Genomic DNA, 144,179 nt, shown 5'->3' with positions numbered 1-144,179 from the left:
GGGGGGGGGGGAGTAGGACCTTTATCGGGACTCCGGGATCGGGTGTTTTTAAGCTCGGGATTTCGGGATCCGGGATTTAAATTTCTTTTAATTCGGGACCTCGGGATTTCATGTTTTCAAGCCCGGGATTTCGGGATCAGGACCCCTCCGACCCCCCTCTATGCATAAACTATTTGCCACAAGACGTTAAGAATACAAAAATCAATCAATCAATCAATTTGTCATCTTTTTGAATGAACAGAATAGGGTATGCAGAAATTGGTCACATTTTCATCGGTGCGGGAAGGGGGCTTACTTTTTACTTTTAAGCAGGTTAAGCTACTGGAATAGATAGCTATTTCTAGCTTGATTATGTGTGATAATGGTAAGATATTAGATGAAATATATGATAAAGTTGCTGATTATTTCATAAGTATCTGAAACAAATCAGATGTCTATATTCTTCAAAGATTCGATTTAAACCATAGTTGTAAATGCATAAGATGTCTGTCAAATCTATTTATTTCTCTGTGGAATATCATAATCATGATAGCTATATTATCATGATTATAAGTCTTTTTGTCCAAAAATATTACGATAGAGTATATATTTTTTTAATATTCAAAATATTTAAAAAGGGTGTGATCCTGGATGTATAAGCTGCTCATCCCTACCACAATGGGGTTGAATTTGCCCCTTAAAACATTTTACGGATGCCACATGTGGAGCAGGATCAGCTTACCCTTCGGCAGAACATGAGATCACCCCCAGTTTTTGGTGGGTTTCGTGTTGCTCAGTCTTTAGTTTTCCATGTTGTGTTTTGTGTACTGTTGTTTGTCTGTTTGACTTTTTTTTCTTTTTTTTTTTGCCATGGCGTTGTCAGTATATTTTCGACTTATGAATTTGAATGTCCCTACGCTATCTTTCGCCTCTCTTTAACTTTATGGAACAAAGCAACTTGTCGATTTGTCATAAGAATAGATCTGCCACCACAATACTATGACCCAGCGTTGGGCAGGGATTAAACCGTTACACGATTTTCTGCTTTGATTCTGTCGGATTTGTTTTCTTCTTGTTTTTGTTTATCTTTAACTGCATGTAAAACTTTGAAATGCGTCATGACTGTCAACAAATATTGTTAGAGTACGCTTTTCCAAACATACATTTCATTCTTAAAGATTTATTTTTTTTGTAGTTTTATAAAGTTGTAAAAGCGTTGACCGTACCCACAAGTATAAGTGCCTGTGCAAGGTCAGCGAATTTACAATTATGTAAGTCTTCAAAAAGTAGCATTCGATCCTTATTATTTGATTAAAACCAGGAAATTTCGAGTTAACTCGAGCTCTTGGATTGCTTCGTTTTATATATTCCTGCGCATTGTTGAAAATATGGGCGTACCCAATAATTATGGTATTTATGATTTCCATAATTGTGAATTTAGTAATGTCAAAAAAATCTTCAATTTATAAAATTATCAACCAATCAGAATGCTAGAATGATATGAAATTTACATGTAATGTAACTATCAATGCTTTTTATTGATTTCATGAATATTCTTAGTTCAAGTTAAACACTTCGGTAGCAAAAAGGGAGAAGATTCTAATGGGAAAAATCAAAAACAATTAGAATTCGAAAATAGAAACCACTACGGCCAGAGGAAATATGAAAAAAATACAAACAAATCCACCAAACACAATAAAGACCACGTGGTCCTAAACGAACAAAACCGGAAGTGATCCAGAAAGGTCAGTGGTTTCTGTTCCACTTGTGAAATTCGCCTCGTTACCTTTGATCTAGAAGGGCGGTTGTTCCTGCTCCACTAGTGACATCCTCCTTATATCGCCTGCTGACTGGCATACAATGATGAGCCATATCCGATTATTAGACATCTAACTAAAGCAGATTTGGAGCAGGATGTGCGTACCCTTCCGGAACATCTAAGTTCACCCTCGGTTTTTATTGGGTTCGTGTTGCTCAGTCTTTAGTTTTCTATGTTGTGTTTTGTATACGATTATTTGTTTTTTGATCGATTTTTTTTGATCGTTTTTGCCACAGCGTTGTCAGTTTGTTTTCGACTTATTTTTCGCCTCTCTTCCTTGTCTAACTCTAATACATTATAATACCAAATTCATATACAATTAGTGCGTGTAATTTTTAAAAGCCTCAAAGTCAGACAAACTAAATGCTTTGATCTGCTATATCAGAAAAAGCTTTTTTCAATTTTGATCTGATTTGTTATTATTATTTATATGTTTTATAGTGTTTGATTATGTATAAGCAGTAATGGAATAATTATATTTCAATTATGTCAAAAGATGAAGTGTAAAGTTTATTTATTTGTCGCTTTTATAAAAGCTGCACATCTAAGTCAAAAGGGTGACAAAAACTTTTAAAGTCTATATCAACAAAAATCCGCATATTTGACCTTTTAGAATTCACTTTTTTAAAGACAATTTTGTATTTAAGTTTATTTAAATTTAATACCGTTGGAAATCAAAATAGTTTACTTAATAATACTGTAAATCGATAGTGTTGATATGTCCAATCCATCTTATAGCCACTCAAAGTGATAACAACATTGTACTTATGTTAAAGAGGTTTGTAGATAGCTGTTCAACCACTCGAAGACCCTTGTCGCGTGCTATCGATAGCTGTTCGTGTCCTCCAAACAGGTCTATAATTTTTACTGTACAGGACCGACTTTAAGGTAATTGTAGAGACCTGGAAAAAGGTAATAACAAACACTATCATTTAGTTTTTAATTTAATGATTAGTACTTATTTAACGTCCAGTGCCAATTATTTCATGCATATTTAGGACGGTCGAGAAACTATTAACAATTTGGAGGATCTGCAAGGTGGAATAACAGGGATAAAGGGTTGAAAAAATGGACTGCCACTGAAAAAAAATGATATGTCAGATAGGGGAGGAATTTTTGTCAGGCAGCATGCAAGTCACATACAGACCCATCAAAGAGTTGATGCACGTTTCTTTAAAGCACAGATACATAGCGTGGCATTCTCTGTACACGAGATATTATACAGTGCAATATTATTAAAAATTGATTTCATCAATGATTAAAAACGCGGAAATGAGTCATGGTAGCATGGTCACATCAAGTGCAACAGATAATGTGCTCAATCCCCCCTATTAGTCAAACCAACGACTGAAATTTGTAATTGCTGCTTCTCCACCAATCAGTCGGTTTTTGGAGTAAGAAAACAAAGACAGGTCAGATCGGAGTCCGAATAATGTGTCTTAGCATGTTGACATTATAAATTATGTGGTAGGATTGCCAATGAGACAACTCTCCACTAGAGACCAGAGATCAAATGACAAAGAAGTACGCAACTACAGGTCACCATACGACCTTCAACAATGAGCAAAACCCAAACCGCATTACATTTCTTCCTGAGGACTGTTTGGCATGTTTGGATTAGCACGAGTTTGAATGTCCTTATGGTATATTTCGCCTCTCTTTAAAATATTTGACTCAGCTTGTTCTTTAAATTCATATCAATTAACGTTATAAGGGTGTGGATGGGGGTTTACAGAATAGAGAATAATGGGCAAAAAATATAAAGAATAGAGTAAAAATGGACCAAAAAAATAAAGAATAGAGAATAACGAGGTGCTAAAGTATAAATAATAGAGAAAGAATAATGAGGTGCTAAAAAATAAAGAATAGAAAATAATGGGCAAAATATATAAAGAATAGAGATAAATGGCCTAAAAAATTAAAGAATACAGTAATGAAGGAACCCCCATCCAGACCCTCCTTTGTTGTTCTAGTTATGCGTGTAATAGTTTCCAGTTAAGCACCTATAAATCTCAAAAGTGTCTAGGAATTGTGTTCCTATACTTAGCGCAACTTTCTGAACTGAATAGGTTCACAATCGCAAACAGGGTGTAAATGTAAAAAAAAACAACAATACACTGAAAACTAAAATCTAATTTAAAAACTGATTAATTGTAACGGTCTGCAATAGTTAGTATGTGGTGCCGTGAAAACTTGAATATTTGACGTATTTATAACGATTTCACATAACTAAAAAGACAATAAGGTATAGACCCTCTCCTAAAATAGTGGACCACGACAGGGGCCTCGGTGGCCGAGTGGTATAAGTAGTTCCATGGCCTGTCAACACTGATGTTGTGAGTTCGAACCTTTCACGTGATAGGTGCGTTCGATTCCAGTCTTCATTGACTAGGATTACCAGTTTTCCTGCCGAAGGTCTGTGGTTCTATCCGGGCACTCACGTCTACCTCCAATAAGAAATGGCCGCCACGTTATAGCCAATAGTGCCGAAAGTGGTGTTAAACACCAATATGGATCCATTGTTGAAGGGAATGTGTCTGCTTCTTTTATTCGAATACAGGTTATTAACAAACTATTACATGGGTAGAAAATATGTTATTGGTAAGCACTAATGCACTCTGATCAGGAATGCGATCAACAGAACTTCACATATGCGATTCGATAATTTTCATATTTCTTAGTCTGAGTAAGTTAATACCTTTGAAGCTTAAGTGTTTAATTTTATAATCTTATCATTTGATATCGTGCTGATCATTTTTTAAATGTTTTACAAAGGTGAAATGTGTTATCTATTTACGAAGTTATTTATATTTAAGTGGTTTTCCTACTTTTTTGGTACCTGTTTCAAGAGTTATAAGGGCTTGTAACATATTTGAATATATACCTGACAATGTATTTCTGTATAATTATAATTATCATTTTTTTTGTTGGTAAAAAAAGATTGATCGTGTTCCAACTGATCCAACTGGCTAAGAAGATACACATATTAAGGGAGATAACTCTTTTTTAAACCTGTGTTGGCTATAACGTGGCGGCCATTTCTTATTGGAAGAAGACGAGAGTGCCCGGAGAGAACCACAGACCTTCGGCAGGAAAACTGGCATTCCTAGTCAATGAAGAGACTTAAAGAGTTAACATCTACCAAGGAAAACTGGCTATCCTAGTCAATGAAGAGACTTAAAGAGTTAACATCTACCAAGGAAAACTGGCAATCCTAGTCAATAAAGAGTCTTAAAGAGTTAACATCTACCAAGATATGTAGAATATTTTGGTAATTTTTGTATCAAATAAAAGCTGAATGACTTCAGGGGCGGTTCCAGGTGAGGGCGTAATGGGCGTACCCCCCCCCCCCCCCCCCCTTTTTCCAAAAAAAAACAAAAAACTATCGTAATCTGCTTATATTGTTACATTAGTGCATTTCACAATTATTTTATGTTTTTTAGCCAAAAAAGGTCCCAAAAAATGTTCGCCTCGCTCCGCTCGGCAAATCATTTGATTCTACGTCCCCTCTTTCAAATAGCCTACAAACGCCCCTGGACTTTTGATCATTGTATAACACTGTTTAACTATTATAATTTTGAATAATAGAAAAATGCATGAAATTTAAAAAAAGACGGTACGTTTTCTGAGAACTGAAGTACCCTTTTTTGGTAGTTCTTAAGTTTCGGGATCCAGTATGCTCTTATATGCAATTAAAGGCACGTGCATTTTTTTCAGCACAATACAAACTAAGTTGGTGCTTTGACATGAAATGGCTGTCATTTTATTTGAACTTGAGACAAATGAGATATGAATGCTTGAAATTACAGAAGTTAACATAGAAAGCAATGAGGCCAAGAATAAGTGGTGTGCCTCTTAAATGCTAAACATGTACTCATAAAACTGACTATTACAAATGTCTTGCTGATTGAAAGAGTTATCTCCCCCAACACATGTTCATAAAGAGTTATCTCCCTCAACACAGGTTTATGGAGAGTTGTCTCTCTCAAAACAGGTTTATAAAGAGTTATCTCCTTCAACACGGGTTTAGAAAAAATTATCTCCCTCAAAGCATGCTTATAAAGAGTTCTCTCCCTCAATACAGGTTTATAAAGTGTTATCTCCCTTAACACGTGTTTATGAAGAGTTATCTCCCTCAACACAGGTGTACGAAGAGTTGTCGTAACACAGGTTTATCCCTTTAATTGATAAACAGATGTTCATTTCTCTTAAATTGTAAAAAAAAACTTAAGTTCATCCTTTAGTATGTTAGATTTATAGAAAAAAGTTTTAGTCTTATCATTTTAGTGCACCAATGTCAATGGTCTGGTCACTTAAGAGTACAAATGTCAATTGCTATTTCACTATAGTCATTTTACATATATCTTCTTCGGTAAAATTGAATTCGATTGATTTATTAGCTTAAAAATATTGTATTTGCTGACATATGCAAAAAGGATCAGACCAAATTATGAGCTTGGTATCTCTGTTGAGTTTTCGTATAGGCCAATTGCATTTCAGGTAGAGCTGGAAAATGGCGCAAATTGCGTCGATTCTAAATCATTGAATTAATTCTACAGTATTTTGTCTTCCCCAATAAAAGTGTACATAAGCATGTTAATCTTCGTCTTGTAATCCTTCACCATCTAGTTTTTTTCGTAGCTAGCCACTAGTGTGGAAGATGGGTTCGAATTAAACCAAAATCGGTATTTCCTACTTATCAACTAATCACCTAGCATTTACAAATAAGAGCAGAATACTGGTTGACATGGAGTGAGAATAATACCTACAGAATTTTTTGAATTAGACCAAAATTATGCACAATTTGTCAGTTTAGTACAAAACAGGGTTATTCTAATAGATAAACCGAAGTTGTAATTGACCTTAATATGCATCTAATATTTGACGCTGGACATTAAACAATTGATCAATTTATCAACGTAGTGTGTTTTTTTATTATTCTTTGCATATCTAGTTAAACAACCTTCAAAGATGTTTCAGTCATAAATTGCACACACGAATATGCGCAGTGGGTTGCGAATTATTTTTTTATATGGTGGTTTGTAGACTGCTGTTTTGTTTAGTCTTTTCATTTTATTTCATTTTTTTTTTGCCATAACGTTGTTTCTTTTTCTTCGACTTACGAATTTTAATCAGCCCTTTGTATCTTTCTCCTTTTTACAGGATGATCTGAAAGTTTTAAACGTACTAAATTTTTTCAATCTTTATAGAATTTTTGATTACTGTATTGGTGAATGAAATGCATGCATGTTATTGTAAAAACATATTTGATGTAAAATAAAACACATTTTACATACGACGTTTTTTGGTAAAATTAAATTTGAGCGACAGTCTGAACCAAAACGGTTTATACACATTCACATCTTTCAAAAAAAGACATCTTGGATTAACGCATTAATAAAAATTTTCGGTTTCCCTACGTTTCAATCATTTTTTTTATATCATCTCATCTATATTTATTTATTTTTTGTTAGACGTTTCTATGATTATACAATCTAGGGATAATATTACAACCTTGCACCATTCTTCTTGAAATTCGAAACAAGTCGTTTTTTTAACATTTTCGAGGGACATTTTGTAGTTCTAATCTAGTCACGTCCTGAATGCTTTCGATGAAATACTCTTTTTTTCTTTCTCTAATATATTGTTTATCTACGATTTGAATAGATTGTATATATCTTGGACTATTATACTAACGCAAGTATAATAGTCCAAGTATATACGAAACATCTAAATTTTAATAGCCAAACAAAATTTAATATTTTACATGGTTTCCGTTTTTCTTATTCTGTAGGTCACTAAATATATCACGATATATATTTGCAAGAAAAGTCATATTAAGAACTCTTGTAACTGTCATTTAAAATGTTCAAGATCGAAGTTATAAACCGAAAAACATACCGTAAACCAAAATGCCATGTGACAGAACTGACAATATTGTCGTAAAACACGAGATCTGGTCCGAACAAACATGGATGTTACATCCCTAATGGCCTGTATAACAGGCGAAACATGATTGTGACTGGACATTATAAATCAAAGTCAAATCAACGTTTTGTGTTGAAATTTTAACGTGCCAAGGCGATATTGGCACAAACATAATTATTAATGTTATATTAGTTTTAATAAAATGTTATTATTTGACATCGAAATTGAAACTACACAACAAAACATGGTAAACGTCCAGGATAAATGTAATAAAAAATAAAAAAATAAACTTTCAATCATGAAAACATCATAATGTGTAAAGATGGTCATATCAATAGACGTAATAAATGAATGTAAAAACCCCTTTATAGAAGCGTCCGAAAGCTTGAATTTGACTTCATGTTAATGTTTCGTGTAATATTTGGTAAGTGTAAAGAGGTTAAGCCAATGTCATTGTATTCAGTTCACAAACACAAACAAAATTAAAGTTGATGAAACGTTTGATGATTATTTAGGCGACTAAATATGCTGAAAACAACTCTTAATGATTTTACATACATCCACAACAGTTTCAATAATGGGTTACAACTTGGTGAACCGTTGACTCACATCCAGTTGAATGAAGAATACGTTGCGTGTATCTGTTATTTATTTATTACTAAGCATCTTAACTATGGACTATTCGACCAAAAACAAACACGGTGTTTGTGTTTGACTTAACGGAACTAATACGTATTTCCTAATCTATGACGAGACTGATAATTTTAAGAACAGAAATGATGAACGTATCTTAAAATTGTGTTAAGTAAAACATCAGGAAACTTATGAGCCTCCTCATGTGGTTTTAGATTATGTGATTACTTGGCTGTTTTTATAGTGATTATTTGATTACCAGACCAAATATTTCATGATTATTTGATTATTTGATAATCTAGGACTGTATTTTTGATTATCTTGTTTAAAAAAAGAATTAATGATTATGTGATTATATTGGCAAAAAATTTGTGATTATGTGATTACTTGGACTCCACCCATGAGGGGCCTCACTTATATTTTTAAGTCTGAAAAATATTGTCCTTTTTTGAACGTTGCTAATATTTATTTATTTATTTAATTTCTACAGCGAGTTCGTTCTGAAAAACGCAAAATTTTGGGCTAAATGGTGGACGATTGTATTTTCCAATCTAGAGAGTGACTACGTGATAAAAAAAAATTATCAATTATGTTATTAACGTAAAAGTCAAATTTGGGATTTGAGAAAAAAAAACTGTTAGAGGGTTATGGGTCAATAATGTTTTCCCACTTTAGATTCGCATCAAACAGAAGCAAATTTGAAGGTTATGCAACAGCTATCCCAAATGACCAAATTAATTAACCATGGACACAAAAAGTGTAGGGGAATGAACGAAGATTTCGTGTGCTTTTCAGAATGTACTGTCATTAAAATTGATATGTAACTTAAGGATGTATTCTTTTGACGTTTCAGTCTCGTTGAAATCTCGTTCTGGAATTATTTCGAAAACATGTGATACAAGTGGAAAATATCAATGAATTTAAAAAAAATATTATAATCAAACTTTAATCTGTGAAAAAAATATGTATTTACAATAAGTAGATTTTGAGTAATAAAATTTTCAAATTTTATAACATGAAGTCAGTCTCATTAGCCAAAATGTTGAGAAAATGGGTGAGGGGTACAAGAAATTGATTTCAGCAGATACATGAACATCCCATATCAATTTCTTCTTTTCAAATTTCTTAGATATGTATTTTTTCAATCATTTATAACAAAGAAGTTGAAATAATATGCTTTTTGTTCTAAAAAAAGAGAAAAATCCCAAATTTACAACATGGTAAATTTGACACGAAAAAGCAACAAAATTTTATAAAACTTTCTTATATTAACACCTACCTATAGTTTTTTTAAGTTAAATTTATTCAGATTGGTCCACTTCACCTTTAGTAAAAGTATGAAAAAAAGTTTAATTGTGAAACTGTGATTTTTTTCATGATAATAGCCCAAAAATTGGTAAAAATTTATGAAAAATGGGAAAATCATGAAAATTGGGTACTTTCAAATGGCTGTAGCAAAAAAAAGAAGTGCACCACCATATGATTTTTTCTTCACCAATTATATTTTACAGTCATGTAAACCCAAAAAATCAGGTTAAGAAAAAAAGTTTAATTCTAGAAGTTTTTGGTTCCTCAGAGGTGTACATCCTTAATATCCTTTGCTAGCTTTTTGTCAAAACTGAGCACGTGAGAACAGCCGCGGTTTTTGGAAGGGTTCTTGTTGCTCAATTTTTAATTTTCTATGTTGTGTTTTGTGTACTGTTATTTCTCATTTGATCGTTTTTTCGTTTTTTTGCCAAGGCATTGTTAGTTTGTTTTCGACTTATGAGTTTGAATGTCCCTTTGGTATCTTTCGCCTCTCTTTTTCTTTAATGATTTAAATTTTGCTTCGTTTCAATTTTATAGTAGATTTTCGATTTTATTCTTTAAAAAAAACAAAAACAAAGACAAACGCATGACAAAATAATAGTAGCATTTCTATAGGAAGTGATTATGACCGCAAACGCGTTTAAAATTAAAAAAAAAAATCGCTCCATCATCGAATTTACATCTTACTTATCAAACACATGTTTACCTCAACATCCAGGAGTATGTGTGGGTTGTTAATCATAGTCACGATCGTTAAACTTCTGCACCAAAACCCGCGAGATTAATTTATCAGCAATCGTTTTTTAGATTTTACGTTATGGTTCGTAATATATGGTAAAATTGTGCACAGATGACTAAGTTTCATATGGCTTTAAAGTCTTAATTTTGGTTTAGCCGAGACTCGCAAACAAAGGCAACAACCCAGTCACGCGATGTCTCACAGTCACGAGATGTCTCAGATGCTCAACTATAGGTTAAAATAAATTCCCTGGGAATAGAAAATAATATCTCTCCAATCTAAATCTGGACATTTGTATGTATAGAAAAAATTAAAATAACAAAAATACCGAATTCCAAGGAAAATAAAAAAAAAACGTAAAGTCCTTTATCAAATGGCAAAATTAAAAGCCCAAACACATCAAACGAATGGATAACAACTGTCATAGAAAGCAAGGTATAGTATAAACGTATATATTATATACTTAGTAGTAAATACAGATAAATTGTATGTGTAATACAGTCATTGGCAAGCATGCTGTATCAGCCACCCGTGATGATATCGATATCAGCACGGTTGCAAAGGCTTTATCACACCTTTAATCTGTATGAAGTCACGTCATCGATTGCAGTCACTGTTGCAAAGGCTTTATCAAACCCCTAATCTGTATGACGTCATATCGAACCTATAATCTGTATGACGTCATGTCACATAAAAAACATCTACGTGAGGTATATGTATATAATAAAGTGTATATGATATGGCTTTTTCAATATCACACACCGTATCAACCCTCAACCAGAGCTCTTGGGATTATATTGGTGTCTCGGGTTGATACGGATGTGATATTGAAAAAGCCATATGATATTCTCTATATATCGGGTAATCAATTTAAATTCTCAAATGTACCGGACGTAAACACAAGAATAGATAGATCAAAAGCTCGTTCTTTATGAACTAATCTCACAGGGGTAAAATTTAAGGGAAAAACGTTTACAGTACAGTATGGAATCGAACCATAAATACAAGCTGAATGTGTCTTTAGTATTTAGCTATTAGGTATTTGTCTGTAAAATATATGGACTCATCTTAAATGAAGTTTTAAAACTCAAATGCAAAGTTTAGAAATGTGCATGATGGGAATATTATCTTGGGTACCCCCTTATACAAAAAGTTGTACTTTTAACTTTTTTGAGTTCATTCATATTTTAAATGATAAGAATAAAGCACGGTTCAGATGATTTATGTATGTCTGAAATTGGGCTTTGTCATAAACTAGTACATATATACATGTTTGAAATTGTGTCAGTGTGTCAAAAATTAAATAAAATCATGTTATAAATATAAATGTTTAAGGTATATTTTCTCAAATTTTGTATAGTTTGTTACAAATTTTATTTCTCAACAGGTAAAAAATTACAAGAGTCGATCCTTAAATTTTACTGTCGGTTCAAATGAAGCTTTTAATTTTAAACAATCGATTATCCTACTACAGCCAGTGTACTTATCCATGCATGCATGATCAGTCCGTGACATATTTTGTGGGAGGGGGTTATTTCTCGGCACAATTAATTTATTTCGACTTTTGTGAGAAAAAAAAATAAAAATTAATATACAGAAACAAGAATTTTTAAACCCAGTTCATTCTTGTCCTATCAAATTTTCAAAGGACACTCTTTAACTCCCCTCCTGAAACATTATTCTCTTTTAAGAAATTTGTAATTAAACACCTATCTTTTAAGAAAAACAAGGTCCCCAATAAAAGATGAATGGGCGGTCCCTTACACCTCCTTGTCCCTTTACGTGTATTTTTGGTCGGATGGATACATATTGCGCAATATTTAAAAAAAAGAACAAAAATCGAAAGGGTGAATTCGATATAACGTACACGTATGTTTTTTTTTATTCAAACAAAGCGAGTTTCGGAAAAACGTCGGAGAGAGCAAAAACAAACAAACAAACAAAAATCCACGGGAAGCAATGATTACAACAACCAAACAAACAGAACAAAGCCCCTTGGACAAAAAACTATGTTTACATAAATATTGAACAGATGGACCCTTAATACTCGCACAAAGAGGGCCATTGCTGGAGCAGGAGTTGTTAAGTCACCGAGCATGAAGCTCTTGTTGGGCATGGATTGTTTGATTGTAAATTTGTTGAAAATATTCTTGTTTCATGAAGGAAAGTTGGAAAAATAGTTTGTTTCCATGAAAAAAAGGAAAAGAAATAAATTCAACATTCAGTTTCTTAAAAACCCTGTTCCTGTATTCTATCAAAAACATAGTTGTTTTTTATTGAATTCGGTAAAATGGTTCGTCCAAAGAAAAAAAACCCATGCATAATCGTTTTTCAGGGTCGGAAATCGACTATCGAAACACTATACTATATTTATTATGCAATCAGTCAACTATTGAAAAATAACAGGAACACAAATAAATGTTTACTTTATTTATACTTGTACAAATAAAGTCTCCTGTTACTCCTCTTCTATATTGAGCAAACTGTAGTCAGAATATTTCTTTTTAATGTGACATTTAATTTTGGGGTCCTCTATGCGGTCCGCGTTTAAACTATAAAATTGAGAATGGAAATGGGGAATGTGTCAAAGAGACAACAACCCGACCAAAGATCATAAAACAGTCCAAGGCCACCAATGGGTCTTTTACACAGCGAGAAAGTCCCGCATGTCTATTCCTTTGAGAAATCCGAGACAACAATTTGGATTTAAACATCTAAACATTAAATTGCAGGCTAAAAACAATTTAAAATACATTGTCGAAAATATATAATTAATTTGTACTCGCTACGAAACGAGAGAAAAGCTTGGTGAGCATCCCTTTTCGGCCTGTTTCTAGAGCTCAAATAAATTATATATAAATGTATATTTAGCATCTGTTACATTTAAATGCATTTCATAACGTCAACGAAATTTTTGATTGCCACTTAAAAACTGATATCGTCATCTTAAATATTATGAATCATAAATCGCACTCGAAAATTTTGCGATATACTCCGTAGATTTCTGTTATACACGCGGATAGAACGAACGGAATTTCCTGAAATTGACAGATCACATACGAACGCAGTGTATTGAAAAATCGTTAAGATTACATGTATACATTTTACATCTGTTATCATGTTAAAACGTCACTTTCTTCTTCACCAGAAACGCATCAATTATGTAATGAGTGTTTATTTCAGCTGTTTGTTCATTTTTTTTTTTAAATTTTGATGATTACCTTTTAATTGTAAAAAACAGAGGGTAAAACTCACGCCCTCCGGAAATGTCAACAATGCCTATTTTAGAAATGAGATGCTATCGGACTATACACGAATGTCACGAATTAAAAGCAAAAACAAAAAGTGTATGTGACAATGATATCGTACTTGTTCTATATTATACAAAAAACAAAAGAACCAATTTTGTAGGATTTATGGTGAGTCGAGGACGATGTTCCAGCGTACTATATTTAACTCAGACATTCTACTTAGAAAGGAGAGGGGAAAGATACTAAAAGGATAATCAAACTAATCAGTCGAAAACAAAGTGACAACGTCATGGCAAAAAAAACAAAAAAACACACAAACAAAACACAAAACACAACATAGAAAACTAAAGACTGAAAAACGGGAACCCTACCAAAATCCGGGGGTAATATCAGGTGCTCCGGACATACACAAGAATCAGGGACAGCTCAGCGAGGGTAACGTTATCAGTGAATAACAAGGGAGCACTTCTGGACTGATAAAATTTAACATTGTTGTATATGGAAAAAACATGACAGTTGCTTTAAAATGATTTGTCAACATTTTATTTGTACAATCATAAACTATTGCCATGGCAGGTGAAAAAGTTATTAGATTTATCTTTATTTTGATGTAAAAAAAAATATTTTATGTTATTTAAAAGTGGTGTCCCTAATGATTTGAAAATTTCCTATGAAAAGATACGTTTTTCCTACATAACTTAACCAAATTCAATGATGACGAGTGGTAGTAAAAAATTCCTATAACATTCATTATTGCAGTGACATTATTTCGCCATGTCCCATGTTATTTTTGTATAATTCTTCTTTCTGAAGGTGCAAAAATTATTATTTTAAGTTTGCATTTGATGGTGTCCCTGGAAGTTTGAATATGGTGATTATTTCGTTATCAAACGTCAGTTCATGTATACGTATATTGTAAAGAACTGAAACCGATATCTATACGTACCATATTGGGAAAGACAGAAAATGTTTGATATAAGATAGCGTCGAAACTTTAAAAAAAAAATAATAATATTAATCATTTTTCAATTATTGTTTAAAATAAATTCATGATGACGAAAATGTTAGATTGAATTTTAGTCCCGATTAAAAATTGTTGAAATTTTAAACATTATCCGGATAATTAAGATATATAGATAGAACTTAAACACATTTTGTATGATTAGAAAATTGCTAATGAATTACAAAGAGCTTATTTGCAGTACACACCTAATGACAAAGGAAACAATGTGAATTTGAAATGCTGTACTAAAAGTTGGATGATGAATTAATTAACTTGAAATGCAAAGCATTTGTGTATTGCTATTTAAGTTTTGTAGGGTTCGGGAAAAGTTACATTAATGATTTAATTGTTTTTCTTTCTCGTAAACACTTATTATGTATAATACATATTTTATTTATTGGAAGGAAAAAGCTATGTACAAGCATGGAAGTAATATCAATATTACTTCCATGGTACAAGTATCGTTTATTGTGTTCTTATCTAACCATATTAAGGTGTGAATTTAAACAATAACCACCCCCTGTTTTATCATCTGCCAGCTATTCAATTAATGAAAGATGTAGACCGACATTCATGCTGATTTTGAATATCATTTGACAGTACTAAAAGTTTAATGTACACTTAACGTATAACTCCGTCAACTTCTGTACTCAGGGATGTTTATACATGAACATATATAGCCCCGTCTAGCATGTCTAGTGTGCACGAGAGATTTAACTAAAATTTTGAATGTTGAAATATTGGAATGATTCGTTCATTGTTGAAGACCCTACATCTACTGTCAAGATGTAGAACAGGAATAAAAGCCCTATTCATTGATAATTTTCTATGTTTTCTATGTATTGTGTGCGATTTTGTCCCATGTACATTTACTCCATATCCTTTTATTTTCTATCAAATATGTTAATTGTGCATCTAGAACATTCAAATGTCCGATGATATAAAAAAAATAATACTTATTCAACAGTTAAATTATAATAATAAATTCAAAAACAGTTGGGCACTCTCTTTGACATATCATTTGATATGTGCAACAGGTTTTCTGATATTTCAAAAATAATATTACTTTGCCTTTCAATATCAGTGTAATCATTTCTATCAGACCATACTTTTTCTATGAATGAAGGTAGATGTGGGGTATAAGTAAATGCAGGAGTCATGAACTTCTGGTAAATGAGATAGCAACCCAACCATGCACATAAATAACTTAGACATCTAGAGAGCAAAATATAGCCTTCTCCAAAAGACAGGCTCTTACAGGGCAACTTAAACACTCAACAATAGACATGCCTTTATAAAAATGTCAGGATCTAAATCGCCCAGAGTCTATACGTTCAATGTGAATTTAAAAAAAAACTATGTGGTGTTTGCTTACATCCTCGTTTTTCAGTCTCTGGTGGATTGTTTTCTAATATTGACAATAATACCACATCTTCTTATTTTTCTTAAGGTCTGTTATAAACACAAACATTCTCCAAATAACGAAAACAAATAAGATATGACATACGACAAATACTTACGAGGTCCCCAAATTTTGACAGGTACTAGTACATGTATATGGAAATGTGTTCGAGTTAAACTTACTTTTGTAGGTCTCAACCCTCCCCCTTTTGAATCTCAGTATAGATTAACAGTACGTGCATAAAAAAATACAAAACAGACAAGTTCTAGAAAAGAACTTAACTCTGGTTTGTTTAAGTTTATGCCACACATCTTATTTTTGGTACGTAAATTTGCTATCCTATGCCTTTTTTTCACTGTTAATCGTCTAAGTTCCAATTCGCCTCCTATTGGTGTCTATATAAAAATGATCGTCCCACATGAGTGCATATTAAATATTTTTGAAAATCTATTTTGCCTTTCTGCTTACCGGGCTATGTGATTACAAAATTATTTTGGATAGACATGTTTTGTTTATGTCTAAAATTCAAAGAACCCTCATACAATGGCTGTATAAAAAGTTGTATATAGCAGACCTATAATGCTTTTTCATGAACTTATTTAGCGATTTTGCAGGTTAATATATATGAAAACATTTGTTATCTTCATCAATATGAATTGCTTTTTAAACTTGCCTGAGGAAGACGGAAAACGATCCCGGATACACATGTGAAGATGAAGCTCTATAGTTTATTGAAAAATTTAGATTCACACCGCATATGTTTTCGAAATTTATGACTGAGTTTCATATGAAATTGTATTGTGTCTGGTTTTTGCATATTACTCCCATCTTTTCTTTTCAATATGGGTTTATGTTAACAATAAACATCATTATCTAACGGTTATACAGAAACAGCGAAAATTGACACGAAGTAGGCAAATATTTCGAAAAATAGGAATTATACCAACCTATATGTATTTCACACTAGTAAAAAAGAAGAAAAAACGTGAGATTGCCTTTTAATTTACCGCTTTAAAATGATTGTAGCCTTAAAATTGTCAAAACTTATCAAATCGACTTTCTAAAATTCACAGGTTTAGTCTTTTTTACCCAAATCTTCTGAAAAGCGTCTCAAAATCGAAAAATGGGATTTTTTAAGATTAGAAAAAAAGCCACCGCTATTTCAACTAGTTGCGATTTCAGTCTTTTTTTTTTTTTTAACTATGTTAGAACATAAATCAGGCCATTGTTTTTCTCTTTTAAATGATTTCTCATTTTTTTTCATACCGGGGCATTTTATAACATAACTTTTGATAACATGTATAACTGGGTTTACTCATTGTTGAATGACGTACAGTGTCCTATAGTAACGGTTGATAACATCCTCGTATTTTGTACTTTCAATTGACGGCAAGTTTTCATCATAAAACATGTTTTTATTTATAAGCCAATATATCCATTTGTTGAATTAAGATGATACATTTCAAATGTAGGCCATAAAAGCCCCGGACACGAAGATGGTACCAGAAAAAAGTCAGGTTAGAGATAGTTTGTCTCTGATTTACAATGTGAAAAACTTATTTCATAGTAATAGTTTGTGTTTTCTTGAACATTAATAATTATAAGTATAAACAACTTTGTAAACAAAATTAATTCACGGTAAAAGAATTCATAATGATCTAGTGATTATTAAGAAAATAGGCTGCGAAAATTTGTTATTACTTGCATGACTGGCTTTATGGTACCAAGAAATATATCCTTTGCATGAATAAAATTTGATAAGTCTTCATTTATCAGTTCTAACGAACAATATCCCAAGCTGTATAATGAATTTATGTGATAAAAAGAAAGTATTTCAATAATTTAAGTTTCTTTAATATATTCAAACGATAGTAAACAGTTTTACTATTTAATTGTGAATTTTTGTCCTATCAATTATGTGACGGTCAGGCGTGGGACTTTGTGCCATTTACTTGCAACTCAGGACTGAAAAATTACCTTTACTTATGACCTCATAATTACCATTGTAAAGTCAATCGTTTACGGTTTCAGAGGCGTATAAAACAGATAGTAAATACCTTTTTTTCAGATTTTTTTTTTACATAATCTAGAAGGACAAAGAAGATTCTTTTGAAAGAAAGATTTGTAATTATGCCAAATGAAAATTAAACTATGAACTTTTTTGACATAGTTAGTCGTGAATTCTTTCTACTACAGCCCAAGTAATTGCATATTTAAATATAATTTTTCTTTCTCTTTAAAACCAAGTGTCTTGCTGATAGCATGGAAGTAATATTATTTTTAAATATTACTTCCATGCTGATAGCAAGGATTTAAAACTATACAAATCCTTGCTGATAGTTAACATGTTAAAGGATTCCCACTGATTACAATCAATTAACACATATATGATCATATATAGACCATCGCGACACATATCGAGAGGTGTCTTATCTTGCGAACTGGACACCAGATGAGTCAAGGAGATTAGAAACCCAGTTCAAAAGAATTATTTCTTAATTTGAGTTATCTCCCTCAAAAGTGTCCACAATTCTTGTACATGAGGGTAAGAATATCTTTCTGCACATGTGGCACCCGTCGTATTGCTAGTGTGATAAGTTTAATGCGGAAGGGACTACTTCATATGCTACTTATAACTATCATCATCTGGTAAACATGCCACGGTATTTACTAAATCATCCTGTTTATACTTTTTCCCAAAAAGTTTTCAACATATTTGAAAAAATAAATAAATGTAGTATAGATAATTTGCTATTCCTTTTCCCGATCTCTTTCACTGATTATATCAACATTGCATGGGTTATGGAAATATGGCTACCTGGTCTTCGCCTGTCTAGATGCTAGGGAGCAACCATTTAACTTCAAAAAAAGGGGGGGGTATGGTTAAATCCGATATGGTGAGAGCGTCACGCTCTATACACGTTAAAAACCGTTGCAACAACGCTTTGAGGGGGTCAGTACGTGCACTTTTGCGAGGTCAAGTTTTTGTTCTTATCAAAAATTCTTCTCCCATTGATAATACAAATGTCTTGCCTTCCATTCTGCTTTTGCCACTTTAAAGTACCTACTTGTTTATTGAATTGTTTATTTTTTTTTTGTTCTGAATATGCATGAGATATTTGCCACTGTACTTAAAGCGAACAATATTCAGTCAATCAATTTTCATTATTAGTCAACTAATATGAAATTAAGAATTTTACGCTGATATATTATACTCGAACCATATTGGACGTAGAACATAACCTTTTCACCTGCCGACCGAGAATTGCCCTTCCCACGAAAAACTTTTTTGGATAAATTCTAGAAAACACGGTTAGCGGTATGTATTATTCGGCTTAATGTTTGTAATAGTCTGTTTGGTTACCGGACGGATATGTAAATAGCAGACAAACATCAAAATAAATATTATAAGTTGTGAAAATTAATAATATGACTATTATGTGAGGTGTTTCACATCAAATTCTCGTCTGACATCTCAGGTTGATGAACCCTTTAATATTTCAATTGTCTATTTAAAGATTTTTAAGTAATTAATTTTGGTATACACGTAGTTACAACATACAATGTACATTTTTTATATATTTGTCAGGTTAACCAGAAGTAGCCAAATTGGGAGCAAAATAAAACAAAATCGTTCATAGCATGAAGAACAAATATGCATTAACAGAACACCTTAAATATAGTCTAGGATCTGTGAATTCTATAAGTTAATTATATGTGTTATAGTAGTCTCGGCATGGATCAAGAGCGCGGGAGTCGTTGGGTCGATTCAAACTGATGCAAAGCAAAGACATCAAAATTGTTTTTTGCTGTTTCTCTGCAAAGCATGCGGCATTCAGAAGTAAGAGCAAAGACTGGTAGACTACGGGTCAGAACAAATTGTTTTTAAGTAGGAAGAAGCGTCTTCTTGTGAAGTATTGCAATGGAAGATAGCACATGAAAAATCCTACTAGGTGTATCGGTCTTTTAAAAGGACGTGATATATTTTTAACTCTATATTTACATATTATCGTCTGGAAAATGCATGTGATATTTGCTATTGGACGTTAAGCATCCGTTAATCAATCCATAAAAGGGAACTATTCCCGAATTCATGTCGATGATTAAAATCTAGCAAATTGTGACCTATTTTCCATGGGATTTCGTTTGTTTCTGTTCAAAATATCAAGGTTTGAAAAGTTCTGTTAATAATATCAAGGTGTGAAAAGGTTCTGTTAAAAATATCAAGGTGTGAAAAGACAGAATGACGTAAGATGATACAAGTGAAAAGACAAAGAATGACGTAACATGATGCAAGTGAAAAGACAAAGAATGACGTAACATGATGCAAGTGAAAAGACAAAGAATGACGTAACATGACGCAAGTGAAAACACAAAGAATGACGTAACATGACGCAAAAGAAAAGACAAAGAATGACGTAACATGACGCAAGTAAAAACACAAAGAATGACGTAACATGACGCAAGTGAAAAGACAAAGAATGACGTAACATGACGCAAGTGAAAACACAAAGAATGACGTAACATGACGCCAGTGAAAAGACAAAGAATGACGTAACATGATGCAAGTGAAAAGACAAAGAATGACGTAACATGACGCAAGTGAAAAGACAAAGAATGACGTAACATGACGCAAGTGAAAAGACAAAGAATGACGTAACATGCAAACCACCAGTAAAAATTATTAATTTTATATGTAAATTTGACTCGGTTAATAAAATATTTCTTAGCTAATAACTACTGGTTTCCATCTCGTTAAATCTTTTCTAAATTAAAACACTATACTTGATACGCAAATTTCATTCTCAAATTTCAACTGTATGTCATTTTTGATATCTGCTTTAAAACGACGTTACAGCCGATGCTTTGTGTAAGTAGAGTACCACGCACGACCATTGCAATAACTATTTGAAGGGTCCGTAGGTGGCCTGGTACATAGCTAAATGTCTGCCCCTATCTTAAATACCCTCTAGTGACAGTCGAAACTCCCGCTCTCATCCCGCTCGACCACTTTATTGTCCTAAATATACATGAAGTATTTACAACTGGACAGAAAACAAACAACAATCAATCAAACAGATGGTGCATGAAACTATAAAACATTGATTAATCCATCTGTTCCTTCTGCGGTTCTTATGTATCATGTCAGGAATTTGACAGTCCTTGTTCGTTAGATTCACACCTGACAAATTGTGGTACTTTTTTTTTATTTTTTTTTAATTTTTTTTTTTGGAAAGGTTGACATTAACCAGTTTGACTGTTTTATGTCATTGCGGTTATAAAGGCCTAAATGTATTAAACTCTCTTTAAGTACCTTTTACCACTGAGCTTTCCTGATGAATCTAGAAATTTACTTAGCCCGATACTGAGACTGCAAACTGCGATGGCAGATATGATTCTGAAAGATCTCTGTTACGTTTGAGTCAATCATTTTCCTAGATTTATAGTAAGCTGTGTAGAAACACAGATTATTTAAGCTCTGTTTTACGTTAGAGCTTGAAAAGCATCGATGACACGGACAATTACAAAACGCATGATAGATTTATAGAGTTATCTCCTTTTATCAAAGTCCTCCCCCTTAAATCAACAACAAACAAAACAGTGCAAGATGAGACAGATCATTGGCAATGTTTAGACAGTAAATTTGTATTTCCATTTTAACATAATTAAGATACATTGGTATTTCCAATTCTTATGTTGGGTTTAATCGTGACATTAACAATCTAGTGCCTCAAAAAAAGACGGATATAGGTCCCCAATCGAGGCCTGGGGAAGTCCTTCCTATTGAAGGGTTACTCTAAAACTTTATTAATCGATATATTGTACTTGTTATAATAAGATGCAGCCTTCTTGTTATGATAATATGCAGCCAGAGTTTGTATGTTAAACATACAGAAAAATTCGGTATAATTGTGTAATACATTAACAATAGGATGATTAGTAACTATTCTCGTATTAAGCAAAGTCATTTTATGTGATAACCATATGTTATAGATAAACTGTGTCTATTGTTTTATATTAGATCTACATTCCCAACTATTCTTTGAAGCATTTAAGAAAATTCCACAATTCTACAAATTATAGCACTATTGTTTTATTGTTACTTTTATCTCACCTTGTTCAAAGTTGTATTTCTAGAGAATTAGGTTGAACATATATATAGCTTTTTAACAGCATATATGTGCTGAATCTTATGATACAAAAATAAATTTGGCATATTGTATCAATGATGATGTCCTTGTTTCGTCTCGGATGATCATTTTGTAGTTTTATTGGGGTGTAAAAGTGTTGACCGAAGCACATTTTGCATAAAGCATTGAAACATTCATTTCGTCTGATTACATGTGAAACATCGAGTGAAAAGAAGTTGTTCGTTTGTTTTGTTTTATACACATTGTATCTTTCTAATTCTCTTGCAATCATTGAAGTTGCATTTTATTGGGAAATTAAAAATAACACATTGGAACACCATGTGATTGTTGTCGGCCAATCAGAATTGTGGATTACTATGATGATGGTCGGATGACTGTTTAACGTCCAGCGGCAAATTAATATGCGTATTCAGAACGAGAATATGTTAATGTAATATGAATATTAACCCTGCTTTGTACCAGACAGACACGCTGAGCCAGATTTTTAACATGCTAGTTCATAAGGTAACAGTGAGCAGGAAGACATATCACCTTACATGGACACATTAATCTGACTCAGAGCTGACCAGTCTTTACTCTTACTCCTTAATGCCGCGTGTTAAGCAGAGAAGCAGCAAATACCAATTTTAAAGTCCTTGGTTTGAACCGGCCGGGGTTCGAACCCACGACTTCCCGCTATCGAGGCGAACACGCTACCACGACACCACCGAGGCGGTTGGAATACTATGAAACGTCTACGTTATAGTATTATTTTAATATGAATTGTTTTTCCCCATTCAAGCCTATTTTAAGATTTAGAAAACTTGAGCTAAATGCTTCGACCAAATTAACTAATTTTGTAAGGATGCACTTTTTTAAGATGCGCATCTTCCGGTTATATGACTAATGTGTATTTTTCCCAGATTGATTAAGGATTAAGCGCGTTCATTATATGATTAAAAAATTATATACTAGATTGAAATGCACTCTTTAATACTCATTATCAGTATACGATTTAATTTCTAGTAGAGCTCAATAAGAAACTATTTCAAGCTCACCTGGAAACAAGCCATGACGTTGATCGCGCGCTTTATACACAATGTGCTTCGGTCAATGCTTTTATACCACTATAAAATATTAAAAAGAAGCATTCAATTCTTAACTAGAGAATTTATTTTAAACGGACTGAGTACACTGTCGGAAAAGATTCACCATTACACATTCCACCAGACATACGCGTCACTTTGGATGTGAACGGAAGTGTTAAGTTTGATTATTAAAGCCCCAATATTTACTTGTCAAACAACACTAGACTAGAGTGCTCACTACTTAACAATTTGAGGGAACTAATAATCACTCTGTTTATAAATATAAATTGTAACCTTCGAGGACAACTCTCTTTAACTAATTTATCTGGGGTATCAAAAGGGGGAAGTTAGAAGTAGACCTTGTGGCCCATGGTCGGACCAAAGAGATCATTTCAGGACATTTAGTGTCACTGACTTAAAAGAATGTCAATCAACAGGCAGCGTCAAGCTAAGGCACCGACAATTCGTCTTTTGGAGGTAATGGTTTAAATTTGAATTGTTTTATTCTGAATATATCTCGTAAAACAAAATTGTTTGTTCCAGAAAGAAAGTTTATTGAATAAATATAGTTAGTTTCTTTTGAGTACCAGGCAAAGACAAAAAAAAACAACAAAAACATGCATTTAAAAAAATCAGGTTCATGTATGTTATCGAAAAAAATTGTTTGCTATTTATTAAAGTTACAAAAAAATGTTTGTACCGAAAAACCATGGCCGCCACAACACGCGCGCGGTCGAAAGATGAAGATGTCTGATCTAAAACAATTTTGAATTAACCTGTCTCAAAATAATTATGTATTACTTTTTGGAGTATCCGATGTTACTTCCATGTGTAAAAGTCAATGATCTGAGTCACTTCAAACCCGGCTATTTCGAAAAAACGTGCATATTTTATGTTTGTTGTTCGATGAAACAAAAATCGCAAGAAAAATATTCAAAAAATAAAAATTTTGTGTATTTTTGTTTAACATTTTTTATGCTAGATATAAAATATTATTTCAAACTAAGAAAATAACTTAATTCATCTTTGTCATCGGTTCAACAATAATTGGCAAAATTAATTAGAATATTTATATTTGATTCAATATTTCAATATTTTTCATGCTAGATACACAGGTTTATTTCAAGCTAAGTATAAGCTTAACTTATCTACCTTAGAAGTTAATAAAAGAACAAAATGGACGGCTATAACCATACCCAATAAAGGTCTCATCGGTGCAAAAAAAGGTCAAGATTTTTTTTTTTTACAACATATTTTCATGATCGAATAAGCTAAATTAATCTGTCAACAAATAGTTGAAAAGAAAATAGTACAGTTTACAAACACCATACCCATATATGGGCCTCATCGAATTTACCTATCATGTTCAAGTAAAGCGATGTTATGCACAAATATTTACATTTTAAAATGTCTTGTTTATCCAAATTAAGATAATAGTTTTGTCTATAAAACATCATGTTTATGTAACTTGTAAAATTAATTAGAATTTGATACAACATTACCAAAACAAGGAGATAACATCTGTCAAACATGTTATGTATATTAGCTGTTATTTTCCTGAGCAATTGAAACTTTTGTTAGTTTAGAGGGCATGGTTCAGAATCTTCTGCATATCTTCAGAATTAGTGGAAGGGGTTATAATCTTCCCAAATCTGCATCACATGTGGTTGATCCCATTTATTTTGTTTGTATTACAGATATTTTAAATAAAATTTCGCAAAAACTTGCTTTTGACCCACCCTTTCTATTGGGAGAAATTTACATGTGTTGCCCCTCTACTCCACATATGGATATGTGTAGCCCCTCTCCTCTATTTGGGAGTAATGTATATGTGCCGTCACTCTACTTTTATGGGAACAATTTAGGTGTGCCATCCCTATACTCTACGTTGGGAGCAGAATGTTCATTCGCCGAACTTGGTTAACAAGAAGCTTCATAACAGACGCTTGGATCCCATCTTCACGTTGCAGATAATTAAATGTTAATTTTATTTCAGCTTATTTTGCTTTATTTAATGTGTTCTTTTTTATTAACACAATGTTATAAGAGCTATGGTGTGGATGGTGGTTTACAGAATAGAGAATAATGGGCAAAAAATATAAAGAATAGAAAAAAATGGACCCAAATAAATAGAGAATAGAGAATAATGAGGTGCTAAAATATAAAGAAAAGCGAACAATGGGCGAAAAGTATAACGAATAGAGAAAAATGGCGTAAAAAAAAGAATACAGAAATAAAGGACCCCATCCAGACCCTCGTGTTATATTGGGAGTAGTTATCATATGCTGCACATCTACTCTACATATGAAGCTTATGGTATATAATTATTTGTGCACCATGCATGTCGTCCCTTTCTCCATTTTTCCACCTTTCTTCTTTTCATATTATCCCTTTTATGTTCATCGCTTCGATAGTATCCATTTTTTGAAGATGGGACTTAAATTACAAAAGAATCAATTACGTAGCGTTTTGCCCTTTCTAGAGTATTTCGCGGCGATTTAATTTCGCGATTCTCAAATTTACTTGATGTAGATAAATAAGGAAAAATCCAAGTTTTACATATTCGCGACGATTTATATTCGCGTTATTTTTCTTCTCGCGAAAGTCGCGAAAATAAATCGCTCGCGAAAATTAGTTGGTTTACAGTATGCACGAATTAAAATCCTGGCCCAAACCAAATCCAAAAACAGACCTTCGGATACCAGAGAAAGCTGGGCCTATGTAGATCAAAATGCATTTTTTACCCACGTTTGAATTCTATCTTAATTCTGAAACAAGAACACATATGTTATATATGCACGAATTTAAATCCTGGCCCAAACCAAATCCAAAACAGACCTTCGGATACAAGAGAAAGCTAGGATGAAATTTGTAAAAAAGGCAGGACAGGAGTATTGAGTAAAAAAAAGGCAGGATGACAATTTATGTAAAAATAAGTCAGGATAAACTACTGTAAATTCAGAAATTATTGCGAGGTTTTTATTAATGCGAATACAATGCGACTGGTTGAATATCGCAATAATAAGAACTCACAATCTGATAACTGAAACATAGATCTGTATGCAGATTTTTTGGAAATCGCAATAATTGATCTCGCATTTTTGTCAATTCTTGAAAAATCGCAATAATAAATGCACGCAATAATTTCTGAATTTACAGTAATAAAAAAAAGCAGGACCGAATAGATTGAAAAATAAAAAGACAGGACAGAGATTACAACTAAAAAAAATGCAGGACAAAATTTTTCATCCTAGCCCCCATAAAAATCAAATGGTAGCTCCCTAAGTTGTTGTTCATCAGACTGAGATTTTAGATTTTTTAAAAGATACGCCAGACTTAAGTTCATTCTATTTTGGTTAGTTTCATATTGTTTTAGTTTTAATTCTAATTTTTGTTCTCGATTAAATTACACCTTATATAAGTATCCTGGATTTTGATTGGTTGATATATAGTGTATTGTTCATGTTATTTATTTAGTTAAGACCATCGTGTGTGCTTATGCACAACGGCGAGCCTTTTAATCCAAAAAAAAAAGTCTTTAGAAGAAACTCACTACATATCTGTTCAATATTTCAGTATTTTAGTTATGTCATGATCGTGTCTCTCGGACAATAAGTTACATGACAAGTGCCAATAAAAATAATGCAGGAACTGTAAACCATTCAGGAAGATACATGTTAATTCCCAATTTCAGCGGTGTTTGTGAATTTTATCTTTTTTATTTTTTTATTGCTGTATAATCTTCGTTTATTTTCATTTGGCCATCGTGTGAGAATCCTGCTTGGATTTAAGATTTTTAATTGTCCCTCTGACTTTTCGTCCCGTTTTGATTGAACAATTAAACTGTCAACACTAATAATCACCTTGCCTTAAACTGTCAACACAGTGATATACCTTGCACGAAACTGTCAACACAGGGACGTACCTTGTCAGACTATCAACATAGAGACGTATCTTGCCTTAAACTGTCAACACAGAGATGAACATTGCCTTAAACTGTCAACACAGAGACATACCTTGCATGAAACTTGTCAACACAGGGACGTACCTTGTCAGACTATCAACATAGAGACGTATCTTGCCTTAATCTGTCAACACAGAGATGAACATTGCCTTAAACTGTCAACACAAAGACGAACCTTGCCTGAATCTCTCAACACAGGGACATACCTTGCATGAAATTGTCAACACAGAGACATACATTTCTGAAACTATCAACATAGAGATGCACTTTGCCTTAAACTGTCAACAGAGATGTACCTTGCCTGAAACTGTAAGCACAGAAATGAACCTTGCCTGAAACAGTTAACACAGAGGTGAACCTTGCCATAAACTGTTATAACATAGATAAACCTTGCTTTAAACTGTCAACGCAGGGACATACCTTGCATGAAACTGTCAGCAGAGATGAACCTTGTCTGAAACTGTCAACACACAGATATACCATGCCAGAAACTGTCAACACAGAGATGAGCCTTGCCTGAAACTGTCAACACATAGATATACCATGCCAGAAACTGTCAACACAGAGATGAACCTTGCCTGAAACTGTCAACACAGAGATGTACATTGTCTGATTGTCTGAAACAGTTAACACGGAGATGTACCTTGCCTGAAACTGTCAACATAAAAATGTACTTTGCCTGAAACTGTCAACGCAGAGACAAACCTTGCCTAAAACTCTCAACACAGTTATGACATACATGAAACTGTCAGCAGAGATGAACCTTGTCTGATACCTTCAACACATAGATATACCTTGCCAGAAACTGTCAACACATAGATAAAGCTTGCCTGACACTCTAAGAACAATAATAAACCTGGCCACTAATGTCAACACAGAGATTTACCTTGCCTAAAACTGTCACAACAGACTTTTTTTCACCTGAAACTATCAACACATAATTATACCGTTCCTGAATCTGTCAACACAGAAATGAACCTTGCCTTAAACTGTCAACACAAGGACATACCTTGCATGAAACTGTCAGCAGAGAAGAACCTTGCCTGAAACTGTCAACACATAGATATACCTTGCCAGAAACTGTCAACACAGAGATGAACCTTGCCTGTATCTGTTAACACAGAGATGTACCTTGCCTGATTGTCTGAAACAGTTAACACAGAGATGTACCTTGCCTGAAACTCGCAACATAAAAATGTACTTTGCCTGAAACTGTCAACAGAGATAAACCTTGCCTGAAACTCTCAACCCAATTATGAACCTTGCCTCCAAATATCAACACAGAGATTTACCTTGCCTAAACTGTCACAACAGACTTTTTACCTAAAACTATCAACACATAGTTGTACCTTTCTTGAATCTGTCAACACAGAGATAAACCTTGTCTTAAACTGTTAACACAAGGACATACCTTGCATGAAACTGTCAGCAGAGATGAACCTTGCATGAAACTGTCAACACATAGATATACCTTGCCAGAAACTGTCAACACAGAGATGAACCTTGCCTGAAACTGTCAACACAGAGATGTACCTTGCCTGAAACTCTCAACATAAAAATGTACTTTGCCTGAAACTGTCAACACTGAGATAAACCTTGTCTGAAAATCTCAACACTGAGATAAACCTTGTCTGAAACTCTCAACACAAATATGAACCTTGCCTGCAAATGTCAACACAGAGATTAACCCCCTTATGATTCATCACCTCCAAAATCAATCCCAGCCTTCCCTTTGTGGTATGGTACCTTGCAGTACAATTTCAGAGAGATCCATACACTTGAACACAAGTTATTGTCTGGAAACTAGAAAAATGCTTATTTTTGGCCCCTTTTTGGCCCTTTATTCCTAAATGTTTTGGGCAATTACACCCAAACTCAATTCCAGCTGTCCCTTTGTGATATGGAACCTTGTAGTACAATTTCAGAAAGATCTATACACTTACACACAAGTTATTGTCATGAAACTAGAAAAATGCTTGTTTTTTGCCCCTTTTTTGGCCCCTAATTCCTAATATTTTGAGGCAATTACCCCCAAAATCAATCCCAGCATTCCCTTTGTGATATGGAACCTTGCAGTACAATGTCAGAGAGATCCATACACTAACACACAAGTTATTGTCTGGAAGTTACAAAATGCTTATTTTTGGACCCTTTTTGGCCCCTAATTCCTTAACCGTTGGTACCAAAACCCCCAAAATCAATCCCAACCTTCCTTTTGTAGTATTGAACCTTATGGTCAAATTTCATAGAGATTCATTTACTTAAACTAAAGTTATTGTGCGAAAACCAATGTGTCTTCGGACGACTACGACAATGACGGATGATGACGACGCCAAGGTCATACCAATATACGACTGCAAAAATTTTTTGCGGTCGTATACAAAACTGGTGGTACATCACTAGCAGATAAAGATTAATAATACTTGTCCTTTAGTATGGAAGATAAGATACCTGCATATATAAGGATTTGTATATTCTGATAATTACTACATTACTTATTGTCCTCACACAAATACTGCCAATTTCAATTAAATTTTATGATGAGACTTGGTGAAACCTGCAAGGAGTGTTGTTTTAGATATTTTGCTTTAGCAAGTCTTCAACCAATAAACAAGCTTCCTGCAATAGCACAATTTAAACCAGCTTTCAAATTTTTTAGCTGTTTTTTATTTCCTTGTTAAAGTTGATAGCTGGACTGTGCAGGTTTTTCATTGTGTTTTTTATTTATAATGCATGGTCTTAATAGGCAAAACTAATTGTAGTTTTCCTATAAAATTCGATGACAAATTTTGCCCAACAGATCTTTCATTTGTACATGGTGTACTTTTGCACTTCCTATTTCATTTCATCCTTTTGGGGTTTACTTTAGCATGACATGGACTTTGTCATGCCTGCACACTACAGTACACATTTGTATCTGATTCACTTCCTTAACCCCTATACTATTGTACATCTCCATTTTGGTGTTTGTACTGGAAAATATTTAGTGTTTCCCTTAGCAAATCATCAATTTTGCCATTGCTTTATTTTGTATCTGCATCTTCTCCAAACCCCTCATTAGAATTTATTGAAACTTTCTCGCTTCCCTGAGCAAATCATAGACTTTGCCTTTCCTTTACAGTGGGTGTAGGTTTCATTTTGTAAACTTTGCTCACAGTACCTCTAGTTTTAACTAGTTTTGAAGAATCATTTCTCTATTGTAAAAGTCACCATTGTTTTTTTTTTTATATTTAAATCAGCAGTGAATATCCTCAAGAAAATGACTGGCATATTGTTTGGTTATAAATTTTATTGCACAAGACTATTATAAAAGAAATCAATAAATTATTATTTCAAACAAACCATCTTCCAACATAAGGTAAACAACTTTGACTACTGGAAAACATGTCTCTTCTCTCATTCTACAAATTTTAAATTTCATACATTCAAAAGAAAAAGACATCATTATATTTTAAGCATAGTAAAAGTGAGAGGATATTCATTAAAACATTCTATGTTAAAGGGAGGTAACTGCATTCAACAAATGATTTTTCCAATAAACAATCAGGGAATATCACTTTTTCAGAATAAGATTAATTTCTTCATTTAAAAAAAATAAAAAAATGAAAAGTCAACAATGCAATATAACATCATGATGAAATTCTGATGACAGTCAATTTTATTTGTTGAGGGGTATACGTTTTACCAGGGTAAAGCCAAAAACCTTTAGCTTGTAAGAGTGAATCTCTTTCCCATGCTGGTTCAGTCCAGTGCACTTAGTATTCTGCAAATAACTGGCTTCACAATTATTTTTACACCATGCAAAAAGTAATTCAAATATAACCTGTCTAGACAAAACACAATATACATTTCATACCAAGACAAGAGTATCTAAATTAAATTTTCAAACTTGCTAAGAATTTGAGTTGGTCGCGATTTTTTATTAACAAAATGTTAAATTAGTTTATGAATTAAGTCAAATTGCAAAATATTTAAAATGTTTTACATCATAGGTTAATCAAGCAAACTTTTATTTGAAAATTATTTCATAGTAAACTTTTTAAAACTTGTAAGAAATAGAAAAGAACGAACACATTGAAATAAAAAAAACACAAATAAAGTCTTTGTTAAAAAAAAGAACAATACTGTTGTTAGAAACTGTAGGATTTATTTCAGTTAGATTTGCATTATGATTTTAGCTTTTTTATTAAGTTTAAAGATCAATATGATTATGTATGGAATACATATCTTTCACAAAGTATTGACATGAAAAGAAAAATAAATTTATAATAATTACATTTTTTTCTACAGTAGACAGTAAATTACAGAAGAAAAATAGAAAAAATACAATTTATTAAAAAAACTGCAAATTTGATCCTTGGTTTCCAATACAATGCACCAATAAGCTGGAATGTTATACTCTCTGGACTAAAAGAGAATTTCTTTTGTAATCATAGATGAAATAACTTACTTTTTGTTTTGTTGGAATTGCAATAAAGAACAAAATTTTAATAATTTTCCTTCTAAGTGAGCTTGCATCTAAATTTCAATAAAATTACTGGTGATGATAATGATGATGGAAAAAAACGTATACAGGGATTCTACTTATAACAGTAAATTGCACTCTCATATAAAAAAGGAGACGATAAGAAATAAAATGCTATATTTTGTTAATGAAGATGAAATTTACTTTATAAACCCATTAAAAGTCAAACCTTCTATAAAATTGACCTCTATTTTTACAAAACCCTATATAAGGTCACCTACTTATTGTCCAGCTGTAGAAATGCCTATGCATTTTGAACCTCACTTCAAAGGTCACTGTTCTTATAAGGTTCGTTTTCTCTTAGTCCCTTGGGTGATCTAAATATACAGGTTTGACTGTAATTCATTTTCTAATAATTACAAGACTGAGATCTCTACAGTGTAAACAAAACAAGAATGTGTCCATAGTACACGGATGCCCCACTCGCACTATCATTTTCTATGTTCAGTGGACCGTGAAATTGGTGTCAAAACTCTAATTTGGCATTAAAATTAGAAAGATCATATCATAAGGAACATGTGTACTAAGTTTCAAGTTGATTGGACTTCAACTTCATCAAAAACTACCTTTACCAAAAACTTTAACATGGAGCGGGACAGTCGGACGAACGAACAGACGAAGGGACGCACAGACCGAAAAACATAATGCCCCTAGGTGGGGCATAAAAACGCAGTATGTTAGTAAAATGCATGTGTTTATATTTATGTCTCCAAACAGATCAGAAGTTCCTATTGTGAAAAACACATGACACAGTTCCATGCATCATTGGCGACAAATCAATAAAAAGGTCAGAAAAACCTTTCTGAAACATCTTGAAACAAAATATATATTTTATCAATTTTTACAATCTAAACAATGTATTATCTCCTTTAGAATATAAGCCTGATAGATTTGAAACCATGCTTATTTTACAGTAGGTGATAAAACCTAATGAGTATCAATATTTGGAAATCCAATTTGAAAATTCAAAAGTCATAAATTTTACTAACATTTTACAATAAGGAATGTTTTTATAAAGTCTACATTTCTAATCCTGCTTCTTCTTCTAACAAACATAAAAACTTTGGAATTCTTTGTGTTTCTTCATTCTGAAAAATTAAATATTTCTAAATCAAGCTTTGTCTTTAAAGATCATTTCATTTAAACACAATGTTACCCACAATTTAATGCTGAAATATTTTAAATGCATTGCTGACTTTAAAAAAGCCCTTTATTATAAAAGCAAATCATATTACTGTGAAAGTACTTTTGTTTCATGGGGTACTAATTTTCGTGGTTTTCGTGATTGGATTCAACCACGAATTCAAATTCCCAACGAAATGTAAAATTTCCATTTGAAACTAAAATGCTCTAATAATATCCACGAATTCAAAAACCCACAAACTAAGGAAATTTTGAAAATCCATGAAAATCAATACCCACGAATAAAAGTACCTTCACAGTAACCTCTCCTGGTGGTTCTGTTTGAAACTGTAAGCATTTAATTTACCCTTCCAAAACAATTGAGATAACCCTTGGATTTTGTTGGGGTTCCAGTTACTTAGTCTCTAATATTTTTGTAGTGTTTTATAGACTGTTGTTTGTTTTTTCATTGTTTTTTTGACGTTTTTTTTGCCATGACTTTTTCTGTCTTTCTTCAACTGATTTTTTTTAATCTCCCTTTGAAATTTTACACCTCTTTTTTAAATGTGTAGATTAAATGGAAAAGCCCTTGTAAATGCTTTTAAATAAAATACATATTTATGATGCCACTGCTAGTAAAGCACAACTTATAATGTTATATAATCACTAATTTCAATAACGTCTAGCCCTAATTCCTTCAAATTATGATTTTTTTTATAAATCTTCTAAAGTCCTGTAAACTTCACAACTTTTTAAAACTTGATTCTTTGAACTGAATATATATAAAATTTTAGAATTAGTTTCAGCCAAGCAGCCTGTGATGTTTATATAGCTCAAAATGTGCAATGATTTAATTGTGTTTTATTTTTATAATCGATTGTGAACCAAGAGCAGATAACTCTCTCATATTTAAATGTGAACAAAGAGGAGATAACTCTACTGTATTTACCTGTCTTGCCATCTCAATGAGAATTAATAACTTCTTTATACCTATCCACAACCTGAAAAATATAGAAGCCAATATTATATACTAGGTGCATATTGATCCAAAAATTTTGATACTTTATAAAAAACAAGGAATTGTATACATTGCAATGAGAGCAATATATTATTCAGAAGTATTGACATATCATTTAACTGAATTGCATAATATTTGCAGGCATTTTATTTCAATGATTTTACAGTTTTATGATAGTGTGTGATCAATGATCACTCAATGGTAGAAGTAACACATAATTGAGAATAACCATTTATTTTTCTGAAGTGCTTGATTGGCATGGGAACTGAAAAGTTACGAATTTTCAGGAATCTACCTTTACATGAATAAAACCTATAAAGATTTTCTAAAAATTAACATGTGTTTTCCTGTCATTAAAAAAAAGAAAGGTCTTAAAAACAATAAGTAAAGAAAGATTGATTGCAAAATAGGTAACACTTACTACATATTTTCATGATATATCATGCATGATTACAAATTTGTTATGCTTGCAAGTTCGTGACATTCAGGAATTTCCCCTTAACACATGACATCATGCATGAATATTTATTATCTGCAACGTGCATAATTCCAAAGAACTTAGAAGGTTTTTATACGACCTCAAAATATTTTGCGGTGGTATATTGGTATCACGTAGTCGTCAGCATCGTCTGAAGACAGTTGGTTTCCAGACAATAACTTTAGTATAATTAAATAGAAATCTATGAAATTTAAACACAAGGTTTATAACACAAAAGGAAGGTTGGGATTGATTTTTAACATTTTAGGAATTAGGGTCCAAAAAGGGGCCCAAATAAGCATTTTTCTAGTTTGCAGACAATTACTTGTGGAACTGTGTATGGATCTCTCTGAAATTATACCACAAGTTTCCATACCACAAAGGGATGGTTAGGATTTGCTTTTGGGGGTTATGGCTCAAACCGTTTAGGAATTAGGGGCAAAAAAGGGGGAAAAACAAGGGTTTCCTGGTTAATGGACAATTACTCAAGACAATTTAAAAGCAGTGTAAGGGAGGTAATCAAAACACAACGTTTTGATTACCTCCCTTACACTGCTTTTAAATTATGTATAAAGAAATGTGGGGGGTCAATTTTTTCTCATTTCAGATTTCAGAAATTTTTTGTGGTGGGAGGGGGGGTCAATTCGCAACAGCAAAGTGTATTGCACAAAAGCAAAAAATTGAATATAAATTTAAATCATATAACCAATTCTAAGTTCTTTGACTACAGTTATTCTGTGTCAGAAACCTATTATGTGTCAAATATTTAATTACAATCCAAATTCAGACCTGTATCAAGCACGAATATTGTGTCCATTTTTGCCCCAACTGTTCAGGGCTGCGAACGGCGAAGCAATTTATTGTTTTTATTTTTTTCCAATTTAGAACTTTCTTGCAAATATATTTGCAAAATATCTCTTTTCACTATTACTGTTTTATTCCTGCCTAGAATTTTGATGAATTCTTTGGAAAATCTCTTCAGCAATATTTTTGACAACTTGAACAAAGAGTCATCATCTATTTGTTGGTCATGTGACACACAATTCCCTCTCAAGGTCAAACACATTATTTTTTTTTAATGTATTTCAAAAGTGAACAGATTTTTTAGATCAAAAAGTGTTTTTTACATAAATATTTGTATGCTTAAATCACATTTTGAACTTTGTAAGAGTACTTTAGTTATGTTTTAAATTTCATCCTGGACTTTCATATTGACCATTGAAATTCACATGTCAAAAATGGCGTAATTGTTGTGGAAAGAGTACAAAAACAGGAAAGTCCCAATTACATTTTTTTCTAAATATTTTAATTTTTTTTGTTATTAGATTGCAAATATATATTTAAAGTTATAAAATAATACAGTAGGCCTGGCCTACATATTACATAATGTTGCAGATTTTACTGCACATAAGTGAAGATCTCCATCCACGACAAGGTGACGAACTTACAAGCACATCTACTTTCATTACAGAATTGGGTTACAATACGAACAAGAAGCAGAATAACCATATTTCTTAAGGTGGTACATAAAACTACAGGGAGATAACTCTGTAAAAATCAGCTGAATGTTTTAATCACCTTCTATTGTTAAGGAAATATTAAGCTTCTCAATGATCAAAATTAGTGTTTGTCAAACTGCTATATATCCCAATGAAATTTTTCCGATAAAGTGTGTGGTTCAAGTATTTTGAAATTTTTATATTTTTGTCAAAGGGTCAAAGTTATATTTTGTCAAAATTTTATGAAAATTAAACAAGCCAAATTAATTTTAGTCAAGGTGTTTGGTACCAACTAAAGCTATTCCCCAAAATAAGGATCAGACCATTTACACATAAGCAAAGAATATTTACATGCAGTGAATCATTTTTTAATCAGAGTTGTGATTGTATTCTTTCCAGTCTTCACAATGAACTTTTAAATCTACAGGCCCGGAACTAAATTTTTGGAGAGTTTTAGTTAGATTCTGTTGGCCTGTAGAGATGATTTTTACAGGCCCGAGAGCAATTTTACAAGCCTGGGCTGCTGGGCCGGTGGTTCAGCGTGAAGACTGTCTTTTGTTTCTGGGTTCGGGTAATGAACTTCCAATCATTGAGGATAGTTTTTATTATCAATACATTTTTTCAAGAATATAAAACAAAAGAACGGTAAAAGTGACGCCACCCAATTTTGAACTTGATCTGTATTCTGTGGTATTAAGCATTGTGTACAAGTCTCATAAAATTTGGTCGAGGCAAACTAAAGTTAGAGAACAGAAACCAACTTTGGGACTTTGGGACTTTGGGACGTACGGACGTACAGACGGACAAGGGTAAAACTTAATGCCCCCTCCGCTTTGGCGGGTGTGGGGTGAATATCAATTTGACAGAAATTATGAACAAAATTGAGTTAACCAAACCAGACATCTATAGGTCATCAGACATTTATAGGTCACCATAGGTGACCAGATATCTATAGTTCACCAGACAATATGCTATCATTCAAAAATTACAAGAAATCCACAATAAAGAATGAGGAAAAAAGCAATCATATGCTACAGAAGATTAAGAGTAACAATAGATAATATATGGGGAAGGTAGAGGAAAAATGCAAATACTGGCAATTCCTAAACTTTAGCACATATCAATTTATGTGATTATTGACGAATAAACTAATTATTGCGATATCAGTAAAGAGTACAGAAAAGGTTCATACAAATAATGCCAAATTTAAAATTAGTTTTTATATTTACAACACTTTATCCTTCACTAAGTTACAAAAGCAATGTATAATTTCTGAATTTACAGTATATAAGGAGGCAGGTAAGTAAAACTATTGCAGTGCATACATTTTTTTTGTCATATGATTTACTTAAGGTGTGAAACATAACTTATTTGAAAATCACCAACTGTTGATATGGGTTTTGCAATATTATCAGGTATGAATATAATATATGAGCTGCGTCCGATAGGAATCGACCTTATGCAAATGAATATTAATACATCATGTACATTTGTTAACCTATTTCGGGTTGAAAAAATCTCGACAGAAAGTTTATAACTGTTTAAAAATTGAGTTGTTACATGTATAAGAACCCTTCAAAACAGACCAAAAATCATTTTTTATTTTGTATTTGAATTTTCCAAAATCAATCAAAGTCTTAAACATGTACATGTATACGTGCACTTGCATAAGGTCGGTTTCATATATAAACTGTAGAAGTTTACTTGTTTGCATACCTTTTTCCACCTGTTTTCTTCTGTATGATTTGTAATTCTTTTTCATTGAAAGCATCCACATTTTCTAAGATTGTCATTAAATGTTCACTAGTTGATACGTTAGATACATGTAGTCTAGCACTGAATACATTTGACATTTCCATTTCTTCCAACACATCTTTTCTACTTGTTGTACCAAGTACCAACAGTTTTTTACCCTGAAATAAACAAAATTGAAGATAACCAAATTGAAGTAGGATCAAATAGACATGATAGAACTTTACTGTTAAAGGCATGAAAATTTCTCACAAATACTTTTTCAAGGATTAATAATATGAAATATTTGTCCAGGTTTAATGTATCCGTTAACATGAAAAATGTCCATCATGGTATTTCAAATAAGGTTCAAGGGAAGTAACTCAAACTTCTATTACCCAAGATATCAAATATCATATGAGTAAGACATTGAAAATGTTTTTCTTTAAAGAGTTTTAAAAATTTTAACTTATATTTTATGTTAAAATAAGGTAAATTATCTATTTGAATTATATCTATAACTGTAATCTGATCATGAGTATATGTAAAACCTTCTATAAAAAATTTGAGTTATTTCCCTCAACTCAAAACTTTTAACTTGTTTACAAAATCAAATTTGCAACAAATTAAAAGTTTAACATAGCCTTATTGGTAAAGTAATCTTTTAATAATGAAAAATATCTATAAAGCAGTCACTCTCAGGCATGTATATTTTGTCTCCTTTAATGGCAATTTTGCATCAGTTGATGGCTGCCATAAATATCAGAGCTTCACAAAACATTCTTGTATTGATGCTCCATTGCCAAATACTCTCCCTTCCTACACGTGTAATTATTTCTCTTCAGTAGTTGCCTTCTTAAATGTACTTACTGGTGGTGGTGGTTTCTTTAATAAAACAAGTAAAGCTTGTAGTACTAAATTAGAGAATCTTGGTCCAATTGGTACATAATCTGTAAGGATAAAAAGGAATTATTACTTGAGGAAGCATTTACATCAATAAAAAGAAATGAAGGACAAATGTCAGTGAGACAGCAACCTAACAGCACAAAGTAACAAAAAAAAAGACATTTGTTCATATACTGTTGTATGATATTCATAAAAGAAACCATTTACATTTCAAATGATTATTTTGGTACTTTTTTAATAATAACTTTATTTTTTTAACATTTAGATAATGCTCAGTATTCTTTCTAGATAACTTTTTTCATTGTTACTCTTTAAAATGACAAAGCTGTTCCAGAGTATCTTAAAATGCAAATGAGGTTAAATTATTCTTAACAATTAAACTGAGCTTTGTACAAAAGTGCCCTGGAAAGGGAGAAATTAATGTAGTTTTGAAAGTGTTTGTTTTCTCTATGATTGTCCTTTCTTCTATCATTTAAGTAACTTACTAACCTAATAATCTCTCTATATCATCTATTATTATGCAACTTAAGGGTGATTTATAGGCATCATCAAACAGCTGAAAAAAAAGAACTCACATTAGATTTTGTACATAAATAACTATTATTAGCAAGAAAAATAGATTTGTTGATGGTTTTAGTAAATCCAACTGTTTTAATGGAAGTATGAAAGGAAGAAAAATTAACTACAGTTTCACTTCTTCTAAAACCTGTTTTATAAGCACTTAGAGCTTATGTTTGTAATTGCCTTCTATATACGGACTTCAAATAAAGCTTTATGTCTTTATGTCTTATGTCTTCTTCTATAGTAATCAAATGTTTGAATAGACCTACACAGTTTTTTTATGACTAAATGCAGTTTTCCAAGGTGGCATGCAGCACAATTTTAAGTATTCTAGAAAGTAAATATACCTTATGACAAGTACACAATTGTTTGACAAAATATGATTTTTTTTTTTAAACTACTTCTGAGGGCTATGAATAAAGCAACATTCAACAACAATGTTTGAATGTTTTATCCTTTTCTCTTTTTTTAAATTAATATCTTAAATGTTTTTATAGACTTTTGTTTTGTTTTGTTTCTTTTCTTAGACCAATCAACTCTTACCTTCTTCATCTTACAGTTTTTAATTGTCCCTTTGATATAATTTAAATTTTTTTGACTTGTTAGATATACATGTGAATCGATTCAACCACTGCATTTCTGATATAAAGATATTATTCCTCTCGAGACAGTTAAATTTTTCAATTTAAAATATGAGACTTGCCAAGCATATTAGATATTTAAAACCTAACTGTCGATAGTGGAAAAATATCGTATTTTACAATACTCTGCATTGGAATCTGATTCTCTAGTGATTTGTAGATGATACAAAAGAAAAGGAAAGTATAAATCCAACTAGAATTAGAGAAAACGTATTTCATTATGTCTGAGTCTCTACACCTACCTTTTTAATACTTTGACATTTCGCAGGCTCTGTAAAACCAATCATATTTTCTGGAGAACAGATTTTAACAAATGGAAAATCTGAATTTTTAGCTATCTGCGCTGCTAGTGATGTCTTACCACTACCTGGTGGACCTAGAAATATAAATTATAATCATGTTTTGTTTATCAAATACTGGATAGAGAAAGGGAAGCAACTCTACAAAACAAATCCAATGAAAAGAAGAGAAAATATCATGTATTATATTTTTTTGTTATACCATAGACCTCTATGCTGTTTATATGTGTTTCATTGTCTTTAAAACATTCTGGAGTATTAATAATCAAATAATGTAATTTGTTTGCAGCAAATATATCTGAAAATGCTTTTATTTACACAACTCTAAATCTAGTGAGTGCAAGTACAATCTTACACATGTTCAGAGGATTGTGAATGAATGCACTATACTTCAAAAGTGTAAACTGTAAAATATGATAAATAAATGAGAAAAATTAATTGTGGTTTTAATGTATAATAATATTTTCTCTTGGCTCGATTATTTTTTTTTTTTTTAACCTGTATTACTTGCTTTTCATTTTTCGACCTAGATACAATGATTACAACTGGTTTCAACAATATCAAAAGGATTTTCCATGATACTATATTTACCTTCTAACAATACAGTAACCAATGGTGTCATGGTACTACTTCTACACTGTGATATTAATAGATCGCCATCCTCTAACAATCTGGAGACAGGGCTTCCCCATGTAATTATACCATTCATTATATATTTTTCAAACTCTTCTTTACTGCTTCCAAAAGCCTGCAACAAAAATTAATTCATGTTTGGGTCAAAAGTTTTTTCTTCAAAGCTCTGATATTTTATAATTATAGCCTTTCTAAATTCTATTGGAATGAACTGAAATATTACACTATAGATTCATTATTATTCTGTGGGTGATAATAGACCACTTTTGAGTTATGTCCTTCACCGGGAAAGTTTGTCAATTATGCGCGCCTTTATGACGTCATTTACCAGATAGAGGGGACCCCCTGTATCACTGCACAATTAAAGTTCATCAAGTGTCTTCATGATTGTCATTATGCAGGATAAACTAGAAATAATGTTTGTTCCGTAGGTACTTAATCATAATTCCCTAATGACAGCAGTGCTGATTATCAATTATAAGAATTTAATTTGTCAAAAAATTCATGCAAAATATAGCAGCATATTTTTTCAAACGCTTGCTCAACATGGGAAGGAAGTGACGATGCCCCTAAAAGCACGAATGATGTTTTTTGATTGAAATGCAACAAACTTGAAAGTGGTCTATTATCTTGGATTTTTGGATAAAGCTAAAACACCGACATGAGTGTTAAATGAAAGACAAGTTAATGGATTTGTAAGCAGAATTTGGCAAAACCATAAAAGTAAGTTTTCACGACAACATAATTTTTCCTTTATCAGTGGAAATTGGTATCCACAAGAATAAATGAATCCGCAGTAAGCTGACTAAAATCTTCAATGTTGTAGTAGCATAAATGCCATTGTCATGGATGCTGCTATTTGGATATCAACAGGTTAGGCAAAATTCTTATTTTTTTGCTCAATCAATTGCTTTCGTTTCAACCAATGAAAACACACTTAATGTAATTACACAGTCATAAATTCATGTATGATAGAATCTTACCGGTTTAACATCATTTTCAAGTGCATGCATAAAATCTTTCCTGGTCACTAGAATTTTCTCCATGGCCTCAGGATCTACTTCAACTTTAGAAGAAGCTTTGATAAGTCTATTCATTGCAGTAGAAGTTGCTGCTTTTACCAGACCTTCAATTTCAGCTCCACTGAAATTTTTCGTCAAAGCTGATAATTCTTTGATTTCTACATCTGGCGCCATTTTACCATTTTCTCTCATCGTAGTGGTGTGTATATTTAATATCTGCATTCTTCCATGCTCATCTGGTAAACCTATAGTATGACAGATAAACAAATATCTATTTAAATTTTATTTCAAAGATATAGGTCAAAATACAATGGAATCATCATAATTGCATGTCAAAGAAAACTATAGAACAGTACATTATTTTGTACATTTTCATATATTTTATAAAAATTAACAGAAATTGTTGTTTTGACTTGTGAAATGAAGTAAAAATGTTTTTTATACTGCAAATATTTTTTTTTGTGTTTTTTTAAAACTTAAATCATTCTGGCTAATTGCTTTAAATCAGATATTCAAGTTTTTGAAATCAAGTCATCAATTTAAAATTGTCAAAAATATACCTATTGAATCAATATCCATGTAAACTACATACTACAAATATTACAACAACAATCTTTATTTACCTATTTCCATTTGAACTTCTAATCTTCCTGGTCTTAACAGAGCTTCGTCTATCATATCTTTTCTGTTTGTCATACCTTTAAATAATAAGTTAAAAAGTTAACTTTTGATTTTGGTAGATTATCTATCACTGAACATCAGCATGTCCAGATCATATCTATTTTCTACTCTAACAATGCATATTAATACATTTCAATTAAGTTAAAGTTGAACAAAAATTTGTATTTGCTCAATGTTTACATTTGAACATTTCAATCAGGGCTGTTCCATTAAAACATACATGGTACCCAGGGAAGGCACTTTAAAAATGGGGTAACCACCTATAGAGACATATTAAAATTTCACTTACATTTCCACTGTGCAAAAACATAGATGACAACCACCATAGTTGAGATTTGGAAGTGCCTTCCCTGGGTCCCATGTATGTTTTTATAGAACAACCCTCATTTGACATCTCAATAGAAATTTTAATTAATTACAATTGCAAGTTTTCTGACATTCATCAAAATTAGATTGGACACGATTATTTGTGAGAAATTTAGAGTTTCTTTGTCAGTTCTAGGTTACAATATCATTTCTAAATCATGAAAGATATCCCAATTTCCCTCCCATGCAAAAATATATCTTTCACCAATATTTAGTTATTCTTTTGTTGTCCAAAAGTTTAAACATTTCTACATTTTCAGTACTTAAATTATCAATGCAAACTGAAGCTTACAGTTTTCAACTGTAAAATGTGCTCAACTTAGAGAGAAAATATTGTAATCCAATGGAAAAATAAAGTTTCAGAATTGGGTACAAACCTATAACTAAAATATTATTGAGTTGATCAACACCATCAATCTTTGCTAGGAGCTGATTGACCACTGTATCATGGACACCTGTATTTCCTGCCTGAAATAGAAATTCACCTGAATAAGACATGTGTTACCTACCAGAAAGTTTAAAAAATATACCTTAAAACATAGTCACTGATAGGCATTATTTGTTTATCTTTGAAAATGATAAAAAAACAAGAATGTGTCCATAGTACATGGATGCCCCATTCGGACTGTCATTTTCTATGTTCAGTGGACCGTGAAATTGGGATAAAAAAACTAATTTGGCATTAAAATTAGAAAGATCATATCATAGGGAACATGTGTACTAAGTTTAAAGTTGATTGGACTTTAACTTCATCAAAAACTACCTTGACCAAAACCTTTAACCTGAAGAGGGACAGACGGATGGACGGACAGACGAATGGATGGACGAACGAACCGGAAGCAACAGACCAGAAAACATAATGCCCCTACTATTATCGTAGGTGGGGCATTAAAATATTTGTAAACATAAAAATTAAAGTAGTCAAATTTTTCATCCTGGGAAAATAACTTTTAAAATCTTCTAAATAAACTTTAAACTGTAAATTTAGAAAATTTCATGTGCAATTATTATTGCAATTGTTTTGTAATCAGGAAATGCTGCATACAAAAATGTTATGTAATTTGAAATGTGAGTTTTTATTTTTTCAAAACCTATCCAGTCAAAATTTTGAACAAATAAATATATAATGAGAACAATTTCTGAATCTACACTAAACATGGAAATGTTGACACACTTTCATGATAAAATTCAGTATCATTAATGAATTTGAATTAAAGTCCTTGTGCTTTTCAGGGAAAGTTTATACTTACCACTGAACCTCTGGCTTTACATATGGCATCAATCTCATCAAATATAATTATATGTAAACCACTATGTGGACCACACTGAAATGTACAAAAAAACATATATTTACTGTAACCTGAGAAAATTTTCTGCATTATTTGTTTCAAAATTGTTAACTATGATTCTTTTCATTTTGAATTTTTTATATTTGTAGTGCAAAATGATGTACTGTGAATTCATTATTATTTGGTGGATCCCATTTTTTTGTGGATTTTGCGGGTACAGGTGAACCACGAATTTAAATGTTCAACGAGTGACACATTTTCTATAAGGTTGTATGCAGACTTTTGCTAAACCACGAAATTAAAATCTAAGAAAATGCAAGTTTTCCTCAATCCAGAAAGGAACACCATCTTGTAAAGCAAACATAAATTCTACCGAGCACAATCCCTTAAATATACCAACCCTTTTTTCTTCTTCCTCAGCATCAGCAAATAGTTTTCTAACATTAGCCTCTGACTCTCCAACATATTTGTCTAAAATCTGTGGGCCATTAATAATCTTGGGTTCTCTGGCATTCAACATTTTCCCTATCTGTCTGAAATTATACAAATATAAATAAATTGCAGAAAACATTAAGTAACAAGTTAGTCAAAGGCAAAAACGCCCTAGTTGAAATAATCCTTTAAAAAAATTTTATGGACACCATCACAAATTGGTTGATCTTAATGAAATATCTGTTTTACAGATGACAACGGATATGTTCAATTCCATGGGTGCCACATTTGGAGCAGGATCTGCATACCCTTCAGAAGCACCTGAGATAACCTTTGGATTTGGTGGGGTTCGAATTGATTAATCTTTGGTTTTCTATGTTGTGTTTTGTAAATTTTGTCTTTTTGTGGTTTTTCTTTTTTGCCATGGCATTGTCAGTTTGTTTTTGCCATGGCATTGTCAGTTTGTTTTCGACGTATGAGTTTGAATATCCCTTTGGTATTTAGTATATTTCGCCTACCTTAACAATAATTTTAATGTTTTGAATCTAGTGAGTCATAAATATTTTGTCATGAAGGTGTCACATCTATTATAAAAGAGTTCCCTAAACAAAATATTATTTAATAAGCCGTTTTCTATTATGTAATAGATAAAAGTATATACCTAGCCATCAGAGTTTTTCCAGTACCAGGAGGTCCAAACAGAAGGATACCTTTTACATGTTTAATACCTGTAAAATAAAAAGATATATGCTATAAAAATACTGTCAGATACATTAAGAGATATTTACAATAAAAATTTAAGTCATCTTTGATATTTGTACTGAAATATGACCTTTTGACAAGTATTGTGGAACTGCTCAAACACCATATTTATGTTACATACTCACTATGTTGTCAGGTGTATAGATAGATTCCTTTATAGTCTAGAAAAACTTTACATATTTATCAAAAAATATTTGATCTAAAATATGAGTAGTCAATTCAGAAATTATTGCATGGACATCTAATCACAATTCTTGATTAAAAAGTGCAATACTTCACGAAATTCTACACTAAAATTATGAAATGCAAACTTAAAATTCAAGTTTTTATCAACATGATTCCCATTCCTTCCTTTTTTTTGCAATAATAAAAACGTTGTTAACATGAAGCATAAAAATAAATTATAATGCATGGTGGGTTAAAAAATATTTTCAAATCCATTTCTCTTTCGATTTTCCTTACAAAACAACCATTTTTTAAAACAGTACAAACCAATTTGTTCTACCACTTCAGGTGGGAAAACTCTGGAAGCAAAAGCTCTCCTGAAAATGGCTGAGAATTCAGAGTCCAAACCACCAATTCCCATCTTGTTGAAGTCCCAGTCTGGGTTTATTATTGACGTGTATGCTTGTTTACTGTAAAATATAATAAATAATGTTAATTTTTAATTTTTAATGTTCATCCTACAAATGTTAACCTTAAGCAAGAATTTGCATGTGATGTAGTACTAAGCACACCCACTGGTAATACAAAGTATCTGAAACCAGAAAAAGGTGTCCGACTGATCCAATCAGTGCTCACACATTACAACTCATCACTGTCAAGCTGCTGACCATAAGTCATATAAAGTTAGTAGTTCCTGAGAAAAGTGTGACAAAAATTAGTTTTGGAAGAACTGGCAGACAGGCTATTTCACTATAGGCCCCCACTCTTATAATGGGGTCTAATATTTGACAAGTATGAAAAATAAAGAGTACAAAGTGTGCAAAATTATTAGGAATCTTTGACAAACGATAATTATGCATCTTTAAACAATGGGATTTCTGTGGATATTGTCATGCAAAGAATATATTTCTAGCAATATTCTAATGCAAGTTCTATAATTATAACTGTGTTCAATCTGAAGCATTTTCCACATTACTTTCTGAGTTTCCAGTATTTCAATGATCAAAAACGTATCTTTATGTACGTTTGAACTCTAGATATTTCAATACAAGAAAATAGTAACTATTTTTTAATATAATATAAAACAGGTATTACTATTTCAAAACATGAAACAATTAACAAGGATTGAGTTTAAAATATACAAATGTAATATATGTATAAAACAGGTAAGACAAACCTTTTAGATTTACCAGTCAAGTTCAGAGTAGAATTTTCAGCTTTCTCAAAGATAACTGTTGAGTTTGGTGTCAGTAAACCTCTAGGAGCCTAAAATCAAAACTCATATTACATTGGTTGCAATGAAATACCGTGATTTCACATGTGAAATAAATCCAATAATTTCACTACTTAAAACTTTCACTAACTTTGAGTACTCTTAGATTCGTACCTTGCATATTTTGTCGTTGAATCAACCTTTTTAACTAATTTTTACATTTGTCCTAATGTTGTACTATTACACAAGTCCCAGGTTAGGGGAGGAATGAGTGCTCACATTTCTTTATGTGCCTGTCCCAAGCCAGGAGCCTGTAGTCCATTGGTGGCCAATTGTTATAAACTTAAATCAGGTTGTAATTTTCTCGATTGTATTTTATAGGTTACTATAGTATTGTTTTTGCTCATGGTTGAAGGCTGTACAATAACCCACAGTTGTTAACATCCTCATCCTTTGGTCTTTTGGCAAATAGTTGTCTCATTGGTAATCATACCATACCTTATTTCTAAATACATTGTTTTCTCTAAATACTTACACGTCTAGATGTTGGCTGTCCACCCTGTTGAACATTGGTAAAATCCACCACTGAAAAATAAAAATGCATTTCATTCATATCTGTATTTCATATACTGTGGATTTATTTATTTTCACACATACCTACTATTTCTGTGTATTGAAACATTTTCGTGCATATTTGAATTCATGGTTGTGCCTAAGTCTGCATACAAGTCTATAGGAATTTTGTACTTGGTTGAACATCAAAATTTGTGTTTAACCTATACTCTATACCTAAACATTTTATCAAAACCCCAATCACGACTTACAATTTAGGGCTATTCCATTAAAATGTATGTGGGAGGGTAGGAAGGGAAGTTTAATTATTGAATGTGGGTTATGGGTCTTTTTTCAGTATGCGTCTATTACCATTATGCAAAATTATCTAAAAAATGGTTCTTGGTTGTAGGGATATTTTGACAGTCCCTTCCTATCTTCCCACATACATTTTAATGGAATAGTCCTTAGCTGAATGTGTAAAAAAAGATATATTTCAATATATGGAAAACATATCTAGACACCAGACCAGTCTAATGCTACATTTTCAAAGACAAACGGTGGCTTTTCATAGACCTTATTATTCTAACGATTTCTTCATACCTTCCATTTCCTTGACAAATACACCCAACAGCTTTTTGTCTCCAAACTGGAATGCCATGATCTGTTCAACAGAAAAGGCCTGCCCATTGAAAGCCATTGTAAACTCTGCTGCCATCTTGTCTGAGTCATAAGGGTCAAGGTTTGCACTAAAATAAAAGTCGTAATGTTAATAGGTCAATAGGTTAATAGGTTAATAACACACTTGGCCAGCAGATCTATGAAAGTTATTCTTAAGTCCTGATGACTGAAATAAAAAAAACTTAAAACTATTACTACAGAATGTGTTTTTCTTGGTTTAATATAAATTCAATTACTGAATACAGTGCGATACAATATTTTTCCTCTTGAGACAGTTAAATTTTAAAATTTAAACAGTAGGCTTGCCAGGTGTTAAAAATATCTAAATTTGACTTTCGAGGGTGTAGAAATATTGTATTGTAAGAGACACAGTGGTGAAACCTATTTCTCTAATGATGTGTAGGTAAAGTTTATTTTTCTTTTTTAATGATCTGCAAATAGATTGTATTCTTTTTATATGATGTCATCAGACATGGTCACCCTTTTTAATGACGTCTCAATGGCGAAATCAGAGGAAAGAAAGAAAATCAAATGTCATAACTGAATTTTGTAACTGAAGAATTGAAATAAAGTGAAGCACAAGTTAATTATAAAAAAATAATCAACTATTCACAAAAAAATAATTTGTCTAAGAATTTGAGATAAAGGTTGTTTACTAAACACATTTTCAACTTTCTGTAAATCACTATGGCTTTTCCCCGATGTTCATTAGAGATATAATCACACATTGTAACACCACAATTTTATCTACGCAGGCAAGATAAAAATCATACCAGAAAAAATAAACATTTTCTCAAATATATCTCAAAAAGAAGTACAGAAATGTATTTATCGGTATATATAATTTTGTTGCATGTTTCCCTTTTTTAAGAAACTGACCTTTATGTTTCTTTTGATTTTAAGATTCCCCTTGAACAAGGCCTTGACTCCTAAAGCCATAATACAACTTACTGTTTTTTTTGTAGAAAATCCACCTCTAAAGTGATTGTATTAACAGATTCTGCTTTACTACTGACCAGTTCTGGTTTCACTTCTAACTCCTGATTCAGAGATAAGTTTGCCCATTTTCTCTGCAAAAATAATAAGTGTGTTTAATTGAATGTTTGAATTAAATCACTCTACCCTAATTGCTAAAAATATTCCTCAGTTATAGCCCAATTTTAAAAGTAATGGTCAACATCCACATTTGATACAACCATAATCATTATGGCAAAAATTGATGAAACAAATTCGCCATGATATTTTATTTAGTTTTTAACCTTGCTCTATTTGATGTTCACTTTTTCTTTTTTCTTTCTTGGCTTTAATTATCCATCATCGCTTTTTATTGCATCAGTATATACAATTTATTTTATGCAGGCAGCAATAGTAACATTTTCTTCAATTCATTTTTCCAAATAGTAAACTTAGATAGATATCATAGCTTATTTCAATAACGAGACATTTGCACATATGTGTGGTTTGATTTTCAGGTTAGCATAGGTGATATTTTTTTCACAATTTAGTTAACCTCAAGGAGCCCTTTCAACTTCCATGGACATCTAGCAAAGATCATTCTTCTTTGAAGAGTTAAAATATTTATGTCAAAGTCATACAGGAGGATTACTGGAGACATTAAATTTACCAGTTGTTTTAATAAATGTTGTTTAAGCAACTTAAGATATACAATTTTTTTCAACAAACCTGCATCAAATTGAACCCAATGGTTCCCTGTGCCATTCTAGGGAAGGACTTAATAGAAAAAAGGTATTTCTGATGTGGGGCTGTGTATACTTCAACATGTCTGAAATAAAAGCAATTAAAAATGCAATTTCCTTGTAAGCATATCTCTGTTGCCAAAAAAGAGTTCTTGTAAAATCAACAGTTTAATTTTATAAATTCTCTCTTGAAAGTAATGTTAGTATTACAACATGTAAACTAAAACCTTCTTTACCATGCTGTGTCATTGAAAGGGTGCTGTTGTTCTACAGAATTGTAATACACAATCATTCTGATGCATTGAAACCAATTAGTTTTTACTGACTCTTCATGACAAATGTAAGTAAAAATATATACAGCTTACATTCATCATTATAATTTGAAAGAAGACCTACCTTTATGGTTTTTTTTTTATAATTCTGATGTATTATCTATTGAAAATGACATCATTTATAAAAATGTTTGAATTTCAGTAAGTAACATCAATATATTTATCAAGTTTATTCTAAATACAAAAGTAAACTTAGTACAACCTATTTCTTCCCGTTTATTCCAAGACCTTTCTTGATTATCATGATGACAACACCATTTGTTTCCTGTTTTAAAGATCGTAGGCACAAAATTATTCAGTTCAAAATTACCCTTACACCATGTTTTGGTGGTGATTTTTCACAGTAAATGTGGGTTGTTCACTTTGATTGATTGGTGTTTAACGCCACTTTCAGCACTATTGGTTATTTCATGGTAGTCACTTTTTATTGGTGGAGGAAGCCAGTGTGCCCAGAGAGAACCACCAACCTTCAGCAGGAAAACTGACCATCCTTGTCAATTCAGACTGGAGTCGAGGGTACCTGCCACATGCAGGATTCGAACTCGCAACATGAGTGTTGACAAACTAGTTGAACTACTTTGACCACTCAGCCACTGAGGCCCCTGTTCACTTTGAAATACCTCTTTTTATATTCTATAAGTGATAGATGACAGGATCTTTAACTAGTCTTATAACTTTCCACGCTCAGCAATGGTCATGTTTCACAGTGAAACACTCAAAACATGCAAGAGTGTAATTTGTAAAGCTGTTTCTATACAAAGACTTACTTGACTTTTCTTTCATCAAAATCTTTGTCACTGACAATGGCAAAGTTGGTTACTGACAAATCGTCAGTAGGACATTTCACTGCCTTCAATTTCTGAAAAACAAAACAATATCATGATAACAAAATAACTGAGTACACACATGCACTGTGAATGTAGCTTTTGCTTTTAAATCATCACTCTTCAAGTTGTAGTCCCTCAATTACGCTAATGAAAAAAATTTGAAAAGAACACTTTGTCCAAGCTATATCTTTTGCCATATTTGGAAAGGTAAGTGTAGATTTGTTGACAGTATGGAGTTTCTTTTTTGCCTGTTATATTTCTACCTGTTAGATCAAAAGCACTTGTTTTACTTGGGTTCATTCAACTTCCCAAAAAGTGTTGTCTGTGAGACTGTGACAAATTCATCATATGCACTGTTTATTATCATGTCTGTTTGTACATGTAATACACAAGAGAGCATCAAAGAAAAGAATAGATTAACCAGGTGAGGATTGTTGATTTGAGATTAAAGGGGGTCAGATCGTCAGCCCTGATAATGTTCATTTTGTACATTTTTTATGCAAACAAAATGATTTGTTACACTATTTTAAGGGTCATGTGTCCTCCCCCTTTGAAACTGTGTTTTTATTCAAAATACAGGATGTCTTTGTATTACATTTTTACAAGCAAAGTATAGCTTTAACCTTACAGTAGGATATGGAGAGTCCAGTATGATTGACAAAACATGAATTCTGATCAAAATTCAAACCATCAGCTGTCACCCAGAGAGTTAATTATGTTCAAATAATTTTTAATTGAAGATTTGAAACTAAGCTGACTGTTTAACATTTTACTGGGTAATTTACAAATTTCCCAAATATCTGAATTCATAGATTATTTCCGAGAAAAAAACTTCCGATTTACAATGGCTTAATCATGATATATATCAGAACATTTTTTAATGCAGTCTCTTCTTTTTCCAAATTCTAATATATTTCTTATTCACTTTCAGTTAATAAGGAAACTGATGTGGTTTTTAAATAGTTTTTATTAAAAACCTACCTTGGCCATCGTTAATCTATAATTAGGCAAATCTATCCCTTTAGAAAAAGTCAATACTGCCTTTCTAACAGTCTCCCAGAAGTCTGACATTTGTCATTGCAACCAGAACCTTTGACCTGGTAATTTGCATAAATATATAAACACATAAATATCCCATTGACCACAAGACCTAATTATGATGAAAGTACTGTCTATGGATTTCCGTGACAAAATATTGAATTTCAAGCAATGCACTTTCAGTCAATATTCACCAAGCAGTTATCTGGATAATGAATCGTTTCTTGTATTGATTTTATACACTACAAATTTCTCCCTGTTGTGAGACTCTGATTTGCTGTTTTTAGGCTTAGTCAAAAATTGATTGTATTATCTTGTATTGAAAAATGTTTTTGATTGAATTAATACAATAACTCTCTATCCATAAAAAATAAACAAAGCTAGAAATTCTGTGCAAAGTTGTCATAACAATCGATGCTTTAAGCTTTAGGTTATAATATGTGTAATACTGTTTGTCCCATTTACCATATTAAGCTTAAGGATGTAATGTATATTACTGTTTGTCTAAGTTACTGCAGACATGTTTTTTTTTATACCAGTAAACATTTTATATGCTGTTGTTATAGATGTATATACTGGTAATGGTGTAAGTTTAGAAAAGTTGTAGATCAATTTCTGAAAAGATAATAAATCTTCAATGGATTTGAATATCAGACTAAATAACACCCAGCTTACCCCTCAGACCTCCCCTAAATAAGGGGCTGGAAGGGAGGGGGTCTTTATTTCTGTATTCTTTAATTTTTATGTCATTTTTCTCTTTTCTTTATTTTTATTTTTTTATATTTTTAGCATCCCATTAATCTCAATTCCTTATCCCCCCATTATTCTTTAAGCTGTAAATCCCATTCAGACCACCTTGAATTCTAACTGAGCATAACTTCAGTGGGCCAGGGAGGGTTTCCCATGGTGTGTAGGTGGAAAGGAAGTGACAAATCACCTCCCCCCACCCTTTCCCCCCTGTCATTTTCTAACCAATTAAAGAATAGTGACTGCTGAAAAAAATTTCAGAACAAAGGCAAAATGACTAAAACGAATCATGTTGTAGATCTATACAAATGTAGCTGTATTTGCATAAATTGTCTACAGATAAATGATAAAGTTTTCCCCATGAATAAAGAAGTAAATAGAGTTCTCAGAAGAAATGATTAAGATTACCAATGCAATTGATCATGAACTTAATCGAAGGTAATCAATTGAACCAAATTTTAAAGTACTTGATCAATAGAAAGTTGTGCCTAACTATTATAGATTTTTATATTGCACAAAATAGAAACAAAATTGTCTGGAGAATTACACATTTTTTGTAGGCAACTCGATGATCAGTTTATAAAGTTTTAAGCTAAATGCTGGATCAGTTGGACCTGGTTTTTATTTCCAGAGTTAACATGTAAAATTCTAGTTAAACAATTTTACATTTACAAGAGCAAGATTCTCTAAAACTATTTTGAAGGTTGTTAAATAATCTTTCTGCATTGCTTTAGAAGGTCAAGCTTTTCTGACTGTTTATGAAGTCTTTACACTAAACCATTGAATAATCTTACACTGAATGTATTGGATGCCTACTACTTGATATTTTAGTCAGGGAAAGCACAGGATTTATAAGTTTGTTGCAGTTGGTTTTAAACTAGCTTTCAGTAACTTAGACATCAGTACTTTGTGTTACAAAACCTTAAAACTGCTGAATTGAAGGCAGAAAATTTAAATTATTTTGACATGTTATACAAAAATTCATTCAAATTTTTAAAAGAAACAATACTGCTGACCTTTTATTTTAATTTCCCAAATGCACATTTATCAAAGCTTTTAAATAAAACTACTTAAAACTTGAAACAATTTATTGCTTAAAATATAGTTTTTGAAAATCTAAAAGTAGTCAGAAAATTTCATCGAAATTACCATGATTACCAAAATTCTCAATTTTGAACCCCATTTTATTGAAAACACTTTAAGCATGACAACATATGTTTTATTTTATGATTTTTCATAGATCTTATCTTGATTTACAACACGACTGAAAATAATAGAAATGACAATAAATAAGGAAATAATTTTAACTTGCTGAAGAATAAAGAATATAAAATGTACATGTACATGTCAGTTATGTTTTTTTAAGCTACAAACTGTACATTGTACATACAGGATATGTAAATTCTCTTTCTGTGAATTTGGAAATACATCAATTAGTCAATTTATAGTTTGAAGCAATACTAATAAAACTTCTTCTGTTTTTTCTGCATTAAACTTCTGTGTAGTCAAGACTGGAGACTGCATAAGATCTGAACAGCAGACAAAAACAAAACCAAACAGAAAATATCACACTAAAGAATACAGCGCATTAGTGTAACAAACGTGCACACACTGAAATGTCTCGCCTGTTTTACTGACCATTGATTTTATGTTGAAAGTCTTTCAGATACAGGTTTTACTACAAGTTACTGAAGTATCACATAAACTTAATATTTTTAAAGATCCATGACAATGAGGTCAAGGTCAGATAAAACTGTTTCACAGACATGTACATCCTACAATATTCCATACACCAAATATAGTTCACCCATTGCTTATGGGGCTAGACAAACATGTACATCTTATAATCCTTCCATAAACCAAATATAGTTGACCTATTGCTTATATTTCTTGAAAAACAGACCAAAACACAGGAACTTAACAATGACCAATGAACCATGAAAATGAGGTCAATGTCAGATGACACCAGCTAGACAGACATGTACACCTTAAAATCATTCCATACACAAAATATAGTTGACCTATTGCTTACAGAACTTGAAAAACAGACCAAAACTCAAAAAATTAACAATGACCAATGAATCATGAAAATGATGTCAAGGTCAGATGACAACTGCCAGTCTGACATGTACCCCTTACAATCATTCTATACACCTCATATAGTTGACCTGCTGCTTGTAGTATCTGAGAAATGGACATAATCACGTATCTTTAATCTTGATCACTGATCCATGAATTGAAGTCGAGGTCAGGTTAACCCTGTCTGATGGACATGTAGTAGTTGCAAGGAACCCATATACCAAATATAGTTATCTTATTACTCATAAGTGAAAAATTTACATGACAAAAAAAATGTAATTTTTTTCCAAGCAGTCGCTGAACCATGAAAATGAGGTCAAGGAATATGGGCATACGACAGACGGAAACTTCGTAACATAAGGTATCTGCATACAAGGTATGAAGCATCCAGGTCTTCTACCTCCTGAAATATAAAGCTTTATACAAATAATTTACACCACTGCTGCCGGATAGTAATACCTATGTCTCGCATACTGCAACTTTCGTCGCAGGCGAGACAAAAGTAACATTTTTAGTTCAGTAGTTTGCTAAGTACATAGTTAAAGATCAACACATGTGATTAAGCAGTTATAATAAACAATAAAAATTGTAAATAGGTTTGTTCTTTGAAGTTTTCTTAAAATTCTGTTACATTTGTAATACCGTTATGATCGGTTTTCTTTTTTTAATACTTGAATATTTTCTCAAAGGTGGTACTTTAGAGAAGTATAATCAACGTTTTATAACATTACAAACTTTCAAAATATTTATCTGGTAAAATACACTTACTAAATATTCAACACTTCAGATATTCTTAATTTTTTACCCATAATGCTCTATTCTCTATTTTAGTACCCAATTTTTCTCAATTTTTTTTTGCCCATTATTTTCTTCTTTTTATCACGTTTATTATTTGCCTTAGCCCTTATTAATCTCTTTTCATATCATGATGTCAGAAGTCTGTGGTTGGAAGTTAAAATGTATCTGGAACAAAATGCCCTTGAGTCCTCCTCAACTGAGGCACATGCAATTTCCATCTACCATTGTCTACAGAGAATTTTTTCTTGAAATGAAACACTGACAGGAAATTCATGGAAAAAAACTTGTCATGACATAATATCTTAATCTATATTGTGATGTAAGCTATTTTAAACTTTTTGAATCTGTTCTAGGGTTCATATTGAGTTTTTGCGAATTCCTGGGAAATCTTTGTACCCAAAGCTGAATTGTCTCTGATGAAAGACCCTAAATCTTGCTCCAAATATCCTTCTGCTGTCATGCAACAATCACTTTTTAATTATGATGTCACACATTTAAAATTGTGATCAGAGGCTGATTTAGGCCGGAAGGTGAAATGGCCCAGGGTGCACGGGTCCCAGTTATGGAGCTACATTTATAGTTCATGCAGACTTTTTTCCTGTTCCACTCCAAATGTTGTCTATTTTGGGGGCCCCTGGGCTCCCCCTTTTTTTAAATCCTGGATTTGCATCTGGTGATGTGAAATTCACGTTTGTTTGATTATAACTAATGGCAGACGAATCTGCATACAAGTGTATGTACATCTATTTAACCTAGTGCCAAAGTGACAATAATACACCTTATCGCTATTTAGTCCAATCCGGAAAAAACAGTCATTTAGACAACTTCCTGTTTGGGTCAACAGGCCGCAAACAAAGGTCATCAGTAACGAGCTGAGGGAGGGAAAAATTTAGAAAGCGATCAATAGGAAACTTTGATAGATTATGATCCACTTTTTCCAAACTCAAATTATAGTAAAAAAAATATTGTGTTTGAAGTATTTACGATGTTTTGAACAGGTCTCATTAAAAAGTATCATGCATGGTGCATTGTTTAAACAGGGTCCCAGATAGCTTCAACTGGATGAAAAAGTTGTGTAATTTAAGAACTTATCCGGAATGGAATAAATAGCGATTAGGTGTATTCATCCCTATTGGTGACTTTGACATGGGGTAAAAATACCAGAAACTTATGAAAATCTTTAAGAAAAATATGGCTAAAGTCTCAATAATGTAAAATGAACATACAGTCAAGTGAATGAATATGAATTGCGAAGCCGACAGACACAGTTTCGATATAAAAACTGAAAGTAAAAAAATGTTTTTACTTTTTAGGTGTAGACACAAAATGAAACATCAGCTTTCTCAATAACAGAGGCAGGATATTTGCAGTACTTCCAAAGACATGATATGGTTTTCTTATTATCTAAAAACGTGTTACTTGGCATCAATAATCATAAATTAGTTTTAAAAAAGTAAATTAATTTCCATCCTCCTACCTGCGCCATGTTGGATTCCGTAAAATAAGATGAAACGAAACTGAACATTTATTATTCCTCTGGTTTTCTTCGCAGACTCTTCTGAGCCTTACAACTGTATTTTATTTTCGGTTGTTTCTTTGATATTAATTTCGTTAGTTCATATCCTAAATTATTAAAATCATGACAAAGTTTGAATTACGTATAAAGTTCGTATACTTTTTTATTTGTAAATGTCTATTTTTAGATTTCCACGTGTACACAAATGACAGTGTAAACATGCTGTCAGAATTAATCATCAAAAAGTTTTTCGAGTAAATTAACAAAAAAATTACTCGTTTGGATATGGTTTTATTGTAATATCTTTTTTTTGTTTGCTAGATTCAAGAATTTCAATAAAATTATAATACAGATGCGGATCCAGGTTTTTTTTAAAAGGGGGAGGGGGCAAACTAGCTACACAACCGTGACGTTAGGAGTTGAACATGTAAACAGTCTGCGTTATTGCAAGGACGTATATTAGAGTGTTAGTTATACTTCCTTGGTTATTGTCAACCATATATGTAGCTCCGCGTCCATGACCCTCCCCCAAACCCTTAATCCGCCTCTGATATAACCTTAAGTCTCTGCAAGGATATTTGTCACGTCGGTAGGTTATGGATTTGTAAAGTATTACCAGAGCCACATAATACAATACAAATTTGTGTCTCTGGTATTGCTATACAAATCCTTGGTCTCTAAATCCACCACCCTTAACCTGTGACTAATATGTATTAGCAGAAGTCCATTTCTAGACTCTAGTAATGGACTTCTGGTATTAGTGACAGCCTTTACACAAGTATTTTTCATTCTAAAGCTAGACAAATTGAAAGAATAAGTCCAAATTTGTTTTATGACTGAAATAAGACTATGCATAGACGAGGGCCACGGTCTGGAAGGGGGCCCTTCATTTCTGTATTCTTTATTTTTTAGACCATTTTTCTCTATAATGCTTTATTTTTTTGCCTATTATTATCTATTTATTATGTTTGAGGACTCAATAATTCTCTATTCTTTAAATTTTGGCCTATTTTTTCTCTATTCTATAATTTCCAACTAAACCCTCATAGTCATTGTTTCACAGAATTTTACTCTTTAAATTTGCACTTCCTAATTTCATTTCTTATTCTGAATGATATTTGGTGTTTACTTTGGGATGACATGGAGGCTTCGTCATATCTGCCAACTATTGTACACATTTGCATCCGCTTCTACTCATATTTTCATGATGAAAATTTTAAGAATCTTTATCGTTATAATAAAATTGCGCACCTCTGATTTTGTTGTTGGTCCTAATTAGTTTTGGGGTTACCCTTACCAAAGCATGGACGTTTTTTTTTATTTGGGGATACCCATATTGCATCCGCAACTCCTCCTTACTTTTGTTACGGCTAAACCTAAACCTGTTAATAAAAAATACTTAAACTTGCTCACAACCCAACACATGTAATACTGTTGTGCCCCTCCTGTTTTTTTTATTTTTTTTATTTATCAGAATCATTTAATAATACGCGGATCCTTCAGCAAATTAGGTGCACATTGCGGTGCACATTTGTATCCCCTCCCTCCTCCTCCTATTCCCTAGCTCCTATACAGAATTTGCGATAATCTTCACAATGTAATGCCATTTTGCACATGATGTTGTCTACCATCACATTATGCATCATTATTTTACTTTAACGATAATATTCGATTGCTTCTTCATTCCCTTTTCTATAACCATTTTTTTTTTATAATGTGTGTTACCAGATTTGGCCTTATTTGTTTATCTTTTTTCATCGATTAAGGATTTTTGAATGCAAGATCAGAACCACTAGAATTCAGATAAGGAACCTAAGCTATTGAACCGTCATAAATTATCCAGTTGATTATAAATTATTTAGTATTGTCAGTGGGGGAGTTAGGTGAGGCGTAGAGGGCATTTGTACGCCCTATTTTTGTGGATTTTTAAAAACATTTTGCATAATCTGATTAAAATTCAGATCTATCACAACTCGATCGTATTATAATGAGGATAACGAAATCATAGATCTATATATCTTAATTAGATTGATAGATTACTGTTGTTTACATTTTCTCCAAATATGAGGGGCCTGATGGGTTATTTTCGTTCTTCGTGATAGGCGCATTTTCGCTATCGTGATCCGTTTTTCTACAGATTTTTTTTTTTATATATTTTCGTGATCTGTGATCATGGAAATTTATTTTCTGTGAATCGTGATTGACAAAAAAAATGAACTCGTGAATCGTGACCCCCCCCCCCCCCCATCAGGCCCCTCAAATATGCATTGTACTATAGTTTTTACCCCAAAACCACACACACACATTATAATTGGATGAAAATCGTATTTCAAGGTTTAAACTATACTATAAGGAGTTGACTGACGATTTCTGACATCTTCACTTATGTGCATGTATATTTTCTCTTTATCTACTATAATTTTAAAGAAAATAGCCAATATTTGAACAAGAAAAAAAGATAAAAATCCCCATTTTAGGGGCAATAACTCCGGATCCTAAAAGGAGTCATCTGACAGTTTTGTGGGAAAAAGCAGTATGTAGATCTTGAACTTTTTTCCCCTGTCAAAATTTCTCTGTCGAATACGGTTTACAAGATAATAGACAATACTTTTATTGTACCCACAATGTTCTATTTTTTAATTTTGCTTTGGCGGTCATAAAAATGGCACGCTGGATCATCGGACACATGTTTTAAGCGAGATGCCTCAAGGATGGTTAAATTCAAGTTCACTCTTATTTGGCCAAGCAGATTCAGAGGTGAAGATTTAAAAAAAAAGTTATCGGTTGACGACGACGGACGATGACGGACGCCAAGTGATGGCAAATCTTCGCGATTATCGCAACATACTCTCGATGTTCTCAACTATACTTTATTGTGTTTGTCTCCTCAAAATCATGTTCTTATTTCTAGTACAATGTAAACTAAAGTTGATAGTTTCTACTTTTTATCCTCATTCGTACAGTCTAATATGACACGAAATGTGCTAAAAATAGAAGCGTGTATTTGAGTACAATTCTAGATGCAATTATCTTAAAATAAATACCCTTCATCCATATAATCGAATTATAATTAAATTTATTATTTAGACTAATTGATAATCATGCACACTACAATTCCCTTTTACTTAACTTACTAAATTCGTCACATTTGTAGCCAGCCAGAAGTGGCTGTTTAAATCAACATTTCTGACACTTTCCAGTATGCCTTTGCTTACTGTGGCACTGAGGCCTAAAACAAATCTGTCCGTTCTCTTGTTAATTCCTCCTTATTTTCAGACCTCTCCAACTTATAACAGTTCTTGTTGATTGCCAGTGAGACAACTCTATGCGTGTCCTTTCAAGCACATATTGACATAATGCATAGGGAAACCATTTATTTTTGGAATCAGGTCGTCGCAGTAACAATCTAATTAAAATTAAATCTCCGCACTTGCTCCTCGTTGTTTATATGTCCCACGCGCGACATATAAACAACGAGGAGCAAGTGCGGAGATTTAATTTTAATTAGATTGTCGCAGTAAAATTAAAGTGGTTAGCATATCAAAGAAAAGCCGTTTTTCCTTTGAGTTTTATCCAGTGAAACTACACGTAATGACGTTTTGGATTTCAATGAACGTAATCTATGTATTGCTTGTAAATTACTAAATCATGGGCAAGGATTTCGTTACCACAAATTACTTAAAACCTTTACAAAATTCCTTCACAGAAGCAAAGATTTGGATTGGCAGTTTGGCTGTACCTGTGTAAAACTTATTACGAACGGGATAGCTCATCCTAATATTTACATAGATGTTGTTTACCGAATTTAATTAAGGTTACCAATTCAACACTGTAATTTGATATTTGAATATTAATTATTGTTTTTATACATATTGATTGATTTGTTATCAATAAGTTAGAGCCCAACTTCATATTATTGTTATACACATATGTACGTTCACGGTACTACAATCTGTCAATACATATATTTTGGCATGCGCAAGGTCATGTTTTTCTCTGACAAGTAATGAGACAGACGTATTTACGCTAAATCCATCTGATGTTGAATGTGTACTGATTCAGTAATATTTAAGTCTTAGATGCATGTTTTTAATGGTTGTTATTGGCTTTGAACTAGCTTTCAGTAACTGCGAGTACTCTCAGATCGATTGTACCTACAATTGTGTCTTTTACGGGTTTTTTAGTTTTTGTTTTGTTGCTTTGTATCGATCTGAGTGAGTTAAGCTTTTTTCAAATTATTTTTTATAGTTTGTTCTTATGTTGTACTTGTTACACCACTGTCGCAGGTTAAACGGAGGGTTTTGACGCCAGAAAACATGTTTAACCCCGCCACATTCTGTATGTGCCTGTCCCAAGTCAGGAACCTCTAATTCAGTGGTTTTCGTTTGTTGTTGTTAGATATAAATCATCGATTTGTTTTTCGTTTATTCTTTGGACATAAATCAGGCCATAAATATACATACAAAATCTGCAGCATTCAAATGGTTCTTGATTCACCAATAAAACTTGGCCACCACTGAATTGAAGACAATTTAAAGTTGTTGATTCATGGTGTGTTATTTTCCTTATTCAACGCGTACATATACACATTTGATCATGTATCTGAGCAGTATATATTCGCCGCTCCTATATAGTCTTGAGAGAAGGGAAATCGGTATGCGACATATATATAAGATACAGGCATTTTCAAAATTTATGCATGTTGTAAAACAGTGCCTGTCAGATTCAGGCATTATATATATACGGAGTAGTTTTTCAGGCATATATGCCTGGAATTATATTATACAATGAAATTTAAAAAAAAACTGAGCCGCTGCAAGTATTGAACAACAAATCAGTCTATCTATAATAATAACTGAATTTTAATGCTTGCATTTTAAGAGTCTAGATAATTAAAAATTAATTCTTCTGAATTATTTGAAATTCCGTCCACTTAACACAGCAGTTATTTGCTATTTCATATAATGTTTGGATGGCATGAACTGTGATATATCTATCCTGATTTTTTATAAATACATTGTTTGCCGTTAATTCTGGTCTGAGAACTACAACCACTTTGGTGAAACCCGGGCCATGACACATTTATCTCTGTCAATACATTTTCTGATAAAACACTCAATGTACGAAAACATGGGGTTTTGCAAACAACAAACACATAAACATCTTCTTTCTCATGTGTTCCCAAAAGATTCAAAGACACATTCTCATGATTAGGTTGACACATCTTTTCAGGGTTTATCAGAGCATTTAAGAGGTTGAAACCGATCTTCGCATGACTGGCGATGCATGCATATCAGGAGACGCTTATCCTGTCGATGCACCTGGTCTCGCTTCCAATGGAGTTTTTGCGATTCTCTCATTTTTTGTTTGTTACCCTGATTCATATCTTCTTGGTCGAATTACGAGATTTTAATTTATCAGATTGTATTAAAGATTCAAGAATTACCTTGAGGCATTGAAGATGAAGCTAGTCATATCATTGCACCACAATCGAACACATTCTTGTATGGTGAAACCCATACTATAAAGGGGAATTCCTTTGTCTGCGCATAATGTATAAATACGCATTCTTTCTGACGGGGATATTGAATCTGATGCCTCGTGTTACATCCTTTTTTTCTCTGATTCATAACACACACTTCGATTTTGAATCTAGATTTCTTTTTAAATTTGTTTGTAAATTTTTTTCTATTGTAAGAACTTTTTGACATCATGACAAGAAATAATAAAATAACCATCTGGAATACAAAAAAAAGTTGTGACATACTAAATGTAGTTTCACAAAAAAAAACAACTAAGCCTAATCATAGACATACAAACTTTCCCAGCTGGTATTTGAAGAATAAACTTAATTTTACTGAACCATTAGTTATTTTCTTTACAAAATTGTGTTTTTGGTCATATGTATCCCAATGATATCCTTTTACTACAAATAACCTGAAACTAAACACGCAATTTGTTTTAACTGAAATTTCAGTCATCGTTTACAAAATGACTATATAGGAGGGTCTGGATGGGGGTACTGAATTTCTGTATTTTTTAAAATTTTTGTGGCATTTTTCTTTATCTTTAAAAATAACACTTAATCCGTAAAATTCTCATGATAATGACTGTTTTGTTAAATTTTCGTGTATTTTGGCGATTTCTTCATTCTGTACATCGTTCTGTTCTATAATCAGTATTCTATTACCTATTATTATTTTAGGTATTTCATAAATTGCCTGAAAATTCAGTAAATTTACAAATGCCTAAATTTACAAAATGCCTGTAACATATATATATATAAGCTCAGTGCTACCATGCAGAGACACATTTTTGACCATTTTACCTATTATGTCTGTTTGAATTGCTCACACACATTATAATGTCAACAGAATTCTACGCGACTGTCATATACGTGAAAGGTTTAGCTATCTATAAAACCAGGATTAATCCACCATTTTCTACATGAGGAAATGCCTGTACCAAGTCAGGAATATGACAGTTGTTTTCCATTCGTTTGATGTGTTTGAACTTTTGATTTTTGACATTTAATAAAGGACTTTCCGTTTTGAATTTTCTTTTGATGTTCGGTATTTTTGCTATTTTACTCAGTTGAAAAACTAACATTTTGATTGAAATCGATCAAATGTCTCGTTTTTTTATGGCTCTTTATGGTCCTTTCACAAGAGAGAAGTGTTATTTCTTCTGCTCCAAGAACCTCATTAACCTTTTCACTGACTGTTAATATGAATAAGAAGATGACTTGTGGTATGAGTTCCAATGAGACAACTATCCATCCAAGTCACAATGTGTAAACAGTAAACAATTATAGGTCAAAGTACGGCCTTCAACACGGAGCCTTGGCTCACACCGAACAGCAAGCTATAAAGGTCCCCAAAATGACTAGTGTGAAACAATTCAAACAGGAAAACCAACGGTCTAATCAATATAAGAAACGAGAAACACTTATGAACCGCACCAACAAACGACAACCACTGAACAACACCCTCCTGACTTAGGACAGGTGCATAAAAATGCAGCGGGTTTAAACGTTTTAACAGGCGCCAACCTTCGCCCTAACCTGAAACAGTGGTATAACATTACAGCATAAAAAGACACACAATGAAATATCAATTGAAATGGCTTAACTCGATCAAAAAGACAATACACAAAATCAAGTAAATATACACTGAACGAATAAGTTTGATCTATGCCACAATATAAATAAAAAAGATGTTTCTGTCTGTTTGCATTGAATTTGTAAGTCTGTTGTAAATGTCTTCGTCTTAAGTGTAAACAACAAGAAAAAACAAAGGTGGTTCAATTTCTTCCAAATCGGTGTAATTGCACCACGTTTGTTTTTTCTTGTCTCTCAATGTGTCTTTGTGAAAATTAAGCCCGCTTCCTTCTTTATACAACATAACTTTGCAAAATGTTGAGGTGTCAAAGACACGAGCTGTGACTTTTCCTATACACAACTGATCATCCATCATGATCGCCAACAAATCATTTTTTTTCATAAACAACGTCTCCAACCTGGTCATCATCCGACTGTCGTTCTTAGTTTGTTGGTGTCTTATGTACTACCTCTCCGGTTGGAACTTCATGAACATCAGAAACAAGCAACTTGATCGGAGAACATTTTGGTGGAATGTTGTTTTGGTACATGTTCATTGGGAGAGTCCCAGTATTGAATTTTGTTGTGTCTGACCGAACACAGCGCTGATGAACGCCATATGTCTTTCTAAGCTCGAACATAATCTTCATGTTTTCTGTTGTAAAAGCAGGATGTTTTTCACGTTTAAACCATGGAAATTGTTCAATAGATAAATATTACTTTGGTACCTCAAATCCAGATTTTTTCTTTTGACGTAAAATAGTGGAACCCACAGAGTGAAACTTTCTTAATACATTCAATGATATCTCTTACGAAATCCCTATCGCAGTCAAGAACTGACGGAGTCTCTATCCGTAGTCTCAACTTTGACATGCTATGTAATTTTTCATTTACCAAAGTAAGCACTGAATTAATATCAACTCTTCTCAAGTAATCTGATTTGATACCAGACAGTTGTTCCAATATATAGGGACTGCAAGCCAACAATTCTCTCGTAGCATCTGAATTGATTTCATTTTTTTACAGGCTGGCATACCACAGGGCCCTTGTAATCAATTTATTTTAAGACTAAGCAAGTTTTTTTGCTTGCTGCTGAACATTGTTCTTAAAACTTTTCAATATCTTTAAGTTGAGTGATAGATCGTTTGATGTCGTCACTATGACCGATCCCCAGTATTTCCGCGCAATGTACCATGATAAAATGACGTGACAGTATGCGTGCCCGTAATGAATTAGTGACGACACTCGGAGTATTTATGAGGTCGTTTCATTACTATGACATTTATTAGCACTTTCTTGAAGCTTTTTATTAACTAATTTAATGAAACAATTGTTTTACGGCTCACTTTTATTATTTTTTTATATACAGTTTTGTCTCCATTTCTATCCCTTTCAGTCTCCTCAGCCCATTATCTCCTTTCTATCCCCCTTCTCTCCTTTCTCCCACCCCTCTCTCCCTGTCCACCCCCTCGTACATATCTCTCTGCATATGTATGGCAAGCCAAAGTGGACAAAAAGAGCTATTTTCTAATATTAGAAAATCATTTTCTTATATTAGAAAATCATTTTCTTATATTAGAAAATCATTTTCTTATATTAGAAAATCATTTTTTTATATTAGAAAATCATTTTCGTATATAAGAAAATCATTTTTTAATATTAAAAAATCATTTTCTAATATAAGAAAATCATTTTCTAATATAAGAAAATGATTTTTTAATATTAAAAAAGAAAAACACTATTTCTTAATATTAGAAAATGAATTTATAATATTAGAAAATGAATTTCTAATATTAGAAAATGAATTTCTAATATTAGAAAATGAATTTCTAATATTAGAAAATCAATTTCTAATATTAAAAAATCAAAATTTCTAATATTAGAAAATGAATTTCTAATATTAGAAAATGATTTTCTTATATTAGAAAATGATTTTCTAATATTAAAAAATGATTTTCTAATATTAAGAAATCATTTTCTAATATCAAGAAATCACTGTTTAATATCAAAAAGTGTCGCATTTCTTTATATTAGAAGAAATGGTGCTATCACGGTACGTATAAGATATATATTCATAGACAGGGTATAAAATCACGGTCGGAAAGAATTAAAAAAAAAGAGCACAAATTCCCGCACGTATTAACAGAGTTTTTAAGAATTTTAATGTCTAAATTTAATAGCCAATTAAATCTGGGACATAATATAGCACAGTTATAACTCGGACTAATATACTAACTATAGTACAAAATTTATAATAGTCCCAGGTTATATCAGAGACATATGTGTCTCTGGTTATAGTAGCCTCAGATTAAAATCTATCAAAATCCTCGAGAATTTTTTAATATGTAATCTCATATTTCTTTTAAGATTCAAGATAGCGTTGACGTTAGTTCAATAGAGGAAAAATAAACGCCTGTGAGAAATAACACTCAGTTCCAAAGAAAATGCCGTTACTTGAAAATTTAAATCAGCTACCCTTCCCGCGCGTAACGGGTAGATAACTCCCTAGCTTAAGTTAGCCAATGAAATTTCACCGGAAGTAGTTTTATAGTTTTCTCCCAGCAACGATAAACACTTTGCAGTGTGCTGTCAGGTTTGAATACAGAGTCCTTTGCGAATAGGTTTGTACTCTCTTGTTAAAGAAAATTTAACGAAATATACACTAAATTTTATTTAGTGTGTTAAAAACAAGAAAATTGCATATAATTAAAGAAATAGAACGAGCGGGTTGTCGCTTACTCATTCCTTACATGTTGACACAAGCAAGCAACCCAAGGTGTAGCATACAGACACCACTGGGTCATCTCTTATAAATATAAGTATGTAAGACTAAGAGAAAGATCGTTTTTCAAGTTAACAAGTGTGTATGAGATATTTTGACAACTCAAAATATTGCAGTAGGTGCATGGTTGTCAAATACAACTGCACTGTAGAGTGTAGGGGCCTCGGTGGCCAAGTGGTCTAAGTGGTTCTTCTACTGGGTCACTAGCCTATCAACACAGAGGTCATCAGTTCAAATCCTGCATGTGGCAGGTGCGGTTGACTCCAATATTAATTAATTGACTAGGATTGCCAATTTTCTTGCTGAAGTTTTAAGTGCATTTGGTTCTCTCCAGGGCTCTCTGGTTTCCTTCGCCAATTAAAACTTGCTGCCACGAAATAGCAATAGCGCTGAAAGTGGCGTTAAACTAAAAAAATCATCAACAACTGCACTCAGAAAATAAACGAAAGCCAAACTGTATTTCTATAATAATGTTAGCTTTGACCTTTGTCATGTTTGTTTATTGTTCTAACATGTATTGAATTGTTAAGTTAGTGTAACAGTTAAAAATTGACTGAACTAGTAAATAGCTCTCACCATGCTCACTGGACGAGTAAAGTGATTTGGACTGTGTGGCTTGGACTTGTTTACTTACTAAATGTTCAAAACTGGGAATCGGATCAATTTACTATTTTATAAATTGCTGAAAAGTGACCCAAGACAAGAAGGGGGGTACCCTACTGATGCCCTCTCTGTATGTAAATGAAATTCAACTTCAGTCAGTGAACCACTATTATATAAACATTACACATTTGTAATTTCATATGTTTACATATTTTTTTAATAAAAAGAAAAAGCTATGGTAAATACGAACAGTTTATAGTTGAATTCTACAGCATTCTTTGTTTTTTTTCTATTTAGTCATAAAGGTGATCAGTCAAAATACTTATGTGGTTAAAATTGCCTGTTTTGTCAATATTTGGTCTAAAAAGATTTTTTTTTGTGAAAAATTATTTTTTTCTTCATACATGTTATATATTAATTTTATTCAATATTTTAGTAAAGTTAGAGGAAAATAAAAAAAAAGACGATTATCAACCACATGTGAAATTTTCTTGTATAACATGTATAACCACATATTATTTTATACAATTTTGTATTATACTATGACAGTTTGAGAAGTTAATTTTATTATTTTAATTGGAACCATAATAACATCATGAACATGAATAATGTCCTTTTTCAATTTATTATTGAATTCAGAAAACCCCTGACTTGATTGGACTAAAGTAAAATCATACATTGTACATAAGAAAGTATATATTTATTGAGAAGAAAAGATATTTGTTGGAAATACATTGCTGTATTTTAGAATATATAGCAGTGTCCCTAAAATTATAGCCCCCCAATTTCATTCATTCTACTATAAAATTTATTCAGATAGCACCATGGTGCTACAATGTATAAGGCCCTGGGAAGCAGAGAACACTGCATTGTCAAAATGTGTATGAGACAAAAATCCTGTAAAGTGAAACAGACTGTAAGATTAGCAATAGCCCAGCTTACTAAATTTTAGCTGAAAATGTCCACAGTGCTTACAATGTATGTTAATCTTTCATATTGTGGCAGGTTGTGTCCTAAAGATGAAAAAATGTTAATTCTTTTCCCTTTAATAAGCAATATATAAATATAATTCATTGCTGTTCAGATGTGCTGACAGTTGGTAGAAAGTCTTCTTGCTTTAGATACTTTCTGAAACACAAAGTCATGAACAATGAGCATTTATTGCTAAAATGTATAAAAAAAATAAGGAGATCTGGTTTGATTGCCAACTAGAAAACTAACCTGGTTGCAATGTATGATTTTGATGTAGATTCTGTTTTCAGCATATATCTTTTTGTTAAAGCAGAAATGCTTTTTGGTGTTATTAATTTCATTGATTTGGCAATATTGTAGACATTATTCAGAAAATTAAAACTGCAATGAAAATTTTATCCCACAAAGAATATTATTTTCACATGCTAGAAATCACAAAAATTATTTTTAGAAAGTAAACCACAAAAATTGAATATCAAAAAAATACTGAAAAATGCATTACTTAGATAGATATATTGGTAAATTTGATGTTTATATTTACATCAGTGTTTATTTTTTTTTTAATGAAAAAAAAATCATAAAAATTCTTTCATGCAGATATTTTTCTAGTTTTTAAAATGCGGCAAAAAGCAGAAAGCAACTTGGAAACATTGTCTGCTGATACAAGTGACAATGCTAATGTGGTGAGCTTAGCTGTATCTGATACACTGCATGAAAAAATATGACCTGTACAAATTCTGCATGAAAGTTGTTCACACTTTTCGTTTCGTTTAGATAAACGTGTGACAATTTCTTGCACAATATTAAAATGTAATCACAATATCATTTCTGTGAGCACAATGCAATATACAAAAATATCTATTTTACTGTTGTGATGCATGTATAATGAGGAATAGCTGAATTGAATTTACAAAAAGAACTATTTAAAATTTTGATTTGAGTTTTTACACTGTTTTTCATCATATATATATGCATAATTATTGTCTCTTTGCACGCAAAAGTATGAATTTGAAAGGGAACCTTTTGATTTTCCAAAAAAAAAAATTTTTTAGAAGTGGTCTTATAATTGTTGTATAATTGAGTAAATCCTTAATTTTTGACACCACTCTATCTGTAGTAAATAAAGTGATCAGGTCATTGTTTCTTTAAATTTTTTGTTTCCCTTTTTTTTTCATTTATTTCAAATGATTTGAGTATGTAGGTTTGTATGTGAAATGATTTTACATTTGTATTTATTATATAAAAAAGAAGATGTGGTATGATTGCCAATGAGACAACTCTCCACAAGAGACCAAATGACACAGAAATTAACAACTATAGGTCACCGTACGGCCTTCAACAATGAGCACACATTTTCCTTCAAACATGAACTTTGCCTTTGCTTTATACCCATAATGCATCAACAACTCCTCCTAAACCACTTGTCATAATTTAATGAATCTTTCTCAGAGTCGTTATCTTATAAGTCCATTGTGCAACTCCTACAGTTTAGGGTTAAAAAAATTAATCGAATTCTGTAGTAAATATCTCTTTTCAAGATAATGGAAAACCAATCTTTCTAGAATCTGCTTAAATTTTGGTAAATGACCTTTTTGAGCTATTGAAGTCTTTTAAGAAAAGAAAAACGGGTGTTATGAGGCAAAATAATTTACCCTGTATCGTAGGAAAAAAACCAAGGAGTCTGAACATCTGATAAAAATTCCTAAACCTGACCTAAGTACATCCTTAAGAGTTTTAAGAGATTAAAAAAGCTAACCTAGAAAAAGGGCAATAGAATTTTTTCTGTGTGTGTAGCTTATAGGGTTAAGATAAATATCAGGTGTTTTCATCAATCCAATGCAAATAAGCGAAAATCTTTTAATTAAATCATATCAGTATTGAATAATTAATTGAAATTCAGGAACTCCTTAGACCTAATCAAGGGTTTGGAAAATAAATTTAAGGTGTGAATAAAAATACTACATTTTTGTACTTGTATGGATGACCTTGAATTTTCTCACAGCAAAGTTAACATAAAAAATGCAGAAGGATACAATGATGAACATTTCTAGTACGTGTGGATGAGATATTTTCTCAGAAGTGTTTTTGGACAATGGAAGCTTAAGTGATGAAATTGTCTTTTTATAAGTACTTATTACATGTATTAATTAATTGTTCTTTTTGTTTCAGGATTTTACCAAGTAAATATTCCAAAGGATAAAATAGAAAATAAGTTACAAGTATTGTCAATAAATCTGTGTTTTTGTGCCTTTATTTGTGAATGAGTTTGCAGTAACAGTGTTATAAAAGGCAAATATACAAATTGTATTTTTAAAAGCAATTAATTTTTTATCAAATTTTGAAGGCTGATAAGAAAAAAGACAAAATGGCAGGAAGGAGAAAGGCAGAGATTCAACTGCAGATGCAGATAGAGTCACAAGAAGAATGGGAGGAATTACTATCTAAAGAGGGATTGAATGGTAGTTAGCTTTTTATAAGAGTTATTCCCATTTCACGAAAATCAGCATTTTATAAGAGTTATTTGCCCTTTCTCAAAAACCAGCATTTTATAAGAGTAATCCCTGGTTTTCAATTTATTCTCAGTGTTATTGAGTACCATTTAAATTGACATAAATGAATGATTAAATTATAAGTCTCTCTCCAGGCACTCCGGATTCCTCACCAACATGACCAATAAAAACTGACCACCAGGAAATAGCTCAATAGTGCTGAAAGTGGTGTTAAACACTAATCAATCAATCAAACTTTTGTTTTGAATGAAACAACTGTTTAACACTTGAGGATAGGATTTTTCTGTTTGGACTGAAAAAATTTCAACACTAAGAAAGATTTATTTGATATTTATAAGAGATTGTGAAAATAAGCCAGTGATCAATTCAGGGGCTTGATCTCCTGTGCTAGATACTCATACTGTATTTCAGCAGGAGAAAATTTTTGAACCTTTGAAGAATTGAAACCACTAAATACAAATTTTGGGTTCTCAAAAACTTTGTTTAGTCTGCCGATGATTAGATCTACCAAGACTACCAATCTGATGGTCCTAGTAAAAATTTTTGTTACCAATAATTTCTTTACAAGTAGGTATGTAAATAATATTAGGCCAATTTGTATAATAATGATTAGTGTATGGTTCCATATCAATTATGGTTGTACACTGTAATAAAGAGCTACTCTAAATACCAGACAACCTAAAACAAAAATAAAACCACTGCAATCTTGAATTTGGACATCAGGACCACCACTTCACTCAAATTTGGTGAACCTACTTGATTTTTGGTGGTCAGGACCAAAAGGACCGCCAGTTTTTGAGAACACTGCAAATTAATTAATGAATGATGTATTTAATTGAATATGTTTTAAAATTTAGTGATAGATGTTTATCAGGAATGGTGTGGACCTTGTACTGGAATGGTCAGCAACTTTAAAAAAATAAAAAATGAAATGGGAGATCCACTCCTGAAATTCTGTACTGTAAGTTAATGTCAATGGAGTGTTGCAGATTGTATTAATGGTTGACATGTAATAATGCATATTCAACAGGAATTGTGAATATTTTATGTGAAATATTTTTGTTTAAGAACTACTTTGAACTAGTCTTGCATCCTTAATTGGGAATGTGTAACGGTTTATTCATTTTTTAAAGGTTACGATCAAGAGGTTACTTATTGATCAAGTAAACAAAATTTTGTTGTGGCAATTCCTTAATCATAAATAACATTCTTATTTTATTGATGGTAATCAAAAAGTTTCTGATATGATGCAAATTACATCATTGTATAAAAACAGATACTGCACAGTTCCTGTTTAAATGTTGAAATTACATATGGCATGATAATGGTCACATGATTTTATTTCAGCCAATGAGATCATTTCAGATTGAACTTTTTTTCAATTTATGTTTTGAAATGTTCCACCATACTATATAGCAAAAGCAAAGACCACTGATTTGTTAATCAGTTTTCCTTATCTCATTTTTAAATGTTTTTTTCCAAGCATTTTTTGTTTTAATTCAACTATCATGTTTTACACATGATAGATAACTCTTATAACAAATTACAATCTGAAGATAATGTATGCCGCCAGGAAAATTTGTCAATAGGTTCAAATATCCTCTTTGCTGTAAGATTAATCATAAATTGGAAAGAGAATTTTTTGTTCGGTTATCTGTATTAACTAAGTTTCCATCTTTTTTCCTTTACATTTAATTCATTAAATAACACCCCTTGGTAACTTGGTTATGAATTAGATAACTGATAAAAGTTTCTCATTTGACTCTTGTATTGTTTGAAAAAGCCATCAGCTGAAATGATCTCTTTTTATTTTTACAGTTCGATGTGTTATTTGCTGTTATTGGGAAAATGTCATGTGTCATTTTCTAACAAATATAAATGAAATTAGGACATATTAGACTGTCTAAATTAAGAACTCTCAGACAGACCTAATTCGATTTTACTTCTGCTTCATTTCATTTAACTCGCCTTTACACTGTAAGAAAAAACTTTTAGAACAGAATTGACACAAGATGGATTCCAGATGACAGTATATAACCATCTTTTTTAACAGTTTGGTTTTAAGCATTATTTTAACCACAATAACATATGTTTTGTTATAAACTTTAGTGGTGGATGTATATCAGGAATGGTGTGGTCCATGTTCGGGTATGGTAGCTAATCTCCGCCGATTAAAAAATGAACTTGGAGATGACCTTTTAAGGTTTGCGACTGTAAGTCACATGACACTGATCTACAGTCAGAGAATGTAGTCTAGTCTTCAATATAATCATAGTTTGAGACTCTAGATTGACTAGTGTAGATTGTAGTACTTATTTCTATTAGTTATCTCCATTTTCAATGAGTTATCTCCCTTTTCAATGTCCGACTAATTTCTGTGGTTAGCAAGGGCAGGATCAAATTATTGACCTCACTTCAGCTTCAGGATTCTTTATCAAGTACTGTTAATTCAGAAATTATTGCGAAGTTTTTATTAATGCAAATAATGCGACTGGGTGAGTATCGCAATAATAAGAATTTTGATAACTGAAACATAGATCTTTATGCACATTTTATTTTAATCACAATTATTAAACTCACAATTTTGTCTAATCGTGAAAAATTGCAATAATAAATGCACGCAATAATTTCTGAATTTACAGTAGTAAAAGTAAATACATTTGTTCAATGGGGATAAGGCCATACAACAATGTAATAAGGCCATACAACAATGTAATAAGGCCATACAACAATATAGTTTGTGTTTCCTGCCTCCCGTAACCAACCCTAACTATTCATGTCTACTCTAATAAATTGTATAGACTTTTTTGGTTTATATAGAAATGTTTGAAGTCCAGACATTTTTGGTTTATATAACATTTTATTTTGATAACTGTTGAAGTCCAGAACTTTTCAATACAATGTATAAAGTCTTTGTAAAATGTTCAGAAAAATAAAATCATTTTACCTACCTTCCTAAGCTAAAGAATATTGAAATGATTCTTTTGACTGAACAGATACCAAGTCTTGCGGCTGAAGTGAAGTAAATAAAATGTGTGGTCTGCATCAAATTCTAGTATGCTTTATGTCTCAGCATTTCTATTACCAATCTTAAGTATCCATTCATGACCATGCCTTAGAAGAAATCAAGTAATTATAGTAGAATTTAGTTTTGCTTTTCATTTTTTTTTTTTGTAGTTTAAAGAAATGCAGTGTAAACATATATGGACAAATATTTTTATATTTAAAGATATCTCAATGACTCATTGAAAAAGAAATGTTTTCCAGATGTCATACATTTTTGAACATTCAAAAGGACTTTATTTTTAACCATGAAATACTTTAGAACATAAGATTTAGTTCTTATCATCTTTCTGCATTAATAGAAATTTGAGAAATTGAGCTTCATTTCTGGTTCTTTTATACTTGTTGCCTGTTTACTGTTGTTCCATTCTCACTTTCTGGTCGTTGGTTTCTTTGGTAACTAAACTTCAGGCAAATGATATCCATCATTTAAATTATGATATAGTACTGTTACAAAAGTATATGTTCGAAGTAAAAGGTAAAATGATATTTTAGAGGTATAAAAAATGATTGCATGAATGTTTAAAAATAGATTTAAATTTGAAATGTGCATGTGCTTTTATTTGATTAAACTTAAACTAAATCGAGGAAACTAAATTGCATGCGATAATTAGTTTTAATATATCTGCTAACTGTTTTTCTACCTCTTACACTTGCCCTTAATAGTCTTATCAATCTCATTTTAACATTTCTTCTTTAGTATGTCAATTTGTAATCATATTGAAGGTTTGATAAAATAAAATCCAGAATGAAATTAGTGGAAATTTGGGCCAGTTAAGTTTTATAATATATAGATGCACAGTTTAATGTATAATGTAATGGTGAGAAATTTATTCAATAAAGGGAAACAAATGGGTTTATAGTAATATTATATGAAGAATTTAATCAGTTATGGAAGTATCTATTGCAAAGAATTTGACGGCTTTAAAAAAAATTTATATGATAGATTTTAAATGTTGTATAAAGGAATCCCAAAACAAAAAATTAAAAAAATCATAGCAATGTATTATAAATTATTAGCAGTTGTATATAGAAAGACAAAGTTTGTTGGTTAGAACTTAGAAGTATGAATATATTTTTAAATTGAATATATTGTAGGCCAAAGCAGACATGATTGATTCATTAGACAAGTATAGAGGTCACTGTGAACCTTGTTTCCTGTTTTATGCTGTAAGTATAGTTGATTCTTAGCCTAAGGTTAAAATAAACAATTTTTATGACTTTATTGGTGACTTGTGCGATCCCACATAGATCAAGGATTCATAAAAACTATGGAGAATACAAAGAATCTTAAACGCCAGCTATGAATTTGGCTAGGGCATATGTATTTTCCCATGTATATGATTGGGCATATGCATTTTTCATAGGTTTGCTAGGGCATTTATATATATCCATGAATTTGACTAGCTGGGCATTTATATTTACCCATGAATTTGACTGGCTGGGCATTTATATTTATCCATGAATTTTGCTTAAGCATGTAAAGTTACATATTGGTTAGCAAGTTACATATATAAATAAGGATATGTGGTATGATTGTCAAGTAGACAACTAATGAAATGATGTGATTGTAAGCAACTGTACATTTTGTGTAGGTCACTGTACAGCCTTATGTATGTTCTTTTATATTTTTGTTACATATAATAATGGCATAATTTGTTTAATACTTAATTACAGTTAATTTCTTAGATACATGTACATGTATCAATATTCACTACTCTGGTTCATTTGTGTAATAGCTTCAAAGTTTGTAATTTATTTTAGGGAGGATGCTTAGTAGCAGTGGTAAGGGGAGCTAACTCACCAAAGATTCTTAGAACTATTACAGAACAACTTAAGCAGGAACACAAAGTTTTGGATGGTGGTTCAGAGAGAAAAGAGGTTTGTTATAAAAAAATATTGATATAATAAAGCAAGTAGATTAAGATTTTGTTTTGTCAAATCCCTTAAAATACTACTTTTAGACAAAATTTTATTGACATTCGTCTCGAGCATTGTGTAATGTATAATTGCAATGCCTCTCAGATGAAAGATATATTTCCATGAAACTTAAGGCAATTGAAGTAAAGGTGTAATACCACCAAATCATAGAACGTCACATCCGGTTGCATACAAAAAATAGTCGAAAAAAATATTCCCTTGAATTTGACAGTTTTAGGAAATTAATCCTACATTTCATTGCAGTAAAATGAGTCATAAACATACATCTTGGGTGTTTCAAAGCACCATTATTTTTTTATTTGGTGTTTCTATAGAATATTTTGGAAACTTGAGGTTACATGGTTACTAAAGCTTGTACACAGGAAAAAAAGGGGTTAAAATTTGATTGGTTAACTTCCAGTGATGGTTATTTTCTTATATGCAATGAAATGTTATGTGAAATTTTGTCTATAGTACTGGACAGGATAAAACTATATTCATGCCAAGTATTTCTTTATTTGAAACAAAGATAAACTCTGCACAATTTTTTTAAAAGTGCAAATTTAACAAAGACTAATAGGGGAAAATCAATGGTGGTATTACACCTATATGCCTTTGAAGATATATGTAGCATACTATGATATGATTTGGTCTATTTAGAAATGTCATTTTGTGAGCAAATCTGAGACTGTTCATCAGGTGTTAACTTATTTCAGATGGTCGCCCCATTTTTTAGCAGAAAAAACCTGAAGATTTACGATTAACTGTCTATGCCATTAAGAATCTTGTTTGTTGAAATACAACACAACATGAAACTCCTCTGTTAAAATGTGCATCCATGTTTCAATATACTATCAGTCCTTTTGAACTTTGATCTCATGTTTATCCTGAATAATCTTCCATTATTTGTATTAGATAAAGGATCCATTCATTGCTCAATTAGAGGCTAAAGAAAAGGAAACTGACAAAGAAGAAGAGGAAGAGGAAGAAGGTACTTGTCTTACCTATTTTATTATTGGAATATTCCAACATCTACCATTTTCTTCAAACAGAGTTTATAAATACTTTCTTTAGTTTCACTTTGTGATTGATTCTCTTTTGTGATGTTCTTTTTTACATCTATATACTGCAAATGTGTAGGCATTGCATAGAACGGCTGTGTAGAGAAGTCAACACGGCCCCAATATCAAAGCTCATTTCTTTTTATAAGTTGCAAATTGCAGGCAATGTAACTCCTTTCAAAATTTGGCAGGCTGGATTTTAAAAAAAAACACCTAAAAATATTTGGTATCATACATTTTGATGCTGTTTTATTTAATGAAAAAGTAAAAAAATTTAAACAAAAGCATATATTTAATTATAGTTTTTATTCAATTACATTATTATATTTGCACCATTAGGTGGGATGTTTTATACTTTTAGCAATGTAGCAAAGATTGAATTTAAATTATTGATAATTTTAGAAGAACTAAAAAATATTTTATCTTTAAGTTTATAGGAATTAAGAATATGATATTACTATCAGATGTTTATTTTAATTACAAAAATTATTTTCAGAGGAAAAGCGTATGTTTAAATGAAAATTGAATCCCCTTACCCAATGAGTGTTCAGTCCTTTTTAACTTTGACCTTATATTTATGTATGATCCTGAATAATCCCTTATTTTGGCCCCTTAATACTGTCCATCATTCCACTTCAGAGTTGACAGTGCATTTGCATCTAGTTTAGATATCCTGTGAAACATATCAAAAATATAATTCTGTGCAAATATTAAAATATTGATGATAATCAACTTTCTGTACATTGCTTTATCAACATATATAGGAATTAAGCTTTTCATATTTTATGGAGCAGCTTAAATCAGAAAAAAATCCTGATAGTCAAGTTTTGAATTGAATTTTAGCCTTTTCTGCTTTACAAACCAGAATTACCCCTGAAAATCGTGTTCAAATTCTATGATCATTGGTTTAAACTTATTAATCATTATAACGATATCAGCCAGAGAATTAGCCTTCACAGTTAATTTTTTCACAGCATATTTAAACTATTTGTATTTTGATAATGACCCATGTTCACATTAACGTTACAAGGAAGGCGATACTGAAAATGGTGTAACATGTTGTAATTTTTTGCAGTATCATCATCAATGTACCGCTCTTGTTGTCCTATTATGTTGTATTTGTTCAGATGGCACTAATTTTACATTGTTTTATATGAGGAAAAGATATTTTTTTTAGAGCTTCAATTTTTTTATTGGTTTTGGTTGATTCGATACATTATTTAATAACATGGATGAGTTCCCAAGCCTCTTTCTTCTTCTTTGAAAATGTAACTTCTATTGGTCTCCACAATAAATATATTTTCATTGCACAAGAAGACAAGGCACCTAGTCTTCATAATTATCAGATAGTTTTAATATGTTTATAGAAAATACATGTATTAAGTCCGTTAAATATAAATTCGACTTTTATATATAACTTTCATATTGACCAACATAATTATTCTTGGAGTTACTATTTAATATTTGGTTCTGTGACTGAAAAGTGGGTAGTTATGTTTTAGTTACTCAGGTTTCTGTAAAATTTTGCTGATCTTATAATTTTTAAGACTAACAATATTGTTTTTTTTTTAATAAAAATGAAAAATCAATTATCGATCAGTGAATGTACTTCTATGAAATTTTTTTTTAATTTCTTAAAATCAGGACATCCTCCTAAAGGAGTTCAAAGTCAAGGTATCACTGTAACACTGCATTTAGAAATAGCATTGAAAGTTAATTATCTGATCAGGGCTGCTTGTTTATTTGGAAAGATTAAACTAGCTTTTAATGTCTTATTTATTCTCTGTATCTGAATCTAAATGGGAAATTTTACTGTTTGTATCCCAAAATGAAAGAGAAAAAAACTGACATAGTTAATGAATTTCCATTGTTTAATACATTTTAACCAATCACTACGCTTTGGTGTATGCTTTTGAAAATGTTACCCAGAATGCTTCAGATTCTGATGAAAAAGCTGAATGAATTGACTGGTGGGTCACATGACAGTTGATAGTATATCTGCCAATCAGTTATGGACTGATGGGTCACATGACAGTTTTAGAACATCTGCCAATCATTTATAGACTGATAGGTCACATGACAGTTTTAGAACATCTGCCAATCATTTATGGACTGATAGGTCACATGACAGTTTTAGAACAACTGCCAATCATTAATGGACAATAGAAACTTGTTTGATCTCACTATTTGAATAATGGTTAAAAGTATACCAGCTGATCTTTAAAAAGATAAAACACTTTCAATGGTATTTTTAAACACAGTGTAGTTGTTTGTTTGAATATGCAGATGTATTTACAAATAATATTATGTGTTGTGTGTTTTTGTAAAACATGCAAAAACTGTTTACAGATAATCCTTTTTGTTGCCATTTTCAGAATGATTTTTTAAACATTGTTTTCATTTTAACACTTTTATTTTAACCTTGTTGTGTGTTTACCTTTTGTGACAGATAAATCCACCTTTCAAAATAACAGCAGTAGCAATATTTGAATTGTTTGATGTTGCCTACCGTCCCACCTAAAAAGCAGCCTACCCGAGAGAAAAATTATGACACAAATCGCTTCAGTTTTTATTAAAAAGATTTATTCCTAATTATGTTGTTTCTTGTATAAAATATGTAACTTATGCTGTTTGCAAAAAAAATCCTTACCTACCTACCCAACCTTACAAGGCATGGGTAGACAACATCAAACTAAGAATTTGTTAAGGGTGACCTTATTAACAAATATTTTGAACATACTAAAATAAATCTCTTTTTTTCTGATTGAAAGCATGAGTTTGTTAGTCACAATTTTGATTAGAGTTATTGCAAAGAAAAAGAAAAAAGTGTAAAATTAAATTTAAAATGTATTATTCATAGTTTTCCTTTCCCTGTTTTGATATGCAGGCACACTGTTATTGTTAAACTAATGAGGCCAGATAGATTGGTCCTTGTGCTACGGTTTGCATATTAATGTAGTTTAAATTTCCAAGTTCAAATTCATCTGTAAAATTTCAAAATACATAAGCTATGTAGCATTTAGTAAATTCTAGGAAGAAAAATGAACAGATGATTTTTGAGGGATCAACAGATAAGTTTGAATATGAAAGATATAGATAGTGTATACATTTGGTTATTTGTTCTTATTTTTACAGAAATGAATCGATTAAGATATAAGGGAGAAATCATTAATTATGGTGACACTCTAGAACTATCAGGTTGTACATTCAACAGTCTCCCTGTGCTTAAAATAAACATCATGTTATTATAAAAAAAAAATTTGGTCTAAAACTGTTTCTTTTTTTACCTGAAAAAACTTGATTTTTTGTTGTTTTTTTTCAAATATTTTAAATTGAAATTATTAATTTCACAAAAATTTCTATGGCAATAGTACATGTGTAGCTATCATATATTTTTTTTTGTAAATTTATCAAACTTATGACTAATTAAAAAGATAAATAACAAGGTATGCCTTTAATTTATCACTTAAGATTTAATATCTTTTGCAAGATGAATGCATATAATTTGGATGTAAGCAAGGATTATGGAAAACTTATTCCATAGCAAGGGGAGAAAACTCTTTGAAGATTTGAACGTTGACATGATGTTTATTTTTGTCTTATGCATGATGTAGTACATGTTATTGTTAATTACTCATGTTACTGAAGATTTAAGATAGATGCATCTTGAGGACATATGCACTTAAAGCCTGGCTACCATTCTTTCTCTTTTTAAAATAACCAAATGATATTATTGAAAATCACGAAGTGACTTTCTTTTATGATGTAAAATTGTGAAACAAGACATGAGAAATACATGTTTAAAATATACTGATTTATTTGCATATGTCAGATTGAATGAATTTCCATCAAATTATTTTATCATTAATCCCCAATTTCAAAACGGCAGTTTGCACATTTAACTATTGGCTCTTAATGTAATTGTTAACCAGTGTTTTGTCTCAAAGGGAGAAGTAGTAAATTTTTATATACAGTTTAAAGAGATGCTTTTATATAAAGGAAGGGAAAGGATATATTTCTATTTTAAATATGATGCTTTCAAGTACATATTGAAAGAAAATCCTGTTTTCTTTTATTTTTTTCATTAAAGTTGAAGTGATGTGCATGCCCCCTCAACCCCCTTGGAATTTGTACCTGAAATTGACCTAAGTGCCCTCTTTTGCACGTAGCACATCATCTTGAGTACTTTCCAACTCTTTAAACATTGTACTGTATAATATATGGCTAAATAAGAGAGAGAGGATGGTGGTTTTGTTAAGGGTAGCTTTCTAATAAAACAGAGGTGTAGCAAGGATTTTACATGTGTAGCAATTATTTGTTACATATGTAGCTAACATTTGTATGTGTGTGGCTATCATTTGTACATGTATAGCAATAACTTGTACATGTGTGGCTATCATTTGTTCATGTGAAGCAATCATTTGTACATATGTAGCAATCATTTGTGCATGTGTAGCTATCGTTTGTACATGTGTAGCTATCAATTGAAAGGTAGTGCAATTACGATAATATGTCTATGTTTGATGATTTCCTGTAATTTTCAATGTGCAGAATTATTTGTATTAAGCCATAAGTGAAGAGATTTACCACTAAAATTGTATAAGTGTTACCCAAATTTCTGGCATGAAATGAATTCTATTTTAATGTACAGAAAAATATCAGGTGTAAAAATATAAAAAGAAAGATGCTTGCCACACCTCTCCAATAACTTGCCAAATCTTGATATATAGTACATTTCAGTTAAATTGTAAAAACTAAATATTTAGCGATGTTCCAGAAATTTTTCTTAAAAATACTGTGTCATTGTTCCCCTTTAAATAGTTGTTTAAATGTGTGCTTATTATGGGTTCATCTTGTGTAGTCAGTATAACTTGTTTGGCTTTTTAATTGTTTTTATTTTGGTAAAATGTTGTAAAAAGTTGTGTAAAATTTGAAAAGAAAAGTTCAAATTAGTTGATTGATTTGCATTTAAAAAAAATATTAGCCAAAATAGGATTTTATTTTTAATAATCTTCAAGAAAATTGGTAGTTAATTTTAGCTGCTTAGCTGTTAACATTTAACAAGCAATCACTCCAATCATAGAACATCAAAACATGTACAAGAATATTTAAATCAGTAAGAAGCATGGGATATCTATTAGACTAACTGCAGTTATTATAATCTTGAAAAAGACTAATCTATTTAAGCTTTAAAAGTATATATTATACATTTATATTCATCAGATTACATCTGTAATTATCTGTATAAATAATTGAATAACATTTCAATATAATATTTGTGGGGATGTTCAGTAATATATTGCTTTTACCCTGATAATTTTACATGCATTATGACATACTAAAGTGATTATTTTATATGCATGCATGTTGACATACTAAGGTATAATTTTACATGCATGGTGACATATTAAAGGGATACCTTTTCATACATGATGACATACTAAGGGGATAATTTTACATGTATGATGACACACTAAGGGGATAATTTTACATGTATGATGACACACTAAGGGGATAATTTTACATGTATGATGACACACTAAGGGGATAATTTTACATGTATGATGACACACTAAGGGGATAATTTTACATGCTTAGTACCATACTAATTGGATACTTTTACATACATGGTGACATACTAAAGGGATAATTTTACATGCATGGTGACATACTAAATGGATAATTTTGTATGCTTAAGTATACTAAGGGAATGATGTTACATGCATGATGACATACTATGGTGGTCATTTAATATGCATGGTGACATACTAAGGGTTTATTATACATGTATGGTGACACACTAGGGGAAAAGTTTTACATACATAATGACATACAAAGGTGGTCATTTAACATGTATGGTGACAAACTAAGGGGGAAATTTTACATGCATGGCGATATATTAGGAGAAAGTTTTACATGCATTGTGACATACAAATTTAAGGTGGTCATTTTTTAATGCATGTTGACATTCTTAGGGGATGATTTTACATGCATGATGACATACGAAGGGGATAATTTTACATGCATGTTTACACACAAAGGGGATAATTTTACATTCCTGTTGACATACTAAGAGGATAATTTTACATTCCTGTTGACATACTAAGTGGATAGTTTTACATTCCTGTTGACATACTAAGTGGATAATTTTACATTCCTGTTGACATACTAAGTGGATAATTTTACATTCCTGTTGACATACTAAGTTGATAGTTTTACATTCCTGTTGACATACTAAGTGGATAATTTTACATTCCTGTTGACAAACTAATGGGATAATTTTCATGCATGATGGCATACTAAGGTAGTAATTGTTTAAGCATTATCATTTTAGTCTCGTAGAATTTGTGCATGGACTAGTGTATTTTACTGCTGCTGATTGTAATAGGAATGCAGCAGTTCAGTTATAACTTATGAATTTATTTACTCCTTTACATAACCTTTTCCATAAGCAAATTGGCTGATCTATAGCTTGTGATTACACATGTATAATATTGTATTATAACTAATTTTGATTCTAATTGATTCATTTCTGTAGAAATTATCTTCATTCCAATTCATGTTTGTTTTCTTTTAATTAAATGAAATTGAAATGAGAACAATATTCATATATGTCATATTTGAAATATTTAGCAATGATTTCGATAAATATGATTTGTTTTATTCTAATGTTTTATCCCTGTTTTACAGAAGGTGTAAAGGAAGTCACTGTAGCCTTAATCAAACCAGATGCTGTCGAAGCCGGAAAGGTTGACCAGATACTTGAAGATGTAAGTAATGTAGATTTACAGATGAGTACAATCATAACATTACCATTTGCACATACACACTCAAAGTAAGTTACATGACTTACAGATGAGTACAATCATAACATTACCATTTGCACATACACACGCAAAGTAAGTTATATGATTTACAGATGAGTACAATCATAACATTACCATGTGCATATACACGCTCTAAGTAAGTTACATGACTTACAGATGAGTACAGTCATAACATTACCATGTACACATACACATTCAAAGTAAGTTACATAATTTACAAATGAGTACAGTCAACATTATCATGTACACATACACATTCAAAGTAAGTTACAGATTTACAGATAAGTAGTCTTAAAATTACCATGTGCACATACACACTCAAAGAGTCAGTTTTAACATCACTATGTGACTTGCACACTGACAGTAAACTAATGTTCAATTTCCTTTGAATATTGTCATATATAATCCCAATAATGATGAAAAAATTGTTTTATATTAATAACAATTTGATTTTTACATTAGATTCAAGCAGCAGGCATTGAAATCTTGAAACATGAGGAGAGAAAGTTAACAGAGGATGAAGTTAGGCAGTTTTACACTCACTTACAAGACCAGGTATGTACCTTATTTGGAGGAAACAAAAATTAAAAAAAAGAAATTTTTGTTTGACAGTATAAAGAAAATAATCCAACATTTTTTACCTAACTTTTACCTTTTTGAGATGGCATTTATGTTGTCAATTAAATATGCAACAAAATAAAAATTTTGCATTTATATGAAACTTGTGCCAACCATCAATTTATGCATCCATGACCATTTGAATCAATAAAAGTTGATATTGTTACCCATTGGAATAAAAATACAAAAAATTTGAATCAGTCAATTTTTCAAACCACAAAAGTAGGTACTATTATTGCTATCCTTTGATATTACTTTTTTCTTGGTCCACAAGAATTTCTTTACAAGGTTATAACATCTGTAATTACAGGACTTCTTTGAAGACTTAGTCAAGTTTATGACAAGTGGTCCCAGTCATGTGCTTGCCTTGACCAAAGGCAAGACTGGTGAAAATATCATAGATGAATTCAGAGACTTGATTGGACCAACTGATGTGGAAGAGGCGAAGACACAGAAACCAGAAAGGTTTGTTGTATGCTCTACTGTAAAACCTTGGTATATTTCGCAAATTATTGTGAATTCATTGATTTTCCTGGATTGAGGAAAAATTGTATTTTCGTAGAGATTTGATTTCATGGTTTTGCTAAAGCCTTCCTACAGACCTATTGAAAATTTGTACTTCCTTGGACATTTAAATTAGTGATTTACCTGTTCCCATGAAATCAATGAAAATGTTATTCCACAAATAATAATTAATCCACAGTATTAATTGTGATATTTTAATGGATGAACTTTTTCCACTGGAATTAAATTTCAGCCTTTAACTATCATTGGACAATTCACATCAATATTGTTAATGCATTAAAAAATTATTTTAGCTATAGAATAAATACAGGAGTGTATGTGTAAATATTTATATTTTTATTTGTAGTTTGAGAGCCAAACATGGACAGCAAACCTTCATGAATGCACTCCATGGAAGTAGCTCAGCAGAAATGGCTACAAGGTATGATGATTTAAATAGTTTATGCCAAATAGGCTTTTTGCAAATTCCCGTTATTGACCCTGTAATTAAAGATCCATTTTTAGCTCACCTGGCCCAAAGGGCCAAGTGAGCTTTTCTCATCACTTGGCGTCCGTCGTCCGTTGTCCTGCGCCCGTCGTCCATAAACTTTTACAAAAATCTTCTCCTCTGAAACTACTTGGCCACAATCATCATTGGGGTATCTAGTTTAAAAAATGTGTCCAGTGACCTGGCCAACCAACCAAGATGGCAGCCATGGCTAAAAATAGAACATAGGGGTAAAATGTAGATTTTGGCTTATATCTCTGAAACCAAAGCATTTAGAGCAAATCTGACACGGGGGTAAAATTGTTTATTAGGTCAAGATCTATCTGCCTTAAAATTTTCAGATGAATCGTACAACCCGTTGTTGGGTTGCTGCCCCTGAATTGGTAATTTTAAGGAAATTTTGCCGTTTTTGGTTATTATCTTGAATATTATTATAGATAGAGATAAACTGTAAACAGCAATAATGTTCAGCAAAGTAAGATCTACAAATAAGTCAACATGACCAAAATTGTCAATTGACCCCTTAAGGAGTTATTGCCCTTTATAGTAAATGTTTTACAATTTTCATAAATTTTGTAAATTTTTGTAAATTTTTACAAAATATTTTCCACTGTAACTACTGGGCCAAGTTCATTATAGATAGAGATAATTGTAAGCAGCAAGAATGTTCAGTAAAGTAAGATCTACAAACACATCACCATCACCAAAACACAATTTTGTCATGAATCCATGTGTGTCCTTTGTTTAATATGCACATAGACCAAGGTGAGCGACACAGGCTCTTTAGAGCCTCTAGTTTAGTTGTCTCCCTTAGGAGGGACATATATTTCATTGACAATGAAGAGCTAGACAGAAGAGTAAAATTTATCTGCACATAATGTGTGTAACCTTTATGTTTTCATACCTTTTTAATAACATTCAATTTTTTGTTAAGCTAATATAAAAATAAGAAGATGTGGTATAATTGCCAATGAGAAAACTCTCCACCAGAGACCAAATGACATAGAAGTTAACAACTATAGGTCACTGTACTTCAACAATGAGCAAAACCTGTACCGCATAGTCAGCTATAAAAGGTCCAAAAATGACAAATGTAAAACAATTCAAACAAGAAAAATAAAGGCCTGATTTATGTACAAAACAATGAACAAAAAATAAATACGATATACAGCAACAAATGACAACCACTGAATTACAGGCTCCAGCACATACATAATGTGGCAGGGTTAAACATAACACTTTTGATGGCCTATATATCAGTTTCAGCTTATCATGCTTTGCATGTACAGAAGCCATTTTATCCGGTATAAAACAGGTCTACAATTGACAAAGGGAAACAGTTTTGTGTTTAAAGTGTGTAAATACAGAATCAAAATGGAAATTGGCAAATAGACTATTCCCAGTTGAATGTCTTTCAGTATTCAGTATCTAATTATTATACCCCTGCTTTAAAAAAGGGGGGTATACTGTTTTACCTCTGTCTGTCAGTCAGTCCGTCCCATGAATATTTTCCGTCGCATCTTTCTCAAGAACTACATTATAAGGATTTCTGAACTTTTGTTTCAGGGTTTATATGAGTCAGCTATACAGTGTGATGCGTTTTCAGATACATCACTCAACAACTTCCTGTTTACCGAACACTTGTATCATTTTACACATGATAGCCAAGTTGAAAATTTTCGTCACATTTTTCTCAGGAACTACAATACAAGGATTTCTGAAATTTGATTTCAGGGTTTATATAAGTCAGCTATACCGTGTGATGTGTTTTCAGATTCATCACTCAACAACTTCCTGTAACACTTACATATTTTTACACTATTAAAAGTATCCACTTGCGGCGGGGGTATCATCAGTGAGCAGTAGCTCGCAGTTTCACTTGTTGTAACAATATATTAGATACTATTGAGATGCTTCAGTGAAATTTTAGATGTAAGGCCACCCTTAAAAATTCCCTGTTTGATGTTGCCTACCAATGACTTGTAGGTAGGTAGGTATTATTTTTTTTTTTTGCCAAACAACACAAGTTTCATGTTTTAGACAAGAAAATGACGTGAGAGCAGGAAAATTTCTTGGAAAAAATAAATTTGAAATGATTTGTGTCTTTTTTTGGGTAGGCAGCTTTTTAGGTGGGTAGGTATGCCACATCAAACAATTTAAATTTTATTTTTGGATTATATATATCTCAATGCCACTCTTTTGTTATTAACAGTTATATTTTTTTGAAAGCCTTGATATATTTCCACCCATCTGGACTGGTTGAGTAAGATATTTGAACACCTACATATATTTTCACCCATCTTGACTGGTCGAGTTATATATTTTAACACCTACATATACTTTCACCCATTTTAAGTGTTCGAGTAATATATTTGAACACCTACATATAAATTCAACCATCTTGACTGGTCGAGTAATATATTTGAACACCTATATATATTTTCAACCATCTTGACTGATCGAGTAATATATTTGAACACCTATATATATTTACAACCATCTTGACTGGTCGAGTTATATATTTGAACACCTGCATATATTTTCAACCATCTGGCATGGATGAGTATGGTATTTGAATGTCTACATATATTTTCACCCATCTAGACTGGACGGGTACGATATTTAAATGCCTATGTATATTTTCACCCATCGAGACTGGTCAAGTATGATATTAAGTTTTGAATTTCAGCTGTTTTTATTTTTCAGGGAACTTGCCTTCTTCTTCCCAGATTTTGTGGTACCACATGTGGATGGTAAAGCACCTAAACTCCAGAGAACGCTTGCTTTAGTAAGACCAGAGGCCTTCAGACTACATAAAGGTATTTGATTTGAATACAACAAGTGGAGTATTGTTTAAGTCCAAGCATTTTTATATAATCACAGTTAAAGCCCTGACAGTTTTGGTGGTGCACCATTAAAAGCAAGAACATTTCCCTATTTTGAAAAACAAAATCATTTTACCAACCTACCTTTCCTAATTTTTTTGCCACAAGGCAGTTTACAAGTTTATTTTTTTATGCCAGAAAAAAAAATCCACTAATTTTAGTAAGTCTTAAATTTCATAATCGTCTCAGTGGTCTTGTGGTAGCATGTTCACTTCGAGTGCGGGAGGTCGTGGGTTTGAACCCAAAGACTTTAAAATTGGTATTTGCTGCTAAGCTCACGGCATTTAGGAGTAAGTGCAAAGACTGGTTGTTTCAGAGTCAAAATAATGTGTCCGGGTAAGGTGACATGTCTTCCTGGGGATTGTTATCTTGTGAACTAGCACATTAAAAATCAGTCTCAGCGTGTCGGTCTACAAAGCAGGGTAAATATTCATATTACATTAACATATTCTCATGCTGAATATGCATATTAATTTGCCGCTGGACGTTAAGCAGCCATCCATCATCATCAAATTTCATAAAGGTATTGGAATACATAAATGAATGAATGAGGTGGATTATGGATAAAATAAGTTATTGTAATTTATTTTAAACCTTTCTTAATATTCAGTCAATATTAACATTAAAGATATCTACCAAGTTAATTTTCTGTGACCAATTTTTTTTTTTTTAGTAGAGTGATCCTGAAAAACAGTCAACCATGTTGACTTTTGTGTTGTATTGAAATGACTTGTTTCATCAATTATAGCCCCACAATATGATAACAATGTGGCTGTGAGAGAGACTGTTTGGATTTTGGTTAAAACTAAGCATTTAAGCTTAAAAGAAAAACACAGGATATGGGGTATCTATCCATGACACAAAACCAGCACAGCAAAAAAACATACAAAAAGCAAAGGAACAGCACTTTTATTGTTGTTCATCATCTCTAACTCACAGTGAGGCCTTCAACACGGAGCAAAAAACCTCTCACCTCAGTGCAAGTTTAAGATGGCCCCTAGCATTGTTAGTTGGTAAATTATATGCAGTTATTAATGCGGTTGGTGCTATTTCAATGAGTTTAGCATGCATGTTTATCCATTTGTATTCCCCTGTATTTTCAAGCAAAATGTCAAATAAATTCAGTGAGAAAAAAGAACATATACAGTGTATGTTCTAAACACTATTTGGGTATACATTTACCTCTCAGGTGTTTAGATGTTATGATGTTTTATTCTTATCTTTCATTTTTGCTTATGTACTTTGTCTATAGAGTGTATATGTGCCATATTGTTTTTCTTTGTTTAAATAGTTATTTGTTTTTATAGTGATTAAGAATATTACACAATGTTGTACCCCAATTCTGACATTTTTACCATTTATAGAGATAAGAAAATGCGATATGAGTGCCAATGAGACAACACTCCATCCAAGTCACAATGTGTAAAAAGTTAACAATTATAGGTCATAGTACGTCTGTTGTGTTTTGCTCACACATTGTTGTCAATATAATGGAATTCTATATGACTGTCATACAAGTGAGAGGTTTAGCTAGCTATAAAACCAGGTTTAATCCACTATTTTCTACATAAGGAAATGCCTGTACCAAGTCAGGAATATGACAGTTGTATTCCATTCGTTTGATGTGTTTTAGCTTTTGATTTTGCGATTTGATAAGGGACTTTCCATTTTGAATTTTCCTTGGAGTTCGGTATTTTTGTAATTTTACTTTTTACAAATTACATGAAATATTTATACAGCCCGAACATTAATATTTCTAACATTGTTTTACAGAGGATATTATTGCTAAGATCCGAGAATCAGGATTCAAAGTTGCCATGCAGAAGGAGATGCAATTGACGAAAGAAATGGCAGAAGAATTTTACAAAGAACATGAAGGTCAAGAATACTTTGACCAACTAGTTACAAATATGTCCAGGTAACTAATAGACAAATTTCATTGAGATAAGGGTGAAGGTTTGGTACCATTAAAACGTTTAAACCCGCTGCAATTGTTTGCACCTGTCCTAAGTCAGGAATCTGATGTTCAGTAGTTGTCGATGTGGTTCATAAGTGTTTCTCGTATACTAAATATTGTACATAGAATTTTTTTAACACTGAAGTTAAATTTCATTTCCGTTATAAATGTTTTAGATATCATACAAGGTTAACACTGGCAATTTGGAAATAAGGTTAACTTTGTAATGAACCACTTGTTTGAAAATTTGACAAAAACAAGTAGTTTTTAATTGTAATAAAAGGGAGTACTGATTGTATTGACTTAATTTTATTCCAGTGGTCCAGTTTTGGCCCTTGGCCTGGCCAGAGACGATGCTGTTGAGGGATGGAGGAATATGTTAGGTCCAAAGGAAGTTAACAAAGCTAAAGAAGAGGCCCCAGAGAGGTGAATAATAGTAATTGTATAAATATGAATTATCAGGTTGTATGGAGACAAGTAGTTGGATTTGTGAATTACTGTCTGATTTCCCTGCAAGGACCTTCAAGCATGACTGCTGTTTCTAAAACAGAAGATATGGGTAAATCATGAAAATGGCTGATTTTTACCCGACTTGGTCTTTGGCAAAGACATGTTACATGTATGATTAAAGTTCTGAATTATGGCTTCGACCCCAACGGTGAAAAAATAAATGGCCACCATCGTCACTTAAAATAAAAATAAAATCAGCAAAATGAAAAAAAAAAAAAATCCAAATAATTAAAAAAATCCTGTAAAAGCAGTAACATGACAAATGCTATTTAACATTTCTAAATCAGATAATTTGGCAAAGAATTAAGTAAAACAATTGCAAAAGTGTAAGAAATCCTGTAAAAATGCCAATTGATGCCCAACTTTGCATAAATTGTACATTTATGATTCACATTTTTATATGAGTGAAGTTATATATGCATTACAAAAGAGAGGCAAAAGATATCAAAGAGCCATTCAAAGTCAAAAATAAACTGACAACGTCATGGCTAAAAAAGAAAAAGACCAACATACAAACAGACAAACCGACAAACAACAATACACAAAACACAACTTAGAAAACTAAAGACTGAGCAACATGAACCCCACCAAAATCTGGGGATGATATCAGGTGCTTCTGAAGAGTAAGCAGATCCTGCTCCACATGTGGCACCTGTAAGTACAAATTTACTGTACCTAAATTATTATTTTCCAGTTTACGAGCAAAGTTTGCTGTGGATGATGCAATTAATTCTTTGCACGGCTCAGATTCAGAAGACACTGCCAAAAAAGAATTAGAGTTTTTCTTCCCAATGGAGCAGACGGTTGCTGTTATCAAACCAGATGCTGAAGGAACTAAAGGTATGGAAATGAGGCTGCCAGAAAGACTAACTGTTTTTTAAGGCTGTCAAGTCACTAATTAATTACTAATCAAGTACTAGTTGATTCTAACTAGCAATACTCGAATAAATGTACTTGTTCGTAAAAGTATCTACAATATTGGAACACAATTATGAACATTTTATGCCATGTGAATCATTTTCTTTGGAACTTAACGCCCTCTACATTATTAGGGCTTAGATACCATGATTAAAAGCAAATTTACTGCATGCATTTATTAAGAAAAGAATAGTTTAATCAATTATTTAATAAACACCTATTGAATATTAATGATAATAAAGTCAGCTTGATCAAACAACAGGTGCAAAGAAAACTCATGTACATGATGATAAGAAGTCACTGATGTGAAGCCTGATTGACCCATTTACAGTTTTGTTGTTCTGCCAAATGATAGTTTGTTCTATTATTTTGCAACAACCATGTACTTTCACCATAATGCATCAGTTCAACTTCCAAAAGTCAACATTTTAGTATTTTACTGTCAATTTTGGTTTAAAATACTTCCAAACAGAAGATTTTGGAGACATTTTAAAATAAAGTTTAGCACTAAGATAGGAAAAATATCTGAACTTTGGTAAACCAGTGATTATTTACTTATTCTCTGAGTGGCGTTCTCAAGAAAATCAATTTTATGAAAAGAAGGCCATGTCGTAATAGGAAATCGATTAGTCAAGTATTATTTGGGTATTTGATACTAGGTACTACAAGGCGATACTTGATTAAACGAGTACTCAACAACAGCAACTATTTCCCCATTACTTGAAGATTATTTCTATCTTAAAAATAACAAGCTTTTTAAAAGACTGTTATAAATTGATAGTATATAAATAAAGAAACTAAAAAAACAGAAAAAAATGAAGGGTCCGTGTGCTTGTTTTCGAGATAAAAGCCATCGAAAATTTGGCGGACAATAATTCTCTCTAGATTTTTCATATATTTAACATTGACACCTTTTTTCTTTCAAAAACGATGAAAAAATAACAAGGATTTTATAAGATTTTCAAAGATGACATTTTATACTATATGTAACCAAATTATGGAAAGAAAAAAGGGGTTAGTGGGCAAAATTTTTAATGGCACTACATGGATAAAACCAGAGGATTCTGAATATCTGGCAAAAATTCAAAAAACAAGAGGAGCGAACATCCTTAATAGTTTACCCTAGTTGCCTAATGACCTTGCTGTGGATTTAGAACTGTTGATTCAAGTTTATATAATGCAAGCATGTAAAGAAAACTTATGAAATATTTAGAAGGGTTTATTGTCTTTTTTCATTTATAGACGAGATTATAGACAGAATTCATGAGGCTGGTTTCAGAATTGCAGCCAGGAAAGAAACTAAATTGTCCAAAGAGATTGCAGAAGAATTTTATGCTGATCATAAAGATAAGGATTATTATAATGATCTAATAGAACACATGACAAGGTTTGTATGCACATAATTTAATTTTGGCTGTAACACGTCTTCTGATTGGCTGAAAGGTTTTTTTTTTTGCTATGCAGATTATTCAGTGTGCACCACATTTTTGATTTTATTTCTTCATAGACAGAAAAAATATTACAGTCATTCCTTAATTAAGTGTTATGAGCAAATTGATATTAATTTTAAAATATGGAACTCTAATTATGGATTATTGGAAATTGTGAAGTTTTCGGTTACAGACATATCAGATTAATATAAATTAGTGCTTGAAACAGAGATTTGTTATTTTCCTGTTGACTTTCATCAAGACCTGCAGGAAATACAGGCATTTGTTTAAGTTTTGTTCTTTATTTGATGAATCATCCAAAATTTACTGTGTGACAAATGAAATTGGGAAATTAATAAAATAACTATTTTATTTTGGTATATTATACTAGGAAATTGATATTTTGATAGGAAAGGTTAAAATGACCCTAATGTGAAGAAGTTAGTTAACAGTTAGTGTGATTAGAAAATGTCAGTTTTTTTATTGTTTTTAAAACCTTTTTATTGTTTTATATCGGTCCAACATATTTGATGTTTGTTTTTAAAACCTTTTATTGTTTCATAGTGGTCCAACATATTTGATGGTGCTGTCTAGAGAAGGTGCAGTTGATGGTTGGAGGTCTATGATTGGACCCACTGATCCAACACAGGCTAAAGAAGTTTCCCCTGACAGGTAAGTTGGATCTATCGTTTAGGCCATTAATTTCTGTTAATTGTATTCTTGACTCTTTTTTCTTCAATGATAAACCAAATAACGCAGAAGTCTATTGAGAACGGGGTGTTAAATCCTCTATAAAAATAAGGCAATGTGGTATTATTTCAAATGAGGCAACTATCCCGAACCAAAGGAAGAAGATGTAAACAACTTCAGGTCACCATACAGCTTTCAGTAACAATGTATAAATGTAAAACGGCATTAAATTCAGAGAAAAAATGTAATTTTTCTGGATTCTGTTAATATGCCTAAAAAAAAAATAAATACAAAAATAAAATAAAATGGCAACCAACCGACCCTTTTTTATAATGGTTATAGACCATAAAAGGACATATATTTATTTTTGGCCTGATACTAAATTTAGGTGTACACAAGACTTTTTGGAATAACTTTTGTCAGGTACCTTGAAGTCAAACACAGAATATCTAAAAGGATCAAAACCTTCATGTGATTTTAGGAAGAATAGCAATAATTACCTCTTAGTTATTAAGTTTGTACTTTTTTAACAATTAACTTTTATCATTTCAGTATACGAGCTACATATGGTGAAAGTATATTAAAGAATGCTGTCCACGGAAGCTCCGATCCAGAACATGCAAAGAAAACCATCAAAACAATTTTCGGTGATTTGAAATTCACTCCAGATGGTGCAGCGCTAGGTATCATGTTTTACATTAGCGTAGTTAGACATGTGCATGAGTAACTTCCCCTTACAAAATAATTTTTTCTCATATTAGGTTAGGCTTTCTAATGAATGATCTCCCTTTGCAAGAAAAATTTTATAATCTATGTAAAATCTACAAAGTAAATTTTGTTTCATATATGAAAGAAAGATATGTTTTTCAGTGTAAAATAAAATAATAAAACAAATAGATTAAATAAGCAGAAATGGTAAAGACTAATTAAAAAGATTTAAGAGATGTAAGCATATTAATAAAAGAAATAAGATTTATATTTATATATATATAAGTAAATTCTGTATAGGATTGTCAGAACTAGGTTGAAATAATTGAAGTACAAATAAAAAGAAGTAAATTTTGCTAAGAAACTAATACAAATTTTATTTTATCTTTTATAATGATATTTACAGTGTTTGCATTTTCTCACTGCATTACTATACAATCTTGCATGCTTCATATATCTTTTAACTTTTTATCTTTTTAATGTAGATTTTAAAGCTTATGCTTTGGTTTAAATCTAACGTTTATGTATTCATATTGGATTCTGCTATATTATTGAAATAGAAGCTTATCTATGTACATGAAGTGGTCAATTTGAATAAGAATAATATTAGGTTCATATAATGAGAGAGGGGGGAATGTAATACCAAATTGGCAGACTGGTGATATCTGTATGGAAAGCTTGTGGTAGCTACATAATACAGATTTTCCCCCAATTTTTACTGTTTGAATTTGATGAAATTACCTTTTGAATAAATTATGCCCCTTTTTTTTTATTGTCTAGTGGTTTCAGATCTAAGGCTAAAAATGTGTTGTGCATGTACTTTATTTTTAATTTTTGCTTAGATGTTGTAAATATAGTGTGATATTGGAAAATCTAACGAGTTATCTCCCTTCCAAAGATATGGGAAATATAATGAGTTATCTCCCTTCCAAAGATATGGGAAATTTAATGAGTTATCTCTGTTCCAAAGAAAAAAATCATTTAATTGATAAAGATATATATAACTCTTTGGAATGAAACATTATTGTGATTTCCCATTATATATACTGGTCTTGCTTGCCTCTAACATTTTAAATCAATATTGGTGTTAAGGCATCCTTTACAAAGTTATTTATAGATAGATTAGCATGTGACTTGCCAAAATATTTATAGATAAAGCATGTGAATTTCTAAAATATTTATTGTTGAAGCTTGGGATTTTCCAAAGTATTTATAGATAAAGCATGTGAACCAGGTGTGCTGTCATAGGTCCACTGTGTGATGTGATAACTATGTTACAATTAATGGAATTGTATTTTTGAAGTTAGTATACGTTACTGGAAATTGTTGACCCTACAAAGAACCTAGCTGATGGTTGATACTGTTGTTCCTTCCAATAAAAATGACTTTCAAGAAAGTAAACAAATATGTAAAAAAAATAACTTTTACACCAGAAAACAAATAAAACTGTTGAGTAAAGAAATTTGATTTGAAAGTTCCTGATGAAGGTTAAATCAAGGAAAGTGCTTAAAAGCACAAAATCTATAAAGTGTAATTCATTTGATGTCAGAATCTGCTTTTTGGTGACTGTGTTTAGCTTCAGCTATCCTCCCTTATCTTTTAACTTAAATTGAAAAATGTTTATTTTTTTTTGCTGGAAATTTGCTTGAAATTTTATATGGTACCTTTAATCATTAGTCCATAAATAGCTTGCAAATTCTTCGTTAAATGTCCCTGATTGCTGCATCAAGCATAACAACTGAAGAAGAAGACTAGGTATGACACACACCTTAGCACAGATTGGCTGTACTGAATGGCTTAGCGGACTTGTGTATTGGATATTATTTCACATTACCATGGTAATGGTGCATTGGCTGTGGCTAAAGACAATCTTCACATTCATGCATTTTCTTGTACAATGCTTAAGTTTTTTCGTCACAATAAGAACAAATGTCAACTTGTGTAACTTATTCATAAAAAGAACTTAAAATAGGTCTTTGAAGAACAAAGTAGCTGAGAATGAGATCTAGGCAAAGTAAACGTTTTTATGCAAGTTTCCAACTACAGATGATTATGAAATTTTTTTAGTGGGAAAAAGAGGAATTATCACCATTTTGTTCCCAACTACAGTACAAATTTCGCGAAAGGCTTCCCAAACTCCGAACACCAAGTTTTTTCTTGGTGTGACACCAGGAAACTCCGACATCCCTCCCTAAATTCTCGGAGAAATTTGGGAGTATTCCCTCCGACTTCCGCGTAAATTCGCTACCTTTTGTTTATTGTATTAGCGACATCTCTCCCAGTCCGGTGTGACGCGGTGTCACACCAGGTAATTAATTGCCCTAATCCTTCTGATCTATACCGGCACGCGACAGTCAAGGTATGTGAGATTACTTATGTAATTAAACAATTGTATTTCCTGTCTATTAATAATCAGGTTATATTTCTGAATAAAAGATTTAAAAGCAAAACGTTGTTGTTAATTCTTTCAATTACACTGTACATTTAAAAATAGTTTTATTAAAAAAAAACTATATTTGATTTTTACCTCGTTTTATTTCTGGTCAGTAAATTAATATTTAATTTACAAAAGAGATATACTTGTGTAAAAATAAACGGAGACTTACGCTGAATAAATGTGGGCAGTTTAAAGGAAAATTACATGTCTCAAAGTTTTGTATACAAGTAAAAAAGAAAATATTATTCACTATTCGTTATGCTAATAAGTCCACGTCATTTTCATTTTACGATTACATAATTGCTTGAAACAAATTAAAGATTTAAAAGCAGAATGTTGTTGTTAATTCTTTCAATTGCATTAAAGTTTTATAACAAAAACTATACTTGATTTTGACCTTAAGTTCATCGGTAAATTATTTTATTTACGAAAAGAGACATACTTGCGTAAAAATAAACGGAAACTAACGCTGAATATAAAAGTGAGCAGTTTAAAGAAAATTACGTGTCTTAAAATTTGTATATGCAAGTAAAAAAGAAAATACTATTCACCATTCGTTATGCTTAATAAGTCTACGGCATTTTCTCTTTACGATTTGTTGGCATTACTTTAGGATAAATAATTACATTTCGGCTACAACAGGAATACTTCTATAGCTGCATCAACTCGTCGTTGCATAATATTCATTTACGCACAATGAATGTAAACTTGTGTTTTGTTTAAAGGACATTGATTTTTAAATTTGTTAAAAGAAATTAATTGCCGTGGGAAGACGATACACATCTCAGTGATCAACAGTCCGTGGTTGAACTTTGAACTTGACTTCGATCACAATATTGAATGCTAAAAATAGTGACATCAATTTTGTCCACGAGATTTTTATTTGGCGGGAAATATTATCACGTAACAGTAAACTCAGGTGACCTTTCTGGATGACCGTGGGAAAATTCATTCGGGGTTTAAATTTGCTTTGGAATGATTGACATTTGTATGCCTTAAGATTGAGGCTCTAGAAGGTCCTTTTACAATTGATTAACCGGAATCTAAAATATAATCCTTTTCTGAATAAACGAACACCAGCCTTTTAATTTTACGTTTCTCAGTCAACACAGGACATAAACCTGGACATTATGTATACGTCCATGGTCAACAATATACATAAATGGTAGATGAAAACAGGATGCATGTCGTTCAGTTCCTGTTGGGCGTTGGTAGAGATCCTCTGTGAAAATGTGTAGATCGTAAAAATCCTGCATACACAACGTTTTCCCTTCGTTCAACAGAGTTGTCACTTTACAGTTTCTTTTCTGAGTTCAAATATTTCAAGTCGGTAATCTACCGAGGTAGTGAAACATAATATTTTACATTGCAAAATAAATTGAAAGTAACAGAGTTCACTTGTTGATCCGATAAATTAACTCTTGGGTTTAGATTGGACAAATTACCGTAAAAACATCATTTTGTTTTAAGCCAGTTGATATTTATATATTGAACAATTAATGAACCGGTTATTGCTCACTGAGTAGGTCATAAAAGATTCTAATTGTAGTAAAATCGTCTTTGTTGAAAAAACAAAAATTATGACCTGACCGGACTATAATAAAAATACAAAAAAAGTGTTTTATTCGTATTTTTATACGTTTGTACGTTTTATTTCAAATGACAATGACATGGGGCAAATACATACAAGAATAATTATCTTATTTTGAATGAAAATGTCACATTTTTATCTGTCAAAGAAAGGAAATTTTAATACCGTGTTTTAAAGCACACAGGTGCAATCAAGATCGATTAAATGTACAAAGGTAATAAATCTGGCTAATCCGATTATGTTGTCACGCGTCATTAATTTTCAGTACATCCGATGGGCAATAAACCAATTAACAGCCACGCGGTGTTGGGAGAGAATCTTTGGAGAAAATTGGGAGTATAATCCGTGATTCGCGGTGTGACACCGCTACACTCCGAAATCCGTGATTAGAGTTCGCGATTACAAACTCTCTGTGCGTACTGTATAGATGTTTTTTTTTTATTTTGCTTTATTGGAAGAAGGGGGAATTATGGTCAGTAATTTTGTATACAGTTGTCAGCAGTTAATCAATTTGTCTTGATGATTTGGGAAAAAGCATATTTATATACAAATATGAAAATATGACACTTGCGCAGTTGGGGAAATTTCTGGCTCTTAGAATTTATGTTTGCTTAGGGGCAACACTGAAAAGAGAAGATCACTGTCACAAAAGGTTGGTTTTTGACATACCTGCAACATAAGTGTCAAAATGGAAGACATAGTTTTATAATTAGAATTTTATGCTGATACAATAGCAGCATAAACTATTTGTATGAGTCTTGATATTTTTGAAGGTAAAGATGTATACAATTCATATTTTGTATTTAGATGGCTTATAGATTTTGACCTGCATTTGGAAGTTTTCTTTGACCTCATTTTCATGGTTCAGCGATTTACTAAAGTCAACTTTGAATTTCATGCTTAGGTCATTTTCTCAGTTTGAATGATGTCAACTTCATTAGATCTTTTAAGAATCCTTGTAGGATGGGCATTGACAGTCATGTGGTCTCTGACCTTGGCTTTATTTTCATGGTTTATTGATTGATTTTGATATAAATTTAAGTACTTAGGGAATCTCTAGGTTATAATGAATATAAGGTCAATTATATTAAGCCCATAGACCTCAATATCATGGTTCAGTGGTCAATGCTAAAGTTTTGTAATGAGGTCAATTTCTTATTTTATATTGGGTAATAAGTCAAGTGTATTTGGTTTGTAGAATCGTTGTCTATCTGATATGGGTCACTTGACCTTGACTTCATATTCATGGTTTTAAAGTCATTGTTAGGTTGTGGTGCTTAGGTCAAACAATTTGCTACTGTGAGTTTTAATATACCTATATTTGGTCTATAAAATCATTATGAGTGCAATGTCCATCTGACAGGGTTCCCTTGCATTGACCTTTACCTCATTTTCAAGGTTCAATGATCAGTTTTTGATAGATATTGTCCGGGCTGTTCCATTAAAACATACATGGTACCCAGGGAAGGCTCTTTCAAATCTCAACTATAGGTGGGTGTCATCTATGTTTTTGCACAGTGAAAATGTAAGCAAAATTTTAATTTGCCTCTATAGGTGGTTACCCCATTTTTAAAGAGCCTTCCCTGGGTACCATAGATATAGGAAGATGTGGTATGAGTGCCAATGAGACAACTCTCCATCCAGGTTACAATTTATAAAAGTAAACCATTATGTTTTAATGGAACAGCCCTCATAAGGTTACACTCATCAGACATTGATCAACATGGCACGAATAATAGCATCTTTTTCACATTATGTTTTTGAAAATGTTATTTTTAGAAATAGACATGTGCAAAATTGCACATTTTCTTTAAAAAAAAATGCTTAAAAAACAAAATAAGGTTACCGGTATTTTTTATGTAAACACTTTTTAAAGTTATTTTGAAATAATCACAAATAATTATATAGATTAAATTCTAATATGTAAAAATGAGTAGATTATATATTACGTCATTTTAATCAACACAAATATTCATATTCCATTAACATGTTAACATTTTTATGTCCTGAATACAACTAGAAGATGTTTAATACCTTTCCACTCATAAAATACGGTAAAATGGTTTATTTCGAGGAGATTGAAGTCCAAAACTTTACAGTACCTCTATAAGAGCAATTTCAATCAGACATTGCAGAGTAATTATAAATCTAAAGATATCTTCTCAGCATGGGTCTACCTGTGGGATGGGAGAAGCTTGTTTCTTCTAATCGTAGTCGCCCTGGGATTTGAAAATTATACTTAAACTGAATCCATTGTATTTAGACCAGTTTAAACTCAACAGTGCAGTTTTAGAAGCAAAAAAAAAAAAAACCAAGTTGCAAGAATATGTTTATATCCACAAGTTTGTAAAATTTTGGAAATATCTTTGGACCAGAATAGATTCTTTCTGGTATTTAAAATATTCTAAGTTTTTAAATGCAAAGAGTAACAAATACACATTTAGAATGGGTTGAAAAATATAACCATTGTGTTATCAGATAAGAATTGACAAAACAATCAAGTAACAAGGGAGGTAATTCTGTTCAAGGGACTAAAACCTTTAAGTATTATTTAATTCTGAAATTGATGCTATTGATTGTTATTGTAACGATAAATTGCCTTTATTCACAAATTGCATGTTAATATAATAATATATATTCAGAGTTTATATAAAATTATCTTTAATACTTTCTGTAGCCTAATTAATAAGTTTTAAAATTTTAATATCAGCAGAACTTTTCCAGTAATTATTTAAAATCAATTACTTGTTTAATGTATTATTTGCCTAAATTCATATCAGGTGTTTTCTTTTGCACGAATAGATTTCCATGAAAATTTTGAAAAAAATAAAATGATGGAACTATTCTTTCGTAAAATTTTATTTAAATCATTAATTGCTTCTCATTTAAAGACAGTGATTTTTTATTAAGATTTCAACTATATTTTTCACAATTGATGTATATTGTTTGTTGTTTGTCATTATATTAATTATATGCTGTGGTTTAAGGTAGTAACAGATTTTAATCAAAGAGCGTGTTTGGTGGGAGTGTTAATGGAGTCACATGTCTAGCAGCAACTTGTAATTCATGCATAACCTTGGATATAGCTGTGCTTTTATAGTAATGTTAGCATGAGAGATCAGTAGGCATAACACTAAAGGGAAACAACTTTCTTTGAAGTCAACAAAATGTTTTAATAGCATTGTGAAATTAAAGCCTCTTATTTACACAGACTAAAAGTTTTCAAATTAACAACTTCTCCTGTTTTGGCAATTGGACATTTTTAGTGGAATCTAGTTGTTAGATTTTTTATTATAGTTTGAAATTTATTTGAATGAACACTTATTTATATCTCAGGTGAAAGTTGTGAACATAATAATAGAAGATTATTTAACTAGTGTGAACCCTGTAGAATTTGGCTAAATTCAGATTTATCAGGATCCTATTGAAAGAAAATCTATCAAACGTATGTCTAAACAATTTCTTTGCCCCTTGGTTAAAAGCATATATGTATAGACCGTTCCTTTGCCGTTTTATGGGCCATATATTTTATAGGTATTGCTTGCATTTCTTAGATTTTAGGCCTAAACAGACTTTAAGTCAATACATAAATGTTATCATGTAACCTAAACTAATTTTTTGTTCCATTTATTCAGTTTACATGTAATTTATAATTACTCAGAGTTTTGAACACGTTTCCTCCAAGGAAAGTTAACTTCAAAAGACAAACAATTTCAGGTTAAAGTATTATAGATAATTGGAAAAAATAATTATTCAAAAAGCCTACTGATCTCACATTTTATATATTATGAATATACAATGTATATTTATGTGTTTGTGTTTGTGTTTTTATCTTGTTTGTGTCTTGTGCTGTTGTACAATTAGGTTTCTGCAGTATCTCTAATAACATAATGATTTTTTGCAACCAAGTCCTCCATTCTTTAATCTATAGAAATATTTTTTTTAATTGCTTGAAGATTAGTAAAAATAATGCTTGAATACTCTCTATCTTCCAAATGTACTGGATTTTGCTTGGAATTAACTTAAATATGTATTCTCATATTGAATAGGTAATGTCTTATCAAACATATTATGTATTAAGCAATTAACTTTGAAAAAATATATGAAATGAGGATGGATTTGCTATTTCTGATATTTAAGGTGGTACCAAACACCTTGACTAAAATTAAATTGGTCGTTTAATTTTCCTAAAATTTTGACAAAATAGTTACTTTGACCCTTTGACAAAAATATAAAAATTTCCAAAAACTTGAAACACACTCTTTATCGGAAAAAATTCATTGGATATATAGCAGTTTGACAAACACTAATTTTGATCATTGAGAAGCTTAATACTTCCTTAACAATAGAACGTCATTTTAACATTCAGCTGATTTTTACAGAGTTATCTCCCTGTAGTGTTATTTACCACCTTAAAATACAAACTTTAAGCACTTGATATGAAGCAGTTCCCTTAATTTTTTTAAGTTTGACTAAAACAGACCTAACTGTTTCACAGAAGGTCATAATACTATTAGGTCATTTACAAACTGCAACCAATGATATGTGAGAATTGGTACCTCAGTGAAACTACATTTTGAAGATAATATTTTAGGTTGAACATGGAACTCCTTGTTAATTTGAAGATTTTTAGAGACAAAGATCGTTTTTAGCCCATTCTTTTTTTTCACTCAGACTGTCTTTGTTATATATGTACAATGCATAAATATTTGAAGATTCTGGTTTATGGTGTTTCTTCTATCATGTCTATATGTTATCTTTAGAGTTTGTCTCAAACTGTCATTTGTCCACCTAAATATCTGGAATTATTTGTAAGATTTCTAAAAAAAAATTCCAATACTGAAAGAATCATACCGAAAAAGCTTTTTGAGACAGACCTGCTTGAATAGTTTTAAAATAAGTTTTAAATGTGACACTTTGAGATGGCCCATCACTACAAATGACACTTTGAGATAGCCCATCACTACAATGCACTGCACAGTAGGTAGCAGACTTAGCAATGCACAGTAATTTAAGAGCACTTTGCAAGCTATTTAGTACAAATTGATAACAGAACTTAATTCATTTATATAACAATGATTAAATGTGGTAAGTGTGCCACTGAGACAAATATCTACCAATGACCAAAAGATGTAAAACTAAATACCAGTATCTGTGACAACTAGCATGCTGGGAAATAATCAGCAGAAGTTAGATTAAAAGTTTTCTTTTATCATGTTTATTGAAAAAAAAATTGAAATTTAATGGGTTAAAAAAAAACAGCTTGCTATTCAAAGTTAATGAGTATTCAGGTGAAGTATTGAGGGAGAAAAACATGCTGGGATTGTTAACCTTTCTTGGTCGCTAGTTCTTGATGTGGTTTTTTTTTCAAAAAAAACAAAAATTTAAACCCTGAATACTTTGTTTTTACAAATGAATGTAAGAATATTGAAATCATTTTTTGTTGAATGTCTGTCTGTCTGTCTTTTTTTGTCATGTCATAAAGTAAAAAATGTACTATATTATCAATCCTATGAGAACCAATAATATATTTTGTAATAAAATAATTTCAAAAAATTAATTTAAAATTGAAATTTTTACAGAAACAATCGATGAAGAAGCAGAAAAAGATGAAGAAGGTGAGTTTCTTAAATAGATACAATTTATTGATTGATATCTTGTAATTCTCAAATTTCCCATCATCAAATAATAGATTGATACTAACAAATAATATATCTTTAAACTGACTTATGGTTTTGCTCTTTGTAATAATTAAATACCCTATCTCTAGAAGTAACAGGATGACTTCATATTTGGTCAGCAACTCGACAGTGATGAATTGTAACATTGTTGCACTTTTCATAACTATCAGACACTTTCTTCCTGTTTTTCGATACATTGAATTAAAAATGTGCTTAGCAAGACAACACATGCATTCTGCTTTATATTATTTAACTTTATATAAGCATTGAAATGAATGTTTTTGCTTGTCAGGTTTAGTTATGCTTTATCCATTTCATGGTCCGCTTAGCAAACAAACAACATTACATCCATTGCCATTTGTACACACTCAAAATCAGCTATCAGCTTTATAGTAAATAGGCCTGTTAAATAAAACACATATTGATGTAACCAGCTGCAACAATTCATACAATTTTGCCAGATTGGAAAGATATTTATCAACACAAGATCAAGGACCATAGGAAACTCGAAGAGGTTTCACGCTGATGATAAATATCTTGTATCTTTAGTACTTACACACATTAGTTTTGATTGATTGATTGATTGATGTTTAACGCCACTTTCAACACTATTGTGCTATTTCGTGGCGGGCAGTTTTTATTGGCGGAGGAAGCCGGAGTGGCCAGAGAGAACCACGATCTTCGGTAGGAAAACTGACAATCCTAGTCAATTAAGATTGGAGTCCAGTGCACCTGCCCCGTGCGGGATTCGAACTCACAATCTTAGTGTTGACTTGCTAGTGATACAGTAGTTTGACTACTTAGACCACTCGGCTACCGATGCCCCACATGAGTTTTGACTGCATGAAATACTATAAGAGTAAATCAGATTCATAAAATTCCACTAGTAAAGAAAACCCCTGCTTTTCAGCAATGTGCATGATGACTAATAAGCCCCATTGCTCTCTAAGTTAATCACCCACGGACATTTATTTTTGGAAGAAGAAAATCGTTCAATAGAAAATATATTATCTGACAAGTTAAAATTTAATGAAACTGTGTTTATTTGATATAAACATCACTAATGGGAAGTTTAGCAGAAAAAAAACATAATCGTCTTAAATTATTTATAGGTTTTGCAGCAGAAGTTCCTACTCCTGGAAAAGCAGGTTGTCTTTACTGCCAGTGAAAACGTTCTTTACTAAACATAAAACCTTGTTATAGCTAGATGATACCCACTTTAATTTCATTTCCCAGAGCTTTCAAACTTCTTGCAAAATATCTGTTATTCTCTCTCTCTCACAATACTATTCCTAAACCATTCTCTGTATTGCTTTAAATTTATTTATATTACCTCAAAGTTATTAATCTCTAGTAAATGTTGCTAGGAAATTGTAGATGCTAGTTTCTTGTTCAGTCTTTTCTTTGCACGAAAAAATTCAGATTAGATGAAAAAAAAAGTCAATAATTATTTATTTAATTACCACTTGTAAACAAGGTTTATGAGAGTGATACTTTTTACTTCAGGAAAAATGAGTCAAAACTTAAGTCATGTTAAATATCATTCTATAATTAAAAAGAACCCAGCAAAATACTAAAAATTGAAAATTAAAATCATTTTATTTTCTACAATTTGTTTTATGTCTGTTTTGAGCTTTGATATATCATAAAAATTGGCTTCATTCAAGCTTAAAATGTAAAAAAATGTTGATTAATTTATATCAGAAAATATGTGTAGTAACATTTGATAAAATTGAGAATGGAAAGTTAAGAAACAGGGAATGCGTCAAAGAGACAATAACCTGACCAAAGAGCAGAAAACAGCCAAATGCCACAAATGGGGCTTCAACACAGTTGGAAAATCCTGCACACGGAGGCGGGCTTCAACTGGCCCCTTAACAATAATGTTTACTAGTTCAGCGAAAATGGACGTCACACTAAACTCTGAAACATATAAATGAACAAAAATTAGAAAAAAAAATACAAGACTAAGAAAGACCAGAGGTTCCTGACTTGGGACAGGCGCAAACATATTTAATACTTATAATATCTCAATTGACCATGTGATCACTAAAATGATCAGGATGTAACTTTAAAGTTTAATATTTATAAACTTTGGAAACAACATGCTATTGGGGATTCATTATTATTTGTGGGGGCTCCAATTTTTGTGAATTTCGTGGGTATAGGTTATCAAACCACAAATGTAAATGTTCACAAAAGTTCAAATTTTTCTAAAGGCTTGTAACCCAGACTTTGAAAATACGGGAAATTTAGAAACCTTTGAAAATACAATCCCCTAATCCTTGAAAATTGGTATCCATAAAACAATTGAATCCACAGAAATTAAAATTGTCTCTATATACATGTAACGTGAACTCTGTAATATTTTGACGATGCCCAACATTTAAAAACAAAAGAAAGTGGTCCCCTGTTATACCAATATTTATCAAAATTTTCAAATTTGATGACGATACCTATATTAAGGTTATATTTGTTATTTATAGATAAGCCAGTATCAGATTCAACGAAGGATGCAGAGGAATCATCACCGGAAGTTAAACAGCAACAGTTAGATGGTAAGTCATAGTTTGTGAAAGTCTTTTTGGTCATACACACATGTCATGGTATTTCTGTCTGTTTGTCCATTCTGTATAAGATAGGTTAAAGTTTTTGTTTAAGGTAGTTTATGGTCACACCAACTTGAAATTTAGTACACATGTTCATTATGAAGTGTACTGTTTAATATTAATGCCAAATTAGGGTTTTGGCCCAGATTTTGTATGGACGCATATTCTTGTTTTGTTATTGCTTTTTGTTGGCAAGGATAAGAATGTTTCTTTAGCTTCATATGAATTTTATGCAGAGAATTCAAATGTAGGAAAAGTATTGGAAGAAAAAAACAAAAGTAAAATGTCTTGCTAAATATATAGTTAAGACGTAGGCATTGGATAGTAGAGAAATATATAGATTATGGAAAACCATTTAATGCATTACTCCCCACCCCCCAAAATAAAAAGTCCTGAAGGAGTTTTAAATTATTCAGGAAGTAGACGATATTAACATTCAACATCCTTATTTGTTCTAAATCCAGTATGAAATCTTGTAAGTTTCTGAGACAACTTTTGTCAGATGTTTTTTTATTTATTTTATAGAACAAAGAGCTAAGGAAGAAGAAACTAGACAAGGTAAATATCAAATATTATTTGACTAGGTAAGGTAAATATCAAATGTTATTTCACTATGCTAGGTAAATATCAAATATTATTTGAAAGTCTGCAACATTTTGACTAGGTTTTTATGCCAGACACATAGGGATTACAATCTGGGGGTGACAAGGTAAACTATTTGTATAAAGATTTATGTTTCAATAGACCATGTAGAAGATCTGGATGCTTCATACCTGTTATCATTTGTCCATTGTCCTTGACCTCATTTTCATGGTTCAGCAACTGCTTAAAAAAAACCTTGACAGAGTAAAAAAAAACTTAGGTATGCTGTTTCTGTCAATGGCGGCATCAACAATGTATTAGTTTGTGATTAGGTCAGTTTATGGGAAACCACTAGTGGTAGGTCAATGATATTTGGTATGCAGTTGTATTAGTGTTGGCACATCTCATTTCCATGGAGATTATTTGGCCCTGCCTCCTCAGTCATGATCTATTGAGTTTGAAACATGTTCGTCAGACAGGGTTCACCTGACCTTGACCTCATTTTATGACTCCGTCAGTGATCAAGGTTAAGTTTTTATGGTCAAGTCTGTATCTCAGATATTTTAAGCAATAGGTCAACTATATTTGATGTATGGAATGATGTAAGGTGTACATGTCTCTCTGGCAGGGTTCATCTGAATGTTATCTCATTTTCATGATTTATTGGTCAATGTAAAGTTTTCATGGTGAAGTTCGTTTCTCAGATACTTTTAGGTCAACTATATTTGGTGTATGAAATGATTGTATAGTTTATATATCTGTCTGGCAGGTTCCTCTGGTCTTGACTTCTTTTTCATGTTAAAATAAGAAGATGTGGTATGATTTCCAATGAGACAAATGACATAGAAATTAACAACTATAGGTCACTGTACAGCCTTCAACAATGAGCAAAACCCACTATGCATAGTAAGCTAAATAACAAATGTAAAACAATTCCAACGAGATAACTAATGGCCTGATTTATGTACAAAACAATAAATAAAAAACAAATAGGATATACAGTAATAAACAACAACCACTGAATTACAGTCTCCTGACTTTGGACAGGCAGAATGTGGCAGGGTTAAACATGTTTGCTGGTGCCAAACCCTCTCCCTAACCTGGGACAGTCGTGTAACAGTACAACATAAGAACAAAGTCTATCATATATTTCAAACTGTTGGGTGTACTTACAATGAAATAAAAATCAGTTCAGACAACACACATAACTGTATAAGACCTGTATTTAAATTAAGGTTTTTTTTTGTCTTTTTTACAGAAACCCAAAAAGAAGAAACCAAAGAAGGTAACTAAGTTTTAAGTTTCTTAAAAAAGAAAAGATATACGTTTGATATGTTTTCTTAGACAGGCACTCTTTTTCAAAATATATTGCTGAGTCATCACTTTTGGTAATTGGTCTAGTATAATTATACAAATCATCAGCATTTTAGAATTCTTAAAATATGCCGCTGAACAGCAGTTTTGCTGTCTACATTAAATACTGTAAATTCAGAAATTATTGCGAGGTTTTTATTAATGCGAATAATGCGACTAATTGAGTATCGCAATAATAAGACTTAGCATTCTGATATTAAATACGTAAATCTGTATTTAGCATTTCCTAAAATCGCAATAATTAAACTTGTTATTTGGTTAATTCTTCAAAAATTGCAATAATAAATGCATGCAACAATTTCTGAATTTACAGTAGCCTCACCGCAGGCAATTTTTGTCGAGCCTTCGACTTTAGTCGAAAAAGCGAGACATAGCGATCCTACATTCCGTCGTCGTCGTCAGCGGTGGCGGCGTCCACAAATATTCACTCTGTGGTTAAAGTTTTTGAAATTTTAATAACTTTCTTAAACTATCCTGGATTTGTACCAAACTTGGACAGAAGCTTGTTTATGGTCAAAAGCTAGTATCTAGAAGGAAATTTTGTAAAAAAATAAATCCATTTTTTCTGTATTTTACTTTTAAATGGACTTTTCTGCCAGGAAACAACATATTCACTCTGTGGTTAAAGTTTTTAAAATTTTAATAACTTTCTTATACTATTTTGGATTTGTACCAAACTTGGACATAAGCTTGTTTATGATCAAATGCTAGTATCTAGAAGGAAATTTTGTTTTCTTCCAGTTAACATTACATTCAGTCTGCAGTTAAAGTTTTTAAACATTTATTAGATTCATAAACTATCCTGGATTTTTACCAAACTTGGACAGAAGCTTCTTACAATCAAAAGATAGTATCAAGAGGAATATTTTTATTGATTTACTTCCTCATTTTTGTTTAGCCTGCGATTAACAGCAAAAGTAGGCGAGACACTGGGTTCCGCGGAACCCTTACACATTTTTTTTAAGTGTTTGTCAACTTTGTTGAGTGTAACTTAGAGTATGTGATAGAGTTTTCAAGCTAATTTCAATTAAATTGATTTCCATGACAGAGTAGGAATCATAATGATGAGGAAACGGTGTTTAACCTCATTATAAACAGTCTGAGAATATTTGAGTTTTTCTATATATGACCTTCTGATATTTTTATAGAAGAAAAAACAGATGAGCAGCCTTCTACAGGTACAAAATATATCTAATCAGATTTAGCTTATAATTTAAGTTGTATGGGGTAGATTATTGACCAATGGTTTCCTTTGCAATTGTCATTTAGGCACAGACCATTCATCTTTTGTTGGGGGAGCATGTTTTTTTTAAACTGTTTGATTCTAATTCTAAATGAAGAAAGAAAATTTTTCAGCTGAGAAGTAAAAAAAAAATAGTTTCCATTGGAAATTAGTAGGAGAGAAAAAATACCACATTAAATTTTATAAAATTTTGCATACCTATATCATGTATGGGGGGGGGGGGGGGGGGGGGATTGTTTTGAATAAAGTCAGAAACAAGAAAAAAATTGTTTATCCTGGAAAAAAACTTAATCCCCTTTCCTTCCTCAAAAGATGAAAAGATGAATGGTCGATTCCCAATAGCTTCTAAACTTCAGAAATTTGTATATGGCAGACTATACCTATAATTTCTTATATCCATGACATTTGAACTCTGGTGGATAGGTGTCTCATTGGCAATCATCATCTCCTTATTTATATACATGTATAGACTAATTATGTTCTTTGTAAAGCTTCTGTATATGAGAATTTGCCATTTTGTTAACTGTTTAAAACTAATATGAATTTTATTTTATTTAATTATTTTGAAAACAATTATTAAAATTTAGAAAATTTATTATTTCTTTGCCTAATAACTTTATTATCTTATAATATTGCCTGTCAATTAAAACAGTGTGCAAGTTGATGTTTATGTATTTAAAGATTGTCAAACATTTAACTTTAAACTTAAGTTTTGTAGGACAGTAACGACTGTGGATTTATTATGATTTGTAGAACTTTAATTTTCATGGATTTTGTGGTTCAAGGTGAACCACAAATATTATGTTTAACAAAGTACAATTTTTTCTGTAGGCTAGTATACTGAATATTTGCAAAACCTGGAAATCAAATATCGTTGACCATACAATTTTTTAGCAATCCACGAAAAGAAGTATCCACAAATACAAATGAATCCACAATAAGATCAGTGCTGTCTTTGTACCTAATATAACTATATTATTACGTGCTAGTATTTATAAGGACAATTATTAAACTTGTATAAAACCTTTAAGGATGTTCACTGGTCTGTTTAAAAATAACAAGCTATTTAAAATACATTGATAGAATATAAATAACAGAAATTAAATTTTAGAAAAAAAAATGACAAGATCTGTTCCTTGTTTTTGAGATATAATCAATTGAAAATTTGGCGGGAAATGATTCTTTCTAGATTTTCATATATTTAACTTTGGCACCTTTTTTTCTTTCAAAAACAATGAAAAATTACAAAGTTTTTTATTAGATTTTCAGAAATGGCTTTTTAAACTATACGTAATAAAAATATGAAAAGAAAAATAGGGGTTAGCGGGCAAAATTTTTATTGGCACTACATGGATAAAACTAGAGGATTCCGAATATCTGACAAAACAAAATTTCAAAAACAAGAGTAGCGAACATCCTTAAGTTTAACATAATTGTATATTTTTGTAGTAACTCAGACTTTCAATTAACTTCTGTAAGTTTTAATGTCTTTCAAAGCAAGAAAATCACAAATGTAAAATGAATATATTAACAAATAATTTTCAGTTGCTATGATCACTTGAATATGATTATTGTTTTGAATGTTTGTTATTTTTTGTGGTATATAGACGATATACGTTTCGTTTGTGATTACGATTGAAGTAAAATTTGAATCACTTTTGTGATACTGTTCCGTTATGCATGTCAAATTATTTAAGCAAACACAAAACACATATTAATCATTGCTTTCACTGTTAATGTGGTTTTTCTGTTAAACTTTACAAGCAAGCAATTGAATTTGGAACCAAATGATTAATCTAATTTATCTGTAATCAGAAAATCATGAACTTTTACTGTAACAATAAGTTATTTTTTTAAGACCAATTTCCAAAAGTCGAGCGGCATTATTATTTTATGGTCTGTCCTACCCTCTGTGTGACTGTCCATCTGTTGCAAGTTAGCCAATTCTGTCCCTTATTTGGTTAAAGTTTTTGTAGGTGATCATTTTGGTTTATGGTAGTTTGTGTTCACATCATCTTCGCAAGCCAAGGGTTACGATCCAGTCCCCTCCTCTCCACCCTTGGCGGATTAAGCTAGAATTTCGGATCCACGAGGTAATGATTTTCATTGGTTGCAGTTGTAACTGGCTGCATCCAATCAAAGAGCGCCTTTAAGATGATCACGTATAAATGTAGAAAATGTACATAAACAATTGCCATGTGCTGATTGTGCAACAAGTCTTTACCCCCAAAACATAGGACGATATTTAGTGACAATTGTAATGTTCTTAATCAACTAATTTTAGTTTCTGAGTATGTTTCTCGCACAAATGTTGGAATGGCAACATATATTTTCGGTTCCTGCTTCACAAAATTTGTAAACACTAGACACAACCATTTTTACGCCTCCACACTGAAGAGATTTCAAGTGCTACCATTGGTCAAGAATGATGTAGTCGGAATGGGAGTGACTTTTATCAGATGGTAGATGGCGCAGCATTATAATCACAAATGTTGGCTCAATCTGCCAAGGGTGGAGAGGAGGGGACTGGATCGTAACCCTTGGCTAGCGAAGATGTGTTCACATGAATTTAAAGTTTTGTACATATGTTCATTTTGAAGTGTACTGTTTTATATATATATATGACAAATTAGGACTTTTGACAAAGATTTCATGGCTCACTGAACATGAAATGTGAAAGTGTGAGGGGGCATTGTATACATATTCTTGTATAAATTGTTGACACAGTATTGCTTTTTACAGAAGAAAAAACAGATGAACAGCCTTCTACAGGTACAAAATACATCTAATCATTTATAGCTTATAACTTTAGTTGTAAATGGGATATAATAGACTAATGTTCTTATTTTTCAGTGTTTATAATAGTTCTTATTAGGTTGACAAATTATCCCTATAATAGATGGTCTGGATGGGAGTCCTTCATTTCCTTATTCTTCAATCTTTTATGTCATATTTCTCTATTCTTTATATTTTTTGCCCATTATTCTCTATTCTTTATAATTTAGCATCCTGTTATGCTCTATTGTTTATATTTTAGCACCCCATTATGCTCTATTCTTTATATTTTAGCACCCAATTATTCTTTAATCATTTTTATTTTGCCCTATTTTTCTCTGTTCTTTATTTCAATTTTTTTGGCTCATTTTTCTTTAAATTTGGCCTATTATTCTCTTTTCTGCAAACCCCATCAAGACCCTCATAAATAACTAGTCTTTTGTTCTGAATAGTATTTGTTATAACTTTTAACTTTATTTGTAAAGGGGAAACTCTTACAAAATAACTATTATCTTTTTAGTTTTTTGCTTTAGCTTTAAACTTAAGTTGTATAGGGCAAATTGTAGATAATGCTTTTTGTAGCTTTTTCATGTTTTTGTTGCTTTTTGTTATGATTTGTTATCTTAATACTTTGTGTCCCAATAACATTAAAAAGTTGTTTTCAATGAAAGATCATGAAAATTAAACATGAAATATATTTTTCATTTAAGTTTGTTGACATCATATTTTTGATTTAAATGAAGTACAAACCATAAATTTTTTAGACATTAGCATGATTATAAATGGTATCATTCATTGCAATTTGATTTGTACCAATGTCATTTGTTCCAATGTCATTTGTTTCAATGTAATCTGTTTCAATGTCATTTGTTCTAATGTGAGTCATTTGTTTCAATGTCATTTGTTCCAATATCAATTGTTCCAATGTCATTTGTTCTAATGTGAGTCATTTGTTTCAATGTCATTTGTTTCAGTGTCATTTGTTTCAATGTCATTTGGTCCAATGTCATTTGTTCCAATGTACCAATGTCATTTGTTCCAATGTCATTTGTCCCAATGTCATTTGTTCCAATGTCATTTGTCCCAATGTCATTTGTTCCAATGTCTGTTCCAATGTCATTTGTTCCAATGTACCAACGTCATTTGTTTCAATGTCATTTGTTCCAATGTCTGTTCCAATGTCTGTTCCAATGTCATTTGTTCCAATGTCATTTGTTCCAATGTCATTTGTCCCAATGTCATTTGTTCCAATGTCTGTTCCAATGTCATTTGTTCCAATGTACCAATGTCAGTTGTTTCAATGTCATTTGTTTCAATGTCATTTGTTCCAATGTCTGTTCCAATGTCATTTGTTCCAATGTCATTTGTTCCAATGTAAACAACAATTTTCACATGCTGAAAATGAAAAACTAAAATCAGATGGACAAGCATTTTTATGCAATTAAAGTTGATTAATATTTATGACTTTGAGAATGTAAAAGATATAGAAACTTTACTCATGTTTGAAATGTAAGCACAGAAATTTTAATTAAAAACCACTTTTTATGATTTGAGGGACACACAGTATTTTTTTCTATGTAAATGTTTGTTACCGTTTACCTCTATTGTATATGACAAATTTAAGACTAAATTTCTGTTGCATGTAACTGACTCCATGCTTAAAAATACCATTGATAGTTCATTGTCTGATAAAAAAGTCAATATTAAGTAGGTTGTACTCTCTGTGATTCTCAATGGTACTTTTGAATCCAGTGTTATATGTTGCAAAGAAAGTACTGAAAATAAATTCACATATTTTTGCATGCATGGTTTTTGAGACATTGACATAGATGTGAGATTAATTATTTTGATTTCAGGAAATGCTTCAAACCAATATTCCTATCAAAAATAAATGCTTTTGTAGATTTTTGTTATGATTTTATCTTAATGTGTTCAGATAAATTGATAATGCAAGTTTATACTTTTGCGAAGCCTATCCCATCTTAATTTTGGCAATAAGAAAAGCAACACAAAATTTTCTAAAATTTACATTACTTAATATCTGGTAAACAGGTAAAAAAACCATTGAAATTCTTTTGTCTGAATATTCAACTCAGGTCTCTAGCTTTAGGTTGATAACAATGTTTAGACAATGTACACTACAAAAAATGTTTTATACAATATGCTGACTAATAAAATTATTTTTACAGAACAAAAAACAGATGAACAACCTTCTACAGGTACAAAATATATCTAATCATTTATAGCTTATAACTTGTTGTAAATGGGATATAATAGACTAATGTTCTTATTTTTAAGTGTTCATAATAGTTCATATTAGGTTGACAAATTATCCCTATAATAGATGGTCTGGATGGGGTCCTTCATTTCTGTATTCTTTAAACTTTTATGTCATATTCCTCTATTCTTTATAATTTAGCATCCCGTTATGCTCTATTGTTTATATTTTAGCACCCCATTATGCTCTATTCTTTATATTTTAGCACCCAATAATTCCCTTATCATTTTTATTTTGCCCTATTTTTCTCTGTTCTTTATTTCAATTTTCTTTGGCCCATTAATTCTCTTTTCTGCAAACCCCATCTAGACCCTCATAAATAACTAGTCTTTTGTTCTGAATAGCATTTGTTATAACTTTTAACTTTATTTGTAAAGGGGAAACTCTTACAAAATAACTATTATCTTTTTAGTTTTTTGCTTTAGCTTTAAACTTAAGTTGTATAGGGCAAATTGTAGATAATGCTTTTTGTAGCTTTTTCATGTTTTTGTTGCTTTTTGTTATGATTTGTTATCTTAATACTTTGTGTCCCAATAACATCAAAAAGTTGTTTTCCTTGAAAGATTATGAAAATTAAACATGAAATATATTTTTCATTTAAGTTTATTGACATCATATTTTTGATTTAAATGAAGTACAAACCATAAAATTTTTGGACATTAGCTGATTATAAATGGTATCATTCATTGCAATTTGATTTGTACCAATGTCATTTGTTCCAATGTCATCTGTTTCAATGTCATCTGTTTCAATGTCATTTGTTCCAATATCAATTGTTCTAATGTCATTTGTTCTATAAATGCGAGTCATTTGTTTCAATGTCATTTGTTTCAGTGTCATTTGTGTCAATGTCAGTTTTTTCAATGTCATTTGTTCCAATGTCATTTGTCATTTGTTTCAATGTCATTTGTTCCAATGTCAATTGTTCCAATGTCAGTTGTTTCAATGTTATTTGTTTAAATGTCATTTGTTCCAATGTCAATTGTTCCAATGTCAGTTGTTTCAATGTCATTTGTTTCAATGTCATTTGTTCCAATGTCAATTGTTCCAATGTCATTTGTTCCAATGATGAAAATGAAAAACTAAAATCAGATGGACAAGCATTTTTATGCAATTAAAGTTGATTAATATTTATGACTTTGAGAATGTAAAAGATTTAAAAACTTGACTCATGTTTGAAATGTAAGCACAGAAATTTTAATAAAAAAACACTTTTTATGATTTGAGGGACACACAGTATTTTTTCTATGTAAATGTTTGTTACCGTTAACCTCTATTGTATATGACAAATTTAAGACTAAATTTCTGTTGCATGTAACTTACTCCATGCTTAAAAATACCATTGATAGTTCTTTGTCTGATAAAAAAGTCAATATTAAGTAGGTTGTACTCTGTGTGATTCTCAATGGTACTTTTGAATCCAGTGCTATACAGTTCTGCCAACTTTTAATAATGCAAATGCGTGAGATTTGGCCAAAATCGTAAAGATCAAAGGAAAATGCCACCAAATAAGCACGAAAATGCATGAGTCTCAGGCTAAATGCGTGAGACTTGGCAGCCCTGGTTATATGTTGCAAAGAAAGTACTGAAAATAAATTCACATATTTTTGCATGCATGGTTTTTGAGACATTGACATAGATGTGAGATTAATTATTTTGATTTCAGGAAATGCTTCAAACCAATATTCCTATCAAAAATAAATGCTTTTGTAGATTTTTGTTATGATTTTATCTTAATGTGTTCAGATAAATTGATAATGCAAGTTTATACTTTTGCGAAGCCTATCCCGTCTTAATTTTGGCAATAAGAAAAGCAACACAAAATTTTCTAAAATTTACATTACTTAATATCTGGTAAACAGGTAAAAAACCATTGAAATACTTTTGTCTGAATATTCAACTCATGTCTCTAGCTTTAGGTTGATAACAATGTTTAGACAATGTACACTACAAAAAATGTTTTATACAATATGCTGACAAATAAATTATTTTTACAGAACAAAAAACAGATGAACAACCTTCTACAGGTACAAAATATATCTAATATCATAAATAGCCAATATAACCAATACTGTGGATTCATTTGTTTTCGTGGGTACCAATTTCAGTGGATTTAGGAACAATTGTATATTTTTTTATTATGATTTCTAGGTTTTGCCAAAGTTTGCTACAAACCTTTTGAAAATTTATTAAAAATTTAATTTAAGGCTATCTTAAGGATGTACTTAGGTGAAATTAAAAAAATCTAGAATTTTAAATTGATACTATAACTCAGAAGAAAATTGATACTATAACTCAGAAGAGCATTAGTTATGGAACAAAATCAGCTAAAAATATTGATAGGTTATGGAGCTCCTTTTTGAGATATTTAATTTTAAAAAAAATGGTGGGAAAAGGCTGACTCAGACTTTTACCTTATATTTGCATTGGTATTATTTGGGTCTCAAATCGAAAGGAAAGAAGTCTAGAATCTGCTTAAATTTTGGTAAATGACCTTTTATGAGCTATTGAAGTCTTATATGAAAAGAAAAATGGGTGTTATGGGGCAAAATATTTTACCCTTTATCGTAGGAAAAAAACCAAGCAGTCCGAACATCTGACAAAAACTCCTGAACCTGACCTAGTACATCTTTAACCCACAAAATCCAAGAAAATTGGTACTCCATGAATAATAATAAATATACAGAAGATGTATATGGAAGGGCTGTTGACTTTGTACATGTTTAATCTTCTTGAATTAGTTGTATTAAAGACAGACTATGGGTGTATACTAATTCAGTCTCTGTTGGTTTTTGGTATAGCCTTAACTTGAGTTGTAAAGGGCAGACTATAGACTAATTTATTCTCTGTAACTTTTAGTTATATCTTTAATTTTCATTGTATAAGGCAGACTTAAGATGTAATACAGGTTTTTTTTTTAGTTTCATCTTTAGTTGTAAAGGGCAGACTAGAAACAAATTATTTTTGTAGCTTTTTCTAATATCTTTAACTTTAGTTAGATGGAAAGGGCAGGCTTAAGAAAGTAAATAAATTTTTGAGGCTTTTTGTAATGGCTTTAACTTGATTTGCAAGACTATCTTACCATTATGCTTTTGTTCTTAGAAGCTTTTAACTGTAGATTTTTACTATTTTAAATTAAGGACAGACTAAAGACGAAATATGTTCTTTATAGCTTATTGTTACAGTATTTAGTTTCTGTTGTACCAGATTAACCAATACAACCCATTTCAATTGCATATGACTTATTTAATGTTAAAAAATACCATTGAAAGATCATTTTATGATAAATATTTTTGATACAACTCCATTGCTTCTGTTGTACCAGACTAACACATACAACCCATTTCAAATTCATGTGACTTACTCAATGCTTAAAAATACTATTTAAAGTACATTTTATAATAAATATTTTTGATACAACTCCTTTGCTTCTGTTGTACTAGACTAACAGATACAACCCATTTCAAATTCATGTGACTTACTCAATGCTTAAAAATAATATTTAAAGTACATTTTATGATACATATTATTGATACAACTCAATTGTTATCTTTTGGCTTAAATTATGAATTAATTACATGTTCCACAATATGCTGAAAACTGAATTATTTTTTTACAGAACAAAAAACAGATGAGCCTTCTACAGGTACAAAATATTTCTAATGATTTACTGCTTATAACACATGTAACAGTAGTTAAAGTTATAGTTTTCTATGTTGTGTTTTGTGTACTGTTGTTTGTCTTTTGGTCTTTTTTCATTTTTTTGCCATGGCATTGTCAGTTTATTTTCGACTTATGAGTTTGAAAGTTCCTTTGGTATCTTTCGCTTCTCTCTTAAATATGGGAGACTATAGTCTAATGCTTTTTTCTTAGACGTTCATTGTACTTATTGATTTGTATATAAAGACAGACTATCAGTTAATACTATTTCAGTTTTTGTAGCTTTTTGTTATAGCAGTAATTTTAGTTGTACATGTTGTATAGTACCGCCTTAGAGACTAACTCAGTCTTTTAAAAGCTTTATTTTAACATTAATTTTAGTTGTATAGGGCTGACTTTAGACTAATTCAGTCTTTGTCTTAGCTCTTTGTTATAGCCTTTTATAACTTAAGAACATAGGGCAAATTATAAACAATTTATTTCTTTGTTGCTTTTTATTCAATATAGTTTTTACTTTAGTTTAACAAAGCTGACTATAGACTTTTTCAATTCTTTGTAGCTTTTTGTTACTGTAAATTCAGAAATTATTGCATGCATTTATTATTGGGGTTATGAAGAATAAGACAAAAATGCAAGATTAATTATTGCAATTTCAGGAAAATCTGCATACAAATTTATGTATCAGATATCAGAATGCAAGTTCTTATTATTGCGATCATCACCCAATCTGATTATTCGCATTAATAAAAAGCTCCCAATCATTTCTGAATTTACAGTAAATCTGTCGCAATGTGTAAACAGCATACTATAGACTTGTATCATGTGATAAGTTTTTAATCCTTTGCTAATCAACATCCTGTTTATTGAAGACTTATAACTTGTGTATCATTAGTGAGCAATATCTCAGTTCAACTTGTTCTTTTCTTTTTTGCATTTTGATAAAGCTTCAGTTGGAGGAGATCATAGCTAGACTAATTCAGGTCTTAGTGGCTTTTTGTTAAAGTTTTTTATTAAAGTTCAGTTAATTACGGCAGATATATACTTATTTAATTCTTTGTAGTTTTTTGTTTGATCTGTAGCAATTTGTAAAGGCCCACCATAAACTAATTCAGTTCTCCGAGTAATTCTGGATTTTTGACTTAAACCCAAGTCAAACTGAACTGCTATCATTAGCAGTTTATTAGCTGTTATTTACCAGTTCTTCATATTTTTAGCAGTCTTTCAGCTGTTCATAGCATTCCATCTAATAGCAGTTTGAGAAACTGCCTTATTTCACCATTTCTTAGCATTCCTCTTAGCATTCATCTTAGCATTCATCTTAGCAGTCTGGATCTACCTTCTAAACTGTTGTCAATTTAAAAATGGTCAATTGGACAACAGTTATGACAGCAGTTCAATAGCAGTTTGATAGCAGTTTTGGTTTTAATCTTTGATATAAAAATGCTTGGATCTGGCTGTGTTTTCAGCTTGATAGTAAACCTTTATTTGAAGGTTATTTGATCATTTTCAAATGTGCATTTTGGCTCCAAGCTGTGTGTAAATACTTGCTAGTGAAAAACTGTATTTTTGTCAATTATAAAGTTTAATTTGGGCTAAATGGAATAATTTCTCACACCTGCAGTACAGTAAGTTGAAGTTACAGATAATGCATGTGTATTTTCTGACATAACTTTGTAGGGAAAAACAGAAATAATACAGAAAGCCCCAAAAAAGGGGGGATAGTTGTTTATTCAAATAGAATATCTGATAATGATAGGATTGTAATAAAATACTAGCATATACTAACAGTGCAAGATGTTATTTGAAAATAAAAATATGAATATTTTAATATAATTTTGTAAAAAAAAACAAAAATAAATCATATTCAAGAGTTGAAAAAGGGGGAGGGAATATTAGGGAAACCTAGGTCACATATATCTGATTGTTTAATATTGACCAAACAATCCATTTAATGAAGTTAATATATATGTTACTTAAGTTTATTTCAGAAAGTGGAAACATAATATATTACATGTAATATTAAAAATTATTTTGTTTAATTCCAAAAGAGAAAGAGGAGATAACTGTTTTCTTTTGGTCCACACAAAATATATACAGTAGAAGAGAAATTAGTAGTACATTTGGTAATTAAATAATAATAAAAATAAAATAACTTTTAATCTGAAAATCATTTAGTCAAGGTAATAAATAGTCTCTTAAGTATAACCACTCTTATTGAATAAGTTGCTTTTTATAAGCACTGATATTTAAAGTGCATTATAATTCTTAACTGTTCCTATAATTCTGCCACTGACATAATTAATAAGGGGTATAAGGCCAGGTACAGTACTCACAAAGCATGTTTACACCCCTTAACAAGTCTGTTATTGGATTAAAATAGAGTCATTTGATTGCAGTTACTGCTCAAATTACAAATATAAGTTGGTACAACTTTTTGAAATTTCAACAAGACTTGCAGTAAAATATTAGAATTTTATTTTTGCATTCATATCTTGTACACAGTATATTCATGTGTACCTTTGTATTCCAACTTTTGACAGATCTGATAGCATTCCATAGCAGTTATTAGCAGTTTAGAAAACCATATTAGGATGTACAACTTAGCAGTTTCTATGAATATTCATTATTGATAGCTGTTATTATAGCAGTTCTCATGAATATTCAGAGAAGATAGCAGTTTTTGAGTATCTCATTTAAATTTTTCGTCAAAAATAACTGCTAAATAACTGTGAATGCTAAATAAACTGCTAAGAAACTGCTATGGAATGCTATTGGAATGCCTTTATGCAAATTAACTATTGCCTTGAATTTGGCAACTGTGAATGCTAATGAACTGCTAAAGAACAGCTGTCGAGTATGCACTGTGAATGCTAATAAACTGCTTAAGAACTGCTGTCCACTTTGACTTGGGATTTTTCTCTAGAATTTTTTTTCTCTGCTAGATGCTGTTTCTGCATTCTAAAATAACTATTATACTCAAAACAAACATGTATCTTTACTTGTTTAAAAAGAGACATCCCTTTTGTTTCAGTTTTATTTACGGATACATTTTACAAAAGAAATACTGTTTGAAATAAGACTAATAAAGTAAAAATTAGGCACCCTTCATAGAAAACTATCCCTCACTTTGCAAAATCTAATTTCTTTGGATGCAATTTTTGTTAGTGAAAATATGAACTGTATGTCCATTTATAACCATTTGTTTACCATAATAAGCATGTGTTTTATATATATATACTCCCCTTTGTGTAAAGCAATGAAAGTCATAGCTTAAACTGTTGATTACAGAAGAATCCAAACAAGAACAATCTAAAGAAGAACAACAAGAAGGTAAACCGAGCATGCACAATCTCAGTAGTGTATAACCTTAATCTGTCTATCTTGTAGTCGTCTATATTGTACTTGTATACTTGTTTTTATTTATTAATTGGTGTAAATTTCTTTTTAATAAAAAATAATTATGGTATATGTAGGATACTGCATTAATTGATCTACTAAAACTATTCCATGTTATAAGTCTTTATAAAAGAACATTTAAATACTAATGTGAAATTAAAGCATCTTATTAACAGTCGGGACAAAAATATGTATGGCAGACAACATCATTTCTGTTTCATTTGATAAATATAATTTTCACTTATTTTTTACTACTGCGGGACTTTGAATTGAAATTACAATCAGACATTATACAGAAAGATATACAATGGACATCGTAACATGTATTGAAAAAAAAATAGTTATGTTATATTTTTTACTTCTGCAGGACTTTGAAATAAAATTACAATTTGACATCATACAGAAAGATATACGATGGACATCGTAACATGGATATACGATGGACATCGTAACATGGATATACGATGGACATCGTAACATGTATTGAAAAAAAATTATTTATGTTATATTTTTTACTACTGCGGGACTTTGAATTAAAATTACAATTTGACATTACTACAAAAAGATATACGATGGACATCGTAACATGTTTTGAAAATTAAATTATTTATGTTAGGTAAACAAAAAGAAATATTATCTGATTCTGAAAATCAGAAAGAAAGGGAACAGTCTGCAAAATCTCAGAAAGCCCAGGAACAGTCTGCCAAAAATGGAGAGCAGACGGAAAAATCAATGACAAAACGTGAGCAGTCTGCAGAGTCTAGTAAAGAGAGGGAAAAGTCCGCAAAATCTCAAAAAGAACGAGAAAAATCAGCAAAATCTCAAAAAGGAGGGGAACAATCAAAATCTCTTGAACAAGAGAAATCTGATTTAAATAAACAGAAAGAAACTAAGCAATCTGGTGAAATAATTAAAGAAGGTACAACAGCACCGCTTGTCCTTTAGTTGACCTTGACCTCCATCATTATATTTATTTAGACTTAACCAATTTCTAGAATATATGGTGCTTACAGAAGACGATGTTTGATTAAATGACAATGTACTTTGTAGCTATAGTGTACAAAAACGATCTATAATATATATATATTTAGTGTCTAAATATAGCAGCTATCAACATTAAATCTATTTTTGTGTGAATCCATTTCAAAATAAACTTATATAAAATTATATATATAAAATCATACGTATGCAGCAGATCCAGGAATCTCAGAACAAAGGGACAGAGTGATAGAGTAAAGAAAATTATCTATAAAGGCTGTCAAAAACGGACAAAATGTGTTGAAAAAAACACTCCAATTTTTGGTCAAAAGGAGATGGGGCTTTTGTCCGCACCTGCATAAATTCATGTTTCCCTTATTATTGATATGACTAGAATATACTGTTTTCCTTCTTTCCTTCACCTTTTTGAAACTGATCAAATAAAATTGAGAATGGAAATGGGGAATGTGTCAAAGAGACAACAACCCGACCATAGAACAGACAACAGCAGAAGGTCACCAACAGGTCTTCAATGCAGCGAGAAATTCCCGCACCCGGAGGCGTCCTTCAGCTGGCCCCCTTAACAAATATATATACTAGTTCAGTGATAATGAACGCCATACTAAACTCCAAATTGTACACAAGAAACTAAAATTAAAAATAATACAAGACTGACAAAGGCTAGAGGCTCCTGACTTGGGACAGGCACAAAAATGCGGTGGGGTTAAACATGTTTATGAGATCTCAACCCTCCCCCTATACCTCTAGCCAATGTAGAAAAGTAAACGCATAACAATACGCACATTAAAATTCAGTTCAAGAGAAGTCCGAGTCTGATGTCAGAAGATGTAACCAAAGAAAATAAACAAAATGACAATAATACATAAATAACAACAGACTACTAGCAGTTAACTGACATGCCAGCTCCAGACTTCAATTAAACTGATTGAAAGATTATGTCTTCATCATATGAATATCAGGCACAACCCTTCCCGTTAGGGGTTTAGTATCATACCATCATAACATATATGAGAAGAACATAACCCGTGTCATGCCAACAACTGGTTTTTAAATAAATGTGTTTAGTGCCGATGCATACATATCTTTGTCCTCTGGTCTTTGACAGATAGCTGTCTCAGTGGCATATTACCAAATCTCATTTTTTTTTTTTAATTTATTGCAATAACAAAAAAAATAACAGCAAATGATGACAGAATTTCTCAAATAGAACTGTTCAACTAACAAGTTGAAATTATCTAAGTTTTCCCTAAGTTCTAGCTAAGGAGTTTATAATTCCTAACTACAGTTGCCAAGTTTTTTTCTCTCTCCATTTGGGCCTAAATGAGCAATTTGAATGCATTTGAACAGATCCAAGAAGATTTGAATGTGTTTATATATATATATAATGGTATGCTGGTTTTTTTATGACATGTTATAAAGACTTCAATGGCTGGAACACGCAAATGACCACAAAAAAGTTTAATCTTTTTGAATATTGCAAAAAAAAAAATAGTATGTAATACAAATGTTAGATCAGAAGCTATATGTAAGTTTTGGAGTTTGCTATTTGTGTTCCAGCTACTGAAGCTAGTCTATATACTAATATATATTAGTGCCAAATTGTACTTTTGTTTTATAAATATATTCCTGTGTACGTATAATGCATGCAACATAAATATAGCCTAATTGTAAAATATTTTTTTTAAATCCTATGCTTTCTTCAGGTAATAGTAACTTTGCATATATCTTTTAATGGATGCATAGGTGTCCTTTTAGTACTTCAAGATAAAATTCTTAGCATTTGAACTATTGCAAGAAAATGTGGAGTATCTGTTTGGATAGAATGATAGACATTGTGTGGAATGAAGTTTCAAGCAATTTGTTTTATATAGTTCATTTTATTTTTTACAGGAAATTTTTTCTGTTGAAAAATGAAAAAAATATATGTTTTCAGCTTTTAAATATCAGTAGTTCCAGCTTAGGACCAGTGTATTTGTAAAGATTTTCCAATTTTCTATAATTGCCTCATTTCATTTTTCCTCCCTAGCTTTCATGGAAAATAATAAGAAATTTTTCTCTTTTGGGTTCTTTATTATATCATTAACTTATCACTTAATTCATAAAAACACCTTCAAGAGACTTAGAATACAGTCACGATATCAAAGCAATGGCGATTTCTCTTTATTGTAAAACATCTTATTTTTGCAGCTTTGTTAATGTTTTTAAAAGTGAAGTTTCCTAGTTAGACATAATTGCCATGATATTCTTGTTATTATTGTACTAAAACTCAAAGTGGCGTAATTGAATTGCTGTCGAAAAAAAAAATTGGATAACATTATTTGATTGAATTTGACATTGTATATAAATAGTGTTCATCACTTTCATATCCTGGGACCAAATAATCATAGAACTTTCAATTTATATGTAATAATTTGAAATTTCTAACATTTTTCAGAAAAACAAGAGGAAGCTCCAAAGGAAGAAAAAACAGGTAATAAGAATACATTTAAATTACAATCTAATTGGAAACAGATCTTGTGTCCCATTTCACTTACGAGGATCCGACAATGCTCCATTCTGTGTTCTGTTTTTTTCAGACATTTCGGAAACCTCTGTTTTTTTCCCTTATGATGCACAACTCCAAAAGTTGGAAAGCTGGAGTTTCATTGGCTGTTAAAATTATGAACATTTGGAGCAGAAAGGCTTCAATCATCACATATTTCTCTTTTACAGGCCAAATGTGTTTCAGTTTTAGTTAAGACATAAAAAAAAATAAAATGAATAGCTGTTCAAGTTATAAAACATTTGGTTTTTCTCCAGGTAAATTTTATCTGATTTTCATTGGTAAATTATTAGAAATTGGCATGTATAATACACTATAATATAAAAATAAATTGTGCATAAAAGTACCAATATTGTAAAGGATTATAAGAAAGATTGAATATACAATATATGATTTACAGAAGAAGAAACTAAAGCCCCTTCACCAAAGCCATCTGAAACAGAGGCTAAGCCCTCTGAAAGTGAGGCTCAGCCTCAGTCTGAAACTGAGGCTAAGCCTGAGGAACAGCAGCAAGGTTTGTCAAACCTCCTGTATAACATGTTTTCCTTACCAGAAAATAACCTTTTTCCTGTTACCTTGCTTGCTAATTGTTTCTGTGAGGAATTCTGTTGTAGCTGGATAGAAATTTAGCCAAAGTATAACAGGGCTGCCAAGTCTCACGCATTTAGCGTGAGACTCACGCATTTTCATGCTTATTTGGCGGCATTTTCCTTTGATCTATTGTTTTTTCTCTTTGATCTTTACGATTTTGGCCAAATCTCACGCATTTGCATTATTAAAAGTTGGCAGAACTGGTATAACGGTTAATTGAATTAACAGTATTGCTCATTGTCAGCAAGGACTTTCTATACTAAAGTTAGTATAGACTGTCCCTGTTGTCAGTAGTCAAATATTTATTTAGCAAAAGTTCAAGCTCATGATGCTGTAATACAACTTTTGGAATTTAACATGTGTCAATGAAAAAAGAAGGAAATCGTAAGTGCTTAGTTTAATTACTATCCAGCATCTATAATGTGTAACTGAACTTCTGATTATTTAAAGAAAAAATCTTTTCATTTCAAGTTGATGTGTAATTTACAGTTCACTGTATGAACAGCATGTTACTTATTAGAAGAAGAGCAACATTACACATTTATATCAAAATTTGGAAATGTAACATTGGAAGCTTTTTTTTGTGACATGATTGTAAATTATGGCTGTGATTACTTTTGTCAATAAACCTTACAACATTCTGTTATAAATTGTTAAGGGCTCTGTAAATAATCATAAGTAACAATTGAATAATATCAGAATTTCAGTTACACTAAAAAACTTGTATATATTTGACCAAAATTTCTTGGCTAACATTTTCCTTTCAGCTTTGTAATTCCATTTGCATATAACAAAGATTTTTTCTGTGTCACTAATGCTAACCTCAACCTTTTGCTATTTGCCATCAAATGTTGGAAGAAACTCACGTTGTAGCAGAAGATGGGGATAGGAAAGAAGTGTCGTTGAAAAATATTATTATACCTTACCCTTCATCAGATTCTTTTTTACTATTCGTTCAAAGTTCTAAACATTTTTGCAGGTTATAGACCACTTGATGAAATTTGGAGAGGTGTGTCAGTTTTCTAAATATTTGAGGTGTTGGTAATTTCACCAACAGGGTTGAATCTCCACACAAAGTCAATGTTAAATGTACTGCTGTGTATGTGAAAACACACACAATTTATACACATACTGCAGTGAAGGAAGAAAATTGGTTGCATAAGGTTTTTTTATCAATTATTAATTTCACAAACAATAATGATAAATCATTCTTTTCTTAACCTCTTAAAAGAGACCTTTTATGAAAAATTTCAAGGCAAAATTTCTGACCCTGTCCCCTAGTCTGCCCTCCTGTAAAAATAATCTGGTGGAACCAGTTAAATTTTTTCCCCTGTTGAATGTGCATGAAATATTTGCTATTGAATGACTCTTTCCTGCATCATGGAGATAAAAAGCCACCAATTAAAACTTTAACCCATTAGATATCTTTTGAAGCATCTTTTTTCAATTGTTTAGAAAAAATTTTGGTATTTACTGCTGCATTTACTATTACTAGGCAAGGATACACATGAAATATATAAATTAATGAGCTAAATTATAATCTGAATTTTGTTTTCAGGTAGGGTTGAGCACTCATCTACCGTTTTAACCCTGCCATATTCCTTTTGTGTAATTCCCAAGTCAGGAGCCTGTATTCATGGGTTATTGTTGGTTGCTTTCTGTCATATTTGTTTGTTTTTTTCTGCATTTTTTATGGTTTAATCATAAATCAGGTGGTTGATTTTGTTATAATTGTTTTATATTTTTGATATATCAGGGCCTTTTATAGCTTACTGTATGATATGGGTTTTGCTCATTGTTAAAGGCTGTAATGTGACATATAAATGCTTACATCTACATCATTTGGTCTCTGATGGAAAGTTGTCTTATTGGCAATCATATCTCACCTCCTTATTTTATAATTTTTAAAGATTTTTAGAATTCTTTCCACGTTGAAGGTTTTAATTATGTACTGACCTGAGTGCAATAGAAACTATGGCTGCTTTGGTTTTGGTTTCTTTAATATCATAATTATGGTTCTGCTAACATATGTACTTCTTCTTCCAACAAAGTGTATGTTTTATTATGAGGCCTCGTCAGATAACCATTAAAACCAGGTGCAGGAGTTACATAATATCTACTAAATTCTGTAATCTTACTACCAAAGAATCTTGAGGGAAAATTTATCCAAATTAGAATTAAATCTAAATTTTTGGATCCATCAGAATAAGTCTTATGTAATATACACAATTAGATAGCAAATTTGTATAAATTTTGATCTTGATAATTGTGATTTTTATTATGTGTTCCAACGAGGGAAAATGTTTAAAATCTAAAATCAAAAAAAAATTATTCTTAGAATTTTCATATCTCCTGCTAGGAGAGTTTTCATATTTGAATATATTTACTACACATTAAAATTTCAACTTCCCAGATAATATGTCCCAATTTTTCTTATCTGTACTGGCAAACAATCAGAGAACAAGAGATGAAAAAGTTTAAAGGTTGATTGAGTTGAAAATTAGTTTTTTATGAACTTTTTATATTGGTGTTACTTATATTTTCATATATTAGTTTTATTATTTTTCAGAAGAAAGTAAAACGGAAGAAAAACCAAGTAAGGATTTATATACGGTTTTCTGTTTTTTAATACCAATGTTTTTAGTGTGATTTTTGAGTTGCAATTGTTTTCTCACAAAATTTTGAATAAAGTTGAACATTTATCAATGTGTATGGCTGATTCAATTAAAAGTATCAAGCTGCATCTGATTGAAAAAAAAGGATGATTAACTTCTTGGCCAAAAATTATCTCTATAATTATACCCTATTGATCTTACCAGAAAGGCTCAATGGGTCATCCCTTATATAATAACATACCTGAATGTACATGAACCATACAAAAATAAAATGTTGCTTGCTTATGGTCCACTTATGCAAACAATAGATATAAGAAGATGTGGTATGAGTGCCAATGAGACAACTCTCCATCCAAGTCACAATTTAAAAAAGTAAACCATTATAGGTCAAAGTACGGTCTTCAACACGGAGCCTTGGCTCACACCGAACAGTAAGCTACAAAGGGCCCCAAAAATTACTAGTGTAAAACCATTCAAACGGGAAAACCAACGGTCTAATCTATATAAAAATCGAGAAACGAGAAACACTTATGAACCACATCAACAAACGACAACTACTGAACAGCAAACAAGCAAACATAACTTGACTGCTCTTTTTACACACTCAAGTATATTTGCTATACTTTATAAACAGTTAATTATATGACACTTTCTTTTTAAATTTTGAAGTTCTATCATTATGTTATTGGTAACAATTTCTTTCACTATAGGTGAAGAAACAGAACAAAAAACGGAAGAAAGCACTGCACAGGGTGAGGGTTGCAAATTATATAAACCTTGAATATGGAAATGTCTTAATATATCTATATGATGATATTTTAAACTGGAAAATTTAAATAGAATAATTTTTTTTAATTTTTTTAAATTCCTTTTTGTCGAGCCTTCGACTTTTGTCGAAAAAGCGAGACATAGCGATCCTACATTCCGTCGGCGTCGTCGTCGGCGGCGTCCACAAATATTCACTCTGTGGTTAAAGTTTTTGAAATTTTAATAACTTTCTTAAACTATCCTGGATTTCTACCAAACTTGGACAGAAGCTTGTTTATGATCATAAGATAATATTCAAAAGTAAATTTTGTAAAAAAAAAATTCCATTTTTTCCGTATTTTACTTATAAATGGACTTAGTGTTTTTCTGCCAGGAAACATTACATTCACTCTGTGGTTAAAGTTTTTGAAATTTTAATAACTTTCTTAAACTATCCTGGATTTCTACCAAACTTGGAAAGAAGCTTGTTTATGATCATAAGATAGTATCCAGAAGTAAATTTTGTAAAAAAAAATCCATTTTTTCCGTATTTTACTTATAAATGGACTTAGTTTTTCTGCCAGTTAACATTACATTCACTCTGTGGTTAAAGATTTTAAAATTTGAACAACTTTCTTAAACTATCCTGGATTTGTACCAAACATGGACAGAAGCTTGTTTATGATTAAAAGCTAGTATCCAGAAGTAAATTTTGTAAAAAAAAAAATCCATTTTTTCCGTATTTTACTTATAAATGGACTTAGTTTTTCTGCCAGTTAACATTACATTCACTCTGTGGTTAAAGTTTTTAAAATTTGAACAACTTTCTTAAACTATCCTAGATTTGTACCAAACTTAGACAGAAGCTTGTTTATGATTAAAAGCTAGTATCTAGAAGGGAATTTTGTTCCATTTTTTCCGTATTTTACTTATAAATGGACTTAGTTTTTCTTCCAGTTAACATTACATACAGTCTGCAGTTTAAGTTTTTAAAAAATTTATTAGATTCATAAACTATCCTGGATTTTTACCAAACTTGGACAGAAGCTACTTACAATCAAAAGATAGTATAGAGAGGAATATTTTTATTAATTTTTTTCCTCATTTTTGCTGAGCCTGTGATTAACAGCAAAAAGTAGGCGAGACACTGGGTTCCGCGGAACCCTTACGAATTTTTAATTTAAGGACTGTTTCTCGTAATGAAAGATTATTTTTATGTTTGAAAATGCCAGATTAAGAGAGAGAAAAAGGAGCAAAAACTGAGGAAAAAAGGGGTTTTCTGTTTTCTTTTTTAGAAAGTTCAATTAAGAAATTTCAGGAGCAAGCCAGTCTTACAAACAACTTTTTTGTTTGGTCAAGACCTATACATTTAAATTAGTCTTAGTAAACTTAGTCATCAGAATTATTTGTGTCATCACTGCATATATGTGCAAGTAATTGTTAATAAATTAAAGTTTATGTACAATTTTAAAGGTGAAGAGAAAAAAGAAGAAACACAGTCAGAGGAAAAAGCACCTGACACACAAACCACTGAGGGTGAGGTTATGGGATGCACTTTTTGGGATAGGTCTGACTCACACTGTCACAGAGTTCTTAAAAAGTGTCAGTCCTATCATTTGATAAAGATTTCATATTTCTGACATGTTGTTACCATGTCAGTCCAAATGTCTGAAAGAAGCTAGTGAATTTTTTAATAGAATCAAAGAATTGAACCGATAGAAACATATTTTGGACAGTCAACCAAATATCCATTAAAACAAATTTCTTTTCAAGAATTCTGCTTTAGCCTCTAAAAGAGGATTTTGGTGAATGTAAGTGCAAAAAACACTAAAAATAAGTATATGTCCGTGTTGTCTTCAGAATGACATAACATTCACTAATTGCACTGTTCAAAAGGTATTGGGCTGCCTTTATTGGGGACACAGACCAGTGAGGGTGAGGTTATTGGTTGCACCAAAGAGACCAGATGGATCAATGAGAATATTAACACTGACAACTTAGTAAGAGACTGTAGGGACAAATGTGTTATTACAAACCACAGTGGTTGAGATGTGGTTTAATTTACATAAAAATCAATGAAATCTACATCCACATTCATAGAAAATTAATTCCCTCCACCCATTTTAGCTCACTGTTCCGAAGGAACTGTGAGCTTTTGCCATCACTTGGCATCCGTCGTTTTCCATCGTCGTCTGTCGTCGACCGTCTGGTGTAAACTATTTCAAACATCTTCTCCTCTGAAACTACTGAACCAATTCCAACCAAACTTAAGCTGAATGATGCTTAGGGTATTTAGAATAAAGTTTGTGTTTTATTTACTGTTTCGTCAAATAACATGGCCGCCATGGCTAAAAATAGAACATAGGGGTAAAATGCAGTTTTTGGCTTATATCTCAAAAACCAAAGCATTTAGAGCAAATCTGACTCGTGGTTAAAGTGTTCATTAGGTGAAGTTCGATCAGCCCTGAAATTTTCAGTTGAATCTGATTACCCATTGTTGGGTTGCTGCCACTAAATTGGTAATTTTAAGGAAATTTTGCAGTTTTTGGTTATTATCTTGAATATTATTTATGATAAAGATAAACTGTGAACACCAAAAATGTTCATCAAGGTAAGATCTACAAATAAGTTTGGATGATCAGAATTGTCAATTGACCCCTTAAGGAGTTATTGCCCTTTAAGGACAATTTTACACAATTTGTTTATCATGTTTTCTAACTTTAAAAAATCTTCTTCTCTGAAAATACTGAACCAATTCCAACCAAACTTAAGCTGAATGATTCTAAGGGTATCTAGAATAAAGTTTGTGTTTTATTTTCTGTTTCGTAAAAAATATGGCCACCATGGCTAAAAATAGAACGTAGGGGTAAAATGCAATTTTTGGCTTATATCTCAAAACCCAAAGCATTTAGAGCTAATCTGATGGAGGTAAAAAAAATTATTAGGCCAAGCTCTGTCAGCCCTGAAATTTTTAGATGAATCTTAAGAACCCATTGTTGGATTGCTGCCACTTAATTGGTAATTTGAAGGAAATCTTGCAGATTTTGGTTATTATCTTGAATATTATTAATGATAATGATAAACTGTAAACAGCAAAAATGTTCAGCAAAGTAAGATCTACAAATAAGTTTGTATGACCAAAATTGTCAATTGTCCCCTTAAGGAGTTATTGCCCTTTAAAATCAATTTTTCACAATTTGTTCATTTAGTTTGCTTACTTTAAAAAATCTTCTCCTTTGAAACTGCTGAATTAATTTCAGCCAAACTTGGGCTGAGTGAGTTTCAGAGTATCTAGTATAAATTTTGTATTTTATTTTCTTGTACGTCAAGAAACATAGCCACTATGGCTAAAATGAAACATAGGGGTAAAATGCATTTCTTTGATTTTGAAGAAAATATGATAGATACAAAGAACATTTCAATGGAAGTTTTAAGCCATTCATTAATATATATTGAAAAGCAAAAATAATCATTGATGAAAGATTTAAGCAAAAAATTTCAGGTGAGCGATTCAGGCTCTTGAGAGCCTCTTGTTTTTTTAAATTTCTTGATCATCCATGGAGTTCCAATATTCTAAAAGGAATATTGCAGTTTTCATTTTAATGCATCACAGATCCAAAATTTTTGTTCATTAAATATTTTATGTTTTTTTCTCTCCCTCATAGAATCAAAAGAAGAGGAGAAAAAGGAAGAAGCAAAGCCTGGTATGTAAATGATAAGAAAATTCGTTCAAAACTAAGTTTAGGTATTTAGATTGGAAAAAAGGCCTTTGTCGATACAGAAATATTCTATATGTGACTTTGCAAGCAAGGAATCAGTTGTACAACTATTTGAAGTTACCATGATCTTTAGAATAGTTTATTAAATACAAAACATCTCATGTTGGAAAATTTGATGTTAAACTGCATGTATATAAAGATGTGAATTGCAGCGAACAAACATAAATTGCCTGAATAGCATAATTAATCATGTTCAAAATTAGCCAGACTGATATATCAAATTTTGAAAAACAGATAACTTTAGTTGAACACTATTGTCTTTTGCTGAATTGATATATATTAAATATTTCTTAAGAGACTTATCTAGCATTCCGAGGTCATCTTTAATTTTTTGTATTCCCAAATGCTTTTAGGGGGGGGGAGGGTAGGAGGGGTCCTAATCCTGGGCTTAAAAACATGGAATCCAGAGGTCCTGAATTTAAAACTAGAGGCTCTCAAGAGCCTGTGTTGCTCACCTGACTCTACTTTGGTTTTAGAAATCATGTAAAGATAGATAACTAGAGGCTCTCAAGAGCCTGTGTCGCTCACCTGATTCTACTTTGGTTTTGGAAATCATGTTAAAATAGATTAAAATCATAACAGATACCCTAATAATGAGTGAGGCCAAATTTGGTTTAATATTGGCCCTGTAAGTTATTAAAAAATCCTGGTGGCCATCTTGAACAGTAAATCAGCAACAAAGTAGCAACACTTCATCAGCACCTCATAAGAAACATTTATGCCATGTTTGGTTTCATTCCATTCAGTGCACCTCTAGAAGAAGCATTTGTATGTATTTCCAATATGGTCTTATGTTAAAGGAAGTACCCTTGCTGGCAGCCATCATGGATGAAGGATCAGCTTCAAAGTAACAACACTTAGTCAGCACCTCATAAGGAACATTCATGCCATGATTGGTTTCAATCCATTCAGTGGTTCTGTAAAAGAAGACATTTGTATGTATTGTCCGTAGGGTCCTTTGTTAAACACTGTCCCCAGCTGGTGGCCATCTTGGATGATGGATCGGCTTCAAAGTAACAACACTTGGTCAGCCCTTCATAAGGAACATTCATGCCATGTTTGGTTTCATTCCATTCAGTGGTTCTCTAAAAGAAAACATTTGTAAATATTTTGCATAGGGTTATATGTTAAACTAAGTTCCCCGCTGGCGGCCATCTTGAATGATGAATCGGCTTCAAAGTAACAACACTTGGTCAGCACCTCATAAGGAACGTTCATGCCATGTTTGGTTTCATTCCATACAGTGGTTCTCTAAAAGAAGACATTTGTATGTATTTCCCTTAGGGTCCTATGTTAAACTAAGTCCCTCCGCAGGCAGCCATCTTGGATGATGGATCGGCTTCAAAGTAACAACACTTGGTCAGCACCTCATAAGGAACATTCATGCCATGTTTGGTTTCATTCCATTCAGTGGTTCTCTAAAAGAAGACATTTGTATGTATTTTCCATAGGGTCCTATGTTAAAATAAGTCCCTCGATAGCAGCCATCTTGTATGATGGATCGGCTTCAAAGTAACAACGCTTGGTCAGCACCTCATAAGGAACATTCATACCATGTTTGGTTTCATTCCATTCAGTGGTTCTCTAAAAGAAGACATTTGTATGTATTTCCCATAGGGTCTTATGTTAAACTAAGTCCCCTGCAGGCAGCCATCTTGGATTATGGATCCACTTCAAAGTAACAACACTTGGTCCGCACCTCATAAGAAACATTCATGCCATGTTTGGTTTCATTCCGTTCAGTGCACCTCTAGAAGAAGCATTTGTATATATTTCCAATATGGTCTTATGTTAAAGGAAGTCCCCCCGCTGGCAGCCATCATGGATGAAGGATCAGCTTCAAAGTAACAACACTTAGTCAGCACCTCATAAGGAACATTCATGCCATGTTTGGTTTCTTTCCATTCAGTGGTTCTCTAAAAGAAGACATTTGTATGTATTTGCCATAGGGTCCTATGTTAAACTAAGTCACCCACTGGCGGCCATCTTGGATGATGGATCGGCTGCAAAGTAACAACGCTTGGTCAGCACCTCATAAGGAAAATTCATGCCATGTTTGGTTTCATTCCATTCACTGGTTCTCTAAAAGAAGACATTTGTATGTATTTCCCATAGGGTCCTATGTTAAACTAAGTCCCCTGCTGTTGGCCATCTTGGATGATGGACCGACTGCAAAGTAACAACACTTGGTCCGCACCTCATAAGGAACATTCATGCCATGTTTTGTTTCATTCCATTCAGTGGTTCTCTAAAAGAAGACATTTGTATGTATTTCCCATAGGGTCCTATGTTAAATTAAGTCCCCAGCTGGCGGCCATCTTGGATGATGGACCGACTGCAAAGTAACAACACTTGGTCAGCACCTCATAAGGAACATTCATGCCATGTTTTGTTTCATTCCATTCAGTGGTTCTCTAAAAGAAGACATTTGTATGTATTTCCCATAGGGTCCTATGTTAAACTAAGTCCCCAGCTTGCGGCCATCTTGGATGATGGACCGACTGCAAAGTAACAACACTTGGTCAGCACCTCATAAGGAACATTCATGCCATGTTTGGTTTAATTCCATTCACTGGTTCTCTAAAAGAAGACATTTGTATGCATTTCCCATAGGGTCCTATGTTAAACTAAGTCCCACGCTGGTGGCCATCTTGGATGATGGATCGGCTACAAAGTAACAACACTTGGTCCGCACCTCATAAGGAACATTCATGCCAAGTTTGGTTTCATTCCATTCAGTGGTTCTCTAGAAGCAGTTCAAAATGTAAAAAGTTAACGACGACGGACGCCAAGTGATGAGAAAAGCTCACTTGATCCTTCCGGCCAGGTGAGCTAAAAATTTAAATCCCCATATCCCGAAATTCGAAAAAAGAATTCCCGGATCCTGAAATCCCTAGCTTAAAAACACCTGATCCCGGATTCTGAATAAAGGTCCAACCCCCCCCCCCCCCTCTTTTAGGGATTTTAAATACCTTCATTAGACATGCTCAAACCCAAACATTTAAAAGCCAGAGATGTATAAATGCTTGGGAAATGTTACAACCTAAATGAATATACTTGAAATATACTGTCAGTTGAAACAGTATTGAAATATGTTGTTGTTTTGTGTTATTTTTTTAGAGGGAGTGTTGGAGGGAGATTAAATTAAATTTGATTATGCAAGAATTTTGTATGAAAAAGAGCAAAAAAATAAAATAAGATGCAAAAAACTGAAATCAATATTTGTATAAATATAAATATGAAAATGAAATTGTGACTCCAAAGAAAAATGAATGTTATGCACTTAATTGTTCATGTATATCATTGATGATGACAGTTATGGTCCAGTTTTGATGAAAATATCTTATTTTGTTTCAGAAGGTGGAGATTAATGGAAACATCAACAGATTTTGTTACCCAAGGTAAATTAAGAAATATAAATATTTAGGGACCAAAAATGTAAGCAGGATTAGTAAAATTATTCACTCTTTTTTTAATACTTTAAATGCATTTATCATTGCATTTTTTTAAGGATAGACAAAAATGCGAGATTAATTAATGGGATTGGAGGAATATCTGCTTTAGATATATGTATCAGATATGGGAATGCCAGTTTTTATTGTAGTTATACTCATCGAGTCACATTATTCGCATTAATAAAAACCTCACAATAATTTCTGAATATGCAGTATATATATATTACTTTACCAGATATTTCTACACTTAATCTTATTGGAGGTTTACCCTTTGATATTTTAGTAGTTAAAAACTTGATCAATTTCACTTGTTCCATGCATGGTTCAGTTTACGTTTACTTGTCCAACCAAATTTTCTCTGGTACTTGACTATCTGAAAAGCATTATTGTGAAACCATGGAAGCTTTTAATACTTAGAGGGATATTTTTTTAAAAGTAAATTGTCCCTAATACTTAGACATTAAATATGGAACAGTTAGAAAGCAATTATCACATTTGCCAATTGCTACAAACATTATCATACCATGGAAGTATTATATTGACAGGAACTACAACGATTAATTAGCACTTATTTATAACCCGGGTAGCACTGTAGAAAAGATATGGAAACTGTTTTATTAGTACGCTGTCTGTAATTTCTTTTGTGACTATCTGCGATGCCACTGTCATAAATTGACCAGAGATACTTCTTATCAATCACATGGTTTTTATCCAGACAGATTAACATCACCCTGTGGGAAAACACCTTTACTTATTTCAATCGTGTAGGTTGACATTTATTCATGAACAACTTATTTAAACAAATCCACTGATGCATAAAAAATGAAAATCGGGCCAGAATTAATTATTCTACAACGATTCAAAATAGTGAGTGACATTATTTTATTTCTTCAGGGGCTAAGTTGAAACTGTCAAAAGGGTGTGTTCCCTTTACCGCCGGGTCACGAAAATTTTCTTAATAAATATATACACTGTGACGACCCGATTAATGTATATAGCAATGGACCTGGATTACCCTGGAAAGTAGAAATTTTCAGTTTTAAATGCGAAAATTAATCGATCAAGGACTTAATATCACAGAAATTATACATAACAAATATAGTTAAAAAAAAAGACGAACCTCGTTTTTAATAAAAAAAATCATATATATATAAGTGGGTTTAAATTTTTTGACATTTGTGAAATTCAAAACTGCTAAAATATTCGTATTTGAACGAATTTTATCCGATAATATGCAGCCAGTGTCAGTATTTCTATTTGTCATTTAAGAATGTGCCAATCATGACTTATGATTTGACCTGTATTTATCAATTTGAGAAAAAAATGAGACTTATAAAATGTTATGGAATAGCTAAAGCATCTCTGTCCCATAAAATTTTATCATTATCTGTCCAGATGATACTAGTTAATATTATTGAACAGTTGCAGCACTTTAAAAATTCCAACACATCAGGGCTCAGCTGAAACATCCGTATACCAACCAATTATCTGGATTTGAGCGAAGCTTGATAATTTCTACATTTATTTCAAATCACTTTGATCTTTAATTTTTATCAGAACAATCATTTTACAATCGTCTTGAATATGCATGAAATGTGTGTCACTGGAGTAAACAGTAATTATATCATCACAACTTGCTATATATATTACATATAGTGCAATTTCTTCCGAAAAATAAAACAGTAAACATGGGGCATTTATACAATTAATATGGTACGAATTTCCATCGTCAATGTGTTTTTCTATAGAATTAATGATGTCTCGCACAAATCCATCAATCTATCAATCGGCACACATATGCAGATGTAGGGTAACGGAATCTGCCGAGGTTTGCCGATTGCTGTTTCCTAAGAATTCATCACAACTTTCGATTTCTTCGTTTATTTCCGTAATCGAGAAAGCAACCGAGAATGAAGATATTGGTTTGGGTCTTATAAACATGCCCCCAATGGCCCCCATGGGTTTAATTCTGGAACAGCTGTAATTGTATTGTATTTTTTTATTTCAGAGATCTTAACAGGACTGTCTGTGATAATAACTGCCTTGTCCCTGTGCCTATGATATATTAATGGACTTGATGGAAAACATCGATAGTTTTTGTTGTTGTTTCAATACAAACTTTGTGATGGTGTTATCTACACAGACATTCCACACGTATTGGCATTAATTGCAAAATCGTTTGATGTTTTTGGATTTGTTATTTTAAAATAATCATATTCTTGACTTTTTAACTTATTAGCAGATACAAAGTTTAAATATTTGAACTGTACTTTCATTTCTTTGAGTAAAAATGGTATAAATATTTGGTTTCATTATGAAGTACCTACCTGGATATTTAAGATATATGACAGACATGTTTGTTAAATTCTAAACTAGATATGGCACTTTACTGCTCTTTTTTAAGCAACATATTGGAAATTAACTATATTATTTTTAACTTGGTCCAGGAAGCTTGAAAACCATCTTCTTAATGGGAAAAGAGGATTTCCTTTTTCTTTAATTTTTAGGTACAGAAAACAATCATTTTATTTCTATAACTTTTGAAATTAAGAAAAAGCAAGTTGAAACACAATGGAATTGAAATTCAAGTTTCCAATCAAATATTTTGACTATTTCTCTGAATAAAATCCCAAAACAATATTTTGAATAAAAATTCTGCAGTTTGGCTTTTAATTTTTTTTATCTTATTTCAGCTCAAATGTGCTTTAAAAACCAATTTAGTTTGAAAATGTATGAGAATGATACATCACCTATAGTATGCTGTCAGGATGTGCTTACCGATAATTTAAAAAATATTTATTTCGTTCCTTTCCCATATAATAAAGGTGTTTACTGCTGTTTTAAAACTGTTGGGAATTACAGAATTATTTATTTTATTATTGAATGTTGATATACTTTTGTTGATTTTATTAACTTTACATATTTAATTGTGATATTTTATGAGAAATAAATGCATTTTTGGCAACTTTTTATATTGTTTCATAAATTTTTTTGCTGGGTATGTATCAAGTTTATCATTAGGTATTGGTTCTATAAAAACGGCAGTGTATCTTGGTTACTTGACACAATTCTTTCAACATCTATGACCAGGTTATACTTGTCTACAACATAGGGTTTTAAACCAACCCCTTCCATATGTTGAAGTCTTGTGAAAATCATGATCCATATATGTATTTTATGGCAAAATCATAACCGAGACATACATATCTCAGTAATCACATGAACAATCTGTGTCATCAGTCAATTAAAGTTTCAGCCGATTAAGATGTTTACTACATTGGTCATTCTTTTCATGGTTAAGTGACTGCCCAAAAAAGCTGTTTTTATGGTACAAATGTATGATTTTCTCACTTATTATGAGTAAGGTATATTTGGAATGTAAAGTCATCAATGACTGTTAGATATACATGTTTATAAGAGAGGGTTCACCTGATGATGACCTCAATTCATGGATTAGGGAGCTACCATTTGATTTTTATGGGGGGCTAGGATGAAATTTGAAAAAAATAGGCAGGACAGGAGTTTGGAGTAAAAAAAAAAGGCAGGATGAGATTATTTGCAAAAAAAAAAGGCAGGATGACAATTTATGTAAAAAAAATTCAGGATAAACTAAAAAAAAAAAAGGCAGGACCGAATAGAGTGAAAAATAAAAATGCAGGACCGAATAGAGGAAAAAATAAATAGGCAGGACAAAATTTTTCATCCTAGCCCCCCCATAAAAATCAAATGGTAGCTCCCTTAGTGATCAACATTAAGTTTCTGTGGTTGAGTACTTTTCTTAGATTCGATTATGTTTTTGGTGTATATAGATATTGTATACATTCTGTCCAAGATCTGAACATCATTTTCATGATTTATCGGTCAACTCTTTAAGTTTCCACGACTATAGCAACAAGTTAACTTTATTCAGTGATACTGTTTAGGGAATGATTGTAAGATGTACAAGTCTACCTGACCTTGATCTCAATTTACATATATTTGTGGAGTAAAATGAATAAGGAATTGAATGAGGTATTATTTATCTACCTGGAAATGGATCTTTTACGACTTCAAGAAAGAAACTTGCCGCCCCAAGTCTTGGTCAGCAATTTCCATGTTTTCTAAATGGATTGCACTCACTATGTCACACTGACCCAACCATTCCTAAAAAGGCATTCAGTAGCCTGAGCAATCTTGTACTAATCTGCCACATATTCATGTGTCTGTCTAAAGTCAGGAACCTGATCAGTGGTCACCTTATGTCATATATTTACACTTTTTGATATTTGTATAAAGTTGTTGATTGCAGATAGTTTCGGATTAATTTTTTTTCACAATTTTTATACACTTAGGACAATTCAAAGCTCAATATATATGTTTAACACCAGCTTATAATTGAAGACTACATGTTGCCATCTAGAAGACTTCCTGTTAATTCTCAAATTATTATGAGATCTTTATTTATTTGAATAATGCAACTGGGTGAGTATTGCAGTAATATGAACTGACATTCCGATATCCGATACATATATCTGTATGCAGCTTTTCCTGAAATAAAAAAATATCGCATTTTTAACCGGATTTTGGAAGGAAATATCGGTTATTAAAATGGTGATGTACGGCGGGCGGCTGCCAAACAGTGTGAGCACAATATCATGAAAACGCTTTAACAATTTTTTTTCAAATTTAAATATGTTGTTTCCTCGGACTAAATGAAGGTCTAGTTCAATTTTCAAGATTTTAGTATATCTCCTTTGTGAGTTATCGCCATTTTTAATATCCAAAAGTGGAATTTTTAAATATTTTACTCTTGTTATCTTTTTTATGACCAAGCATAATGTCTTATCTCACAATAAAAATTGGAGTGACAGATTTATTTCCTAAGTGGTAATGATTATAAGCTATATTATTAGACATTTTGAAGTTAATTACATTATTAATTATTTATTAGATCTGGGTTATATCTTAGAATATAATATCATTGGAGTGACAGATTTATTTGAAAATTTTCTGTTTCCTGATAAGATCTGTAGGACTGTATATATAAAGTTTGAAATTTACTAGAAGGACTGTATAAATGAAATTTGAAATTTACTGTTCATTATTAGACATTTTGTAGATAATTAAGTCTCCCTAAAACATATATATTCTTACCCCACCCCCCTTCAATTTGAGAATGTGCTTTTATCTTGTAAATGGTTGAGATCCCCACCCCTAAACCATATATATTCTTGTATGGGACAAAAAAACAAATCAAATGAAATATTTGGGGAGTCCCCGGGTTCACCCCCACCCCCTTCTTTTTGAAAATTTGTAAACTGTTAAGATCCCCATCCCGAAACCATATATCTTCTTGTATGGGACAATAAAACAAATCAAATGAAACATAACGTGAGTCCCCTGGGGTCATCCCTACCCCCCTCCTGTTTAAGAACTTGTAAACGGTCGAGATCCCCACCCCTAAACCATATATTCTTGTATGGGACAATAACACAAATCAAATGAAATATAGGGGAAGTCCATGGGGGTCACCCCCACCCCTTTTCTTTTTGAAAACTTGTAAACGGTCAAAATCCCCACCCAGAAACCATATATATTGTTGTATGGGACAATAAAACAAATCTTATGAAATAAAAGGCGAGTCCCCTGGGGTCACCCCACCCCCAACCTGTGTTTCATTTCAACATATTAAAATTAAATATATATAGGGTTCTTTCAAATGCTGAATCTAAACCTGTATTTAAATATTAGATTTTTGGGCCCAGTTTTCAAGTTGGTCCAAATCAGGGTCCAAAATTAAACTTATTTATGGGGTTCTTTGAAATGCTGAATCTAACCATGTATTGAGAGATTTTGGATTGTGGACTCCTTTATCAAATTGGTCCACATTGAGGTCCAAAGGGTCTTATATTAAACTTTTGTCTGGTTTCATCAAAAATTGAATTCTTGGGGTTCTTTGATATGCTGATTCTAATATGAGGGGCCTGACGGGTTATTTTCCTTCTTGTGATCGGCGCATTTTCGCTATTGTGATCCGTTTTTCTACAGATTTTTTTTTTTTTATATTTTCGTGATCCGTGATCATGGAAATTTATTTTCTGTGAATCGTGATTGACAAAAAAATCAACTCGTGAATCGTGATGAGACCCCCCCCCCCCCCATCAGGCCCCTCTAATATGTACTTAGATTTTTTATATTGGACCATGATAGGTATTTAAATGTCCAACTTCAAGTATTTCAGTTCTTAAACCACATTCATTTTGTGTCACAAACCTATGCTGAGTCAAATATTCAATCACAATCCAAATTCAGAGCTGTTTTAAGCTTAAATGTACTAAGTGTCCATACTTGCTCAACTGTTCAGGGTTCGACAATCTGCAGGAAAATCCGGTTTGCTGTCACTCTGACAGCCTCTTTTTGTTTATCCTTTAAAAATTCTTTAAGGTAGCACTACAGTCTAACAACGATTTTTATACGACCACAAAAAAATTTTGTGGTCGTATATTGGTATGACGTTGGCGACGTCTTCGTTGTCCGAAGACACATTGGTTTTCGCACTCTAACTTTAGTTTAAGTGAATGGATCTCTATGAAATTTTACCATAAGGTTCAATACCACAAAAGGAAGGTTGGGATTGATTTTGGGGGTTATGGTACCAACAGTTAAGGAATTAGGGGCCAAAAATAAGCATTTTTGTAACTTCCAGACATAACTTGTGTGTTAGTGTATGGATCTCTGTGACATTGTACCACAAGGTTCCATATCACAAAGGGAATGCTGGGATTGATTTTGGGGGTAATTGCCTCAAAATTTTAGGAATTAGGGGCCAAAAAAGGGGCAAAAAACAAGCATTTTTCTAGTTTCATGGTAATAACTTGTGTGTAAGTGTATGGATCTTTCTGAAATTGTACTACAAGGTTCCATATCACAAAGGGAAAGCTGGAATTGAGTTTGGGGGTAATTGCCCAAAACATTTAGGAATAAGGGGCCAAAAATAAGCATTTTTCTAGTTTCCAGACAATAACTTGTGTTCAAGTGTATGGATCTCTCTGAAATTGTACTGCAAAGTACTATACCACAAAGGGAAGGCTGGGATTGAGTTTGGGGGTAATTGTCTCAAAATTTTAGGAATTAGGGGCCAAAAAGGGGCAAAAAACAAGCATTTTTCTAGTTCCATGACAATAACTTGTGTGTAAGTGTATGGATCTTTATGAAATTGTACTACAAGGTTCCATATCACAAAGGGAAAGCTGGATTTGAGTTTGGGGGTAATTGCCCTAAACGTTTAGGAATTTGGGGCCAAAAAGGGACCTAAAAACAAGCATTTTTCTAGTTTCCAGACAATAACTTGTGTTCAAGTGTATGGATCTCTCTGAAATTGTACTGCAAGGTACCATACCACAAAGGGAAGGCTGGGATTGAGTTT

General features: G+C 31.7%; 2 protein-coding genes across 52 annotated transcripts; one reads left to right on the top strand and one right to left on the bottom strand.

Annotated features, from left to right (window-relative positions):
- Window positions 1-30,516: 30,516 nt before the first annotated feature.
- Window positions 30,517-56,954, bottom strand: LOC127718110 (vesicle-fusing ATPase 1-like). Of its 2 annotated transcripts, none has more exons than XM_052224051.1 (21): window positions 56,817-56,954; window positions 50,618-50,709; window positions 49,505-49,604; window positions 48,773-48,891; window positions 47,744-47,889; window positions 47,124-47,173; window positions 46,553-46,641; window positions 45,703-45,845; window positions 45,110-45,176; window positions 44,417-44,549; window positions 43,978-44,052; window positions 43,105-43,195; window positions 42,304-42,378; window positions 41,642-41,925; window positions 40,617-40,773; window positions 39,969-40,102; window positions 39,014-39,080; window positions 38,489-38,568; window positions 37,604-37,800; window positions 33,842-33,893; window positions 30,517-32,858 (listed from the first exon to the last, which is right to left on the bottom strand). In XM_052224051.1, exons 1-21 carry the CDS (start codon window positions 56,862-56,864, stop codon window positions 32,790-32,792), a joined length of 2,268 nt encoding a protein of 755 aa, XP_052080011.1. In that variant the 5' UTR covers window positions 56,865-56,954; the 3' UTR covers window positions 30,517-32,789. The 2 variants fall into 2 exon arrangements, with proteins under 2 accessions (XP_052080011.1, XP_052080010.1); XM_052224050.1 differs by lacking the exon at window positions 56,817-56,954 and adding an exon at window positions 51,659-52,884.
- Window positions 56,955-66,510: 9,556 nt separating this feature from the next.
- On the top strand, window positions 66,511-139,744 carry LOC127718104 (thioredoxin domain-containing protein 6-like). Of its 50 annotated transcripts, none has more exons than XM_052223999.1 (38): window positions 66,511-66,575; window positions 70,656-70,770; window positions 72,931-73,034; window positions 74,983-75,054; window positions 75,649-75,765; window positions 76,720-76,795; window positions 80,001-80,063; window positions 83,556-83,635; window positions 84,155-84,247; window positions 84,621-84,775; window positions 85,182-85,256; window positions 88,029-88,141; window positions 89,981-90,125; window positions 90,483-90,590; window positions 91,369-91,514; window positions 92,835-92,979; window positions 93,587-93,694; window positions 94,265-94,395; window positions 104,031-104,066; window positions 105,242-105,277; window positions 106,616-106,687; window positions 107,264-107,296; window positions 108,579-108,605; window positions 109,843-109,872; window positions 112,680-112,709; window positions 114,902-114,931; window positions 116,988-117,017; window positions 118,610-118,636; window positions 121,939-121,980; window positions 122,663-122,965; window positions 125,480-125,515; window positions 125,988-126,101; window positions 128,748-128,774; window positions 129,504-129,545; window positions 131,014-131,076; window positions 133,206-133,244; window positions 136,677-136,720; window positions 138,783-139,744. In XM_052223999.1, exons 2-37 carry the CDS (start codon window positions 70,677-70,679, stop codon window positions 136,688-136,690), a joined length of 2,856 nt encoding a protein of 951 aa, XP_052079959.1. In that variant the 5' UTR covers window positions 66,511-66,575; window positions 70,656-70,676; the 3' UTR covers window positions 136,691-136,720; window positions 138,783-139,744. The 50 variants fall into 50 exon arrangements, with proteins under 50 accessions (XP_052079959.1, XP_052079967.1, XP_052079960.1 ...); XM_052224007.1 differs by lacking the exon at window positions 72,931-73,034 and adding an exon at window positions 71,679-71,782 and having other exon boundaries at window positions 94,265-94,359; XM_052224000.1 differs by lacking the exon at window positions 72,931-73,034 and adding an exon at window positions 71,679-71,782 and having other exon boundaries at window positions 121,954-121,980.
- Window positions 139,745-144,179: the final 4,435 nt, after the last annotated feature.

The sequence above is a fragment of the Mytilus californianus genome, unplaced genomic scaffold (genome assembly GCF_021869535.1).
Source record: "Mytilus californianus isolate M0D057914Y unplaced genomic scaffold, xbMytCali1.0.p SCAF_10, whole genome shotgun sequence".
Taxonomy (NCBI): Eukaryota; Metazoa; Mollusca; class Bivalvia; order Mytilida; family Mytilidae; genus Mytilus; species Mytilus californianus.
This window is presented reverse-complemented; position numbering and strand designations above follow the sequence as displayed.

What these genes read in the sequence shown, in the direction of transcription:
- LOC127718110 (XM_052224050.1), bottom strand. Translation starts at nt 51,748, where the DNA reads ATGTCAGACTTCTGGGAGACTGTTAGAAAGGCAGTATTGACTTTTTCT. An exon ending in TTGGGTTCAATTTGATGCAG is followed by an intron (nt 48,892 to 49,504) that starts GTTTGTTGAAAA and finishes TTATTTTTGCAG; the next exon opens with AGAAAATGGGCAAACTTATC. An exon ending in GGTTACTGTATTGTTAGAAG is followed by an intron (nt 40,103 to 40,616) that starts GTAAATATAGTA and finishes TTATATTTCTAG; the next exon opens with GTCCACCAGGTAGTGGTAAG.
- LOC127718104 (XM_052223999.1), top strand. Translation starts at nt 70,677, where the DNA reads ATGGCAGGAAGGAGAAAGGCAGAGATTCAACTGCAGATGCAGATAGAG. An exon ending in AAGACACAGAAACCAGAAAG is followed by an intron (nt 84,776 to 85,181) that starts GTTTGTTGTATG and finishes TTTTATTTGTAG; the next exon opens with TTTGAGAGCCAAACATGGAC. An exon ending in GCCTGAGGAACAGCAGCAAG is followed by an intron (nt 126,102 to 128,747) that starts GTTTGTCAAACC and finishes ATTATTTTTCAG; the next exon opens with AAGAAAGTAAAACGGAAGAA.